This window comes from Odocoileus virginianus, unplaced genomic scaffold (assembly GCF_023699985.2).
Source record: "Odocoileus virginianus isolate 20LAN1187 ecotype Illinois unplaced genomic scaffold, Ovbor_1.2 Unplaced_Contig_52, whole genome shotgun sequence".
Classification (NCBI taxonomy): Eukaryota; Metazoa; Chordata; class Mammalia; order Artiodactyla; family Cervidae; genus Odocoileus; species Odocoileus virginianus.
In genome coordinates, this window is record NW_027224369.1 from 38,134 (window position 1) to 181,957 (window position 143,824).

Sequence of the window (143,824 nt, forward strand, 5' to 3'; positions counted from 1 at the left end):
TTTTCATTTCAATCTCAAAGAAAGGCAATGCCAAAGAATGTTCAAACTACCACACAGTTGCACTCATCTCACACACTAGCAAAGTAATATTCAAAATTCTTCAATCTAAATCCATACCATCTTCCATAGTGGCTGTATCAATTTACAGGGGTAAGATGGGGAGGGAGATGGGAGAGAGGTTCAAAAGGGAGGGGATATACATTTGCCTATGGTTGATTCATCTTGAGGTTTGGCAGAAAACAGCAAAATTCTGTAAAGCAATCAGCCTTCAACAACAACAAAAAATTCCAAGCTAGGTTTCAACAGCACACGAATCACGAACTTCCGTATGTTCAAGCTGGATTTAGAAAAGGCAGAGAAACCAGAGATCAAATTGCCAACATTCACTGGATCATAGAAAAAGCAAGAGAATTCCAGAAAAACATCTACTTCTGTTTCATTGATTATGCCAAAGCCTTTGACTATGTAGATCACAACAAACTGTGGAAAATTCTTCAAGAGATGGGAATACCAGACCACCTTACCTGCCTCCTGAGAAATCTGTATGCAGGTCAAGAAGCAACAGTTAGAACTGGACATGGAACAACAGACTGGTTCCAAATTGGGAAAGGAGTATGTCAAGGCTGTATATTGTCACCCTGCTTATTTAACTTATATGCAGAGTACATCATGCAAAATGCTGGGCTGGATGAAGCACAAGCTGGAATCAAGATTGCTGGGAGAAATATCAATAACCTCAGATACACAGATGACACCACCCTTATGGCAGAAAGTGAAGAACTAAAGAGCCTCTTGATGAAAGTGAAAGAGGAGAGTGAAAAAGTTGGCTTAAAGCTCAACATTCAGAAAACTAAGATCATGGCATCTGGTCCCATCACTTCATGGCAAATAGAAGGAGAAACAGTGGAAACAGTGGCTGACTTTATTTTGGGGGGCTCCAAAATCACTGCAGATGGTGACTACAGCCATGAAATTAAAAGATGCTTGCTCCTTGGAAGGAAAGCTATGACCAACCTAGACAGCATATTAAAAAGCAAAGACATTACTTTGTCGACAAAGGTCCATCTAGTCAAAGCTATGGTTTTTCCAGTAGTCATGTATGGATGTGAGAGTTGGACCATAAAGAAAGCTGAGTGCCGAAGAATTGATGCTTTTGAACTGTGGTGTTGGTGAAGACTCTTGAGAGCCACTTGGACTGCAAGGAGATCCAACCAAACTGACCTTGGTTGATCAACTTAACTTGATTCTCTAGTCAATCCTAGAGGAAATCAGTCCTAAATAGCCTTTGGAAGGACTGATGCTGAAGCTGAAACTCCAATACTTTGGCCACCTGATGTGAAGAGCTGACTCACTGGAAAAGACCCTGATGCTGGGCAAGATTGAAGGCAGGAGGAGAAGGGAATGACAGAGGATGAGATGGTTGGATGGAATCCAAAACTCAATGGACATGGGTTTGAGCAAGCTCACTTGTCAGAATAGGTCTTATAAAAAAGGCAACAAATATCAAGTGTTGAGAAGGATGTGGAGAAAAGGGAACCTTTGTGCCCTGTTGGTGGGAACGTAAGTTGGTGAAATCCACTATGGAAAACATATGATGGTTCCTCAAAATATTAAAAACAGATCTACTAAAAGCTCTAGCAATTCCACTTCTGGGCATTTTTATGAAGAAAACAAAAACATTAACTCAAAATGTTGCATGCATCTCCAAGTTCATGGCAGCATTATTTACAGTAGCCAAGATATGGAAGCAACCTAAAAGTCCATGATAATACAAGATATATTATATATATCTAAAGTATAGTGGATAAGAAATGTGACATATATATGCAAATATATGCAATGGAATAGTACTCAGTCACAAAAAAGATGAACCTTTCCTTTCATGACAACCTGAATGGACCTAGAGGGTATTACACTTAGTGGAATAAGTCAGGGGAAGACAAATACTATATAATTTCACTTATTTATAAAATCTAAAAAAACAAATGAACAAATATAAGAAAACAAAACAAGATTCATAGATACAGAGAACAAGTTGGTGGTTTCCATAGGAAGGGGATGAACAAAATAGTTGAGGGAAATTAAGAAGTGTAAACTTTCAGCTATAAAATAAATGTCATGATATATGTAATGTGCAGCATAAGGAATGTAGGCATTAACATTGTAATAACTTTGCATGGTGACAGGTGGTAACTAGACTTATAGTGGTGATCATTTTGCAATGTTTAAAAGAGTGAATTATTATGTTGTACAACTGAAACTAACATAATATTGTAAATCAATTATATTTCAATAAATAGTAAAGAGAAATATATAATACTTATGTTTATGATGATGTTCATAAATCACTTAAAATATGTATTATGACATGCTGAGTGAGATATATATATATATACATATAATATTATGAAAATACAATATTCAGAAAAGACTGAAGAAATCAATCCATAAAGAAAGGTTTTAGATTAAGGTGATATAAGATGCATTCCCATTCTAGCGATTCATTGGTCTAAAACAGCTTTCTAAACTTGAATCATCCATGAAGAGAAAGTGGAACCAGCAGGGGAATCTTCCATGTTCTCCACTGACATTGCACCAGGGAACAATTACCTGGACATGTTAATCAGCCATCCTCTTTCCACTTGGGATCCTAAGGCAGCATTTAAGTGAACTCCTGGTGGAAGCGCCTCTCTTAGCAAGGCTGGCCAGGAGACTGCACGGCCAAAGAAGTCTGGAGAGGGAAGGTCCTCCCATAGGAGTGTTCCTTTAGAAGACAGTTGAAAGTAAGTGTTCAATGCCTTTCCTAGGAATCTAGCGCTTAGAAAGTGTCCAGACCAGGAAGGAGCAGTGAGCTCTGCTAGATTTCCCAGACTCCAATGGAATAACCATCAGTTGCCGCCTGTTTTTCACAAACATCTGGGTGAGAATTGTGGTCCCTGGCAGTGTGGGGTACAGAGTGACGGTACTCAGTGATCCTGACTCCTGGTTTGGAAGCCTTCCTCTTCTACAAAGCCACGTCTTCCACCATCGGTCTGTCTTCTCTCTCTGCTTCAAGCTTGGTCAGAGCTCAGGTCCTTTCTCCTGGGAAGTAATATGTTTCCCTTCAGTGGAGAATTTTAACAGAAACAAGACTATGCAGTTCACTGAATAATATCTTGAATTGGGAACTTGCTGTTGTATGGAGAGTTTGCTGTAATTTCTTTTACTACCTGATGTCCAATGTCATGTTTTGAAAGGATGGTGTTTGTCAAGAGCTGCATGAGGACTTCCCTGGTGGTCCAGGGGTTAAGACTCCATGCCTCTCTACAGGGGGCATGAGTTCCATCCCTGTCTGGGGAACTAAGATCCTGCATGGCCAATAAAAAAAAAAATGCTTCATGTATTAAGTAGCAATTAAGTCACTTAGGCCTGGGTTCGATCCTTGGGTTGGGAAGATCCCCTGGAGAAGGGAATGACAACCCACTCCAGTATTCTTGCATCTGGAGAATTCCATGGACAGAGGAGCTTGGAGGGCTTCAGTCCATGGAGTCGCAGAGTCAGATAAGACTGAGTGACTGACACTTTCACTGTAATATAATTAAAACGATAGTTCATTTTCCATTCCCTTAGCACTGTAGCTCAGTAGCAAGGATTTCAGAGCTTACAAGACCTGGTCCAAATTTGTAGCATGGCCACTCACTAGCTGCCCGACCTTGGACAAGTTACTTAGCTTCCCCATGCCTAGTCTTCCCAGAAGTCTGTTAAAGAATCAAGGCCCATAGGGTTGGGTGAGAGTAAATGCGGTGTAAGGGGATTGTTGAGGACTGTGTGGCACAAAGTAAGTGATCATTTAACACAATAGAAGGTAAGCTGTATCACCACAACGAGGTAATATACTCCTAGCCCAAAGAAAGACTCTTGAGCTTTCAATGATCCTACGTTATTCTTATCCTATCTAAAATGCCTTCTTATTTACTATCAGTATCGAGGATAGCTGTGCAGTCCTACTATTCAAAATCCCACAGCATTTACGGTATGTTAGGAAATAATTAACGGGAGTGGCTTCTGATATTCTTAGGCATCCTTTTAGTTCTTACTTCTTTAGAACCCCTGATCGGTATTCTAATTGGAAAAATTCCTTTGTGTTTCTAATTTAACAATGTTAGCTCCTCCTCTTCATGTCCTTAGCACACATGGGAAACTGATCATTTTGTGATCAATCACCATTTCTTAAGACACTGGCTTAGCAAGATCAATTTGCTTGTGGCTCAAACAACCATTTACATGATTTCTTATTTCTTCTGGTTGTTTAGAACATGAAAAAAAAATCAGGGAAAGTGACAGTATTTAGGGAACATCTATTTCTACTCTAATAAAAAATCTTTGTTGTTGTTCATTCGCTGTCATGTCTGACTCTTTGTGACCCCATGAACTGCAGCACGCCAGGCTTCCCTGTCTTTCACTATCTCCCAGAGTTTGCTCAAATTCATGTCCACTGAGTTGGTGATGTTACCTTTAAGAAAGGCTTTTTAAACAGCAATTTTAATTATGATTAACAATAATAATAAGAACCCACAGTCTCAACTTAATGATAGTAACATATAATAACTTTTACCAAGACTCACTAAGTCATGCTACAAAGCCTAGTTGAAAAATAAAATGGCTTACTCAATTAAAAACTAGTCTACAATGATACCAAATATTTAATTTGATTGACTTATTTTTCCAAAATAGACCCATTGTCTACACCTTTTAGAACAATGACTTCACAGCTACAAAATGTTATCATCAACCCTATTCACTTCAGAAAATGCTGGTGAATTTTTATTGGAAGCATTTGATATTCAGTGGATGCCCATAGAGAACAAGACTTCTAAACTCATCTAATTAACAGTAGAAGCAATAATAGAAATGAAATATTTGTTGACAGACACATAAGATTTTACCTTATTTTCAAAAAAGGTAATCCCTAAGTCATTTGAAATACTTAAGTACATTGTATGAGTTTAAAATATGTGATCATTATATCACAAAATAATAGAAAAATTCAATGACATCAATTTCTGCATGTTCAGTGTTGTCTAGGGACCAACATTCATGGGAGCAAAAGTGCATGAAAATACCTGTGGTCTTCAGGAAATTAAAGCCTAGCTTGGGAAATCATTGTATATTATCTATTTTTCATAAAAAAAGCAAGATAAAATATCCCTGGAGTTTTAATATAAATTGAGTCATGGAGAAAAGGTAAATAAAGGAACATTTACTGAAAGACTATTCTGTCCAAGATAATTTAATAATAATATTAGTAACCAAAATAAAGCAGCTTTATACCCTGTTCCAGGAATTGTGCAAGGAACTATAGGTATATGAACTCATGATATCTTTACCATGACCCCACTACCAATCATGATATCCAGCAGGATACTAGAGCTGTGTTTTCAAGTACATTGTTGTGATATAATTATAGGAAACAACTTTTGCAAACTTACAAGGTGATAGAGAATCAAAATTAAAATGAGGGAAAAAACAAATATATATGTATAATATAGCATTTATTTTTAATTTGGATTTTTATGTATTCTGCCAGTTTACAGAAATGCATATTTATATACTGATAGAATATATTGACATATTGATCTCATAGCATGTAAACTTATTGAATGCCCATTAGTTCTAGGAGTTTTTGGTAGACTTTAGACACATCTCCTCATTCCCTGTTAACTGAAGACTCATCTTAGCTTTTTGTTTGGAGAATATAATTCCCATTCCAGAGAGTAAGCAATTTTTCTACACAGTTTCAGAACGGATAATTGAATAAATTACAAGTCCACAAATATTTGTTATGTACCTATATTGTTTGGTTCAGCCACTAAACTAAACCTCAGGGTGGTACATTGTTACCTTAATGGACACCAATGAGTCACAATTCCTTATTTCCATGTCCTTGTATAGTCCCCAAGTGAGTCATTGCTTGGCCATTTGACTGACTTTGACCACTGAAGCATCACCACATTTGAGACAGGCAGAGGCCTGATAAGTGCTTGTCACTGGGGCCGGTTCTCTTGGAATCCTGAGGTCACGCTTAGAAGAATCTAGAGTGAAAGGCACGTGGAGAGAGAATCTCAGCCATCTCAACCATTCAGTCATCCCAGGTGAGCCCCAAAACAGGTGAGGACCATGCAAACCATCGATGAGTACAGCCACATCAGGGCTCCAGTGAGGCTCATAGATGCTCCTGAAAAAATGGGAGAGATGATGAACTGTTGGTGTTTTAAGTCAGTAAGCTTGAAGCGGTTTCTTACACATCAGTACATAACTGATGCATTAGATATCTTTTGTTCTGTTTAGTAGCTAAATCCTGTCTGATCCTTGGCAACCTTGTGGACCGTGGGCCCCCAGGCTCCTCTGTCTCTAGGACTTCCCAGGCAAAAATACTAGAGTGGATTGTCACTCCTTCTCCAGCAGATCTTCCTGATCCAGGGATTGAACCCACATGTCTCCTGCATTGCAGGTGGATTCTTTTACCACTGAGCCACCAGGGAAGTCCATATTAGATGTTAAAGGAATATTAAAAATACATTTCATCTTGCCTAAAAGCACAGTTTAAGGCATAATGGGAAAACTCGTAAAAATAAGAACAATGAGATTCTTATTGAGCTAGAAAAATACGAAGGGGCGGAGGGAGCATAGAAGAAGGAGCATCATATTCATAAGAGGGACAGATTACCAGGGGAGGCAGGAAAAACATGCTTACCTTTACACATTGTGTATTTCCCTCTTCAAATTAAATCACCTGCTTTCTTTGCATTCCTCCTTGAAAATATGTGAAGAGCAATAGTGAACTGGCCCAGGAGCCATTTGAAATACTTATTTGATCTTCCTTTCACTGTTTCCCAAATGATAGCCTTACTTGGTGTCTGGCAGATGTTAGATATTCAATAACGTCAGATTATTTGCTGAACAGAGAAACATTTTCTGTGACTTATAAATAGTTACTTAATTTGGGCTTTGTTATTAAAAGGAAATAAAGGTAAAACGCCTACATCATGGGATGTAAATTTTATTTTGGTGATATAACATTTTCTTGTATCAAATTAAGAGAGAAAGAAAGCAAGAATATGAGAATGACTTTGTTTCTTGACTGAATGTTAAACTACTCTTGCTAAGTGTATTAATACTAAGCAGATGAATAACTGACTATGCTATTTGTTCTCTCAAATCTTAGAAATGGCATTTCCATGTTGAGTGACTGCTCATGCACTTTTATTTTCAAACTTCTAAAGCTATTTCCCATAAATTTTATTTTTATATGGGATTCTGAAAACACTGTATATGCAGTGAGTTTCCATAATAAATGAATCCTGGAAGAATGGTAAGCTTGCCCTTTAGAAGGTTCACTCTGTTTGTTGATCTCAGCACCACCCGCGGGCGTCACAGGTGGCAGGATTGCACTAGGGCTGCCTGGCCAGCCCACCCATTTCACGTGCTTTAAGGTAAGTGAGGAAGCAGTATTTAGTCTATTCTGAACCTCTTATTTTGAATCACAATCAACGATTCTGATTGCTGTACGTTTGGTCTTGAATTAACAAGGGGGAGAGAACACAGATAAAAAATGAAAGTGATATAAAAATAATTGAGAAATAAATATGAAAATTTCTATTTACTTTTCTAGTTATGTAAGCTTTCTCTACTTCTGGGAGTTTTCATCATTATCATCATCATCATCATCTAAAACTTTATTTCGTTTTCTCTTACCACTGAATTAGAAAATGTATATTGCAAAAAAAAAAAAAAAAAACTTAATCATTTCTGGGCTCCCCTGGTGGTTCAGATGGTAAAAATATGCCTGCAATGTGGGAGACCTGGGTTTCATTCTTGGATTGGGAAGTTCCCCTGGTGAAGGGAATGGCAACCCACTCCAGTGCTCTTGCCTGGAGAATTCCATGGATGGAGGAGCCTGGTGAGCTACATTTCATGGGGTTGCAAAGAGTTGGACACAAGTGAGAGACTTTCACTTTATCATTTCTACCTTGTCATTAAAAAACTTTTTATTTAAAATGCATCAATAATATAGGGATGCAAAACTACACAGAGTGGAGTGAGTCAAAAAAAGAAAAACAGAAATCCTACATTAATGCATATATGTGGAATCTAGAAAAATGATAGAGATGATCTTATTTGCAAAGCAGAAGCAGAGACACAGATGTACAGAACAAACGTACGGATACCAGGAGGGAAAGGAGGGATGGGACGAGTTGGGAGATTGGGCCTGACACATGTACATTATTGATACCATGTAAAAAACACGTGTAACTAATGGGAACCTCCTGCCCCGCACAGGGAGTCCACCCCTTGCTCTGTGGTGACCTCAGTGGGAAGGAAAAGAGGGCAGATGTGCGTGGACAACTGATTCACTTTGCTGCACAGAAAAATGAACACAACACTGTGAAGCAATCATGCTTCAATAAGAATTGATTAAAAATAAAATTAAAACAAAAAAACCAATCAACTTCACTGAAAGTATTTTCTAAAATTTCAAACATAATCTTATGGCCTCAAGATCTCCAGAGTACAAGTCCCTTCAGGACAAAGATGACAAAATAGACCACAGAAATACCACAGCAACTAGTGTCCCCAAAGAAATCTTTAACTTCTTGAGATATAAATATGTTATAAATGTAGCTGATGCAATCATTCGATCTCTACTGAAGGTGTTCTAAAGACATCAACTTATGATTTAGGTCTTACTGTAGGGACATAGTCTGGATCTTCTGATCTCATTGGGGACATTGATGGATGGTATTGAGTCAATATGATTTTCCCTTTCCTAGTATTCAAATGATCCTCTTTTGGGAATAAAAGCAATGTCTTAGAATATTAGGTTACTTTTCTTTCAGTGTGTTTTCCTACCGTGACTACTACTACAGTATTTGGAAAAAATGGTCCCTATCATATAAGGAGAAAAGCTAAAATTGCCTCATTTTATGATGAGGAAACTGAGATGCAGAGAAGCTGTGACAACATAGGGACAGAGCTTGGAACAAGCCAAGTGCTTCACTCAAGTTTAATACTTACTATTATAATATTTATTAAGATTGTCAGTGTGTTTTTTTTGTTATTTATAGAACAACTTAGCAAAGAAAAATCATCTGTTATTTTCTCCCAAGTTAATGTAATAATGAAACACAGTAAAAATGTCATTTTATTTTTTGAATTCATCATAAAAGTCTTTTGAAGACATAATTATGAAGACCATCAAAACAATCTCAGAGTGAAAAAGTGAGGAATGTTTTTCTTACCACTTACCATTCTATCATCTTAAATAAAATATAGTCATAACTAGTTATAAAATGTGGGCTGGACACATGGCACATGGACTGTTAGCTTAAAAATTGGGCAGAATAGTGACCCTATAAACAACTTCATGATGGAAGGGACTTTAATCAGTGGAGAAATCATTCAGTTAATTGTGTTGGAAGAGTGTGGAAAAACAAAACCAAAATTTTCTCATAATTATACTTGACACTATGTACTAAAATACTCCAGAAATTTTAAATGTAAATATAAAAATACAAGTGAATTCAAAGAAAATATTAAAAAGACTTTTGGATTGTGTAAAGCAATGTTCTTCTGTTTAATACCAAAGCTAGGCACCATAAATATCGTAGAAAACTGAGTGAAAAAGTGAAGGCATTGGTCTCTTGGCCATGTTCGGCTCTGCGATTTCATGGACTGTAGCCCACCAGGCTCCTCTGTCCATGGGCTTTTCCTGGCAAGAATACTGGAGTGGGCTGCCATTTCCTCCTCCAGGTCATCTTCCCAACCAAGAAGTTGAACCCAGATCCCCTGCATTGGAGGCTGATTCTTTACTGTCTGAGCCACAATTGAGCACCTAAAAATAAAAGAAATCCATATGGCAAAATCCAACATAAAAAATATTGATATTAAATGATACACTTGGAAAAGACTTAGCAAAATATATGAGGGAGAAATAATTATGATCCTTGATATGCTAAAAGCTCCTACAAATCAATAATAACCTACTAAAAAATGGGTAAAACTTACATACAAGCACATCAATAAAGTAAATGCAAATAAAAACAATGAAAAAGCTTTTTTATTTTTTAACCTGCAAGATTGTCAAAGAGTAAAGCTAAATAATTGTTGGCAGTGTTGAATAGAATGGTAAGATATTTTATCATAAAATCTTGAATTTGTATAAACTAGTACCAATTTTCAGACAACAGCTGGGCAACATGCGTGTGTTTATGTGTGCACACATGTATGTGCAGAAAAAATTGCAAAAATATATCACAAACTATCAAGTATGCTGAGAACTGGGATCCTCAATGTATTTTTAACTAATTTTATAGTTTCTTATATTGACTATGAATAATTTTTGTCCAATAATATGAAACTTTATCCAAAATGAATATGTTTCATGATATTGAAATAGACAATCTTTAACCCAAGAATCTTTCTGCAGTTTGAAGAAACTTCAAGACAATGGCTACAGGAAGGAACACTACAACAGTCATCAAATTTATCCTCTTGGGATTTTCAGATTCTCCCAAGTTCAAGATTGCTCTCTTTGCAGTGTTCATGGGGACTTACATCTTGACAGTGGCATGGAACCTGGGTCTTATCGTCCTGATTAGGATGGACTCCCACCTACATACACCCATGTACTTCTTCCTCAGCAACTTATCCTTCTTAGATTTCTGCTATGTCACTTCCACAACCCCCAAAATGCTCTCAGACTTCCTCAGGAAGCCTGAATTCATCTCCTTTATGGGCTGCACCGTGCAGTACTTCTTTTTCTCTAGCCTGGGTCTGACTGAGTGCTGTCTGCTGGCGGCCATGGCTTATGATCGCTACGTTGCCATTTGCAGTCCTCTGCTCTACACAGCCATCATGTCCCCCACCCTCTGCCTGCAGATGGTGCTTGCTGCCTACACAACCGGATTCTTCGGCTCATTGATCCAACTGTGTGCTTTACTTCAGCTCCATTTCTGTGGACCCAATGTCATCCATCACTTCTTCTGTGACCTGCCTCAGTTATTAGTCCTCTCCTGCTCCGAAACCTTCTTCCTACAAGTGATAAAGTTTGTGATAGCAGTGATTTTTGGTGTGACCTCCATCTTAATCATCATGATATCTTATGGTTATGTCATTGCCACCATCCTGAAGATCAGCTCTGTTGCAGGCAGGGCCAAGACCTTCAACACCTGTGCTTCCCACCTGACGGCAGTGATCTTTTTCTTTGGATCGGGTCTCTTTGTCTACATGCACCCCAGAGCTGGCGATTCTCTGGGCTATGACAAGATAGCATCAGTCTTCTATACAGTGGTGATCCCCATGTTGAATCCTTTGATTTACAGCCTGAGGAACAAGGACATCAAAGATGCTCTTAAGAGGTATAAGAAGAAGGGAATGTTTTCCCATTGTCATGGTTAATTAAGGGACTGGAAGCCTAGTGACCTGTTGACTAGAAGTTTCTAGACTATGCAAGGGAAATGAATTTAACATTATTCAACAGGATTTCAAGTGAGTCAGTCCATCTAAATTCAACACTGGCTCAGTGCCTTGTAAATCGTGCAGTTTCTTTATGTCTTGATTGTTGACTCTCCTTTCTTACACCAGCAACAACTTCACAAAGCACTTAATATATTTTTATGTCCACATAACCTTCAATTTCTCAGTATTTGACCCTTGCATACTCTTTCAGAATTTCAGACTGCAGGCTGGAGGGGATGGGACTAAATACAAGGTCAGGAAAAGATTTTTCTCATACACAACATCAAAAGCAGAACAATGACCACTTTGTCACAAACTCTCCAGGTGCCTAGGCAATTCCAGGTGATGAAAACAGGGATGTGGAGAGAAGAATAACTTTATGCTCTGACATAACTTGCCTGCCATGGAAAACACCATGCGCAGTGTAGTCTAGAATTTGTTTCCTGGGTTTCTGTTTTTAGAACCTAGCATCAACAGTTGAATGAACAAGGCGATTTCCCTGCTACTATGCTGACCTGTGAGAGCTAAAATACAAAGAAAAGAAATGATCATTTGAATTCTGAAGTATATTGAAAAGACTGAAAGTGAAAGTGGCTCAGTCGTGTCCAACTCTTTGCCACCCCACGGACTATATAGTCCATGTGATTCTCCAGGCCAGAATAATGGAGTGGATAACCTTACCCTTCTCCCGGCAATCCTCCCAACCCAGAGATGGAACCCAGGTCTCCCACACTGCAGGCGGATTCTTTACGAGCTGAGCCACGAGGCAGTCCAATGGAAAAGACTGCGTTTCTGTTACCATGGCAGATTGACCGGCACAGACGTGCCCACCGCTGTCACAACTAAAGTTCTGTTACCATAGCAGATTGACCGGCACAGATGTGCCCACCGCTGTCACAACTAAAGTTCTGTCACCATGGCAGACTGACTGGCACAGATGTGCCCACCGCTGTCACAACTAAAGTTCTGTCACCATGGCAGACTGAACGGCACAGACGTACCCACCACTGTCACAACTAAAGTTCTGTCACCATGGCAGACTGAACGGCACAGATGTGCCCACCGCTGTCACAACTAAAGTTCTGTCACCATGGCAGACTGAACGGCACAGACGTACCCACCACTGTCACAACTAAAGTTCTGTCACCATGGCAGACTGAATGGCACAGACGTGCCCACCGCTGTCACAACTAAAGTTCTGTCACCATGGCAGACTGAACGGCACAGACGTGCCCACCGCTGTCACAACTAAAGTTCTGTCACCATGGCAGACTGACCGGCACAGATGTGCCCACCGCTGTCAGAACTAAAGACACTGGAGAGAACAGTTTTAGAAAATGTTTTTAAAGACACTTGTGAGCAGGCAAGGAAAGAAAAGGAAATCTCCAACCTTCAAATATAAAGAACAATCAGGAATCCTGAAAGTAAAGGCAGCCCTGAATATGACTTTCACATTGGGGAATTTGCTGAACTCTAATAATATTGGCCTGCTTTTTTTTTTTCAACTTTTTATTTTGTACTGGACTATAGCTGCAGCCATGAAATTAAAAGACGCTTACTCCTTGGAAGGAAAGTTATGACCAACCTAGACAGCATATTAAAAAGCAGAGACATTACTTTGCCAACAAAGGTCCATCTGGTCAAGGCTATGGTTTTTCCAGTGGTCATGTGTGGATGTGAGAGTTGGACTGTGAGGAAAGCTGAGCGCCGAAAAATTGATTCCTTTGAACTATGGTGTTGGAGAAGACTCTTGAGAGTCCCTTGGACTGCAAGGAGATCCAACCAGTCCATCCTAAAGGAGATCAGTCCTGGGTGTTCATTGGAAGGACTGATGCTGAAGCTGAAACTCCAATACTTTGGCCACCTGATGCAAAGAGTTGACTCACTGGAAAAGACCCTGATGCTGGGAGGGATTGGGGGCAGGAGGAGAAGGGGACGACAGAGGATGAGATGGCTGGATGGCATCACCGACTCGATGGACATGGGTTTGGGTAACTCCGGGAGCTTGTGATGAATAGGGAGGCCTGGCGTGCTGCGGTTCATGGGGTCGCAAAGAGTCAGACACGACTGAGCGACTGAACTGAACTGATAGCCAGTTAAGAAGATTGTGATGGTTTCAGGTGAGCAGCAAACGGACTGAGCCACACATTCACATGTATCCACTCTCTCCCAGACTCTCTTCCCATCCAGGCTGCCAGTTAACACCGAGCAGTTTCCCGTGTTATATGGTAGGTCCTTGGTTATCCCTTTCACATATGTACCCACGTCCATCCCAGACTCCCTAACTATCCCTCCCCCCATCCGCCCTCTCCCTGGCAACCATGAATTCCTTCTCTAAGCCTGTGAGTCTTTCTGTTTTGTAAGCACGCTCATTTGTATCATTTCTTTTTAGATTATGCATGTAGGAAATGTCATATGACATTTCTCCGTCTCTGTCTGACATGCTTCTTCATTCAGTGTGACAATCCATGTCACTACAAACTGGCCTGTGTTTTCACAAGCACACAGAGAGACTTGAGGAGAGACAGACAGACCAAGCCCAAACTCTCAGGGAGAGTTTAACTGGAGACCCAGACATCCATATGAGAGTCCAGCAGACGAGACTTTGGTATGAGAGGAAATTAAGGGGAAAAAAAAAGTCCTATCTCAGGAAAAGGAGATCTTAACTTTCTGAGGCTTTGTAATCACACACTCTCAGGGAGGTTTGTGGTCTGAATTTGCACAACCAGTGTAGATAAAACAACCTTACCTGAGAATTAATTTTAGAGCAACCTCAGGTTGGTAGTACCCCCAAGTACCAATCAAAAGCAAATGCAAATTCTCTCAGGATTCTTAGGAGAAAATCTGAAACCCAAGCTCAGATAATTCTCCCAAACAACTTTCTGAAGAAAACCAGGTTGCACAAATCTTAAAGCACAGAAAGAAATAAGACCTGATGGTTGGAAGCCAGAAAGACCTGGTCCTGTCAAAACTATGAAGAAGTCAGGAATGGCAACAGCCTGAATACACCAGTAAATTATACATGGCTGGTCAAGGATAAGAAGGGGACTGAAAATGTCTTTAAAGATCAGGAGAATGAGGCTTACTGAGGATTTCTGCATCTATCAGTGTGCTGAATTATACACTAGAATGACCCTCGCGAGACAACTTTTCAGTTGTCTGAATTTGAAAAGAAATTTGAAAGAATTTGAAAGAAAATCATCTTTGAAATGAACTTGCAGTTAACTTAATGAAAAGGAAGAATAAGCTGAGCCCTCAGATGAAGTGAAACCAGGAGCCCAGAGAAGTAAACAAGCGCTAAACATCGCTCTCGCCTTGGCGAGCCCCGCTGAGAGCTGGGCCCTGCCTCCTGCGTGTGGACTGCCGCCGCTGAGCGTTCCGAAGATGCAGCTCACGTCCCCGGGGACCTGGGAGGCTGACCCTCAGGAGAAAGTGGCAAGGACTCCCACAGGTGACGCTCAAGAACAAAGAGAGTCCAGAGGGAAACTTTCAAAGCACAAGCACAAGCCTCTCAGCAGAGCGAAACCCCTAACACCACTGGCAGGGAGGAGAATAGTCTTCACAAACAGGGCTGCGGGGTCTGCAGATGCTGGCGTCCTGGGTGAAGAGGACAAGTCAGGCGGGACTAGCTTTGAGGAAGCACAGTTCAGTGTCAGTCAGACTTCCCAGCTGGCGCAGTGGTAAAGAATCCGCCTGCCAATGCGGGAGGTGCAAGATACGCAAGTTCGATCCCCGGGTCAGGAAGATCCCCTGGAGGAGCAAATGGCAACACCTTTAAGTACTCTCGCCTGGCACGTTTATGGACAGGGAGCCTCGCAGACTACAGCCCAGTAAACAGACCTGCCAGGACTTCAGATACTGGCCTCATTGGTAAAGAAGATATGGCGGTTAGGACTAGATATGGTGAGACCAGGTTAAATCTCCTCTGGAAAGAGGAGAGAAATACTTCAAAGGGAGAAATACTGAGAACAGGTCAGAGACCTGGTGACGCTGAGCACTGAAAACTGGGGGATTAAAAGGAAGGGGATTGCCATTTGCCACGACACGGGAGAAGCACGAGGCATGTGCTGAGCAAGTAATTCAGAGAAACACAAGTACATGTGGTCTCATTATGGGAAGTCTAAAAACAAGTGACCTTGCATATCAGACAATAGATTGGTGTTGCTGAGGCGGGAAGTGGGGACTAGGTAAATGGGTAAAGAGAATTTAAAAGCACGAAATTCCACTTAGGAAATAAATAAATTATGGGGACGTAGAGCATACCATCTGGAGAAGGGCATGGCAACCCAGTCCAGTACTCTTGCCTGGAGAATCCCATGGACAGAGGAGCCTGGCGGGCTACAGTCCATGGGGTTGCAAAGAGTTGGACACGACTGAGCGACTAGAAAGAGAGAAAGAGAGCACAGCATGGTGACTATATTACTGCACTGTATGTTTGAAAGTATTGTTGACAGAATAAATCTTAAAAGTTTTCATCATAGATTTCCCCGGTGGTCCAGTGGTTAAGAATCCACCTGCCAATGCAGGGGACATGGGTTCAATCCCTGGTCCGGGAAGATTCCACACGCCACGGGGAGCCCATGTGCCGCAACTAGTGAGTCCACAGGCTGCGGCTACTGAAGTCCACGCACCCTGGAGCCTGTGCCCTGCAACGGCGGAGCCACTGCAGGGGGAAGCTGGTGGGCCACAACTGGAGAGTGGCATCCACTTGCTGCAGCGCAGAGAGCCCACAGAGCAAGAAGGACCCCACGCAGTCAGCCAGAAATGAATCAAAAACATCAAAAAAGTTTTCACCACAAGAAAATTATCTGTAGCTACGTGGTCTTGGATGTTAACTAGACATTGTGGTGAGCCCTTCACTATGTGTACAAATGTTCAATCATGTTGTACCACCGAAACGAGTATGTTATGTCAATGATGTTTCCAAAAAAAGCAAAAGAAAGAGGGTTGATATATCCATGCAATGGAATATTATTTGAGCATAAAAAGGAGTGAGGTACTGACATGTGCTATCACCTAGAGGAACCTTGGAAACACCATGACAAGTTGAAAGCATCATTACAAAGGACCATCTGCTGTATGGTTCTCTTTTAATGAAATTTTCAGAACGGGCAGATCTGTAAGACGGAAAATAGATTAGTGGCTGCCTAGGGATAAGGGGATGGAGAGGAACAGGAGGTGAATCCTAGTGAATATATATGAAAATATTTGATGAAAATATTCTAAAATTAGATTAGAAATCTTGGTGGATATACTGAAAGTCACTGAACTGCATGCTTTAAAAGGCTGAATTTTATAATATGGGAAATGTACCTCAATAAGGCTGTATTTTGTTCGCTAGTTTTTTTTTTAAGAAAGAGGCTGGGAAGTACATTCAACCAAAGGTGACATTCTTGGGAAGGCACTATTTCTGTGGTGGGTATTCCTTAAATATTAGGTAATGAAAGAGGAAAAGCGAGTGAGCAGAGAAATTAAAGGTCCTAAGAAAAAATTTTAAAATCAAGTAAAATACTAACCTATCTCTGTTTCTGAGTAAAGCAACCGTACTAAAGAAATTGCCCTTCCCAGGTTCGATTCCTGGGTCAGGAAGACCTGGAGAAGGAAAAGACTGCCCACTCCAGATTTCTCGTCTGGAGAATCCCATGGACAGAGGAGCCTTGAGGGCTAGGCTTCGCCAAGGGCTCTCCCCTACCCAGGGATCGAACCCAAGTTTCACGAATTGATTGGCAGGTGGATTCTTCACTACCTGAGCCACCAACGGAGATGTCCTGTTAGGCTTTCATTAACCAGTAGAGGGCGCGCCATCACAAGACTCTGCTGTCACGGGCCTTAATGCAAGACCAGGAACGCAGCGGACTGATCTGACCAGAAAGTGAGTTTGTATCCACAGATATTTGGTCTTCGTGACAGCTTGGCTTTGAGTCCCTCATTTTACAGATGAAAAAGCAGGACCTCAGCAGGTATTTACAAAGATGACCCAGGAAATGGGCAACAGACGAGGGACAGGGCATGCGTGTGCAGCTGCGTCATCCAAGGGAATAGGATTTTTTATTAATTCTTACTAGAGTATTGTTGCTTTACAATGTCTTGTTAGCTTCTGTGGTACAGCGACGTGACTCCGATATGGCTTCCCTCGTAGCACAGCTGATAAAGAATCTGCCAGCAATGCAGGAGACCCTGATTCGATTCCTGGGTTGGGAAGATCCCCTGGAGAAGGGGTAGGCTACCCACTCCAGTATACTTGGGCTTCCCAGGTGGTTCAGCTGTTAGAGAATCCACCTGCAATGTGGGAAATCCGGGTTCGATCTCTGGGTTGGGCAGATGCTCTGGAGCAGGGAAAAGCTACCCACTCTAGTATTCTAGCCTGGAGAATTCCATGGACTGTATCATCCATGGGGTCGCAAAGAGTCGGACACCACTGAGCAACTTTCACTTTCTAAGTAGGAGCGTCTAAGTAAGTACATATATATGTATGTATATACCCAAGCGGACAGAATACTACCCCTTCTCCCACAGTGGGCCAAATAGGATCCTGTTTCTCCCAATAGTTGCCACTTTAGCTGGAATTATCTCTTCAAATACCTTGGTAGGCATGTCTGAGACAGACTAAACACATCCACCCCTGCTTTGTGGCTAGGAGATGTTTATACTTCTCTTGAACACCTCCTCTTCACCCCAAGGGTCCACAGCCTCTCAGTCTCTCATACCTGCGAATGAAGGTAAGAAAATTCTCACTATGAGAAAACTCCTCCTTGAACAAAGGCCTTTCTAAGCAACTTCAGCCTATTACTTCTCATCTGCCAAAGGGATGCTGAGGCATCTCCCACCCTCCTCCATAAAAAGCAAGAAGCAGGGACACTCTGCCTGAAGAGGTGTGTGCGTGCTCCGTTGCTTAGTCATGTCCAACTCTTGGTGACCCCATAGCCTCTAGCCCAAGCCAGGCTCCTCTGGCCATGGGGATTCGCTAGACTAGAATACTGGAGTGGGTTGCCATTTCGTGGGTAGAGCTAAAAAAACCCAAAACGAAACCAATATCTTCTCCCACCCTGTTCAGGAGGAAGACAATAAGCAAAGAACCCAGGCACGTGGTGCGGAGGTTCTGACCTGCAGGACTGAGAGGTACTATACTGCGCCTGTAACTTACACAATAATGAGAAACTAATATCCTCACTTACATTTTGGTTTGCTTCTCTGGAAAACTACCCACCTCTGAGCTTCGCAGCTGATACCCTGGTGAAGCTTTAAAAGTTCCTGTGTGGAAAAACTATCCTTTTCAATTCAGGAAACAGTCACTGAGCACCTGTTTGATGCCGAGCACTGGAAGGCAAAGAAGCTTAAACCTTGAGACCTCAAAGAGCAGTGATACAAGCGGACACGTGACTATACCTGGGTCAGAGAGCGACGGGCGCCATGCGGGGTTAGCAAGTACCAGTCTGGAAGTTTAGAACAAGGAGAATCCACACCCAGTCAAAGGTAACAGGAAAGGCTGCCTTGGGCTGGCTGTGGGAAATAAGACAGCGGGTCAACAAAAGACTCGGGAAAGATTTTATGCAGCTGCGAACACCTTTGTGGGGTTGTAGACCTCATTTCTTTTTTATTTTTGGATTTGATTTATTTTTATTGGAGTCTAATTGCTTTACAATGTTGTGTTCCTTTCTGCTGTACAATGAAGTGAGTCAGCTGTATATATTCTTATATGTCTTGGCTTCCCTCCCACCCCCCCAGCCCCCCTCCCCCTTCCCACCCCCACCCCCCACCCCACCCCCCATGCCCCATCCCGCCCCTGTAGGTCATCACAGAGCGCTGACCGGAGCTCCCTGAGCTTTACAGAAGGTTCCCACCAGCTGTCTACTTTACACAAGGCAGTGTATGCTTGTCAATCCTAATCTCCCAACTCGTCCCAACCTCCCCTTCCCTCTCTGTTTCCAAATGTTCATTCTCTACATTTGAGTCTCTTCCCACCCTACAGATAGGTTCATCTGTACTCATTAAAAGAAGCTGAGCACCGAAGAATGGATGCTTTTGAACTGTGGTGTTGGAGAAGACTCTTGAGAGTCCCTTGGACTGCAAGGAGATCCAACCAGTCCATCCTAAAGAAAATCAGCCCTGAATATTCATTGGAAGGACTGATGCTAAAGCTGAAACTCCAATACTTTGGCCCTGATGTGAAGAGCTGACTCATTAGAAAATATCCTGATGCTGGGAGAGATTGAGGGCAGGAGAAGGGGACGACAGAGGATGAGAGGGTTGGATGGAATCATCGACTCAATGGACATGAGTTTGAGTAAACTCCGGGTGTTGGTGATGGACAGGGAGGCCTGGCGTGCTGCAGTCCACGGGGGTCACAAAGGTCGTACACAACTGACCAACTGAACTGAACTGTACTCATTTAAATAGCTGATCTCATCAGCAACCTACAACTGAGAATAGTACAGGGAAAAAGAGTAGAAGATCACAGGGGTGGTAGTAGGAACGACTCAGAGCCAGAGTGATGGGCTGAAGAACCTGGGAGGGTTTGAGGAGTAAGAAGTCACCACGAATAGGTTCACTGAGAGTTGCCCAGTAGACAAACAGGAAGTTTTGGTCAGGGGGAATTTACGGTTTGAGATTAGAAAACTTAGTGGTCTCCCATTATGGTGAGGTCTTGGGGCTGCCACATGGTGCTACTGTGGTGGCCTAGAGATTGAAGTTGGTGGAGATCTAGAGGTCAAAGAGTGCAGCTAGGGAATGTCAAGACATCAACCTGGAAACCATCTGATTTATCTTTCTGGTTGTCCTTGATCAGTTCAGTTCAGTCACTCAGTTGTGTCAGATTCTTTGCGACCCCATGGACCGCAGCACTCCAGGTCTCCCTGTCCATCACCAACTCCTGGAGTTTACTGAAACCCATGTCCATTGAGTCCGTGATGCCATCCAACCATCTCATTCTCTGTCATCCTCTTCTCCTGCCTTCGCTCTTGCCCAGCATCAGTGTCTTTTCATTTGAATCAGTTTGTCACATCAGGTGGCCAAAGTATTGGAGCTTCAGCTACAGCATCAGTCCTTCCAGTGAATATTCAGGACTGATTTCCTTTAGGATGGACTGGTTGGATCTCCTTGCAGTCCAAGGGACTCTCAAGAGTCTTCACCAGCACCACAGTTCAAAGGCATCAGTTCTTCGGTGCTTAGCCTTCTTTAAGGGTCCAACTCTCACATCCATACGTGACTACTGGAAAAACCACAGCTTTGACTAGATGGACCTTTGTCAGCAAAGTGATGTCTCTGCTTTTTAATAGGCTCTCTAGGTTCTGATAGAGAGAATGAAGACCAGTTTTAGATTTTCAAGACCAATGAATGATTCAGTAAAATAAATAGACACTTGATGTCCTCCTGGCTCCTCTTTTCTCTCTCGCCTCTTCAAACCATCAACATCCACGTAGACTAAAACGTTGGTTATTCATCTGGCTTTCTTATGGCCTCATAGACGAGGCCTTTCCCACCATCTGGGCTCCAGCTGGAGCGCCCTCTCCAGAGAACATCTATCACCCGGACTGCCTGAATCCAATCCCAGCTGTCTTCGCTCCTTGAAATTCAGCCCACTGACAAACTGCTACTTTTAAGCTCACGCAAATTCAGAGAGGTTGTACGTTTGCCAAGCGACATCAGCTCTGGGTCATTTTAAGGTCTGTTTTTAAGGGAAAACTCCACGTGGCAATATGCAGTTAACTGGGTGCATGATTTTTAGTAGCTCTGTGCTTGCATGAGCTCTGTGTCCCAGAAAAACTTTTTTAGGGAAGCCTGGGGGTGGGCTGTCTCAGCAGGGGATACCACAGCAATGTGGCTTCCCAGAAGAGCCTCCACCCTTGCCAGCACTCCAAACAGGACCGAAAGATCGGAGTCTTTAAAAGAATAGACAATAGCTGCTGTGTGTGTCTGAAGGGCCACATCTGCCTGACACATGGAGTTGGGCAACTATTTTCTACATTTTGCCAAGCTGGTTTATAGATCTGTTCTAAGATTGCAAAATGGATTTCAGAGAATAACTTCTCCCTTTACCCTGGATCCCCTGAAAATAAACTTCTGTGTTATTTTGGGGGCTTCCTGGTGGCTCAGCTGCTAAAGAGCCTGCCTGCCAATGAACGAGATGCAAGAGACTGCAGGTTCCATCCTTGGGCCCAGAAGAGCCCCTAGAGAAGGAAATGGGGACCTGCTCCAGTGTTCTTACCTGGAAATTTCCATGGACAGAGGAGCCTGGCAGGCTATAGTTGATGGGGTCGCAAAGAGTTGGGCACAGCTGAGGAGGCACGTATGCATGCATGCATGTTATTTTCAGTGAGCTAAAACAGCTACTGGCAAAGGCAGACAAGGCCAGTTTTAAGCAAAAACATAAAGTCCTATCACAGTGTCCTCTGAGCTGCCTCTTCCCTGTTTAAGCGCCTCCCTTACTCATTCTGGGTTCCCTGTTTCTCCCATTGCCTCTGTGGTTCTCATCCAACCTTTCTGCATCTCTCATGACTGGAGGCACAGACTCAAATTTTGGTTCTGCCCATGACTAGCTGTTCTGTGAGCAGCCATGACTGAGGACCATTGCTGCGGAGAATTCCTCTCCAAGGTCTTCCTTCGGTCTGCAAATCTGTTCCAGTTTCCCCACCTTGAGGATTCTCTCCCTTGACATTGCCAGCTGTGGCTCCTGCTTTCCCATTCCCTTCTCTTCTTTTGCTGCTAAACTGGGATCTCATTCATTTCCACACACGGCTTTACTCAAAGCCCCTCTGGAACCTCACTCTAGACACCCCATCTGGGATTGATGGGCTCCTATTGAGACTGTGCTTGGATGATCACCACTTTCTTCTTGCCCCATCCAAAGGCCTTTCATTCATTTTTTTTCTTTGTCTTCCAGGACAGGTTCCCCAAGCATCACTGGGTGGTAAGGGCTTTGAGGATCAGGCTAAGAAACTTGAATGTCATCAGGCTATTAGTGAACAGCAGTACTAATGAATATTTTCGGGCAAGGCATGACATGACTGGACCTGTGTTTAGGGAGGTCCTTCTTCAGGTTAAGGAGGAAAGGGTGAACTGGAGAGAGTCTGAAGGGAAAAAGAAGGCAGTTGGAAGACTTTGGTAGACCATGAACAATCAGGTTCAAATGGCCTGACAAAAAGGGGCTGGTACGGAGACGCCTTGAAAGAAGGATTTGATTCTATTGATGATCTTCTTAGTCTGCAAGTATCAAAAAAAGAGAGTCCTTTCTGAAATTCTGCCTTGAGGAGGCGGGAGGGAGATAGGGAGGAATTTTTTAAACACACCACAGTCTTCCAGGATTTCATTCTTATACCCTTCACTCTGTGATGAGGAGTAAGAAGCTAGAGGGGTTTAGGGATTTTATTCACCTATCTTTTTAATCTAGAAAAGAGTTAAGTACATACAAACTACTGCATTGGCCATGGTGGTCCTCGCCCCAGTATTAAGCCTTAGAGGGTCCCCAAGAATGTAGGTCGTAGGCCAAGAGCTGGGAATGTGAGGAAGGAGTATGATTTCTTTAGCTTCACTGTGGGAGGTTTTGACCCTGAGAAAAGAGCAGTGGGTGGAGTTTGGGAGCGGAGAAAGGAAAAGGGAGCAGGTTTTTCTCCTCTGGACGCAGCTTGAAGAGCTGCCAACAGCAGCAGGGTGCGGCTGCCGTCTCACACACCCTTGAAAGAAGCCACAGGTCCCGTGGGTTTGCACACTACCCACTTCCTTCGGGGTTTTTTTTTTTTTTTTTTTTTTTTTTGCATGTCCTTTTACCAGACACACAAATAGATTTCAGGTCTTTCCAAGTGGGTCATTCAATAAACCGTAAACAAAACATAGACATGAATGAAATCTGGTCTTAGTCAAACACCAAAATGTTATTTTTGCATTAAACTCCCCACATATAGATTTTATTTTTAATGAAGTCTATCAGGTGATTTTCCCCATTGCCATCCATTTCTCATGTCCTCATGCTGGCAGGGCAGGGACAGCGGAGAGCCGTGGGGTATGGAGGGCTGAACATGGACGCTGGATTCTGGAAGACTTTAGTACAAATTCCAGCTTTACCACAACCTCTCTGCATGACTTTGTCAGGCACTTCTCCAAAATTCCATTTTCACATCTGAAAGTGCATTTAAGAATGTTTTTCATTGGGAGCTACTATGAGGATGTTACAAAATAAAGGATATAAAAGGTGTGATCCACACAGCCAAAAACCGTAGTACCTATTGGTCTTCTTTCCTCTTCCTCCTTATTGTACAAAATCATAGAGTTTAGAATTTTAAAGAACCAATAAGGTCAACTAATTCAGATCCACTCTGTCCCTCTCACTGGTGGTGTTCAGTCCCTAAGTTATGTCTAACTCTTTGCAGCTCCATTGACTGCAGCGCGCCAGGCTCTTCTGTCCTCCATTATCTCCTGGAGTTTGCTCAGACTCATGTCCCTTGAGTCAGTGATGCTATCTAGCCCTCTCATCCTCTGTTGTCCCCTTCTCCTTTGCTTTCAGTCTTTTCCAGCATCAGGGTCTTTTCCAGTGATTTGGCTCATCAGCTGGCCAAAGTATTGGAGCTTCAGCATCAGTTCTTCCAATGAATAATCTGGAATATACTCTCTCATAGCATATTCATTTTACTTTTTTCCAATTTTATTAAGATACAAATGACATATAACTTTGTATTGGTTTAAGGTGTACAACATAATGGGTTAGTATATGTATATACTGTGAATTGATTACCACATAGGTTTATGTAGTTAAGATACATCGCCTCACATAGTTACACAATTTTTCTCATGAGGAGAACTTTTAAGATCCACTGTCCTAGCAACTGCTAAATATGCGATGCACTTTTGTTAGCTTTAGTCACCATGATGTACATCTTCAGAAATCATTTCTCTTATTCCTGGAAGTTTGTACCCCTTGGTAACCTTCACCTATTGACTCTGGCAGCCACCAATCTGATTTGTGTTTCTATGAGTTTGTTTGTTTTTAGATTCTGCATGTAAGTGAGAACATCGCTGCCTTTTCCTCACTTACTTCTCACTCCTAGTGATGGAGAATTTCCTCCATTCCAAAGCTTCCATTCTACCTTTCGACTATCCTGTTGTTTCCTTTTAATCTCTCTGTCTCTTTCTCTCCTTCAGTTTTACCCATTCAGTCCTAACTCCAACCCTTGGAGTCATCCAAAAGATATTTTTACATTGAAGAAGTTCTGTAAAATATTTGGTGCTGAACAAAGGTGACTCTGGTTGATGATATAGTTACCTATTTTTGAAGCCAAAAGCTACTCTTGGCTTCCCTACCTCTAGGGAAACCTTATTGGACCCAGATCAGGGACTAGAAATATAATGGAAACAGGGCCAATTGAAATCAACTCCACCCAACCAAAGCTGGCATCCTTTTTTCCTCTGAGCCCAGATGGGCAGCCAAGTGGCTAATCAGTTCTCTCGGGGACTTGTCATACCCCATAATTAGAGACCCAATGGTACCTTGGAGAGTATGGGTCTTGCTTTAGAGTCCTGTTGAGTCCTTCCCTTGGTGGCCAATTTAAAGTAGCTACATCCAAATTTTATTTATCTTTTTGACCAACACCACAGTGCTCCAGGGGCCAGCAGAGATGGGTTTTATCCTTGCTACAAGCTTCTGGTCTTCGCTCTCTGACTGAAACTCAGAGTTTAAGGATTTTTAGGTGAGTCTGCTCTTTGCCTTTCTTTAGAAATAGTTCACAGTGAATCCTTGAGTCTCAGAATAGGAGGGTTGGAAACACCCTTGAAAATGGGCAAGGTGGAGGGGTGCTCTTCCCTGCTGCTCTGACTTTAACTAGAGGAGCTGGACTTGACCTATTTTATAAACCTGGAATTCTACAGAAGATCTCATTTTGAAAAAGTTTCTGCTACTTACTAATGGAAATTAAGACAGGAAGAAAGAAGGAAGGGAAATGCAGTAGAAAACAATGATCTCAGTTAATTTCTTGTATATGCAGGGGATGAGAAGATTAAGATCCAGAAAGGCATATGTCTTTTTCCAAGGTCACACAGCCAAAAGGTAGGAGCAACAGGACTCGAATGAGCAGTTTTGTTTCTAGCCTATTCTAGGCTCATGAATGTGTGCATGTGTATGCCCACAATGTAAAAATATCATCTAGTTTCCTTGGGTTCTCTCCAGGGATCACTGAAACTCCAGGTTTTAGAATAAGCTAAAGCAGAAAGGGCTATTCCTGGAAAATGAGATTTAGGTTCTAATTTCACCTCTGATACCAAACAGCTATATAATCACTCTCAGACCACACAAACTAATGTGTGTGTGTGTGTACATGTAAATAATGTGCGTATATATATATATATACACATATTAGTTATATAATTATAAGGAAATTTAATGTATGTCATGTACTCTCTTTCTTTACCTTCACCTTCAGATAATTCAGGTCACAGTAACCAGGTTATCAATATAATAATCCTATAAAAAATTGACAGTCGACATGTCTCCCACTCTAAAAATGTAACAGACTAGATATCATAGAACCTTGAGGCTGAAGTAGCAAGAATCAGGGTGAAACTTGCTAAAACATACCTTTGACAATGACCGTAAGTTGAGACATGAAGCAGGCAGACTAGTTGTCTGGCTAGATGTGGTTTCTTACTGCAGAACGAATGACGTCGTTACATCTCCGGGGGTTTGTTTCTCCATCTACCTGTTTAATTCAAATCATCATCAGTTTTCTTGCTGGCCTTGGAGGCAGCTTTTCAGTCTTCCTTCTCAGCCACTTTCACTTTCATCCACCTTCTCCACTGTCTTGGCTCTGCTCTCAGTTATATTGTTAAATATATATTTGACATCTAGTTCCTTGTATTGTAAAGTAATTAGCCTCCAACTAATAAAAATAAGTAAAAAAATAAAACAACAAAAAAGTAAAATTTAAAAGAAAAGCAAAAATAAAATGTTCATGCTTTCTCTTTTGGCCATAGGGGAAAGGTCAAACTCCTTATCATGATAGTTATTCAAAGAATATGTATTGAATATGTACTATGTGCCAAGCACTGGTCTAGGTGCTTGTGATACTTCAATGAACAAAAGAGACAAAAATGCCAAAAAATCTTAATCTTCACTGAGTTTACATTCTTGTGGAGGGAGAGAGACCATAGGTAATCAAAAAAGGAATGAAGTATATGCAACATAGAGGGCGATGTATGTGTATGTGCTTAGTCGCTCAGTCAGGTCTGACTCTTTGCGACCTCATGGACTGTAGCCCGCTAGGCTCCTCTGTCCATGGGATTCTTCAGGCAAGAATACTGGAGTTGGTTGCCATGTCCTCCTCCAGGGGATCTTCCCAACCCAGGTCTCCTGCATTGCAGGCAGATTCCTTACCATCTGAGCCACCAGGGAAGCCCAGAAGAGGTGATAAGTCGTATCAAAAGAACAGGGCAGGGCAAAGGTGACAGAAGTCCAGAACTGGAGAGAAGGTTGAAATTAAATATGGACATATGAATCCATTTTGCAATTATATATATATATATATGTATACAGTATGTGCTATTATATATGCAATAGGTGCCATTATATATGCAATAAATGTAATTATATATGAAACATTTCAACATATGTCCCCATAATCTTCACTTTCGAAGCCCTTTCACAGTTTGTTCAGCCCCTGCCATCTCTCAAATGTAGACTTAAATCTTCTCAATTCTGATTACCCTGTGCTCCGGCCATGCTAACATTTTAAAAGTTCCTTAAATGCTATGTTCTCCTGTGCTTTTGCAAATGCTTTTTTTCATTTTTAACACAAAGCTCTTGAGTGAACCACCTGTCAACCACTCATACACAAAATTTTCATTCTGGTAACTCCCCCCTCATTGTTGGAACCCTCAAACGCATTTCCTCTGAGAAGCTGTGCCCCAGACCCAGGGCACTGTACAAATACTGCTCTTGGCACGCCTGACACACTGGGGTGTGGTTTGTTTATTTCCTGACTATCTCGTGCAATATGCTGACTATTTTGAACTTAACAGCAATGTTTTATTACTTTCTACATCATCTTCATTTCTCTGTTAAACACACGGTACAAGGTCAGTTGATAACATTGAGTGTAAACATTTCACAGCACTGAACTTTTTTTCCTTACCCTTTCTTTAATTTCTAAAGGGGAAGCCAGTTTTTCATATCCTTAAGTGCTTCATTACTCTGCTTTAGGGAAAAAGAACATATTGACTCCATAAAGCCTGGTTGGAACAGACAATGATGATAAGAAATGCAAAATTGCCTCTCTAGGAATTTCTTTTCAAAAAAGAAAAAAATCTAGTATAAATCTGAGTGGCTCAATAATCGAATCACAAAGCTTGTTGTTCAGTCACTCAGTCACGTCCAACTCTTTGTGACCCCATAGACTGCAGCACACCAGGCTTCCCTGTCCCTCACCAACTCCCAGAGCTTGCCTAAACTCATGTCCATTGAGTTGGTGATGCCATCCAACCATCTCATCCTCTGTTGTCCCCTTCTCCTCCTGCCTTCAATCTTTCCCAGCATCAGGGTCTTTTCCAATGAGTCAGTTCTTCGAATCAGGTGGCCAAAGTATTGGAGCTTCAGCTTCAGCATCAGTCCTTCCAGTGAACATTCAGGACTGATTTTCTTTAGGATGGACTGGTTGGATCTCCTTGCAGTCCAAGGGACTCTCAAGAGTCTCCTCCACCACCACAGTTCAAAAGCACCCATTCCTCAGCGCTCAGCTTTCTTTATAGTCCAACTCTCACATCCATACATGACTACTGGAAAAACCATAGCTTTGAGTATACTGATCTCAGTAAAGTAATGTCTCTACTTTTTAAAGTGTTGTCTAAATTTATCATAGCATTGCTTATAACAACTGAATAAAAGGGGGGTGGTATTTAATCCCAGTGCTATGAATAACTGCCTGTGATAAAGCTGTGATGTGGACAGTGAAGGTGATGATCCAGATAATGTAAACATGCCAGTCTATTCTGGGGGTGGTCACTTTTGCATAAACAAATGAGATCAGGGTGATGATAATCTTTTGGAAAAACCCAACAAATGCTGTAGAGGGGATTTCTGCATTGGGTGGAGGTAAGACATTTGTCTTTCACTGTCTCTTTGGGCTCTGAGGGTCTAGGATTCCATGACAGAACCAAATGGTTTCCTTACCTGGATTTTCATTGCCTCAGGAATCGCATTTTGGGGCTCTGAAGGCAGCAGAGAGAAGAGAGATGGTCCCGGGGCAGAACATCAGCCTGATGACCAATTTCATCCTTTTAGGATTTTCAGAGCACCCAGAGCTTCAGGTTATCCTCTTCATTCTGTTTCTGGGGATCTTCTTCATGACTCTGGCGTGGAACCTGGGCCTTATCATCCTGATCACCGTGGAGTCACACCTCCACTCCCCCATGTATTTCTTCCTCGGCAACTTGCCCTTCATTGACCTCTCATATACCTCCTCCATAGCCCCTAAGATGCTCTGTGACTTCTTCAAGGAGCAGAAGACCATCTCTTTGGCGGGCTGTGCCGCCCAGCTTTTCCTCTTCCTCGGGATGGGGGGCGCGGAGTGCTGCCTCCCGGCAGCCATGGCGTCCGATCGGCTCGCCGCCATCTGCAGCCCTCTGCTCTACGCAGCCCTCGTGACCCCGCGTCTGCGTGCGCATGGCCGTCGCGGCGCACACCGGGGGCCTCCTCACCGGACTGGGCCAGACCGGCTCCATCTTCCGGCTCCACTTCTGTGGGCCACGGTCGTTCGCCACTTCTGTGACCTGCCTCCCCGACTGGTCTCGTCCTGCTCCAGCCCCTTCCTCAGCCGGGGAGTGAACTGGCTCCTTGTGTGTGGCTGGCGGGACATCAGCCCTTGTGGTCCTGGTTCCCTATGGATGCATCATCGCTGCAGTCACGGGGAGCCGCTCAACCCCAGGGTGGGCAAAAGCTTTCAATACCTGCGCCTCTGACTTGAGCACAGTGACTGTCTTCTATTGCTCTGGTCTCCTCGCGTATCTCCACTCCGGTGTTGGCTACTCACTGGGCCAAAATGTGGTGTCCTTATTCTATGGCGTTCTCAGTCCCATGCTGAGCCCCATCATATACAGTTTGAGAAACAAGGAGATAAAAGATGCCTTGAAAAAACTCAAGGAAAGAAGCCAACGCCCACTCTGTGTCTTATAGTTCCCTGAATTAAAAAACAATTTAAGTTTTCCTATATGTACCTTGGCATAATGATAAGCGGTGCTATTATTAGTCATAATAGGAATCTGAGTAATAAGTTAAAGAAGCTATTTCAGATAAGACCCCCCAACCTCCAAGTCTACTGCACAATTAGGCTCCACAAAGATTTGTTTATTGCTTTTACTCTTCTTGTCATAGACTGATGGGGTTTGCATTTTGATCATTTGCAATAGAAAGTAATGTATTTTTTACTTTGGAAGTGTATTTGTATCATTTCTTTTTAGATTCCACATATAAGGAATGTCATACAATATTTCTCTTTCTCTGTCTGACTTACTTCACTCAGTATGACACTCTCTAGGTCCATCCATGTTGCTGCAAATGGCATTATTTCATTCTTTTTGATGCCTGAGTAATATATGTACCACATCTTCTTTATCCATTCCTCTGTCAACGGACATTTAGGTTGCTTCCATGCATCTTTGATGATGCCCCTTAGCTTTATGGCCTTAGGCGTTGTGTGGCTGATACCTTACAGCCAGCTGGAGCGTGGCCTTAGGACCACGAACATTCATTAGAGACCTCTTTACAAAGTACAACTCATACCAGCTCATTCATGACTTGGGACAAATGTTTTGTTCCCCTTGCCTTGGGTACTTATCTATCCAAAGGTTGATCCTGACCAGGAAGGTTGACTCCAGATTAGGAACCTGAGAGCCCTCCCTGAGTTGGGTTTAGCAATGGTTACCCAGAGCCAGCAAAGCAATAAGATACATGTAGACTGTGTGAAAAGAGATTAAGGTCACATCTGTGAGGTCATGGGGTTCCCATGGGGCTAGAAGTAAGAATCTAAACCAGCAGATCCAAAGCTGTGAGCAAGTCATAGTGATAAAAGAGCAAAGATAAAGCAGAAGCTCTGAAGTAGAGCACAGTGCCATGTGGTTAATGCTCATGGCTGGAACCACCTAGTGACTGGGTGGGACCTGATTTAAGAAACAGTCAGAGGAGAGAGACTGCCTCCGGCAGCTCTGATTCCGTGTCTGTTCCCTGGACCAGTTCTCACTCTTGACCTTGTGTAGATGTTTGGTTAATCCTCTGTTCTTACCTCATCTCCAGTTGAATTTCCCTGCATGTACTAGAGTTTGTATACTTTCTATTGTTTCTCTGGAGTTTGACCACAGCCCGGAACGTGAATCTGATAATCCTCCCGTCATTTTCATGAATTGCTTCAGAAGGGGCCCCATGCTATGACGTGGTCTGAGATAGGAAAGCCAGCTCCGTGAGTCTTCAGCAGAACTGAATGTGGATTTTAATTTGTCTTTGATCCTATTTTACAAGATGGCTCTTGAGCAAAGGACAAACATTTATGAGTCTTGCTTCTTTAGTGGTTGTGTGTGCAGATCGTGGAGAACCATGACAGGCATCCTTAAGCTCCTTTGACTTTGTAACTCTTCTGCCTCAGCCCTTCTTTTAATTCATGCTGGGATTTGATCCATTCTCTGACCACTTGGGTTATTAACAGTTTATACACAGGAGGTGGCTTCCCTGGGTTCTCAGCAGTAGAGAATCTGACTGCCAGTGCAAGAGACAGGGCTTTGATCCTTGGTTCAGGCATGTCCCCTGGAGAAGGAAGGGGCAGCCCACTCCAGTATTCTTGCCTGGAAAATGCCATGGACAGAGGAGCCTGGTGGGCTACAGTCCATGGGGTCACAAGAGTCGGACACAATTTAGCGAGTAAATAGCAACAACATATACAGGAGGGGCTATGACTTTGAAGTTCCTCTGTGAAGCCTTCCTTGGTCCCTGACTCCTTCAGACGAAGTTACGAGTTATATTCCCATAGCATCCTCTATTTTATCTATCAGCTCCTGTGAGACTGCAGTTTTTTCTTTTTTACTTATCTGTCTTCTACTCAAGTTGTAAACGTCTCTCTACTGTTTCCCTGAAGCATAGGATATGACTGGGATTAACTCTGTGTTAATAAGTATTTGCTTAATTAATGAATAAATCTCAACTCACTTGGCAGATGATTTAAAAATTTTATGTCAAAGGAAGGAATTAACACTTATTAGAAGCTTATTATAGGCCAGTCATTGTTCCCAAAGCTATTAAAAATTGTATTCCAACTCTATGACATATGCACAGATTGTCCATTTTAAAATATTAGAACAACATAGGTAAGAGAATGTTTCTTTTATTTTTTAATTTTTAAGGAAATATTTTTTGATATGGACCATTCTTTGGTAGAACCTTTATTTAATCTATTACAATATTGTTTCTGTTCTATGCTTTTTGGTCTTTTGGCCAGGAGGTATGTGGGATCCCAGCTCCCCAACCAGTGGTCAAACTGGTACCACTTTCATTGGAAGGCAAAGTCTTAACCACTGAACCACCAGGGAAGTCCCAGATGTTTCTTTTAAACCATAACCCTCAATTTCAATCCCTTCCTGCACTCCCCAAGAGGTAATTATGGCTTATGTTGGCATGTAAATTTATTCTTTTTTTGCTTGCTAATAACTAATCAAAAATTTATAATGCTGTTTTATGTGGCTCTATATGTATTCACATAAGTGAAATTCATATTGAATGATTTTTCAATATGCTGATTTTTAAAAATTCAATCATTACTTCCTGGACCTCTTTCCATGCTACACATATAATTCTACCTCAGTCTTTTCCACTGTTTTGTAGAACTGACATGCCAAAATCTATGTACCTATTCCTCCCTGGACGTTTAGGGAGTTTCCAGTTTTGGCTAATTTATTACAAAGAGTGTTGCAACATACACATTTGTATACACCCTTCCTGCTAATATGCACTTTCATGGTAAAACTGAGAAGTTGAATTGCTGCCTATAGGACATGTATATTTAAAAGTTTTTATAGACACTGCCAAGTTCTCTCTAGAGTGGCTACAAATGGAGCCTCCCGCCAGCAATGTAATAGGACAGCTATGTCATATATACCCTGGATGAAGGGTGACCACTATCAATATCAAACTCATTTTTCCCTCCCCGATGTTTCTTCAAGTGTACTCTTTTAATCCTTGAAATGACCCTGTTAGATAGGATTGTTTATTGCCCCCATTTACATACTATAGAAAGTCTCTAATATACACAATTTTTTTTTTAAGTTCTCACAACCAAACTATGAGACAGAGGTTTTAATCATCTTTATCTAAGAGATAAAATATGTAAGGCTCAGGAAGGTTATATAACATATCTGAAAACACACAAGCTAAGATCTTAAGTGTATGTCTACATGATACCAAGTCCATTAATTGAAAATACATATTCTCACATGTATGCTTGGCATCATCCAGAGATGAAGAAAATATTAAAACAGATTCTGTTAAGAAAAGAAAAGACTAATTTCTCAAGTCAGGCATGATTTCAGTGCATAAAGAGAAAGGAGGATTGACTGGCTTCTGTTAAATAGTTAGGATTAGTTTCAATAAGATCACCATTAAGTTCTGTACAAGGAGTTCTAGACCAGGAACTTTATTTTAAAACAGCAATTCAAAAAGTATTATTCAAAAGTGGATTTGTTAATGGAACCATCTTATAAATGGTTTTATTCCCAAATAACTGTGAAACAGGAATCAAAGTGTTAAAACTAAAATCGAATGAATATGAATGAATGATGCTCCTCAAAGGCAGCAGCAATGATGAAGCTCCAACCCAAGCTCCCTGGTGGTTCAGAAGGTAAAGCATCTGCCTGCAGTGCAGGAAAGCCCAGTTTCAGTCCCTGGGCTGGGAAGATTCCCCTGGAGACGGAAACGGCAACCCACTCCAGTATTCTCACCTGGAGAATTTCATGGACAGAGGAGCCTGACAGGCTATAGTCCATAGGGTTGCAGGGAGTTGTACACTACTCAGTGACTAAGACTTTAACTTTCTATATTCAGGTAAAGCAAGGACCAGTTGTGCTGAAGGCTCTGGAGTAGGAGAACAGGCTAGAGAGCAAATGTATCAGGATATCAGGGTCAGGGGCATAATATTATGGCAAGGTGGGCGGCTGCTGGTTGATGCTTTTAAGTCTCCCACTCGATTAAGCCAGACAAAAAAGAGGGATTAAAAAAGAGTGTACGGACAACATTGTATCAACATCCAGAATGAATGGTTTATATTGGAGGACCTCAGAGGAATTTTACACTCTGACGGCTTTCCTATCAGTGATTTTACTGTGATAATTCCATTAACACTGTGAATTGTACCACTAAACATGTAAACACAAGTTTTTTGTACTTTGATCACTGAGAAGTTTTGGGTTAACGTCTGTAGCCAGAATTTAGGTCACTGTGATGAGTGCTTTTATTCTTATTCCTGACTCTGATCTCTCTTTTTCTCCCACCATTCTTTTAATCTGTTATTTTGTGTTATTTTGTGCAAGCTGCTTGCTCAAACATTTTGGAGCCAAGTAGAGTAGAAAGATGACCAAAGAGTTTGCTTTGCCCACAGGTTGGTGCATTAGGCAGTGAATTCACATGGTTTTCTGGGCCATTTATATCTCTAACCTCAGCTAAAATCACATTGCTCTCCCTAATCTGCAGTCATCTCAGATGCCCCCTGCATCACTGTCCTCTTTCTCTCTATGTCTCTGCTTCTCTTGTCTCTGTCCGTCTGTCTCTTTCTACCTGCGTGTCTCCCTGTGACTCTGTCTTATCTCTTTCTGTCTTGGAAGACCACCCTGACCCTCTGGTCCAAGTTGAGATGTTCCTCTCTGGTTACTTGTCACTGGTACTTTCTTTTTCACATAATGCATCATTGTTTGCTGTCTGTCCTCCTGTTAGGCTATAATCCCCATGCAGAGCATGTGGTGCCTGAAACATAGCACTTGAACACACAATTTTTGTGAACACATTAATAATTTTCTCCATCTCAGGACAGTTTTAGCCATCAGTAACCTCCTAGAACTAACTTGTTCCACTCCCCTCTTTTTACAAAGAATTGAGGCTCTAAGGGGTGAAATAATTTGCAGATGAGTCACAGCTGGCTATTGAGAACGCTCCTTTACAGCCCAGCAATCTTCCCACGTCCACACAACAGCTGGCCATTGCTGTCAAGCGTTTACCCAGAAGGGGGTGAAAGGTTCTTGAAGAAAGAATGCAGTCTGGTCTAACAGCCCTGGCCTCACAGTTTGGTGGCTCCGACTTCCTGTTTTCAGGAAAATCATGCCTCTTCAGCTCGCCTTGTGAACTTTCCCCCTTCTAATCGTAGTTATAAAACCTCAGCTGGGAGACACTGAGGAGTCTGTACACAGACTGGCAGTTTCCAGACTGTGTTCCAGGGACCCCGTGAAGGAGACGAAGCCGCTGGGCCTGGAGGCTGGTCCTCGCTTGTCGGAGGCGGCGGCTCTCTTGCACATTCTGCGGACAGGTGTCCGTGAAGGCCTGCGCCAGAAAGTAAGAGTTCCAGCGCTAAAATCACGTTCACCATCTACAAACCTAATGCAATCCTCTAACTTGGAGAATTAGAATTAGGAAATGGGAGTCCAGAGAGGAGAATCAGTTTGCAAGAAGACGAGGCGAGGATTCCACCCGAGTTCTCCTGACACCCTGTGACGACCTTGCACCTCTCTCTACACATGCACACACACTCACATACACACTCACAAACACATATACACATCCACATCCACAAACATACACACACTAACACAGGTACACAGAACCACACACATTAACACACCCACACCCACACAGACTCACACATACACACATAGATACACACTCACACTAATACATATACACATATATGCATCACATACACACTCACACACACACTAACACATATACACAGTCCCATACACACTCACATACAAACATACACACACACTAACACAGGTTCACACAATCACACACGCATACTCACACATACACACATACACACACAGGTACACAGTCACAAACACATACACACTTAAACACTCACATACATACACACACAACTCACACATGCGCACAGACAAGCTCACACACACACACTCACAGACACACTTGCTCTCACACGCACCACACGCCACGGTGTGTGAAATGAAGGGGAGGCTGGGACAGCAGCCTGGCGTGCTGCAGTCCTTGGGGTCACAGAGAGCCGGACACGGCTGAACGGCAGCAGCGTCCTACTGCCTGTGAGCTGGCCTAGCCCTTCTCCCCCAGGACCCCAGCTTTCTCCCTCTCGCCCCCTCTCCTAGTCAGCCGGGCCGTCCCCCGCCCCAGCCCCCGCCTGCTCTCAGGAGACAGTCATTCTCGCCGCTTCGTGAGCAAGCTGTTTTCCATCTTTCTCCGAGGGCCGCAGGGAGAGAGAAAGCAGGTCTCACTGGAAGCCCAGCTCGCCCTGTGGAAGGAGGGCTGCCAGCTCTGGAGAAGGGTCTCAGGTTCAGGGAAGGGGGTCTCTCCCTGGGGGAAGGGGTGGGAGAGAGGAGAGTTTGCCTCCCAAGCCCTCCTGCCACAATGTACGCGCCACGGCCCCACTGGATCTATGGAAGAGGCAACTGGACCCAACGGGCACAGCAAGAGAGGACTGGGCTGACGGAGCCCACCCGGGGAGGCTCCCCTTCCCCGGAGGCACGCGGGCACGGGCGCTTTTCTGCAAACACAAAGACTGAAGCTGAAAACTCAGAAAAGGTGATCCGTGGGTGCTGGAAAGAGAGAACTCAAAACCAGAGCAGTGAGCGTGTGCAGAAGCCTTGTGGTGGCGGGACTTTCTGAGCCAGGTGCAGACCTCAGAGCAGGGGTTTGGGGTTTGGGGGGCTCTGGGAGGTCATCTCGGCCACTGGTCCTGAGTGCAGTGTTCATGGGGGTCAGGAAGGGCTGCCTGCACCTGTGGGTGTGGAAACCTCCACCCACACTCCCGTGGAAAATGACAAGGATGCCTGCCTCTTCCCAGAGATCAGAAAACCCCATGAACTGATCTGTGGCAACAGGCTTATGTTGACACAGATGTGAGGTTCGAGGTCACAGAGACTCTGAACCAAGCAACTAACACAAACACTGGTCCTGGGGTTATAAGGCCTCAGCAGGGACAAAGTTAAGACTGTCTTGGAGGGGCAGCTGAACAAACCAGGGCAAACCAGCCTCCCACAGCAAGCCCCCATGGAAAAGGAGCTCAGGAGTCATAAATGACAAACCGCACAGGGAAATAAGTCACCAAGAGGAAGCATCGGCAGGAGCAACCTGTGGGCGAATGTACATGCCGCGGGCAGCACGAAACAGAACCGTCTTAAACTTTTCCAGTTGAAGGTCACAGCCACAGCTTTCAAGTTGAGGCAGGTTGGGACTGAATTGCAGACTCACACAGATGCTGGAAAGGAGTTCAACACACCTTCTTATTTTACAGATCGGGAAACAGTGGCTCAGAGAGGGGAACTGACTTGTCTGTGGTTGCCAGCACAGATTAGATCAGAATGAGGAATAGAATCCAAATCTCCAGATTTCTAACTCTGGGCTACTTTTACTGCCCCATGTTGCCCTAATTCCCCAAGATAGAAATGAAAGGGACTTCCCTGGGGGTCTAGTGTTAAGAATCCACCTGCCGATGCAGGGGACACAGGTTCGATCCCTGGTCCGTGAACATGCTGCAGTGCAACCAAGCCCGTGGGCCCCAAGTACTGAGTCCATGCACCCTAGAGTCCATGATCTGCCTCAAAGAGACGCTGCGACAATGAGAAGCTGCAGCCACAACCAGAGGAAGTCCGTGCCCAGCAACAAGAGACTCAGAGCGGTCAAAAATTTTAAAAATTATAAATAAATAACAAACTAAATCCTAGTTTTAAGAGAAGACCAGGAGGAAGGGAGGACAAAAAGCCTACGTAAGACCAAGGAAGGGGATTCTCTGGTGGCCCAGTGGTTAGGACAATGCCACACTTCTGCTGCGGTGGGTGCAGTTTCAATCCCTGGTTGGGAAGCTAAGATCCCACATGCAATACAGCTGGAAAAAAGAAAAAAAAAAAGACCCAGGACAACCCCAAATCAGGGCTCTGACCTATATTAGCAAAACTCAAGTTTGGTGTTTTCATAATGAGAATTTTTCAATAAGCCCCTTCTATCTCCACTTTGCATTATACTGACCTTTCTTTTTTTTTTTTTTTTTTTTTTCTATTCTTTCCCTATTTTCCTTTGTCCTTCTCTTGACTGTCAGCTGGTGGACCTGTTATCAGATGGGGCAAGTCAGCTCTGTGATCCTGGCTCCTTCTTTCTCAACCTCTGCCCCACCCTCTAGGCAAGCTGCTTGCACACAATGTAGGAGGATTGGGTTCGATCCCTGGGTCAGGAAGATCCCCTGAAGGAGGAAATGGCAACCCACTCCAGTATCCTTGCCTGGAGAATCTCATGGACAGAGGAGCCTGGTGGGCTGCAGTCCACGGGGTCGCAAAGAGTCGGGCATGACTGCGCGACTAACACTTAGCCTGGATGAAAACCCAGAATCTTGGCCACCAGACCAGCAGAAGCAAGAGGCTATTTTCTCCTGGATCTTTGCCCCCACTGACAAATCCTTTTATCACAGAGGCAGAAACTGTAAACTGTTAGAAACATAGCGGCACAACAAATGGGAGCACGCACAGAGAAATGGTTTCTTTAGTTGAGACAGAAGCAAGGCAGAGATATACACCCAGAGAGAAAGAGTGTGGGTGCCCCCCAGCGAGAGTGCAGTAAAGAGGTGGCTAAGTCGTTTTCATAGGCCGGTTCTTCCGGGCCTTTGTTTACCATTATCCAGTTATCTGGTTTCTTTTTCCGCACTGACCTACCTGGGGACCCTCCCCTGGGTGTGCACAAATCCCCCAGCCAAGGTGGGTCTTGGAGTGAAAGCTTCTGGGAGGAGCAAGACTCATTATGGCCTGGGGTTATCCCCGGACATTAGACCCACAAGGAGCCTTTCTGCACATGTGTAGTCCCCTTTTCCCAAAAAGGGTGGGGGGAGCGGGGATCCCTTAATCCTTTACTCAAACAGGGTTTTGTGCCTCTTGGTCCTTGCCATGACTATTGCCTTGACTATTGCCATGACATTAACTTAAGGTGTTGACAAGAGACAAAGACTAGCTAATCACCCTGTGTCTGTTACTTCCCTTTCAGAGGGCAAACAGGAGGCTGATTGTCAATGCCTTAACGGGACCTCACCTAACTCTTGCCTCAGGAAATGCTAAGGTTGTAGGTATCCAGGCTGAAGTCCACATCTGCATGCCCCATGAAATGTGGACAGGAGGCCAGCTGTAAATGTCTGATCGGGAGCCTATGTATCTCCTGACTCAGATGCCTGAGCTGATCACAGTCTAAGGAAAGACAGACAATTGCTGAGTCATGTATGTGTCTTCCGACAGAGCATAGGAAACCACCAGTCTTCACCGTAGTCTGCTGGAGGGAGAAAGGAGGAACAGATCAGGTGCCCATCTCCTCCTGTCTGTCCGTGTTCACTAGTACACAAGTCCTCTGTATTTCTGGGTTGTATTCGCCAGCATTCTCTGACCAACGACTGGAGGAGCCACGGCCCACATGTGGTGGTCTGGGGCTTCGCTTGAGTTCAAAAGTGAGGAAGGGGCCAGAGTCTCTTCGGATCCAGTCGTGTTTATTTTTTAAACTATGTGTCTATCTACTTTGGGCTGTGTGGATCTTTGCAGCTGCTCTCGGACGCTCTCTAGTTGCAGTAGGTGGGAGCTTCTCTCCAGCTGTAGTGGGTGAGATTCTCTTGCTGAGGCCACAGGCTCTAGAGTTCATGGGCTCAGTAGCTGTGGCGCACGGGCTTACTTGTCCCTGGCCTGTGGCGTCTTCCTAGACCAGTGATCGAACCTACGCCCCCTGCATTGGCAGGCGGAATCTTCAATGCTGGACCACCAGAGAAGTCCCCCATAGTGTTCAGAGTCTCCAGACACAACAGGGCACTCGCTTAAATTCGGATGTCATTTGTTGTTTTTTTAAGTAATTGATTTATTTGGCCACGTGGCTTGTGGGGTCTTTGTTGCCCGACCAGAGTTCGAACCTCAGGCTTATGGCAGTGAAGGCACCAGGTCTTGACCCCTGGACCACCAGTGAAATCCCAAATTTGAATGTGAGATGAACAGTGAATATTTTTCTTGGTGTAAGTATGTCCCCAATGTTGCAGGGCACATACTTCTACTAAAAAGTTATTTGTTGTTTACCTGAAATTTAAATGCAGTTGGGCATCCCGTATTTTCATCTGCTAAGTCATGCAACCTTTCTCTTGTGGGCAGGGTGGAGACCGACGGCAGAGTCTGGACCCCCTCCTGGGAGAGGTCAAGTGCCCTTGGAAGTGAGGGCTTGGAGGACCACCCAGCACTCTTCACAGGGGAAAGGGTGGAGGGCTGGGGTGGCTGACACAGCTGGAGATATCTAGAGAGGCAATAAATTCATCTGGTACAACCTGAGCCTGTGGGTTCCAGGAGGTCTTTAGAAGGAAATCATGTTTAAACTGAACTGTTAAGGACTGGCAAGAATTCGCCTGGAGAATTTGCGGAGTAGTTCCATCTGAATAAACAGCACCCACTGTCCAGCCAGTCCATCCTAAAGGAAATCAGTCCTGGGTGTTCATTGGAAGGACTGACGCTGAAACTCCAGTACTTTGGCCACCTTATGCAAAGAACTAACTATTTAGAAAAGACCTGAGGCCTGGGAAAGATTGAAGGCAGGAGGAGAAGGGGACAACAGAGGATGAGATGGCTGGATGGCATCACCAACTCAATGGACATGAGTTTGAGTAAACTCCGGGAGTTGGTGATGGACAGGGAGGCCTGGCGTGCTGTGATTCATGGGGTCGCAAAGAGTTGGACACGACTGAGTGACTGAACTGAACTGAACTGTCCAGCACTTAGACAGTGGACTTCAGGTTTGTGTAACTGCCTTTAGCTGTAGTTTGCCCTGCACCTCAAAAGGCAACTCTTCTATTTGAGTTTGTCTCTGCAACAGCCCAAATAAATGCACATTGTCAAGATTTTCTTGTGGCCTCAAACCCTCTTTCCTCTCTGCCCCAGTCCCTTTCTACTTTCTGTCTTTATGAATTTGCTGCTTCTACGCATTGATGCCAAAACTCAGCCTCTGAGCTCCGGTGCCAAATTACATCTCAGAGACAGAGTTTTGGGTGAAGCAGAAAAGAAAAGCAAAAAGGGGACACTGGGCATCAATTGCCCTTCCAACTGAGCGACCCAACCTGGGGGATTTGGTGAGGAGTTTCACAGCAATGAAAACTGACCTTTCCAGTCCTGTGGCCTCTGCTGAGTTTTCCAAATTTGCTGGCCTATTAAGTACAGCGCTCTTACAGCATCATCTTTTGGGATTTGAAATAGCTCAACTGGAATTTCATCACCTCCACTAGCTTTGTTTGTATGATGCTTCCTAAGGCCCAGTTGACTTCACATTCTGGGATGTCTGGCTCTAAGTGAGTGATCACACCATTGTGATTATCTGGGTCATGAAGATCTTTTTTGTACAGTTCTTCTGTGTATTCTTGCCACCTCTTCTTAATATCTTCTGCTTCTGTTAGGTCCATAACATTTCTGTCCTTTATTGAGCCCATCTTTGCATGAAATGTTCCCTTGGTATCTCTAATTTTCTTGAAGAGATCTCTAGTCTTTCCCATTCTATTGTTTTCATCTATTTCTTTGCATTGATCACTGAGGAAGGCTTTCTTATCTCTCCTTGCTATTCTTTGGAACTCTGAATTCAAATGGGTGTATCTTTCCTTTTCTCCTTTGCTTTTCACTTCTCTTCTTTTCACAGCTATTTTTAAGGCCTCTTCAGACAGCCATTTTGCTTTTTTGCATTTCTTTTTCTTGGGGATGGTTTAAGGGCAAGATTGCTGATAAGGATCAGGGTGTGTGCAGGGCCTGCACTCCTTTAATCTGGCCTCAGATGGTCTCCTGATGAGCTTCTGTGGCTCCAGAGGTTATCAAACTGTGACCTTCTCTCTGGAATGAAGAACCCTCCATCAAATAGTTAGCATCTTCCACGTGTTGGGGGCTTTAGTTCTGCAGAGGAGCTCAAAGACACTGCTACGTACAGCCCTTGAGTCAGAGCCAGCACCCTGCCCCAGGCTGCACTGTTGTTTCTTGGCTGCTCCTGTCTTATCTCTCCATCCCCTCTCCTCCTTGATTAGCAACTGTTTGAACAGTTTGTTCCTTTGTAATTCAAGGTAGGTCTTGGAGGCTAAAGCCTATTTCCTACAATCAAGAAACAGGGGGGGGGGGGGGGGGGGCAGAGAAGATCTGTAGTTCCCAGGATCCCCCCTGGGTCTTGCTTGGTTTCAGCGCCTCTTGTAAGTGGAAACTGCATAGTGCTTGTCCTTTGCCATCTGTCTAGCCCCAGTCTTGACAGGCCTCAGGCATAAAACTACTTCTGGAATGTGGATTGTCAGCTTCAAACATAAACTAGGCGCTCTTCCTAAAAGAAATGTCTTGTCCTTTTGTTCCTATTACCTTGGAGCTTGAAGCCACCATTGACTATTTTTGAATCTTGCTAACAGAGCTCTAAGATTGCAAAGTTTTTATATTCATCCATTTCTTCAGTTACTCTTTCCAACAAATATCTGTTGACTACCTAGTGGGTGCCAGATGCTTTTCTAGGGAAGGCTGGTATTTATGGGGACAAGTTGTAAGAATAATGAAATATTTTCTCCCTATAAGTTAAATGTGCTTTTCCAAGCTCACCAAACTGTGGTGCTTTTGAACTGTGGTGTTGGAGAAGACTCTTGAGAGTCCCTTGGACTGCAAGGAGATCCAACCAGTCCATCCTAAAGGAGATCAGTTCTGAATATTCATTGGAAGGACTGATGCTGAAGCTGAAACTCCAATATTTTGGCCACCTGATGTGAAGCAAGCTGACTCATTGGAAAAGACCCTGATGCTGGGAAAGATTGAAGGCAGGAGGAGAAGGGGATGACAGAGGATGAGATGGTTGGATGGCATCACCAACTCAATGGACATGAGTTTGAGTAAACTCTGGGCATTGGTGATGGACAGGGAGGCCTGGCGTGCTGCAGTCCATGGGTTTGCAAAGAGTCGGACACGATTGAGCAACTGAACTGAGCTGAACTGAAGCTCACCAAGGACCCTATCCATCCTGATGCTTGCCCTGGAAATCCCTGAAATTCCCCACAATCCAACATTGAAGGAAGCTTCTAGGACCCTTGCACTGAGCATGGTCTTTATCCATTCTCATTTTGTCATTTAAACAAGGTAGAAATAGTCACCCCCTCCAGGACCTCTAGGCTGGTGAGTAAGTAAGTCAGCCACCTTCTCTCGCTTGCATCTGTAATATAGCATCACCGCCAAGATGGCCACATCACAGAAGTATGACCTCAGCCACAGAGGTCACAAAGACAGCTTGGGCTCAGCTGAAGCAACAGCGTTTTAAGAATCAGAGCTGTCCAGAGACAGTGGGCAGGGAGCCACCCTGCCACGGAAGCATCCGAGTGAAGGGTGGAGGACCACTTTGCAAGACAGTGCTGGAAGAGGCTCAAGCATCGGGCTGAGAGGGTGTGTCCTTCCTAATCATGAGATTCCAAGATTCTATGATTCTAAGTTAGATGTCAGTAAGCTACAGATCCCAGGAAAGTCTAAGCTTCCACCTGTTTTTGTAGAGATGTATTGGAACACAGTCATGCTATGCATTTGTGTATCATCCACACGCAGTTCGCACTCTGATGGCAAAGTTGAGTAGTTATCACAGACACTGTTTGGCTGCAAAGCCTAAAACATTCACTAGCTGGCCAGTTCTAGGAAAAGCTTGTGAATCTCATTCTAAGAGACTCCTGGGATGAATTATTTGATAAAGCCTCCAATTATTTCCAATTTGTCTGTGCCATTAATCTATGTGGCAGGGCTACTAGATTGTTTTCCTTAAAGATATGCGTGTCTTTGTTTAGGATATTAAAAAATATTCAGGTGCTCCCTCTGAGTCAGTATAACTTCCTTATCAATGCTATCAAATGGATGAGGAGAAAAAAAGGCTCCTGAGATGCTCTAATATGGCTTTTCTTCCACTCCCGTTCTTCAAGAATTGAGCTGCAGAGTCAGCCTGAAGCCTGCAGCAACAAGCTTGACAAAGCTGAAAGCTGATACACGTTGAGCTCCTAGCTGGGTTGTAAAGAGCTTTACATGCAGAGTTTCAGTCAATCCTCTTAACAACTTCATCTATCGCGTAGAGGAATGTCACAGTTGAGGACATGGAGGCTTAGGGAGACTCCAGAACTTGCCCTGAGTCACATATGGAGCCAGGATGCTGCTTATATTTCAATTCTGAAACCTCTATTTCACATCTACATACATCAATCTAGCTGTTGAGATATTTTGAGTGACTGTACAAAGAACAATAAATTCTAGAGACTGAATAGACTCACAGCCCAGCCCATGTGCTTAATCTCGTATTTAGATCACAGAAAAGTAGTCACGACAATGGGAATATTTCATTGGAGGACCCGAAGCTCCCGATTCCACATAATTCCATGATGGCAGAACCACCTCCCCAACTCACTTGTTTTCATGGTTATTTCAAGCAGAAAGAAAAATGGTGGTGATTTTCACTTCATCTCTGCTTGGCGTCTGTCTGAAGATCCTGAAGCTAAAGAGGGAAAGACTGAATGTTAGATGGGTTTTGTGTTATCCAAAAATAAAACAAATATAGAAATATGAACTCTTGCCAGCAGTTAACCCGGAGAGGCCAGATGCCACCCAATCACTTCTTTCATTCAAATCTTCCTCCAAGAGGAAATTACATGACAGGAAAGACTCTGGGACTAAGAAACAAGCACATAAGAGAAATCCCAGTTTCTGATCCTGTGGTTTACAAGGCTCTCTGTTTGTCTTCAGCTGAGCGAGAATGCAAAAGGCACTCTTCATATTAGACTGGTGTCATTAGGAAACCTAAAAACTGATTGGAGGGGGAATATGGTTGGTCTTAACTACTCAATCCAGTGGAGCTTAGCTTCAGTTCAATTCATTTTAGTTCAGTTCAGTCACTCAGTCATGTCCAACTCTTTGTGACCCCATGGACCGCAGCACGCCAGGCCTCCCTGTCCATCACCAACTCCCGGAGTTTACTCAAACTCATGTCCCTTGAGTCAGTGATGCCATCCAACCATCTCATCCTCTGTCATCCCCTTCTCCTCCTGCCTTCAATATTTCCCAGCATCAGGGTCTTTTCAAATGAGTCAGTTCTTCACAGCAAGTGGCCAAAATATTAAAGTTTCAGCTTCAACATCAGTCTTTCCAATGCATATTCAGGACTGATTTCCTTTAGGATGGACTGGTTGTATCCTTAGCTTGGAGAGTAGAAAAAAGGAAGCAGTGATTCCAAGGACTCACCTAGTCAGCTAGACTCTTAAAAAAGCATTAAGTTTGACCTTGGCTACTCCCAAAATGGCATGTACAAAGGGTACTTGATGAATAGATGCTCAATAAGTGTTTGTTTAAAAGGTGGATGAAATAGGCTTCCTGTAGAATGTCTTGGGGGACTGTACTGAGAAGGATACTTGAGGCAGCCTCAGATTTCAGTGGAAATTAATGCTGTGATTGATGAGTGATGATCGCTTTGACTGTGTTGTAGGGAAGTGGAATCCTAAAGATGAGATCTCTGACGCAGTATGACTTCCTTCTTCTTTAGGGCAGTGGAGGCATCACTTTAAATCACAGAATTGTGTCCTCCAAACCTAAATATGGACATGGTAAAGAGAGGAAAAAAAAGAGCAAAATAGGGAAAGTTGATAAGGATAAAAAGAATTAGAAAAAAATGTGAGGGAAGCATGTTGATAGAGAAAAGAAATGACCAAAAAAAAAAAAAAAGAGAAAGAAATGAAATGGCCAAAGCTGCTACTTTCTGGTCTATTTAGTGGGAATCTGCAGAATTTCACATGGGTCTCCTGTTTTTACCCACAAGATGAAAAAGAATCAAGAAACCACTGTGTTTTGATTCGTGTGGTCAGGACACAAACAGTCCTGATGGGATGAATGGTCTCTGAGGAGAAGGAGCTGACAAAGCAAGGATCAAAACACCAGGTTAGCCATCAACTGCTCAGAAAAGAAAACACTGCCATGCTGTGACTAGTTCCTCCTCGATTTCCCAGAACCAGGTTTATTCCAGAGTCTTTAGAAGTCACAATTCTTTGATCCATTTAGACTATTTGACTGTCAAATTTCAGACCCCTGATACATCCATAGACTTCTGCTAAAACTAAGAAAGGGGGTGGTTGCTCCAAACACAGCCAAATGTTCGCCTCTATTTCAGACCACAAGTGAAATGCAGAAATAGGGGACACCTGGATCCGCTCCAAGCCCACGCAGAACTGAACCTCAGACATTGAGTCATGGTGTGGCTCTGCATGAGCTGGTGTCAGAAAGCACGTGTTCACACTGAGAAAGAAAGCGGACCTGGGACTTCCCTCTTGCCTCTTTTTGGAGGAAGTGAAACCACTCTGCTGCAAAGCAGATGCCCAACATTTGCAGAAAAATTGCCTTTTTCTTTTTAGAAACTCAAGTTTAGCTTTCAGGCACAAGCCCTTGAGAGCAGCCTTCTGGAGAGTTTATGGAGTTGCCTGGGCCTTTCAGTACAAGCCAAAATGGAAGAAATCACTGATGAGCAGAGTAAAGCAAGAAAGGAATGGGTGAAATGCTCTGGTCAGACCCTTGGAGCTCACGTCCTCCTACCTGATCATTATGAGCAGCAATTCCTGCTGGTGGCATGCAAATTTCAGTTGAGCTGAAATTCCCAAATTTGCACTTCTTCTTTCATTGTTTCTCCGTGAATTGAGAAGAGAACTTCCTTGAGCATAGCAAACACAGTCATAGGCTTTGGATCATCTCAGGTGTATGGAAATTCCAGAACTACTTGGTTTCTTTTGGCTTATAAATGTATATTTGTTGCTTATTTTTCTGAATATGAAAGCAATGATTACTCATCCTTTCCTTTGGGACTTAGATTCTTAATAAAATTTTGTTAAATGAGTAAAAACATACTCATTTTTGAAAACTCAAAACATGTAGAAGAGTGGAAAGAAAGAAATAATTCATAAAACCTACCTACTAGATATAACTACTGTCAGTAGGTCAGTTGGTGTATATTCCTCTTTATATTTGTACATAGTTGAGATCATATTGAACATTTATCATGGCTTTTCCTCTTAACATTATGGCATAAGAATTTCTTATGCTATTAAAACTGTTTGAAAATATAATTGTGATGGCTACAAAATATTTTGTCATATGAATGCAATGTAATTTCACTCTTTTGACTCTTTTAGCTATTTCATTTTTTCTTTTTGCTATAATAAAAATGAAGGTGAAGGTGGTAAAAAAGTAAATGACAATGACTAGGTGTTTAGAGATATAGGAATGCCTAAATGTAGAATTATCTATATTCACCTTACTTGTATTCCCATTGAAGAAAAGTGAGATTCCATCAGGATCTATCACAGCCAAAAGAAAAAATAAGAAATTGTCAGCATGTCTTCAAAACAGGGTGAGTGAGTTTTCTGATTCTGATGAACTAGCCCTGAAATAGTTTGAAGAGAAGTATACGGATATTTCTGCAGGCTTATTGGAAGTGCTCAAGGGCTTTCGGTTCTAACTTTTCTAGCTCCAAATCTGTGACCACTCTACGGAGGCATGCATATGTAGTCCGGGCAGAGGCTTGCTTCTCTAGCCAAGCGGAAACCAGGTGCCCATTTGCTCAGGCGCTCTCTGCGACCCCAGGGACTGCAGCCCGCCAGGCTCCTCTGTCCGTGGGATTCTCCAGGCAAGAGCACTGGAGTGCGGTGCCATTTCCTCCTCCAGGGGCTCTTCCCCTCAGGGATCGAACCCACATCTCCTGTGTCTCCTGCACTGGCAGGCAGATTCTTTACTCCTGAGCCACCTGGGCGGCCGGAAACTGGGTCCTGGTCCATAAACTAAACCCTCTTGAGTGTAAGTGAATTCCCCAGAGCATGGTAACTGAGGTGTTAATAGACCCGGGATGGGATATTTCTGGGTCCACAGAACACCATCAAGGCTTTTTAAATTTTATTTTATTAAAGAGTAGTTGATTTACAATGTTGTGTTAATTTCTACTATACAGCAAAGTGACTCAGTTACATATATATATATTCTTTTTCATATTCTTTTCCATTATGATTTATCACAGTATACTGACTATATTTCCCTGTGCTATACAATCAGGCTTTGTTATTTATCCTTCTATATATAATAGTTCGTATCTGCTAACCCCAGACTCCCAGTCCATCCCTCCCTCACCCGCCTTCTCCCTTGCCAACCACAAGTCTGTTAAGTTCGTTTGTATTTTCTTTAGATTCCACAAATAAGCGAAATCATATGATTTTCATCTCTCTCTGTCTGACTCACTTCACTAAATGGCATTATTTCATTTTTTTATGACTAGGAAATAAGGAGAAGGAAATGGCAACCCACTCCAGTGTTCTCGCCTGGAGAATTCCATGGACAGAGGAGCCTGGTGGGCTACAGTCCATGGGGTCGCAAAGAGTCAGACACAACTTAGCAATTAGTACACAGTATTCCATTACATCTAAATCTATATGGGCTTCCCAGGTGGCTCAGTGGTAAAGAATCCTCCTGCCAATGCAGGAGATGCGGGTTCAATCCCTGGGTTGGGAAGATCCCCTGGAGAAGGAAATGGCAACCCACTCCAGTATTCTTGCCTGAAAATCCCACTGACAGGGGAGCCTGACAAGCCACAGTTCACGCAGTTGCAAAGAGTCAGACATGACTGAGTGACTGAGTACACACAAAATCCATATACTTTATCCTTTCATCTGTCGATGGGCACGTATTGCTTCCATGTCTTGGCTATTGTAAATAGTGCTGCTATGAACATTGGGATGCATGTATTTTTGAATTAGAATTTTCTCCAGATATATGCCTGGGAGTAGGATTGCAGTATCACATGGCCACATAAAACAGGCGTTTTGGTTTTTTTTTTTTTTATTGTGGCAAAGTGTTGGTTGCTCAGTCATGTCTGACTCTTGGCCACCACATGGACTGTATCCTCTGTCCATGGAATTCTCTAGGCAAGAACACTGGAGTGGGTTACCATTCCCTTCTCCAAGGGATTTTCCCAACCCAGGGTTGAACCCAGGTCTCCTGCACTGCAGGCAGATTCTTTACTGTCTGAGCCGCCATGGTGAAAGTCACAGAACATGAAGCCTACTACTTTAACCATAGTTCCCCGTGCAGTTCAGTGGCACCAAATGCATTTGCATTGCTGTCAGTCTCACCATCATCTATTTCTGGAATGTTTCACACACCTAAACTGAAGCTCTGTCCCCAGTAAACACTAACTCCCCACCCCCCTGGCATCTACCAATGTACTTTCTGACTGTGAATTTGACTATACTAGGTCCCTCATATCAGTGAAATCCGGCAGTATTTGTCTTTATCTAATGTACATTGGAACTCATTTTCAAGGTTAACCTGATACATGTCCTACAAACAGATTGTATCTTTTCTTTTTCCCTGGGCTCTTCAGTTAGTTCTCATTAGTGATCCATTTCATACACACACATGTCAGTCCCAAACTCCCCATTCACCCCATCCCATTTTCCCTCTTTGGTGCCCATGCATTTGTTTGCTATGTCTGTTCTCTAAGCAAGCAGGTTCATCTGTATCATTTTTTCTAGATTGCATCAAGGTTTTAATAGCAACTAGTGATGCTCCGCCTGTGAAGCTAGGCAACTGGCCTCATTATTTCTGAAAACACCTGTCAGCTGCCTCAGTGACAATCCTGCGGTAATTCAATTCCTTGAAATTGCCTTTCCAGAATGCAGACGGGCGGCCTGTGAATTGAAACATGGCTTTTGCAGTCTCAGTCCTGCGTCTGGTTCGTGGTGTAAGGGTGCAGTCGGGAGCCATCAGGGCAACATAAGGGTGCAATTGGGAGTTTCCATGAACTCCTCTGGATTTCCCGGCTTCCACTCAATGTGCTAGTTGTCCCACAGAACTGACAGAGCTGAGCTCCAATCAAGCCTGGTTTTAGGTCCATGGGACTGAAAAGACTGCTTTAAATGATGTTTAATAGACTTAGCATTAGTACACAAATGCAAATTCATGAAGTTATCTTCTCCTTATAATACAACAAATGAATTGCTGCTTTAAAAAACTGAGTGATGAAGACCACATTCATTTTTACACATCTGTCTAAGTTACATGCACTTAACTATGGAATGAAAAAATTAAAGTTACAAGAGCAGGTACCAAGTTATTGCTAACAATACACAGAGGAAAAGGACAGTGATGCTGAAGTCCCAGCAGAGAGTCGTTAGGGGAAAGCAGAACCATCAAGACAGTGAGCAAAAAATGAAACCAAAGCTTTCTTTCAAAGCTGGAATGCTCTCATGGGGGTAACGGTAAGGTGTGTGGTGGTATTTTTTCTAAGTGCCCACTGCTGCTACAGAGTAACCAGCTGGGTGCTAGGGGAGGTCAGGGGCAGTTAGGCTAGCTGACTGTTCAGGATACAGGGCTGGGTTTGCTATCTAGGGCCACACAATTTTTTCAAAGTCCTGATGGACATTAGTGTTCAAATCAACTCTCATTTCCCCCTTTCGAGATTAGACTAGCCCAAAGAGGAACTGGTGGCTTTAGGAGAACTGCTGAACTTTTTGTTTCAGCAACGGCTTTCTTTCCCATCAGTTCAGTCTGCCCCAAGCCTGCTGGCTGCAACTTAGGACCAGTGGGTCAGGCCGGGGCTATCTGAGCCATGAACAGCTTCAGGGGTGCCTTTCTAATCTGGGCGGTGGCAACATGGGCTAAAATGGACACATCTCGGGGAGCGACCGATGAGGCTGGGTTTCAAAATTGCAAGAATGCCTTAAAATTGCCCGTTCTGTCCGTCTTACCTGGAGGCGGCTGGGATAACCTGCGGAATGTGGACATGGGACGGGTGATGGAGTTGACTTACACCCACTGCAGGACCACGGAAGATGGGCAGTACATCATCCCGGATGAGATCTTCACCATTCCCCAGAAGCAGAGCAACTTGGAGATGAACTCCAAAATCTTGGAGTCCTGGGTGAACTACCAGAGCACCACCTCCAACTCCATCAACATGGAGCTCTCTCTTTTTTCCAAAGTCAACGGCAAGTTCTCCCCTGAGTTCCAGAGGATAAAGACCCTTCAGGTGAAGGACCAAGCTGTAACTACCCAGGTTCAGGTAAGAAACCTGGTCTACACGGTCAAAATCAACCCAGATGCAGAGCTAAGCTGGGTGTTTAAGAAGGAGCTTATGGACATCTCGGAGCGTCTGGAGAACAACCAGACCCGGATGGCCACCTACTTGGCAGAACTCCTGGTCCTCAACTACGGTACCCATGTCATCACCGGTGTGGATGCAGGGGCCGCGCTCATCCAGGAGGATCACATCAGGTCGTCCTTCCTGCAGGACAGCCAGAGCAGCCGCAGCGCCTTGACCACATCCGCTGGAATCACCTTCCTGAACATTGTCAACTTCAAATTTGAGGAGAACTACACCTCACAGAACGCCTTCACCAAGAGCTACCTCTCCAACCGAACCAACTCCAGAGTTCAGAGCATCGGAGGACTTCCGTTTTACCCAGGCATCACCCTCCAGGCCTGGCAACAGGGCATCACCAACCACCTGGTGGCCATGGACCGAGCTGGCCTGCCTCTGTATTTCTTCATCAACCCCGAACGACTGCCTGACCTGCCGGGGCCCTTGGTGAGAAAGCTGTCGAAGACGGTGGAAGCGGCTGTGCGCAGGTATTATGCGGTCAACACCTACCCTGGCTGCACGGATCTCAACTCGCCCAACTTCAACTTCCAAGCCAACACCGACGATGGCTCTTGTGAGGGGAAGATGACCAATTTCTCCTTCGGGGGAGTTTACCAGGAATGCACCCAGTTCTCGGGGAATGAGGTTGTCCAGCTCTGCCAGCACCTGGAGCAGAAGAATCCGCTGACCGGCAGCATGTCCTGCCCCTCTGGTTACTCCCCAGTCCAGCTGCTCGCCCAGACCCACGAAGAGGGGTACAACAACCTGGAGTGTTCGCGCAAGTGTGCCCTCTACATCTTCTGCAGGACGGTGTGTGAAGACGTGTTCCGAGCAGCCAGGGCTGAATTCAGGGCATTTTGGTGCGCAGCCAGTGGGCACGTACCCGAAAACTCAGGGCTCCTTTTCGGCGGGCTCTTCAGCAGTAAGAGCATAAACCCTCTGACCAATGCCCAGTCATGCCCAGCCGGCTATTTTCAACTGAGACTTTTTGAAAACCTCAAGGTATGTGCCTCTCAGGACTATGAGTTGGGATATAGATTTTCCGTCCCCTTTGGTGGGTTCTTTAGCTGTGTGGTGGGGAACCCCTTGGTGGATTCTGCCACATCCAAAGATCTAGGGGCGCCTTCTCTAAGAAAGTGTCCGGGGGGCTTCAGCCAACACCTCGCCCTCATCAGTGATGGGTGCCAAGTGTCTTACTGCATCAAAGCCGGGCTTTTTACAGGAGGGTCTCTGCCTCCTGTCAGGCTTCCTCCTTACACCCGACCACCGCTCATGAGTCAGGCAGCCACCAACACCGTCCTGGTGACTAACTCCGAGACGGCCAGCTCCTGGATTAAAGATCCCCAGTCCCACCAGTGGAGGCTGGGGGAGCCCCTGGAGCTTCGCAGGGCCATGAGAGTCGTCCACGGAGATGGTGGGGGTCTGTCTGGAGGAGCAGCCGCGGGGCTCACCCTGGGGGTGACCGTTGCCCTGGCAGGGGTCATTGCCCTGGCCATCTATGGCGCCCGGAAGTCCAGGAAAAAGGGATACCAGGTGCTCCAGGACGAGAAGCAGAGTTTGGCCGCAGGCACTGCCGTGAATGGAGATGCCCTTGATCAAGAGCAGGCACAGAGTCCTGCTTAGACTCTCAGGACACCGTTTCTCTCCTCCCTGGTCAGGCCTTCAAATTGTCTTTCATTTCTTTTTCTCTCCACTTCTGCCCTCCTAAATATTGCTGTGTCAAGTGCAACAGCAGTCCTTGTGGAACTGACTTTCTAGGTCTCTGGGCCAGGAAATAAACAGAGCTACAAGGACAGAGCTGGGAGAGGGATTGGAGGGCAGTTGTGACTTTTTAAGCAAAAGTCATCCTAAAACTTGAGGGGCTCATCTCTTCTCGCTGTGTGTCATTATCTTCACCTGAAAGCTTATGTGTAAAAAGGACAAGGGAGAAGATTCATATTCCGATTTGAAGATGCATTTAATCTGAGGTCAGTCGTGGTTTCCAATTCATGAGCTCTAAGGATGTCTTTAAATGTTACCCTCCCACCATTTTGTGTGTTTTTTTTTTAAAGCAGTCTGGATTTCACACTCTGAGAAGAGCCCCCAGAAGATGCAGGAGGTCCTGCTTGGCTCTCACATTTCATTTTTGAGGTACTGATGACTGTGTCATCTCCTCTGGACCATCTCAGAGTCCTCTGAACCAGGAAAGGGTGCCTAGACCAAGCCCACTCTTTTCAAGCTCCCCACAATTAAGACTTAGTGAGACCAGGCCACTCTTGGACTTCAGACTAGTGTTGTAAAGTCCTCAGAGAATACTTTAACATTCAAACCTCTCTTAGGAAGCTCAAGGGAGAAGAGGTGGTTTGGAGACCAGCAGTGAGTGAAGAAAGGGTGAAAGCTGGAAAAGGTTCTGGTGCTCTTGGGGAACTGGAATTCTTACCCACAGTCAGCTGCCTGGTTTCATCTGCTCAGCTTATCATAAGTGGGACAAAGAGAAGAGCTGCAGGTTTGGCTAGATCAAGCATGACGCTCTCATGTTCTGTTACCCAGGTACCATCCCTCCCTCTTCCATAGATGACCATCTCCCCTTTCTATTCTCACATCATGTGGGAGAATCACACCCCCCTCAATGCACAGGTACACACGCCTCACATTCCAAAAATTTTTCTGAGGGTGGAAGACAAGAAAGATGCAAGAAGTCAAAGTAAACCCACATCAAATTATCACTTCATCCCCAAAATCTGAATAAGATAGAAAAACTCCTATTATGTACCCTGTCCGTTTCTTTTCTCCAGCAGAAAGGAGGTTGACATGATCAAATTAATGTTAAATGAAATGAAATGAAAACAGACACCCAACATCATTTGTGGCACATTTATTTCAGTCCCACACTGACTCCCCTGGGACACCTCCCAGGATGCATGATTGTCACCTGGCATTTGACACTTTGCCTAATTTTAATAATGGTCTCACCTAATTGTAATTATTAGGGTGACTCTGTTAATATTCAGCACCATTTTTTTTAAAGCTATGTATTTCTTCACCAAATTGAATGTCATGGATGAGTTATCTTCTATGAAGGATAATTTGTCCTGTCCTCATTTAACACCTGTAGTCACGAGTTTGGCTTCTACCAGGTCCTTCTTCTGGGAGCTTGACCTGTCCCAGATTGTGGGAAGGCAAGAGGGAGGTCATACAGTCACTCCCACTGCAATGCAGGAGTGACTCAGAGCTGGAGCTGTGCTCTCAGTCAGACAGAGATTTCTACAACCTCTGTACCAAACCCCTGCTTCTTAAGCATTAAAACGCCGTCCCTCACCTCTGGGGATTTGTGGGTATGTTTCAGCCAAGCTAACCACTTTCCTGCCAATACTGACTTTCCTGTAAGTTCTTTGAAGATCACTGAGTCGGATAAATAAAGTATACCTTTAACCTCTGAGACTTTTAATGTACTAACAGCCCACTGAAATGAAAAGTTCTTCACCAACTCATACTTCTAACAACGTTGCATGTAAATATATATTAAAATGTGTACTTAAGGAATGTGACTCTGTTCGTCCCCAGGAAATCAGAATCAGATAGCCTGAGGTTTACATTCATTAAGTCACTTTACAAAATCCAAACCCTGATGGGTGGTTCATAGGTTCCACTCTCTGAGGCCCGCTTTCTTGACTGGCTAGCTCAGGCTGGAGTCTGTGGAAACACTGATCCAGACTTCCAAGAAAACCACACTCCATGGACTGTCAGAAACAAGGACACATTTGGGTGACAAAAGCCCCTTTGCAATTGCATTTTATCTTTGTGTTCTCATTTGAATCAAGATTTGAAAAAGTGGAGGAGGAAATGTCAACCCACTCCAGTATTCTTGCCTGTGAAATCTCATGGGCAGAGGATCCTGGTGGGGGACAGTCCGTGGGGCTGAAGAGTTGGACACCACTTAGCAATTGAGTACAACTGAAAAACACAGCCTGCAAGCTATTGAAACATACCCGATATTGTGGTCGAGTGAAGGGAACTTTAAGAAGCAAACACTCACGGTTTTTAAGACGGTCTTTCCCCTATTGTTTCACTTATTTCCCCCTGTCAGGTCATCTGTTTCTTTAGAGGAACGAGAAGTCAAAGTAGGTTACTTGGTCGAATGTGTGGCTAAAGAAGTAAAAAAGAGCGGAAAAAGGGACTCTCCCGTTCAGTGGAAGGACTTGCGGTTGCTCACGGACTTGGAGAGGTACACCAAGTCTTCACCGGTAGGCGCACCAGGGGACAGAAAGCAGGCTGAGACAGTTTACGGTTGTTGTTTGCCGTTTATTGTTCCGCACGTAAACCTCATGAGCACCAGGTGGCGATGTCCACTCACAGAGCAACACCAAGGAATTCAAAACACACCAGTTACAGTGATTTACAACAGGACACTCACCCGCTCTTCCCCAGAACCACCCCCGCCCCACCATCAATGCCAGGGACCACAGACCAGGAAAAGAGGACAGGGCCCTTCCTTGTACCACACAGGACCTCCCCCCAACCATCTCATGCCCACAACACCAGGACGAGCACTTGGGACGAGGCGTGAAACCACAGAGAAGTCTAGGCATCAAAACGGGGATGAAAACACAAAGGCAACTACACACACACTCACACGATCCACCTTTCAAGGGATGAGCACTAACAGGGTTTGTCTCCAGTCCCACGTGTCCTCCCTGGAGACTCGGGAGGGGAGAAACGAGGCTGCTGGTGCTAAGAGATGAGCGGACCGGGGTGGGATTCCCTGCACGGGGCAGGGAACACAGCAGGGCTTCCAGCGGGAGGACTTCCTGTGTCCGAGTGATGGATGCGCAGGACCTCTGCCGGTGGGGGCTCTCGCCCAACCCAGGGCTGTACCTTTCCAGGCTGGCATGAGAGAGAGGGCAGAGGCATGCCCCTCCCACCCCCCTCGCCTGGCACAGTGTTATAAGGGACATGAATGATTCCTTCTGCCCAGAAAGTCCCACTAGAAGAGCAGCAGATGAGGTAGCCCCTACGAGCATCTCGGGAAGAGACACAGGCCATCAGTACAGTCGGCATCCTGACAGCAGGAGGCTGGAGGGTGTGAAAACGACTCTCAAAGGGTCACCGCCTGCCTGCCTTTTCCCTGCAGCCTCTTCTTTCTGCCCTGGGCCCGGCTCCTTCTCCACCCGCACCTTCTTCCGCCCGACCCAGGGAAATCAGTCTCTCTGCCAGTTACCAGTCTCCCTTCTCGCCCCACCTCCCGCCACAGCGCTCTGTCTACCCGCCGACTGTGGGTGTGTTTCCGCGTTCCTGTGAGTGAGGAGCCTGGAGATCTTGGACAAGGATGCCGAAGGAGGGTGGGGGTGTGACCGGGCTTACGATGAAGCCCATCTCTGGCACAGGGTGGTCCGGCAACGGGCTTGGGCTGACATCAAACGCTAAGGGACGACTCTCCCATTGAGTTCGGATATTTCCTTCCCGGCTGCGGCAGGAAACTGCCCGGAAGTGCGGTGGGCTGGGGGCCAGTCTCCTGGTCTGCTGGTGAGATAAATGACTGATGGGTGAGGCTGGAAGGCCTCCCGCCAGAGCGCCCTTCGCTGGAGCTAACTGATATCCCCAGAACAACTTGGCGACTAAAACTTTCACGTCTTCCGCCACGTGGAAGAGGAGGACGAGCTCAGCACCAGTGCACCCCAGGAACGGGGTGACACCCGAGCGAACCCCCTGGCCACCTCCCGTCAGAATGTCTGCAGGCCTGAGAGCAGGACACTGAGCCGGCTCTCGGAGAAGCTTCGCTGCCGCTTCTAACTTCAGTACCGCGTCTGAAGGCTTTTCCATTTCTCTAGCATCGAAAACCTTCCAAATACTATGAAATATATGTGTGTGTGTGTGTATATATATATATATATATATATGTCAGACCCCCAGACACGAGGTATATAAATTTGAATCAGGATCCAGAGGAACTTTCCCCAAACACGGAGTTCAGAGGATCCACTTTCAAAGGCGGCAGAATTGGGGTTCCCTTCTTCACCCCCCATCTTTCCTCTCTGACCCCCAATTGTCTCCTTCATGGGAGCTGAAGGGAATGTGGGGGAGAGGACAGGCAGGGTCTTGGGACATAACCGGGACATAGGTTGGACTGGACCCCAAGGTGGTCCCGACCCTGCTGGAAAGGGCTGGAGGCTCCCTCCTGCACTGGGCCAGCCGGTCATTGAAGAGGGAGATGAGGGTCCCTGCACCCCCTCCAGGCTCATTAGACAACGTGCACGGAGACCCGCTGAGGTCCTCGTGGACAGGCTCAGATCCGGCCTGTATATCTGAGGGAGAGATACACAGGGGTCCGTCCAGCCTGCACCCTACGCATCCCCCAAGGATCCGCTCTGTCTCGGTCTGGGTTCACGTTGACTACGGACGGACGTCAGACGGTGAGGCACGTCCACAGACCGCCTCCTGGCTGTTTCATTCCCATCAGAACTGGGGTCCGACAGTTTGCAGAACCAGAGTGTGAGATCATGATGGGACCCTCCGCCACCCTGGCCGAGCGGCGGAGCCTGGCCGAGCGGCGTGCACACTCGCATGCGCACACACAACGCCCACAGATGGCGCGAAGGCCAGCCTGGGCCCCACTCACAGTGACTGGATGAATCACACGGAATCTCTGAGCTGGTCTGGGATGAGTTGGAAGGGCTGGGCTCCTCTCCCTGAGGACTAATTCAGACGCTAAGTGGGACGCAGGCTCTGGTCTGATCAGAGAGGGGCGGGAGACATCGTGCCCCTGAGAGGAATCCCAGAGTCCTTCCGTCTGCATAAGAGAATCGGATGCCTCTTTGGACAGGGCAGAGGGGTGGGCGGGAGGCGGGAGCAGCCAGGACCGTGACGGGAGCTGAGATGCTCCCGGAAGCCCTCGCTGCTTGAACCTTCTTAGCGAGAAGCACTTCCTCGCTGTACATCGAGGCATCGGCTGCCGATGTCGCAGCAGTTCGGCGGTTCACCCCTTTGCCCCTCAGTCTTGCACAGTGAGAGCTCCTCACCTTCAGGGGAGGAGAGAAAAGTAGAGACTCTGCTCTCCAAGCAGAGTGGAAGCAGCAAGAAGCCGGCAGAGACGGGCGCCTCGGACTTCACAAGGCTAGGGTAAGGGGTGCCCTACCCCACGTGTGCTGACTGTGCCCCCTGCTGGTGGGGAATGTGAGGGGAGGAGTCCCTGCCTACCCAGCACCGAAACTCCACGGGAACAAACAGAAGGCGGCCCTCACCCCTTCCCGTGGCCCCTGCATGTTGGATGAGGTTTGTGAATGACATCCCCTTATTCACTCTGGCTCCCCGCTGAGGCCGGAAGGATGGGGGATGGAGCCCGCACAGGGGGCTCGGGAGGGCATGGTACCAGCTTCCACCCTGACTCCCCTCACTTCTTGCCCTGTGGTCCCCACACCCCTGCCAGCCCGAAGCCCGTCCCCCCCAGCTCAGTCCTTCTCCTGGGCAGCACTGTCCTCGGAAATGCCCTGGGCGGCCAGCTCGGCCAGCACATTATCCAGGTAGTTGGCGTCCGGGTAGCCGTGGCCGGTGAGGTTAGAGCCGAACTCTGTCTTGTGATGGACCTCATTCCAGATGACGGTGTCTGACTCGCCCGTGGTGCTGGATGTCCCGATGGCGAAGATGAGGCGGCGGTCCCAGGCCACGAGCAGCAACTTCAGGACCTGAGCGAAAACGGGAGAGATCAGCGCCAGACACGCTGTGCTCAAAGACCATCCGCGGGGAGGATGCGCTCCCCGCCCTGGGGTCCCAGCCCTCCCCGCACGATAGTGCTCCAAGCAGCACAGGGAAAGGACAGGAATTGGGAAGTGGAGTCAGGGACCTGGCAGGTTCAGGCTTGACTCTGTCATGGACCAATCGTGAGGCCTTGGACAAGTTACATGACCTCTCTGAGCTTTCAGTGGTACCACTTACCCCCAAAGGTTGTGAGCATCTTAAGGGGGCCCTACATGAGAGTGGTTTCACAGCAGCGCCTGATGTATCCACTCAACTAAGGTTAGGGCCCAGAATCATGCATGCTAAGTCACTTCAGTCGTGTCCAACTCTCTGTGACTCCATGGACCATAGCCCACCAGGCTCCTCTGTCCATGGGATTCTCCAGGCAAGAACACTGGAGTGGGTTGCCACGCCCTCCTCCAGGGGATCTTCCCGACCCAGGGATGGAACTCGTGTCTCTTACATCTCCCGCACTGGCAGGTGGGTTCTTTACCGCTGGCACCACCTGGGAAACCAGCATCATAGATGCATTTAAAAAGTTGGGATCTAGGAATTCGAGGGTCTTAGGAACAACCTGAGATCTTCTGAGCCGTGCCCACCACCCCCAGCCATGCCCTCTTACACCAGGAGATGTAAGAAATGTGAGTTTGATCCCTGGGTTGGGAAGATCCCCTGGAGGAGAGCATGGAAACCCATTCTAGTATTCTTGCCTGGACAATCCCATGGACAGAGGAGCCTCGTGGCCTACAGTCCATGGAGTCACACACACCACCAGAGTGTGACATTAACTGATTCACAGCTAAAGTTGTGCAATGCTCCTCCAGGGACATGGTAGAAGTGTTTGGCCTCGTCCAGGCCATTTCATAGTTATTTTTTCATCTGATCCTCACAACCACCCTGGGCTGTGAGGGAAATCCTAGCGTGAGGTCTGGCAGGGGCTATCATTACCTCTGAGTTATGGGTGAGGCTCACAGACGTGCCAGGACTTGCAGAATGTTTTAACTCAGCTACACTGGAAAAGAGTCTTGGTTGAGGAAGACAAATGCCTGACACCCTGACCAGTGTGAAGAAGGCACCTGATAAAAATGCACTGGGTTCAAAACCAAACGACTGCAAACATGATGTGAGCTGGAGGTGAGGAATCTTAATAGTGATCAGACTGGCAGGGGCTTCCTAGTGGCTTGGTGGTCAAGAATCTGCCTGCCAGTGCAGGAGATGTGGGTTTGATTCCCGATCCAGGAAGATCTCACAGTCCTCGGAGCTCGTGAGCCATGACCATTGACCCTGTGCTCTAGAGTCCAGGAGCCACAACTACTGATCCCTTGTGCCCCAACAACAGAACCTCTTGCACCCCAGAGTCCGTGCTCTGCAATAACAGAAGGCACTGCAGCTAGAGAAAAGTCTGTGCTGTGAAGAGCCAGCATGAAGACCCAGCACAGTCAAAAAAGAAAGAAAAGACTGGAAGATGCTGAAACTAAGAGCTACCATTTCCTGAGTGCTTACTAAGTGCCAGGCTCTCGTTCACCTATTGGTCCTAACAGTTGTCTATGACAGGATGCTCATTATCCCTTCTCTGCGGAAGAGGAAACAAGTTCGAAAGATAACAGATGGGTCTGGGTCATGCAACTTGAAAGTGCCAGAGCAGGGCCCTGACTTCAGGACTGCCTGCCTTTACATTCTGGTCTCAGTCACGACTCTGCTGACCTGCAGGTGGGCGTCAGGATAGAATTCACGGAGGGGATGCTTGTGAGCTGAGTCTCAGAGAATGGGTAGGATTTGAGGTGTATTAACAGAGAAGAATGTACAGGTGCAGGAAAGACATGTCATCCAAGGCATAGCTCACGGCTGCCACCACACTGGGCACTTCACAGATACTTATTTTTGTTATTAGTTGTTAAGTTGCATCATACTCTTCTGTGACCCCACGGACTGCAGCCCGCCTGGCTCCTCTGTCCATGGAATTTCCCAGGCAAGAACACTGGAGTAGATTGCCATTTCCTTTTCCAGGGTATCGTCCCAAACCAGGGATAAAATTCACATCTCCTGCCTTGGCCAGTGGATTCTTTACCACTGAGTCACCAAGGAAGCCTTTCATCAATGCTGTATGTGCTAGTCGCTCAGCTGTATGCGGCTCAACAACTCCTTAGACTGTAGCCTGACAAGCTCCTCTGTCCATGGGATTTTCTAGGCAAGAGTACTGGAGTGGGTTGCCATTTCCTCCTCTAGGGGATCTTCCCGACCCAGGGATTGAACCCAGGTCTCCTGCATTGCAGGCAGATTCTTCACAAATGTGAAGAAACTCTTCACAAAGAATTCATTTAATTCTTACAACATCCTGTCCACAGAGCTAGAAATGATCACACTCTTTCAAAGACTGGGAGACTGAGACTTAAATCAGTTTCATGTCCATTTCCCACATGTGGTAAGCAGCAGGAGTAGGATTTGAAGCCAGGCTGGTCTGGGTTCAAAGCTTCTGCTCTATCACCTTGCTCTGCAAAGGAGCCCAGAGTGAGGGTCTGAGAACAGCAGGCATGAGGGGATAAAGGCGAGGAATTGGTGGGAAGGGACAATTCAGACCCAAGTTGTGGGAGGTCTTGTCTACTGAACCGAGACTATGATCCTTGTAAAGAAGGAAGGGAAACCATCCTAACAGTTTTGCGTTGTTTTCTCTCACTTTATTTCCATTAAACAAAGGAGACTGATGTGAGAAACTGTTTCAGGATCACTATTCTGGCGACAGAATAGTTTGGAGGATTAGGAAAAGATTCAAGTGGTCCAGAGGGCAGTGCAGGGAGGAATGTGTGGCTCAAGGCCAGAATCTATGATGTTCATGCATCCAACCTGGTTCCAGGGATACAGAACATAGTAAGTCCCCTAGATATGAGTGAGTTCTGTCCAGATAGCGCATCCGTAAGTCCAATGTGTTCATAAGTCCAACCCAACTAACACAAACAGCTATACAGTACTGTACCATAATAGTAGTTTATAATACTTTTCACACAAACAATACATGAAGAACAAACAAAAAATAAGGAAAACATTTTTAATCTTACAGTACAGTACCTCGGATGTGAGAGTTGGACTATAAAGAAAGCTGAGCACCAAAGAATTGATGCTTTTGAACTGTGGTGTTGGGGAAGACTCTTGAGAGTCCCTTGGACTGCAAGGAGATCCAACCAGTCTATCCTAAAGGAAATCAGTCCTGAATATTCATTGGAAGGACTGATGCTGAAGCTGAAGCTCCAATACTTTGGCCACCTGATGGGAAGAACTGACTCATTTGAAAAGACCCTGATGCTGGGAAAGATTGAGGGCAGGAGGAGAAGGGGATGACAGAGGATGAGATGGTTGGATGGCATCACCGACTCGATGGACATGAGTTTGGGTGGACTCCAGGAGTTGGTGATGGACAGGGAGGCCTGGCGTGCTGTGGTTCATGGGGTCGCAAAGAGTCGGACATGACTGAGCGACTGAACTGAACAGAACAGCACCTTGAAAAGCCTACAGTACGACAGCTGGCACACAGGGGCTGGCATCGAGTGGACAGGCAAGAAGAGTCACTGATCAGAGGAGGGAGAGGACGTGGGAGGCGGTGGAGCTGAGGGACTGTCAGCAATAGGAGACAGGGGAGCTGCAATGTCATTCACACCTGATGCTCGTGGAACGCACGTGCGTGTCTTCGAAAGTTCACAACTTGGAGGTTTGCATGTAGGGGACTTACTGTATGTCATTAACACAAAGAAGGACCTGGTGGAGAAACAGCTCTTCACAAGAGGATTCCAGTTTTAACCATGGGACTTGATGGTGGGGTCGTTTAGCCAGCAGTTGGGGCTGCAGGCCTTGGGTGTAGAGACTTGTTGGCTCTGGGCAAAGGGGTACCAGGACTGGCCCTGACTCCTAATCTGGGGACACTGTGCTGGGCACCTCTTCAGGATGACATGGTTGATTCTCTTGTTGTCCCAGACTCCCTGCTTCTCCCGCCGTGAGAGACTCCAGGCACACTCTTTGCCAAGGAGCCTCCTGGTAAGCAGGACACCAGCTCCTGGTCTGGCTCGCTCGTGACTTGCGGGAGCCTATGAGAGGTACGGGGCTTCCCTGGTGGTTCAGATGGTAAAGAATCTGCCTGCCAATGCAGGAGACATGGGTTCAATCCCTGGGTCAGAAAGATCCCTGGAGGAGGAAATGGCAACCCGCTCCAGTATTCTTGCCTGGGAAATCCCATGGACAGAGGAGGCTGGCGGGCCTCCATGGTATCCACGGGGTCACAAAAGAATCGAACACAACTTAGCACAACTGTTGAACAGCTAAACAGCATGAGCAGAAGTAACAAGCTTCAGGGGGAAGCTTTGGTGGGATTGTACACTCCACTTGGACCCCTCTCGGTCCTCTGTCCCATTCCACTGGGGCGGGGGGATGGAACACGGAAGCAGAACTCTTTCTCCCTGAGTTTTAGAACTGGATCCGTGAAAGCTAAGCCACAGCAGCCACTGGGACACCATCAGTAACTCGCAAACTGTATGAGAAATAAACGTGGTGGCGGAAGCCACCGAGATTTACAGGCCATTTGTTACATGCCACGACCTAGAGAGTGCTAACCAAGACGCATCTCTTGGCCAATAAATCAACAGTTCTTTTCGCTTTCGAGATCAGGAAAGGTTTTTAAAAACCCAGTGATTTTTCTGGACTTACCCACAGAAAAAATGAATATGAAGTTGTAATTTTAACTTTCGAGTTCATGGAACCACTGAAGCCATCCCAGGAATCACTAGGAATCCAGAAACCCAGAGATTTTCCCTCTGCTGTTTTGGGGAAAGTCAAAGCGTTCATTGACTGAGTCCCTAGTAGCTCAGTGGTAAAGAACCTGCCTGCCAATGCCAGCAACTTGGGTTGGATCCCTGGGTCGAGAAGATCCCCCGGAGAAGGAAATGGTAACCCACTCCAGTGGGTTATTATTATTATAATTCTTATTACTCTTGCCTGGAAAATCCCATGGACAGGGAAGGTTAACGGGCTACAGTCCCTGGGGTCACAAAGTCAGCCATGACTTAGCAACTAAATAACAACAAAAATATTCATTACAGAAAAAGTAAAATGCCACAAATTAAGATCCTTGCCCCAGAGCAGTGCTTCCCAAGCGTTCAGGTGCTGTCAGGCCACCTGAGATCTGGTTAAAATGAAGTAGGTTCTAAGGTCCTGTATTTACATCGAGCTCCCAGGTGTTGCTACTACTGCTCTTCCCAGGACCTGCCATTAAGCAGCAAAGCTCTAGAGAAAGATTTTTAAAATAGATGAATTATTGCCCATAAAATCCAGGAGAGAAAAAAGCCAAAAGTCCAGCCCCCACCATCCTACAAAAATAAAATTGTAATCATATCTTTTCACACCTCTAGCTGACTGGACTACGACTTGGGACTTTTTTATTTTGACCCAGACCATTTTTAAAGTCTTTATTGAATCTGTTACAATATTGCTTCTGTTTTCATTTTGGTGATTTGGCTGCAAGGCGTCGGGGATCTTAGTTCCCCGACCGGGAACCGAACCTGCACCCTTGCATGGGAAGGCGGAGTTGTGACGCTGGACGATCAGGGAAGTCTCTCTATGGTGACTTGATTACAGGGGTGCCTAGAGTTCAGAAACCCAGCTCTGTTCAGCACCACAGGGAGCAGAGCTGGGGCCAGGACGCTGATACCTGCCCTCACCTTTCTCCCTTTCTCGCTGTCCGGGAGGTAACAGTGTCGAGGGAAGCCACGGGCGCTGAAGCTTTTCCCAGGATTTGGGTGTTCTGGCCCCTGAAAGCAAAAAGAGAGCAAAGAGCATTTTAAAAAGTCTTTCAGATAAGGGTTGTGATTGACCCAAATACTAATGGATAAAAATATTACTATCCAAATAATAATAGTCATCGGGTCTAGACAGAGAACAGACCCAAAGAGCGATGGGGTGGTGGTTTAACACATACTGGAGTTCTTGGACCTGGGTCAGGACTCAGAGCTGGGGCCTTCCAGCTGTGTGAGCCGGAGCTGCTGTCTCTGGGGCTGTTGGTGTCCCAGCCCTCAAGGGGGGAAGACGGGTGATGCTCACCTTGTAGGATGTGATGTTAGGTGAGCCTGGGGCACTCTCACAGCCCAGGAGCTGTTTATATCATCTTCGTCAGCATCTCTTCCAGCTCTTTTGTTTCACAAAAGAGGAGAACTGAAGCCCCAGAGGTTAAATGACTTCCGTACTGTTAACAGCTTTGCCAAAACCTCTGCCCAGGTTTCCTGTCACGCACTCTGGATTGTTTCACTGCTGAACTACTCAGAATGACCCAAGTGCTTCTGAGCTCTGAGCCAAGGGCCGAGAGATCTGAAGGACCCGAATGACTCTCGGGGATTTTCTCCTAGGTCCTCATGGGTTTTGCTTTCTTTTCTTATTGAATGATATGCCTTGGCATCTGCATGACTAAAAAGCTCCTAAGATTTCAACTGTCACCAACCAACACCCCTGTGAAGCAAGCCTTCTCAGGCCATCAAGTGAGAAAGAAACTGAATCAGAGTTTAGCCAAAAGCCAGTCTTCCTAATCAGGGTTCAGAATGGTCTACAGGCCCGTTTGAGAAGCTCATGAAAAATGAGGGATTTCCTCCCAGTATCAATACACATATTTCCCCTCTACACACACATGCTTGTCTATCATTTCTGAGCAGCCCAGCCCCTCCTCAGAGGGGATGAAACTCTGTTTTGAAATCCCTACTAGATAAAGCCAGTATAATATGGATGATTCCAATTGCTGCTGGCACAAGCCCTCACACAGGAGACCAGTATCTCCCGGCTGAACAAATGAATGAGTGAGCAAATGAGTCATAACCAAACTGCAAGAAAACACAGATTTCCCATCTTCCCTTACCATACATGACAGTTCCAAAATGACTTAACAATCATGTGATTAAAACAAACATGAATGGCGTGATTCAGACTGTCTGTGATTTTGCAAACTGAGCAGTATGTGTCCAGTGAGGCCTCAGGGAAGGAGAGATTACAGGGGTCAGAAAGAGGCAGCAGTGTCTTTTGGGGGGCGCAGGACCGGACACTTCTGGATTTCACATTTGCGTGAAAGCACATTGACAACACTCCCGTGGCCAAGGCTGTTTCTAAGCCAGGCTGGACAACTGGTGGCCAGTTTTGACCATGGCTCTGCTCCCCTTCCACCAGGGCCTTGCCTGTCATGTGGCCAACGCAGACGCCTGCCTGGCACCAGCTAAGCTCAGAAGTCACAACGTGCCCTGGGCGCATGCATAGCTTCTCCCAGGAGAATCATCTCCTGCAAGGAAGGCAGAGCTTACAGGTCCTCACTTCTCACTTCTCATGACAACCCAAGCCCGCATGACCCTAGGAGTCTCCAGGGATGGACGTGGCACGTCAGGACAGTGCCCTTCGACACAAGCCTGGGTTTTCCTGGGGGAACCGTGGCGCCTACAGAGGCAGCAGGTGGGCACCTCTGGACCCTCGTGCGGGCTCTCCACCCTCTGGTCCTGAAGCCCGGAAAAAACCCACATCCTCCCAGGTGGTTTCCCCACCCCACACTCTGCCCCCTGCAGTCTGTCCTGCTTCCCACCAAGGACGCGGGCTGTTTCTCGCGATTCCCATATTTCCATTCATTTACCCATCAGCCCCTTTGGCAGCCCTAGAGTCACCCCCAAAGTCTCGTTTGTCCTCATATCCAACTGCATCGCCCTGGATATGCATCCAGAGCCCTCCTGAGGTCACTGCCAGAAGCAGTGGTCCCCTAAGTGGGCGGTCAGGTCATCTCTACTCTTTGGCCAGACTGGCTTTGCTAAAGTATCATCCCAACCACGTGACCTCCCATGACCCTAACCACCCGCCCAAAGACCTTCAAGGACCAGCCGTGCCCCCGGCCTGCTGAGGAGAGTCCGCGGTCCCTGCCCCAGAGGTCAGGGCCTCCCCTGACCGGGTCACTGTCTCCTCCCCCTGCCTGCTCCCTCCTCCTCCCCACCACCCGGGCAACTCAACCCAAATTAAACTTCTTCACGGGCCTCCTACCGCCCTCCTGTCTCTCCTCGGAAACTCTGCTGTTTCCGACTAAAAATGGTCCTCCTTCCTGGTCGCCAGAGGGAAGGGCTAGTTCGGGAGTCTGGGATGGACATGCACACACTGCTGTGTTTAAAATGGACAGCGTAGCAGCTGTTCACTGTTACATGGCAGCCTGGAAGGGTGGGGAAAACGGATTCGTGTACATGTGTGGCTGAGTCCTTGGCTGTTCACCTGTAACTCTCACAGCACTGTTAATCGGCTATATCCCAGTATAAATGAAAAAGTCAAACAAACAATATAACACTAAAAACTTTCTCTTCCATTTCTTCATGTCTTTGCCCTACTACCGAGGGCCCTGCCCCAGAAAGGTTCCTCTGACTGTCCCAGACAGACAGACAGACAGACAGACAGACGTAGGCCCTCTTCCTTGCCCTGACAAGTAGGATACCCAAAAATGATGGGGGCCAGGTACTGAGCACCTTGGTCCTGTGCCTGGGATCTTCATGTGCACCCTCAAACATTATCACCCATCTTTACAAAACCCCTGCATATTGGCTTCCTGGTTGTGCAGGTAAAGAAACACAGCTCAGGAGAGTCAAGCGGTCAAGGTCTAAAATCCCCTGCGAAGGAGAAAATCATCCAAAGATCAGAACCCGGGTCCATCAGACTCTGAAGTCCTTGTCTTATCTCTGTCCCTTTGTCCACCCTGCTTTCCACATCTTTTACCAATGGTGCACATCAGTTTTTACTCTAGAGCTTAGTGACGTGTACTTATTTCTTCTTGACTAGTTGCTAAGTCCTTCAAAGAAGAACCGTGTTTTTTATTCAGTTCTTCTGCAGGCTGTTACGTTTCCCTGTTTTATTTCTTCCTAGTCCCAGTAGAAGGGGGACTTCGGAGGAGTAAAGATTGTGTCTGTGTCACTCACCACTATTCCTCTAGCACCTAGTTTGCCCTACAGTTGACACTCAAATATTTGTTAAATAAAAGAAAAGGGAGCAAGGCAAGGAGGAAGGAGGAAAGGAGGAAAAATTAATAAATATTTGGTAAATAAAGGAATCCAGGGAGCCCCCAGAACATTTAGAAAAAGCTTCAATGTGTGAAGGAAGGGACACATTTGTGTCTGGTGTTGTTCCGTCGCTCAGTCATGTCCTACTCTTTGTGACCCCATGGACTGTGGCCCACCAGGCTCCTCTGTCCATGGGATTCTCCAGGCAAGAACACTGGAGAAGCCACGCCCTTCTCCAGGGGATCTTCCTGGACCAGGAATGAACCCACATCTCCTGCATTAGCAGGTGGATTCTTTACCACTAAGCCACCTGGGAAACCCCACATCTATATTTACTGCCAGGGAAATTGTTCAGTTTCTTCCTCTGGGCTGTCTTTAGAAGAATCCCAAGAAGAAAGACATGCCCACAAAAGTCAAGGACTATCAACTTACACGTGCAAATACCGTCTGACAAAAAAGATTCCACTTCTAGAAAATTATTCTATGGAGATACTCATAGGCGAGAGGTTATTCATTATGGCATTATTTGTTAAAGCAAAACATTGGAAACAATCCTATACGTCCATCACATGGAAACTGCTGAATACAGATTATGGTCCCTTTATACAAGGGATGATTATGCAAAGCTAAGCAAGAATGCGGAAGTTCTCTCTCTATGGACATGGGAAGATCTACAGTCTATATTGTGCCTTGAAAATGCAGCTTGCAGAACAATGTGGTGGGTACGTCACCCTTTGTGTGAAGCCAGGAGGAGTGGAAGAAGCCTTTGCTGCAAATGCACAAAGAACCCTGGAAGGATGCATAAGAAAGTAAGGACGGCGGTGGTGAGGGGGAGGGTGAGACAGGATGGAGGGGCCCCAGGGTGGGAAGGAGACTTACCACAGCGTAGCATCGTCTTAGCAGCTCAGGCTGCTCTAGAATGACAGCAAAAATATCAGAAATTCATTTTTCACAGTTCTTGAGGCTGGGGAGTTTAAGACCAAGGTGTTGGCAGATTCAGTGTCTGATGAAACTCTACCACGTAAACTGTTTGCTTCCACAGGTTCACAGCTGGAGACGAAGTGGCCTCAGGATGAATTATACCTTCAGTCTCATCTCACTGTGGTTTAGATGATATTTAAAAAGACTTTGGACTTACATTTTAAAGTGCATGCTGGGGCCCTTCCCTGGCTGTCCTGGGGCTAAGACTCCTCACAGCCAAAGCAGGGGACCCGAGTTCAATCCCTGGTCAGGGAACTAGATTCCACATACCACAACTAAGACGCCGAGCAGCCAAATAAATAAAACACTTTTAAAAAATAATTAAAGTGGGTGCTGGACTGTGCTAAGACTTTGAGGACTACTGGGATGGGATGAATGAATGTATTTTGTGGGTAGGAAGGACACAAATTTTCAGAGGCCAGGGGCAAAAAGCTATAGATTGAAAGTCTGGATTCCCACCAAAATTAATATGTTGAAATCTCACCCCCAATGTGATGGCATTAGGAGCTGGGAGTGTCCCACGGTGGGGGCGATTAGGTGAAGCCATCATGAATGGGGTTGTGTGTGTGTGTGTGTGAGTCAGTCACTCGTGTCCAACTCTTTGCAACCCCATGGACTGTGGCCCGCCAGGCTCCTCTGTCCATGGGATTCTCCAGACAAGAATACTGGAGTGGGTTGCCATTTCCTTCCCTGATGAATGGGGTTAGCACCTCATAAAGCAGACACTAGACAGCTCCCTCACCCTATGGTCACATGAGGACACAGTGAGAGGATGGTCTACGAACCAGGAAGAGGGTTCCACCAGACCCTGAGTCTGCTGGCACTTTGATCTTGAACATCTCAGCCTCCACAAGTATGCAAAATAAATTTCTGCTGTTTAAAAGCAGGAGATGGGGATTGACATATATGCACCACTATATATAAAATAGATAACTAATAAGGACCTACTGTATAGCACAGGGAACTCTACTCAGTACTCTGTAATGACCTATATGGGAAAAGAATCTAAAAAAGAGTGGATATATATATATATATAACTGCACCATGAAATTAAAGAGACCTGCTCCTTGGAAGTGTCATAGCTTTTCTAGTTATGACAAACCTAGACAGTGTATTAAAAAGCAGAGACATCACTTTGCCAACAAAGGTCTGTCTAGTCAAAGCTATGGTTTTTTTCCAATAGTCATGTATGGATGTAAGAGTTGGACCATAAAGAAGGCTGAGCACCAAAGAATTGATGCTTTTGAACTGTGGTGTTGGAGAAGACTCTTGAGAGTCCCTTGGACTGCAAGGAGATCCAACCAGTCCATCCTAAAGGAGATCAATCCTGGATGTTCATTGGAAGGACTGATGCTCAAGCTGAAACTCCAATACTTTGGCCACCTCATGCGAAGAGCTGAGTCATTTAAAAAAAATCCTGATGCTGGGAAAGATTGAAGGCAGGAGGAGAAGGGGACAACAGAGGATGAGATGGTTGGATGGCATCACCGACTCAATGGACATGAATCTGAGCAAACTCAGGGAGACAGTGAAGGACAGGGAAGCCTGGCGTGCTGCAGTCCATGGGGTCGCAAAGAGTCAGACACGACTGAGCAAAGAACAGCAACAGCTGAACCACTCTGCTGTGCACCTGAACCTAACACCACACGGGATATCAGCTGTCATCCAATAATTTTTTTTAAAGTCTGTGTTTTTTGTTCTCCTTTTACATTTTATATGGGTGCATGTGTGCTAAGTCACCTCAGTCACGTCCGACTCTTTGTGACCCCATGGACTGTAGCCCTCCAGGCTCCTCTGTCCATAGGATTCTCCAGGCAAGAATACTGGAGTGGGTTGTCGTGCCCTCCTCCAGGGCATCTTCCTGACCCAGGAACTGAACTGGGGTCTCCTGCGGCTCCTAAACTGCAGGCGGATTCTTCACTACTGAGCCCCGGGGAATAGTTGGTTAACCATGTTATGTGAGTTTCAGGTGTACAGAAAGATGGGTTGGACATGAACACATTCTGTGTTTTTCCTTGGTTACAGCGGCCTAGGTGAACTAAAGACAAACACTGACCTGCAAACATTTAAACGTGAAGTCATAAAAGCCAGTGGCCAAGGGTGGGCTGACCTGAATGCCGGGGGGGATGCTGTAGATGATCCGGATGGTTCTGCAGTCCGGATGCCCAGGCAGGGAGTGGGGGATGATGTGGTACTCCATTTTCCCCGGAGGCTGCGTGCCCGTCTTCACCCCGTAAATGGTCTTACACGTCGGACACTGCAAACTCCCATCCTGAAGAGACAAGGCCCGAACCTCTAGTGTGGGAAACAGCTTTGGTCAGGACCACCCCACCCAACCTGGAAAGGTACCAGAGATAAAGGGCTGGTGTGTGAGTCCCTCTGTCGTGTCTGACTCTTTGTGACCCCACGGACTGTAGCCCACCAGCCTCCTCTGTCCATGGGATTCTCCAGGCAAGAAGACTGGAGTGCGTTGCCATGCTCCTCTCCAGGGGATCTTCCCAATCCAGGGATGGAACCCCGGGTCTCCTGCATTGCAGGCAGAATCTTTACTATCTGAGCCACCAGGGGAGCCCCCAAAAGTTGGGGTCAGGGGCAAAATGCACCCACACCAGTATAGATCTTAGCTGCTCCCCTGCATGGCCACTGAAAGCTGAAGTTTTCTCCAAAGCAACAGGAGGAACTCTATACCAGCCCCATGCTCCATGCTCAGGGACGTATAAGAAAGACCTCATCCTTAAGAGGGAGAAGGAAATGGCAACCCACTCCAGTATCCTTGCCTAGAGAATCCCATGGATAGAGGAGCCTGGTGGGCTGCTGTCCATGGGGTCGCAAAGAGTCGGACACGACTGAAGTGACTAAGCAGCAGCAGCCCCATCCTCAAGAAGGGGACCAGGATTTGCCCTGCTCATCAGGGCCCTGGGGGGTTTCCCACATGACTGAGCAAGTAATATCTCCACTTTCAGGGCTCTGCTGGGGCAACGGTGGGGGACTCTGGGTTCAGGGAGGTGAGGAGTCCTGGCTTCACAGCGGGACCTGGTGAAGTGCTGCCTGGGGGGACAGCCTGGACAGTAAACCCTATTCCCAGGCTTGAAAACAGACAGGGGGTGAGGAGGAGCCCGTGAGTGGGCCAGGAATGACATGTATTCAATGTGCTGTCACACAGCTGGGACCAGAGCTCTCCAGGACATCCGGGTCTCCTTGGGGAAGACTGGGATCCACGGCGGGGCTATTTAAGGATGCTTCAACCCCAACTCTACTCAGTTAAAGAAACAGCTTGCATTCAGCTTGTGTTCATGTGATCAAAGGGTGGGAAGCCAAGGTCAGGGTCCCACTCTCTGCTCTGGTCTTAACTTGCTTCATGACCTTGGATGAATGACCCCATTTCTCTCTGGGCCCCTCTCACCCCTTTTAAGGAAAATAAAAAAGGCATGCTTCAAAGTGTTTAAGTGCGAAAGAGGATAAAAGATCATATCCGCACCCGTTTTGAAGCACCATGGAAATAAACGCAAAGGTATGAGATTATTCTTATATGCAGTTATCAAAAGGAGAATGAAGGTGCTAAGAAACCCCTTTAAATCCAAAATAACCTCTTCAAAGGCCGAGTCCCAGTGAAACCTTTTATTGCTGGGTCAGGAAATTGAGCAGGGAATCCAGAGACACAGCGTCCATCAATAACTGAGCTCTCTGAGACACAGAAAGACCCCAACACTGGCACTTTGGGAATTTCAACCATAGGGCAACATCAAGATGAAGAAAAAAAAATAGTCATAGTACAAAGGAGGTGTCAATTTGAATAAAAAGTGTTGAAAGTATTAGTCACTCAGTCACATTGGACTCTTTGTGACCCTCCAGACAGCAGCCCTCCAGGCTCCTCTGACCATAGAGGATTCTCTATGATTCTAGCATCAAGGATACTAGAGTGGGTAGCCTTTCCCTTCTCCAGGGGATCTTCCTGACCCAGGGATCGAACCCAGGTCTCCTGCATTGCAGGTGGATTCTTTACCGTCTGAGCCACCAGGGGAGCCCCTTTCCCTTTTTCTTCTCACTTTCAGTATGTTAGGAAGTAGGGATTGTTCTATCTCCCTTTTCCAGATGGGAAATGAAATCTCAGAGAGATTGACAGTCTTGGTGCCCGAGGTCATTTGGCTCCTCAGCCAGGGTTTGCGCTTGGGTCGGCCGCCTTTACTCTTCCCCCAGCAAGATATGGACAGGGCAGCCCCTGAAGGCCAGACACACTTTTGGATGAATAAGTGGCTGGTGAATTCGCTCAGTCGTGTCTGACTCTTTGTGACCCCGTGGACTGTAGCTCACCAGGCTCCTCCCTCCATGGGATTTTCCAGGCAAGAGTACTGGAGTGGGTTGCCATTTCCTTCTCCAGGAAGTGGCTGGAGGATATCACAAAAATCACAGACTCTGATGCAATCCCAGCTGGGCCTGGAGACATGAGTAGATTCGGAATCCCATAGGTGACCCAGGCCGAGGGCAGAACATGAGAAAAGCAAAGGGCTTTAGGTGCTGTATGGAGAGACTTACCATCTGAGGACACACCCAGACTCCTGGAAACCAGTTCTAATGGGGGGCCGCCCCTCCAGTGTCACTGGTGGTTAAGACAGGATCACACAGCCCTCCTCTCCAACAGTGGACCTTAGGGCCTTCCAGCTGTCCTTTGACAAAACTTTTACTGCTTTTGAAAGGACAATGAAAGGTGCCCAAAGAACATGAATTGTAACTGAAAAACACTCGCCCTGGGAGAAGGAAGGGTGATTGGGAAGTCCTATGCCAGCATGAATGGACACTCCCCATGGGCCCATCATTAGAGAAAACTCCCTTCCAAACCCTCAGGGACAGACGTCTACACCTCTCAGACCACCACACAGTGTAGACCCTGGGAGGAGTTGGGTTTGTTGTTGTTCTTTAGCCATTCAGGCCTGTCCAACTCTTTGCCGCCCCATGGACTGTAACCCACCAGGCTTCTCTGTCCATGGGATTATCCCTGTAAGAACACTGGAGTGGGCTGCCATTATCCTTCTCCAGGGGATCTTCCTGACCCAGAGATGGAACTTGAATCTCCTGCATTGGCAGGCGGATTCTTTCCCGCTGAGCCACCAGGGAAGCCCCAGGAAGTTGGGCAGCATAGCCCAAAAGGAAGGTACAGACAGATTTTGCCAACATAGTAATTTTGGGGAAAACTGATCAGGCTGAGAACAAACAAGATCATCACTCCTGCTCCTCTGGGGTGCTCCTGCATAAACGCTCAATCGCTTCAGTCATGTCTGACTCTCTGCGACCCTAAGGACGTTAGCCCGGCAGACTCCTCTGTCCATGGGATACTCCAGGCAAAAATACTGGAGTGGTTGCCATGCCCTCCTCCAGGGAATCATCCTGATCCAGGGATTGAACATGCGTCTCCTGCATTGCAGGTGGATTCTTCACCGTTGAGCCACCAGGGAAGCCTGCGGGTGCCTCTAAGACTCCCCAAAGCACCTGGGTGCCACTCCAATAAGGCCTCCAGGCTTGGGCGCCCCAGGGCCCATCTGGGAGATGGTGGCACCCCCTGAGCTGGCACCCACCTTGTTGCCGTTGTTGTACATGGCCACCAAGCAGTAGACGTGGTAGACGTGGCTGCACCGGGACAGCTTGCCCACCAGGTCCGGCTTGACCGTCGGCTGGGGGCCCTTGTAGCCCGACGGGGCCGTGAGGCGCTCCATGCAGATGGTGCAGTCCTGGGGCAGGAAAGGGGCAAAGGAGAAACCGTCAGTTCCCACTCGGGCTGGGAGGCCACAGCACCTCCACGGTCTTCCGGCATGATCTCAGCAGCCAAGGGGCCTGTTACTGCTCCTCTTCCAGAAAGCCCACAAACCAGGGAACACAGGCCTCTGGGAATCTAGACAGAATTCTGTCTTCTTTGGCACAGCAGAGTAACTCTTGAACTAATACCTGATGGTGATACATGCTAATTTAGGCTGCCGTACAGAATGACAGCCCCTCCTTGGGGGCTGTGACTGTCCTTCCGTGGGGTCCCTCAGTGGTCTGTGGAGGAAGCCACTTGCTGATTTGACCCACTGACCATTTGCTTACTTAAGCGGGACATTTGAAAAGGAACTGTATTTGAAGTGCCCTGGAGAGGCTGCAGCACGCTTCAACATTTGGGGCCGGATAACTCTCTGCTGAGGACGTCCCTGGTGGTTAAGAATTCACCCGCCAGTGAAGCGGACACGGGTTTGATCCTGGTCTGGAAAGATTCCATACGCTGCAGGGCAACTAAGCCCGCACACGGCAACTACTGAAGCCCTGTGTTCCATAGCCTGTGGTCTAGAACAAAGGAGGAGGCGGCAGAGAAAGAGATGGTCAGAGAGATCGCATCGCCAGCTCAATGGACATGACTCTGAGCAAACACGGGGACAGGGGAGCCTGGCTGGCTCCAGTCCACGCGGCTGCAAAGAGTCAGCCGTGACTCAGCAACTGAACAAACAGTTCTTCACTGTGGGTCCTGTCCTGGGCCTTCTGAGTAAGGTGATGGGTTCAGCAGCATCTTTGGCCTTGGTTTGCTGGATACCACCAGCATCCCCCCTTCCCTCCAGTTCTATAAAATCGCCTCTGGTTAAGAATCTCTGATCGCCATCAAGCCCATTTTTAAGTCGGTTCCCATAACTTATCACACTGCTTTGCTTAAATTCACGGTAAGGTAGTTGAGCATCAGTCAGCAGTTTGCTGAACAGGCAGGTGTGAGAGGTTAAGCCATAGCTGTGGCCCAGGACATCCACTCCGACCAGCTCTGCATCAGTTGGAACCCAGAAAGCAGCGCCAGCCGCCTCCTGCAGAAAATTGGCCGAAGAGATGACTTGGGGGGTGGGGAGGATGAACCCTGACCCAGTGGCTCTGGACTCACCTCGTCTGGCGGATGCCGGACTTTCTGCAGATACTTCTTTAAGACTTCTTCTGGGGTTTTCCCTGTGGGGACAGGATGGTCAGTGGGTCGCCAAGACAAGCTGGACATGCCAGAGAGAGGGGCGTTGTTAGCCAGGTTCAGAGCTTTCAGAAAAGAGGAGGAATCATCGCGCAGTTGGATTTAAGAATGGAAACGGGACACAGGGGTGGAGGCGGGAGCTAGGTGGTCTGAGGTGGGAGGTGTTTACGTCCGTCTTATCTCCTGCGGTCACTGCGCTGACACCAGCCTGCCTAATCGCAACAAATCCACTTTTTCAGTGTCACGGGCCGAGTGGGCTTCCCTTCCCCACCATCAAAGAACCTGGACCTGCCCAAAGGCTGCATCGAGCTAACAGTAATGAAAGTACTCTGTAAAGAGTTGCACGTTTTCAAACATTGGGCTGGTTTATGGCATTCGTTTCACGATGTGCTAAGGACTGTGTTGATCTGTAACGTGGCATCAAAGCGCCATCATTTTTATGGGAAACTAGGACTTGACCGCAGCTTTCTGACTGTCTTCCTCCTGCCGATGGTGCCGGTGCTCTCTGCCCAGCCATAGGGAGACGGTGATGTGTCCTGGCAGGGGCAGTGACTCTGGGATCTGGGGGTAGGGGGAGCCAGGCCCCTGAGAGGCAGCCTGGACTAGGAGCAGGGGTTGGCATGAGACAGCTGTGCCAAGGGGCAGAGAAGGAATAAAGGGTTGGAGCCCCCTTGGCCTGAACGTCTCTGAGCTTGTGTTTCTCACCTAGACAGCGGGCAAGAACAATAGCACCTGCTCGGAGGGGCGCTCCGACAGTTAAACGCGCTAACGCACGGGCAGCCCTGCCGCACGTGGCCGGCTGAGAGTTGGGTAAGTGCTATTAATAGTAACAGGAAGAATGGGAAAGCGCAAAATCCTGTCATTTCCTATGAGACCGCCAGGAAGGCAAGTGAGTTCATTTTAGCAGAGAAAGTTGATAGACTGGAAAAGTAGGACAGGGTTTCACCAAGTGGCTCCTCCAACGTCCAAAAGCTGGGGTGCAGGCCCTCCCTTCCCACTGCCCTGCTTCACTTACAAGAATTAAGCTTCTGTCGACTGAGAGCCTATTGCTTGCTGAGCTAAGTTATAACACGCATATGATCCCACTGAAACGTCACCAGTCTGCAAGGGGAGGGCTTAGGGCTGACGGTCGAATCATTTCGAAACTGATACTAGAGACCAGGGGTTTCCCAGGTGGTGTGTAAGCGGTAAAGAATTTGCCTGCCAAAGCAGGAGATGCAGCTTCGATCCCCGGGTCGGGAAGATCCCCCGGACGAGGAAATGGTAACCCGCTCCAGTATTCTTGCCTGGGAAATCCCATGGACAGAGGAGCCTGGCTGGCTACAGTCCATGGGGTCACAAAGAGCCGGACAGGACTGAGCGACTGAACACACACACACACACACACACGCATGCACGCACGCACCCCAGAGCTAAAGAGAGTGGCTGCGGAGGTCAGGCTGGGTCGTCGGGGCCCAGGTAGGCACAGGTATTGACCTCTTAGCTGCAGGACTGTGGGGAGGGGAGATGAGCTCTTGAAGGCGGGTCAAGGAGCCAGAGCTCTTGGAGCATCCAGAGGGACACGAGACAGTGGTGGCTCCCACTGCCTCCCAGGACACACCCGCTGGGTACCAGCTGTGTCCGTTGCAAAGGGGAGAAAACTGAGGCTGGCTAGGGTCTCAAGATTTGCAGGGGACAAAGCTGGGATCTGAATCCAGGCTGTTCGGGTTCCCATGCCGAAGTGCTCCATCTAGCTAGTGTATATTCTTTGTGTCACACGTTGTATCTTTATGTATCTATATTGTTGCCCTGAATTTCTGTTTCTCAAAGGGTCTCCATCAGATCCAAACCTATCCACTTTGGTGTAATCCTGGGAGTGGGGATTAGTTAGTCCATTTAACAGATGCAGAAACCGAGGCACAGAAGGCAGGGGTGCGACCCTCAGTGGTGGAGACAGAGCCAGGCCGGGAGCCGAGTCTGTGACCTCCCCCCCAGGACTCCTTTTGACAAGGAGGCTGATACCTTTCTTGGCTTGCTTCTTGGTGGTCTTGCGGCTTGTGTTGGAAACCCCGGGGATGGATTTAATTTCGCTCTTGCTGACGGGGGGTGGGTGAAGGACCAGCTTTGGTGGCCGGGTGAGACACACGGGCAGCCCTGCCGCGCTCATGAGGATCCCAGTGATTCCTGGAAGATGAGGGAGCCAGGGAGGAGGGCTGGAGGGTCAGCCCCCAGCCCTCTCTACACTCCCCTCCTGGTAACTAACCCTACACTCCCCTCCTGGTAACCCAACTGTACAGTCCCCGTCCAGTAACCGACTCCACAGTCCCCGCCCAGTGACCTACTCCTCAGTCCCCGCCCCCAGTAACCGACTCCACACTCCCCGCCCAGTAACCGACTGTACAGTCCCCGCCCAGTAACGGACTTCACAGTCCCCGCCCTGTGACCGACTCCACAGTCCCCGCCCAGTAACGGACTCCACAGTCCTCGCCCAGTGACCGACTCCACAGTCCCCGCCCAGTAACGGACTCCACAGTCCTCGCCCAGTGACCGACTCCACAGTCCCCGCCCAGTAACGTACTCCACAGTCCTCGCCCAGTGACCGACTCCACAGTCCCCGCCCAGTAACGACTCCACAGTCCCCACCCTGTGACCGACTCCACATTCCCCGCCCAGTAACGGACTCCACAGTCCCCGCCCAGTGACCTACTCCTCAGTCCCCGCCCCCAGTGACCGACTCCACACTCCCCGCCCAGTAACGACTCCACAGTCCCCACCCTGTGACCGACTCCACATTCCCCGCCCAGTAACGGACTCCACAGTCCCCGCCCAGTAACCGACTCCATAGTCCCCGCCCAGTGACCTACTCCTCAGTCCCCGCCCCCAGTAACGGACTCCACAGTCCCCGCCCAGTAACCGACTCCACAGTCCCCGCCCAGTGACCGACTCCACAGTCCCCGCCCCCAGTAACGGACTCCACAGTCCCCGCCCAGTGACCGACTCCACAGTCCCCGCCCCCAGTAACCGACTCCATACTCCCTGCCCAGTAACCAACTGTACAGTCCCCGCCCAGTAACGGACTCCACAGTCCCCGCCCAGTGACCGACTCCACAGTCCCCGCCCACTGACCGACTCCACAGTCCCCGCCCACTGACCGACTCCACACTCCCCGCCCAGTGACCGACTCCACAGTCCCCGCCCAGTAACGGACTCCACAGTCCCCGCCCACTGACCGACTCCACAGTCCCCGCCCACTGACCGACTCCACACTCCCCGCCCAGTAACGGACTCCACAGTCCCCGCCCAGTGATCCGTCCTCATTTGTCTCAGTCACCACCGGATTGTCTTTTTACAAACGTCCGTGACACCTGTTGCTTTTGCTTTTGTTTTTCACTTCTTTTATTTGTTGTTCAACTCCTCCTTTTGTATTGGGTACAGTGGATGAACCATGTGGTGACAGTTTCAGGTGAACTGCGTTTCCATGCGTCCGTCCCCCTACAAACTGCCGTCCTGCCCAGGCTGCCATGACTGAGCTGAGTCCCCTGAGCTGGGAAGTAGCTGCTTGTTAGTTGTCCATTTAAAACAGACCAGCACGGACGGTACAGTCCACGGGGTCGCAAAGCGTCGGACACGACTGAGCGACTTTCACTCCACTTAAGAGCGTTCGCGTCCATCCCAAAGGCCCTCCTAGTCTCTCTCTTTTCTCCCTACAACCGGGACTTCCTTACCTGCCAGCGCAGGGTTGACGGGGCTGGACCCACTCAGGTTCTTCACCGGGACAGTGGGCACCCTGCAGAAGCACAGAGCAGACACATCATGGGTTTGACAAGCAGGAAAAAAGGGTCACAGTGCTGGGAGCCCCAGAACATCGCCCACTGAGGGGGTTCCCCTCTCATAGGAATCACTTGCTCCTACTAAAGCCCCAGTCTGCCCACAGCCAGAGCTGAGTCCTCCAAACCCCAGCAGAGCATGTCACAGCTCCGCTCAGAACCTCAGAGCTCAGAACGGCCCAGGGCTCGCGCAGAGTGCCAGCGAGGCCTGTCCCGCCCTGTAGAGCCATGGAACACCCCTGCCCCGAGCACCCCCCGCCAGCTCCCCGGTATCCCGAGTCACCCATCTCCTCTCTGTGATGTTGCTGTTCCTCCTACAGGCTGGGCACACCCCAGCCTCAGGGCCTTTGCACGTGTGGTTCCCTCTGCCTGAAGCGTTTTTCCACCGGACCCACGCTGGGCTCCCTGCTACAGATCCTTCAGTCCGGGTTCCGACGTCCCCTCCTCAGTGACGGAGGACATCTCATTTAACACTGCCCCCACCCCCCCGAGACGCCAAGTCCTCCTCCTTGGTCCTTTTTGCTTATTGGCCACACAGGTCGACCTGCAGGATCTTAGTTCCCCGACCAGGAATTGAACCTGGGACCCCGGCAGTGAAAGGCCAAGTCCTAACCACTGGGCCACCAGGGAAGTCCCACTTACGGTCTTTTTAAATAGTTACTTCTCACCTCCCCTCCCGAAATCTATGCTCCATCAGGACAAACACTGCTGTCTCATTCAGAGCCCTACACTTTGCGGCATTTCACGAATATCGGTGGAAGCAATGAAAAAAAAAAAAGCGAGTTCAAACCCCGGGGAGGGGTGGGGTACAGTCACCTCAGAAGCTTCTGGAAGGGAGAGCCCCTTGCCTGAATCAGAAGCGCCAGCTGCAGGGCGTGAGCATCTGCACTTTGAGGAGCTTCTGCTGAGAGGTGGGCAGAGGTTCCCACCCCCAGCCTAACATGCGGGAACCACCGCTCTAACAGCTGCCACCTCTTTACCCAGACATCACTTTGCCAACAAAGGTCCATCTGGTCAAGGCTATGGTTTATCCAGTAGTCATGTATGGATGTGAGAGTTGGACTGTGAAGAAAGCTGAGCGCCAAAGAATTGATGCTCTTTAACTGTGGTGTTGGAGAAGACTCTTGAGAGTCCCTGGGACTGCAAGGAGATCCAACCAGTCCATCCTAAAGAAGATCAGTCCGGGGTGTTCGTTGCAAGGACTGATGGTGAAGCTGAAACTCCAATACTTTGACCATTGGATGTAAAGAGATGACTCATTTGAAAAGACCGTGATGCTGGGAAAGATTGAGGGCAGGAGGAGAAGGGGACGACAGAGGACGAGACGGTTGGATGGCATCACTGACTCCACAGACATGGGTTTGGGTGGACTCCGGGAGTTGGTGATGGACAGGGAGGCCTGGCGTGCTGCGATTCATGGGGTCACAAAGAGTCAGACATGACTGAGCGACTGAACTGAACTGAACTGAGAGGCTGCCAGGAGAGACTTCCTGATGATTCGCACCCCAGAATCTGACAACCCAACTTTGGGGGCAGTCTCCCTGCTGTGTTCTGCACTGGGTCTAGTTCCCCTCCAGCTATCCAGGGAGTGTGGGAGGGCCTGCTCCCTGGATGCCCACCAGGGCGGCAGGCATGGCCCAGCCCTGCACCTGCCTACCCCCCTCACCACCTCCTGCCCCCACTCAGGCTGATAAGGAGCTGCAATCTGCAGGACAAAAGCCACTTTTGTTCCCACAAACTGGACCAGCTGGTTTACCTGGTCTGGAGAAGGAGGAAATAGTCCAGCCTCCCCAGAGGGCACACCCAGGGCGGCCTGAGAACTGGGGGCTGGGGGCAGGGTCGAGTTACCACAGCAGTAAACAGGGCGCCCCAAATCTCAGTCCCCAGGAGGAATTCGGATCTGGGTCGCATCTTCTGTAAACAGCCCAGCCCTGTGCAAATCTGGGTGATAGTTTACATTCTTGTTTCCCAAGGGTAAGAGGAAGTGGGATCCAGAGAAAGCCTTTTCCTGCTTGGTGGTGGTTTAGTCACTCACTCGGTTTAGTCCAACCCTGTGACCCCAGGGGCTGTAGCCCGCCAGGCCCCGCATTCTCCAGGCAAGAATTCTGGAATGGGTTGCCATTTCCTCCTCCAGGGGATCTTTCCGACCCAGGGATCGAACCCAGGTCGCCTGCATGGCAGGCAGACACTTTACCAGCCGAGCGACCAGGGAAGCCCTTTTTCCCTCCTCGCTTAATGTCCCAGTTTTCTCAGCTTCTTGAGGGGGTCAAGGGTAAGCATCAAGCTGAGTGCTCGGCAGACTGTGGAGCTGGAAACGCCCGGTCACCCTCCTGCAGTGTTCCTGGTGGAGGTGAAAACCGGGAGAGCAGCCTCCAGGGTCCACAGCAGTCACTGCCCGGTGGGGCCCCCGGGTTATAGGCGCCTGAGCCCTTTGTCTAGAAATCGGCAGGCCAGACAGAGGCTGGCAAGCATCCACCCACCTCCTCCAGGGAGGAGGCTCAGCTGAGGCTGCGGGACCTGACCCCCTGTTGGCCAGTCGTCGGGGACACGCCCATCACTCCCGCCCACGTGCTTATTTTAATACAAAACGTGCTTATTTTAATACAAAACGGGGAGACACGAGTGCAGGGTGGCAGGGAAGGAGGGCTTGGTGAGGGGAGAGTCCCTTTGCAGACGCCACGGGGACAGCAGTGCTTCTTCTTCTGATCTCTCCAGCGACAGAGGTCTCACTGGAGATGGAGCCGCCTGCGTCCGGAAAAGAGGGCCCGAGGGCGACTGACGCCCTCGGGGGCACAGCCCCCCCCCCAGCCCCGCTTGTGTCTCTGAATAATTCACGGAGTCTTTTGTTCCCCCCAGACCCTTCTCTCCAGGGCACCTCTCCCACCCTGCCGGGTCTTCCTTTTTTCCGTGGGGAAGTTGCTGGGAGAGGTCACGGGCAGAGAGAGGAGGGGCCAGGGCCGCTGGACGACAGCAGGTCGATGGCAGAGGCAACAAAGGGGATCAACATGCTCCTTAAGTGGCCGTGGGGGTGAGGGAGCTGGGGAGAGGCGGGGAGGAGAGGGCCGGGAGACAGACAGCACCGCAGAGGGGCCTCCCGTGTCGGGGAAACAGCGGAGAAGAACCAGCTCATTTCTATAGCCCTTTTCAAACTGCACTGCCCAGAACTCCGCCCTCCCGGGTCGCTCAGATTCCATCGGCCCTGCAGACACTAAAGCAGAGGGATAGAAGCTGAGATTTAAAGCGATCTGGGCTTCCTTTCCCTCAGTTACGGCTTGGAGGTCACCTGGCTTTTGCCTAGGGCGCCAGAAATGAAGTGGTGGAGTCAGCTTAGATCCGACTTCAGCAACTACAGAGGGCCTAGCTCAGACAGTTCATAGTAATAACAATAGCAGCGTCTGAGCAAATTCTTATCACGTGCCCAGCATTATGGTAAATCTCACTGAAAACCTCCTGTAATCCCCATGGCAAATCCTATAGGCAAGGAACTGTTCCTTCCCCCATTTTACAGATGAATAAACTGAAGACGGATGGTGCACAGCTTGCCCCGAGTTACGAGTTGTGCAGCCGGAAACCTGGGTCCCAACCCGCGCGGTCAGGCTTCCCGAGGGTGACCTCTTACCCCACGCGAGCGTCCCTCTCCCACGGTGGCAGGCGCCAGGAACTCCTGTGAGAGGCCCCGGGATGCTGCCTCATGTCAGCGTGGAGACAGGACCATTGGCATCACCGTGCCCTGTCCCTCTGCCAGACATTTCTGCAGGCCCAGAGGAAGTCACGGGAAAAGCCCCGGCACCTGACCGGCATCTGACCATTTATAACTTGCCTTCGAATACAATGAGGAGCTGGGCTTTAGCCAAAAGAGCACTGATTGGATGAGGAGGCGAAGACCTGGGCCCGGCCTCACCTCCGTAATGCGTGGAGTGTGCAGCGCCCCCTGCGGAGTTCCCTTGAGGCTCAGGGCCCTTGTCTGACCCTTGGAATGGGTTCCTGCTGGCAAGTGCATCTGGGCGGCTGTGAAGGAGTGCCCTCTCTTCGCTGAGGGCTACACGCTGACTCAAGGGGTGGGCAGGGCAAGCCTGCTACCCCCAGTCCATACAGGCAGGGCGTGGACGTGCAGAGTCTAGGGCCTGCCCAACGGCAGAGGTAGGGGTACCCTGGGCCACCTCCTAGGCCACAGCATCCCCTCGTCTTCTCTCCGCCCAGGGCCGAGCCCCCCCGTGCAGAGACCCTCCTCCAGGCAGCCCGATCTTCGCAAGCTGGTGTCCACCCTAACTGTAAGCCTTCCTGAATATCTGGGGCTAGGGCTGTCTGCTGGGTCAGGCTCCTCCAGAGAAAGGGAAGACTGGCAGGTATAAGAGGCCCAATCTCACATGAAATCCGTGGCCAGCAGACAAAGGTGGGGGGGGGTACCACGTGGACCTGGGTCTCTCTGATTTTATCAGAGAAGACTTTTATCAGGAAGACTAAGAAGGTTGATAAACAGGAATAACAGAATGGACAACACCCCCAAGTTGTCAGAAGGAATGACTGACACGCACAGAAAGTGTCTGGCACATGTAAGTGGAAGTGTGTGAAAGTGAAGTCGCTCAGTCGGGCAACCCCATGGATGGTAGCCCACCAGGCTCCTCTGTCCATGGAATTCTCCAGGCAAGAATACTGGAGTGGGTAGCCATGCCCTCCTCCAGGGGATCTTCCTGACTCAGGGATCAAACCTGAGTCTCCTGCATTGCAGGTGGATTCCTCACCATCTGAGCCACCAGGGAAACCCCGTGGTAAGCACTTACTAAACATGGGCTGTTATTCCAATCTGGAGTCACTAGAGGCGAGGAAGTAACTCTCACGGGACATCTACGGTGTGCTGGACACCGCGGTGTGCGATTGCCAGGGAAGCCGCGTGGCAGAGTCGGAAGGAGTCTGGGCTCAAACTCCCTGTCTCTGCTGATAACCAGATATGTGCCCTGGAGCGAGTGAAACCTCTCGGGTCTTCCAATGGGACCAAAAACGCCTGCTTCATAGACTTGCAGGGATTAAGTAAAGCGATAAGGCCTGCAGACTAGAAGGTGGTGGGAGCCCACGAATGATGCCTGCTCTTCCTTGGCAGGCATGGTCTCCTTTAGTCCTCACTGCAACCCTAACACCATGGCCAGTATTTACAGATGAGCAAATTAGGATTCTATGAGGTTAGGGAACCGGCTCCTATCACAGGGCCGCTGCTGCTGCTGCTAAGTCACTTCAGTCGTGTTCGACTCTGTGCGACCCCATAGACGGCAGCCCACCAGGCTCCTCCATCCCTGGGATTCTCCAGGCAAGAACACTGGAGTGGGTTGCCATTTCCTTCTCCAATGCATGCATGCATGCTAAGTTGCTTCAGTCGTGTCCGACTCTGTGCGACCCCATGGACAGCAGCCCACCAGGCTCCTCTGTCCACGGGATTCTCCAGCAAGAATACTGGAGTGAGTTGCCATTTCCTCCTCCTAGTAAGAGGCAACGTCTCCTTCAGAATCCAGACCTCCTGGGACCCCAAAGACCAAAAGGCTCCCTCCGCACCACAGCACTGTGGGCCTTCCCCCTGCAACCAGGGGGTCTGGAGAAGCCGAGGAGGAGCTTAAGCCAGAGCAGCCCCTGCGTCCTCTGTGACTCAGGCGATCCTCAGGTCTGAGGCCTGGGGCTCCGGACGCACTCCAGGTGTCCCGCAGAAGCACTTACCCAGACGCGATCAGCACCCGGGACTGGGCGAGGGCCAGTCGCTGCAGGCTGGTCCGATTCAAGGTGGCCAGGGCCGCCCGGCCGGCCTTGCCGTTGGCCCCCGGGGGGCTGGCGGGGCAGCCTGCGGGGGCCGCCCCTGACACCACGCAGGAGGCTTGTCTCCGAATCGCCTGCGACGACGGGGCCGGCTTCCCGGGGCCCCGGCCGACGCCCGTGCTGTCCGGTGGCGTGGCCCCGGGGCCTGCGGGAGGCGGCGGCCCCTTGACGGCCGCGGGCGGGGCGGCGCTCCTGTGGGCGGCCGGGGCCGGCGGGGCTGCCGCTGCCTTGACGCTCCTCACCAGGACGCACTGCGGGCAGGAGCAGGGCGGTGCGCGCGGCCCTGCGGCTGCGGCGGCGGCGGCGGCGGCGGCCCCAGGGGCGGCCGGCCAGGACGTGGCGCGGCTCGCGGCACCCGTGACCAGCGGGTAGACGAGGTCCAGGCGGCGGCGCACGCGGCGCTGGCGCTGCGTCTGCCGGTTGATCTGGCCCATGGTGCCGAAGTCAATGACGTAGCCGAAGCCAATGGGGCTCAGGTCGATCCAGGGCCTCTGCTTCTCGAAGGCGTGTTGGATGGTGATGCCCACGTCCATGTCGTAGGGCGTCCAGGAGCCGTGGTCGTTCTCCCACTCCCACACCACGCCCTTCCCAGGCGCCGAGGCGGGGTCGTAGTAGTTGCGCCGGACTGGCCGGAGGGTCCCTGCCGGAGAGAGACGGAGGAGGCGGTCAGGGGCACCCGGGGCTGGAACCCACGGGTGCTGCCTTAAGAGGTTCCCGGTAAGAAAGTCCTACTGGGTGGCCGGCACCTTGGCTGTCTTGGCTTTGAAGGGGGCTCCTTCCTGTCATGAACCGGGAAAGGTTCAGGGGTGCGGCTGGGGCGGCGGCAGGGTGGGAAGCTGATGAGCTGCAAAGGAAGGATGTGGGTGACGCTGCAGGGTACCCCAAAGGGCACTGCCTGGCTTGGAGTCCGGAGACCCTAAATTTAGTTTGCAGTCACATTTGTTTGCTTCGTATAAGGAGCCCACAACCTCCTTTTCTCCCCCAGGAGAAATAAGATAATAGCTCCTTTGCAAAGTTTTTGCCATAATTAAATGTTGCTCTCCCACTCAACATGTATGTATTTGTGCCAAGTCCTGGATTTCTCAAGCGCCCTGTCCTTTGCACTAAGGCACATAGCCTTGGACACATAGAAAGTGCTCTTAAATAATCTCTCTTCTTCTGTGACTCTCTAAAGGCCTAAGCCCCTGAGGGCTAAGAGGAAAAGAACACAGGTCAGGGAAACCTAGAGAACGGGGGAAGACTCTGTCCCCACCCAGGAAGCCCACCCAGTGGTGATGGAGCTGGCTCTCTGGACTTTTATGGGTGTGGTAAAAAAAAATAAAATAAAAGATCAGGGTGAGAGAACTCTCTCATATTTCCCAGCATTAAATCTTATATCAACAACAGTAATAGCGATCCTAAGAATAGCTTTCTATTTATCTAACATCTTTTATTCAAGAAGCTCAACCATCCTAAAGACAGGGTTGTGGCTGTTTAGTGGCAGTTTAGTCACAAGTTGTGTCTGACTTTGCAACCTCATAGACTATAGCCCGCCAGGCTCCTTTGTCCATGGGATTTTCTGGGCAAGAATACTGGAGTGGGTTGCCATTTCCTTCTCCAGGGGATCTTCCCAACCCAAGGACTGAACCTGAGTCTCTTGCATCTCCTGCACTGGCAGGCAGATTCTTTACCTGCTGACCCACCAGGAAAGCCAAAGATAGGGTGAAAATGAAAGTGTTACTTGCTCAGTCCTGTCTGACACTTTGCGACCCCATGGACTGTATAGCCCACTAGGCTCCTCTGTCCATGGAATTCTCCTGGCAAGAATGTTGGAGTGGGTTGCCGTTGACTTCTCCAGGGGATCTTCCCACCCCAGGGATTGAACCCGGGTTCCTGCATTGTAGGAGGATTTTTACCATCTGAGCCACCAAGGTGGTCTCATTTAAACGGCCCAACGAGACAAAGTGTAGAAGTACATGTGAAGGACTTGAGTCCAGATGTGTGTGAGCAAAGATCATGTTCTTCAACCTTAGATAACTCTGCCTGCTTCCTGAATAATAATAAAAAGGGGTCCTGTAATTATAAACAAAAGGTAGGACAGTGTCATTCTGGATAGTCTCGGGATGGGTGGGTAGGGGGTGGCGAGGGCAGGGGAGAGATCGGGTTCCTGCAGAGGAACAGTTAGATCGAGATGAACCTGCAGGACTGGCGGGGAAAATTAAGCCTGTAACTGTTGCCTCTTTCTCCTCTACTTCCCGGAACCCTGAATGCAGACCCATGCCCAACCCAGGCTCATTTCATGGGTATTAAGCTCAAGGCTGAGGACGCCTGGCTTGGGGCAGGAGGGGGAGACTGGGAGAGCTCCAAGGATGCTGGAATCTCTGCATCTGTCGGCTTAGGCTCCAGCCATCAGAGCTGTGGGAACAGGCTCCCCTCCGCTGGCCCCTGACCCATCCCCTCCTCCAAGCCAGAAGGAGATACCAAGACTGGGGACAGAATCCCATTCAAAGGGGGAAGAAAAGGAACAATGACTATTGAGGCCTTTGCCAGGTCGTCACCCGCCCTCCCGCCCAGTCTCCAAGCCCCTTAACGACCCAGAACATCAATATGCAGAGGCTGGAGGGAGAGGCAGAACAAGCCCCCTATTCAGGCCCGGGAGCTCTGCTGGGGGACGTGGGGGGCGCGGGGAGGAGGGAGAAGAGGCACCCAGGAGGCCCGGGTTCACCGCCGGTTCCCCGCTAAGGAGTCAGCTCGCTGGAGGACAAAGTCGCGGCCTTCGGATCCAGCGGAGCTTCCGGCTGCATCAGCGCTCGGTCCAGCCTCGTTTCCCCACCTGTCTGCTCCCTCGCGAGTGCTCCCTGACTCCCCCACGCCCCCTAGTCCCCAGGGCTGGCCTCTGGGGATGCCCACCTTTGCCGTTTTCGTCTACTGAAATGTTGCTTACCGTTCAGCTCCTGCGCCATTTGTCACCCGTTTCCGGACATGCCCTCCCGGTCCGGGCGCCACCCGCAAGGAGCCTGGGGAGCAGGGCGCCTTCCGACTGCTGGGCAGCAGCATCCCGGCCTTTCTCACAGCACGGCCTCGCGCGGAGGCGGAGGTGCGCCCGCAGAACTCCCTGCCCTCCAGCGCCTAAGGCAGCGCGGGCGCCACAGACGCGCCGCGGTGCGTCGAAGACGCACCTCTGGGGACGCTGGCATCTGATCCCGGATCCCGTGTTGCTGAGTGTGTTTCAGCGGCTGTGAGGAAGGCAGATTCGGGCGCTCCTCGAGCGCCGGGTGTCTAAAACCAGGCAAGGAAGTTAGGAGACAGAGGCTGCCCCCAGAAGGTTGCCCCCAGGGCAGTGTTACCAGGAAACCGCACGCCCTGGGAGCTCCGGTCCGGGGCACGACTTCCTCGGAGGTCAAGACGGAGACCCGCTCCAGCCGCCCGCTCCGTGGCCGCCTCACACCCTGATACTGTCTGCCCCCACTTCCCTCACCGGCTGCCGTGCCCATCCTTCAGATCTCAGTTCATTTTCTCAAGGAAACCTCTCTGGGTCGTCCAACTGGCTCACATTCCTGCTCCTATTATTATTATTATTTTTTTTTTTTAACACGGATCTGGAGTTGTAGTCACACATTAACTTTGTGAGACTCATCTGACGAACGTCCCTCTAACCCATGGGACTCCCGGTCTCACAGCATGGGCATCCAGGAGTGTGCTCATGGCTGCGGCCCCACTGCCTGGTGTGTCCTAGGACTCAGCACCTATCCATGGAACAAATCAAAGAACCATTTGGAGAATCTTTCAAGAAATGGAGAGCATGACCACGAGCCTAGGGCCGAGGCAGGGCTGGATCTCAGGAGGTGAAAATGCTGAAGAAGGGCATCTCAGGAGAGGCAAGCTGCTGCAGGGTTGGGGGGTGGGGTCCCAGGGGATGCCTGAATAAAAGGCTCGCCTGTCTGGCAGGACTAGAGGAAAGTATGGGCAGAGAGGAAGATAAACCTGGCAAGGTGTGTGAGAACCAGGTCACAGGTGGTCGGAAACGCTGGGTCATGAGGGCTTTTATTTCCAGGTCTCATGGAGCCACTGAGGCTTGTGACACAGAGAGCTGATGGCATCGATGCATCCATGCTAACTCGCTTCAGTCGAGGCTGACTCTGCCAGCCCATGGACCGTAGCCCACCAGGCTCCTCTGTCTGTGAGGTTCTCCAGGCAAGAATACTGGAGTGGGTTGCCATGCCCTCCTCCAGGGGATCTTCCAGACCCAGGGATCGAACCGGCGTCTCCTGTGTCTCCTGCTTTAACAGGTGGATTCTTTACCGCTGAGCCCCTGGGGAAGCACACTCTCCCCAGAGCTGCTCTGTTTATTGAGTACTGAGGGGCTGGGGGTGGTGGTGAGGGGATGGAGGTGGGAGAAGGTGCTGGGAGCAGAAATGAAAAGCAGGTGATAGACCACAGACCCTACAGAGGGGCGCTGGGCAGGGCGTGAGCCTGAGTAGCTGAACGCTTTCTAAGTGATCCAGGATCACCTGCTTCTGAGTCTCCTGGGGAACACAGGAGTCACCGAGGGTTGGCCTGGCTGGGGGCCGGGCCCAGAAACCTGCATGCGAATCTCTGCCGTGTTCATCATGACTGCTCAACTTTCAACTTCCTCAAGTCTGTGTAGATGAGGCGTCCAAATACAAAGCTGAAACGAGTCACAGACTCCTGAGGCTTCCATCATGGGCAGGTGGTAAGATGGTGATGCCATTCACCAAGCAGAGAGGTGTCACAAGGAAGAGCTGGCTTTTGGAGGGAAAGATGCTGCGTTCAGTTCAGCCCTGGAGGGCGAGTTAAAAACAGGAGGTGGACCTCGGAACCAAAGTCGGGGGACAAGAAGGATGGTGGGATTGCATTCTCTGAAGATTTTCAGAGACTGCTCCATCAGGAACAGGCAGGTCCTGGACCTGTCTATAGTCAGGACCCTGAGCTAGATGATCGGAGGAAATCCACTGGGTCCCAGGATACAGTGACTGAAGGACAGGGATAAAGGATTACACAGACTAAGCAGGAAGAAAGAGAAAGAGAGGGGGAGAAAAGGTTTCCCTGGCAACTCAGACACCGACACCCCAAAGCACCACCCAAACTGCTCTGGCTCCTGGGAAAAGAGAGACAGCACCTTCCAGGAGTGACCCTAGGATCCCGGAGCATTTCATCCTCCTCTATGGGGCTCTGCGCTCAGGACGTCTCAGGCTTCTCTGACCAGCAGCCCTCATCCACACTCAAACGTTCCCTCGAGCCTGGGACGGGGTCCACGTGAAGCAGGGGGTGTGCAGGTGTTCCCCAGAGGAGGCAGGGCATGCGCACTTGATCCGGAGCCTCAGCTCTGTCGGGCACGTGCTGTAAAACTTTGGGCAACGTCATCTTTTCCAACTTGTTTCCTTTACTATGAAACCAGAAGAGAGGGTCCTTCATAGGAGAACCAAGGATGGAACCAGATACTATGCGCACGGTGCCTGCTGCCTGCCCCACGCCGCAGCATCGTGTGGTCACACACGGTGGGGAATATCGCGGGGGAGTGGGCCTAAAAATCAGCTTCTACCAAACCCTTGATTCACGCTCCATCTGACCTTTCTCAGTGTGTTAAAGACATAGAAGAGGCCAGCGTTGCCTGGAAAACACTCCCTCACACCCTGTTACTTCTCATCAGCATCTTCGGTGGTGCAGGCTCCAGACTCATCCACCCGCTGACCTGCATGATGGGAGGCAGGGAGCCAGAAGGAACCGCAAGCTGCCCTTCATTCTACGGATGAGAACGACGCTTAAGCAGTCAAGGGAGTCAATGGTAATGATTGGGTCCACTGAAACTTACAGGGGACAGTGATGCTGGAAGATACAGGGGATGAAGTTCCAGCCGCTGCCTACAAACAGAAACAGGTCAGCCGGGTCAAGGAGAATGGTCAGCCGGTAGAGAGGACCCAGCCAAGGCTTTGGGAAGCAGCAAGATTCCTTCACCTCCACCTGCCTGTTTTTTTCCTCCTTCTCCCTCCGCCTCGAGGAAAACTGACTCTGAATTCAAATAAGGTCAGAGTCGGGGAAGAGAAGGGCCCAGGGCAAACAGAGGTGGGCGAGGTGTCTGGGGCCCCAGCGCTCTCCTTGGAGACAGACTGGATGAGGCTGGAGCTGGGGGAGTGGAGATGCTGAGGACTTACTTGGCAGCAAGGCAGGCAACTTCTGAAGAAAAAAAACAAAACAAAGCTCCCACGTCAGGAAACGTCCCCACAGAGGGGGGACAACAACAACAACAACAAGAAGAAAAGAGGAATCGCCTCTGGGCAAGGGGCTCCCAGCTTCCCTTTGTTTATGGAGATGTGTCTGCTTCCCAGCTTCAAACTGTGGCTTGGGAACGGCCGTTGCTTTAATTAAACATTGCAGGGCTTGGCCAAGGTTGCTGGGGAGCCGGCGGGTTCCAGGTCCTACCCTGTCATGGTTTCATCCATGAGCTATATGGAGAGGAACTGTGTGTCCGTTGGCGGAGAAAACAGAGGAGGGGGGCTGCAGACACCCCAAGATGCTATTCTGCTTTGGCGAGCTCCCCGACAGACCCAGCACTCCTGGGAATCCAGCCCAGGGCCTTCTGTGCCAGGTCTGGCTCGGAGGATGGGTTGGCCGACCGACCCTTAGCATGAGTGGGTGAAACCAAAGCAGTCTCTAAAAGGAAGAGAACAATGGAACAAGTAGCCCAAGGCAGTTAGAAAAAGGATCCAGGGCCAGCTCAGGTCTAACCAGGCAGTGGTCAGCTGGTTGTCAGGGAAGAGTGGTCAGCTCTGGGGAAGGAGGGTCTGTCCATCCACCTAGTTTCCTCCAGACTTCACCTCTGTACAAAGGACCCATGCCAGGCGCACCTCAGACATCCCTGAACACCGAGTAAGCGTTCCTCCTTTCCAAAGGCCAGGCCCGGGACCTTTTGGTCACTACGGTGTCCCTCCAGCTGCTGAGATTTAATCTGAAACAGGCCATCTCACAGGCCTCCTTGGTGGCTCAGAGGTAAAGGACCGCCCTTCCCATGCGGAGACACAAGTCTGACCTCTGGGTGGTGAAGACCCCCTGGGGGAGGGCAGGGCAGCCCACTCCGGTGTTCTTGCCTGGAAAATCCCACGGACAGAGGAGCCTGGCGGACTATAGTCCATGGGTTGCAAAAGACTCAGACATGACTTAGTGACTCAACAATGACAACTGAACAGCTAACACCTGCCGGTGAATTCTGAGCTGGACTGGAGTCCCCTGTCGGGTAGGGGTCTTGACCGTCAGCCCCGCTCTGGCCCCACCGACAGGGCTACACCTCTCCAGCCACCACCCAAAGTCCACAGTTAACTTCTCCTGATTCCCCCCAGGCCACACGATCCTCTGCCCCGGTCTCCCCGCTTCCCTCTCTCCCAGTCTCCCCACTCTCCTCTGTCCCAGTCTCTCCACTTCCCTCTTTATCCCCTCCTCCCCCAGTCTCTCACAGCTCCACCCTCCCCCCTCTCTCACCAGGGCTGAAGCCGCCCCAGATGCTAACACTTCTGGAATCCTTTCCCCAGAAGGCTTCCCTCAATAGGCGAGTGTCTGCAAAGTCCTTGGCAGCGAGCTTGTTGGGAGTCATGGCTACAGATGAAGACGGGGGGTGGAAAGACACCCCTTTCCCATGACCATCCTAATTAACGCTCAGGACGTGGGGGCTTTCCAAGGCGGGCGGACATGCCCTACTCGGGCAGCTGTTCTCTGACCCTCTGGGACTCTCCCGTCCCCTCTCCGGTCCCTCCTCCCGTGACACCTGCCTTTCCGGGGGGTCAGGGAGGCCTGGGAGGCTGCAGTCCATGGGGTGGCAAAGAGTGGGACATGACTGAGCGACCGAACTGAACTGAGCAGTCACACTCGCCGGGAAAACCCAGCCAGAATTCCAGAAACGCCTCCCAGAAACACCGCCACTACTCAGGGATAGATGCGTCCCAGACCAGCAGAGCCCGGCCCGGGCCCTCGCAGAGAGGCAGGTCTCCCCAGCTTCCCCGCCCTCGCGCCAAGGACCTGGCACCCCGATCGCCATCCTCACTCGGGCTGGGAAGCCGGGTTGGTAGTGGCCTCAGCGGCGACTTGCTTCTCACCAGTAGATGGGAGTTCATGTGTCCCCCATCGGGGACCTTTGTGGGAGGAAGCTGGGGACAGTTTCCTTGCAGGAATGCGCCGCCCGGCCGCCTCCGCCCCCAGGGACAAACACGCTCGGCTTCCCCGCCGGCATTCCGGAGCGGCGGCCCTCCCCGTCCCCAGTCCATCTGCGCGGGCCTGTTGCTTCCACCCTCGGAGCGCCCGAGCAGAGGCGTTTACCGCCCCGCGGCCGCCAGGCCGTGCCCGGCCCTGGCAGCCCCCCAGTCCATCGGTCTCCCCGGGGAGGCCTCTCCCTTCGCAGGCTCGACCACAGCGCCGGCCTCCCTGGAATCTCCACCCTTCCCCGCGCCCGGTGCCCACCCCCAAGACGCGGCCCTGGGGAGGGCATGCCCCCGGGAGGATTCGAGGCGGCCAGGTGGGCCACCGGGGAAGCGGGTGGCAGGCCCCAGGGTGCCCGAGGCAACGGAGGCTCAGCCCACGTGATGCTGGCGAAGGCGGGCAGGTAGACTTGCCCACCGGCCGGGATGCTGCCGCGGCCCCTCGGTTCCTGCAAGAGCGGACTTGGGTACCGAGCGTTTAAAGGGGGCGGGCGTGAAGGGCTTTCTTAGGGGCGAGGGTAAAGTCGGCCGGCCTAACCAGACCTGCACGGACGTTTATTGCTGGAGGTATCATAAGAGGATCGCGGGGCGGGGGCGCATCGCGCCCCCTCCTCGGCCGCCTGTGGGGAACCCCGTGGTCCGGAGGGGCCCCCCGGCGGGGGACGGTGCGGGCGGGGCGGGGGCAGCCGGCTCACCCGTGTCCTGGCGAAACTGGTTCATGGAGTGCAGGTCGATGATGTAGGGCGCGAGCCGGCGGTCCACCTGGCCCAGTACCACGCTGCCGCCGGCGCGCGGGCCGGCGCGCACCGCCGCCTCGATGTGGTGGCTCACCGCGGGGCTGTAGGGCCTCCAGCGCCCGTGCTCGTTCAGCCATTCCCAGACCACCACGGCCGAGGCCAGGAGCATGGCGCGCCCGGCCGCCCGCGGGGCCCGGCCCCGAGCCCCGGTGCCCCCGGCCGCCTCAGCCCTGGGCCGCGGGCCGCGCCGCCGCCGCGCGTCCGCCGGGGCCCCGAGAGCCCGACCGCCGGGCTCCGATCGCGCGCCCCGCGAGGTCGCGGGGCCTCATGCACACGGGCGCGCGGCCGGGGCTCCAGCCCTCGCACCGGGCACCGGCGGGATCCGGCGGGCGGCGGCGCTCGGGGCGGCTGGCCGGGCTCTACTCCCCGCCCCGCGGCCCCCGCCGCCCCCCCGCCCTCCCGCCGCGCGGGCCGAGAGCTCCCCCTCCCTGCGGCTTGGCGCCGCCGCCTCGGGAAGGAGCCGGCCCTCCCGAGCCCCGCGCCCGGGCAAACCCGCGCCTGCGAGGGGCTCCGCGGTCCCGAGACGCGGAGAAGCGACCCCCCCGCCCCCCCTCCCCACACACCCACACACCAGGACACGGCCCCGGGACCGCCGCTGCCAGCATCCTCAACTTGGCAGGCTCCCTCCCCAAAAGGGAATTTTTTCTTTTTTTTTTTCTTTCTTTCTTTTTTTTTTTTTTTTTTTAGTGCAGTGTGATCGCTGTCCGCGCCGCGAGCTCCGGGGCCCGCAGCGCCTGGCACACTCACAGTCTGCACGCTCTCGCCGCTGAGGCCGTATTCCCGCATCTTCGCCGGCATCCTCCGCTGTCAGTCAAGGACGCGGGGCCACGCCCCCGGGCTCGGGCCCGGAGCCCCACGCCCCCTGCCGGCCGAGCGCGCGCCTGCCGGCCCCGCCACGGCTCAACCCCGGCCGGCAGCCCGCCGGGTATTCCTGCCTGGAGGACCCCGGGGACAGACGAGCCTGCGGCCTACGGTCCATGGGGCCACACAGTCGGATACGACTGAGCGACTCGGCACGTACCAGCCTCTCTGCTGAGACCCCGTGCAAAGGGGCGCAGCGATTGGAGAGGTGATAGCAAATGAGGGTTTTCTGGCCTGCCTGGGCTACCTTGGGCTTCCCCGCTGGTTCCACCTGCAATGCGGGAGCCCTGGGTTCAGTCCCTGGGTTGGAAAGACGCCCTGGAGGAGGGAAAGGCTACCCGCTCCAGTCTTCTAGCCGGGAGATTCCCATAGACTGTATAGTCCATGGGGTCGCACAGAGTCCGACACGACTGAGCGACTTTCACTTTCACTTTAGACTACCTTACTGAAATGAAGAAGGCTTGTGTTAAATTGATTTTATTTTGCAGAATTTCTGTGACTCAAATAATGAGACACTAGGTCTTCCCTGGTGGCTCAGATGGTAAAGAATCTGCCTGCAATGCTGGAGACCTGGGTTCAATTCCTGGGTGGGGAAGACCCCCTGGAGGAGGGCATGGCAGCCCACTCCAGTGTTCTTGCCTGGAGAATCTCATGGACAGAGGAGCCTGGTGGGCTACAGTCCATGGAGTTGCAGAGAATGGGACACTTCTCAGGACAGACAAAAGTTAGACTTGGTTGTTTTGGTCAACAGTCAACATGGAAAATAGTCTAAAATGGATATGTTCTGACTAAAAGGTTAGACTGCCATCAGGGTTATGTATTAATCTTTCCAGAAAACATAAAACTTGTTTTGCGAAAGCTACAACCACATGAAACAATGCATCCATATGATCAAGATCCAGGATAGGATCTGGAGATATGAAAGTAGGTTACGTATTAAGAATGCGGATTAAGAAACTTTCTGAAATAATCTTTTTATGCCAAAACATCATATGCTCTCTTTTGTTTTGGAAGATTTGCGTTCCCTCTGCTCCTTGCTGTCCCTTGGATTATATCTGTCCTGTCTCCCATCACTAGTGCTTTCCAAATCTTTTTCATCCGTCCACCCTTACCTCCCTCCTCACTGAGTTCTAAGTATGAAGTCAACAAAAAAGTACCAAACATGCTCTTCTTCGGGCTTCTGAAAGCACCAGACTTGAGGCTGCCTCTGAGTTTTGTTCCTGCTGGTCCCCGTGCCCAGAAATCTCCCCAAGGTCACCTCCAGAATCTCCAGTAAACCTCTTCCCCAGGACCAGTCTCCCAATCAACTATATCAACGTCGTTCATTAAAACAAAGAATTTTAGAGTTTGAAGGACAAAAGGAAAAGTAGTTAAGAGGATACCGCAATCCCACCAAGAGTCACTATTATTCCCATTTTATAAATGACAAAGTTTCGGGAATTTGAGCAGTTTGCCCCAGTTACGTGTTTAACAGAGGGGAAATTGAGATTCAAAAATTCAATGGACAAAAAGCCAAATCAAAACAAGACACACACAAAAAAGAAAAAACAAGAGAAAATCAAAGCCCATGTTGTCCTGTGACACATTACATGATAAGGGGATGGTGTGATAAGAGGCAAGACACATAGTGATGTGAAACTGCCTCAGTGTGAAAGAGAAGAAGTGAGATAAAGAGGACAGAATGTTCTGGAAGGACGAAGTAGAACTCAAGAAAAACGAATATAAAGTTGTATCGAGCTATTTTTACTTTCAGTCATGAGACCCAGAGTGTGGAGACCCTCAGAACTTTCCTATGGCCTGGGAAGGCAAAGATCCAGAAATTAACAAGAAAATATCAGTGACAATTTAAGGGGAGGTTGGAAGTACCAGAGGAAAAAAACAGCATCTCACCAACTAAACGAGAGCTTCCCAGGTAGAAAAAGCCAGAACCTGATACGAGAGGCAAGTTCTGTGGTGCGTACATGGAACATGTATCCTGTTGTTGAGTGGAATGTTCTACAGATTTTCATTAAATGCTGTTGGTTGGTGACTTTATTTAGTTCTTCTTTTCTGAAGCTGATTGTCTGTATAGTTGTTCTATAAATTATTGAAGGTGGCAAACTAAAGTCTCTAGCTGGAATTGTGAGTTTGTCTATTTTTCCTTTTAGTTCCATCAGGTTTTGCATCACGTACTTTGCCACTTTGTTGTTTATGCTTGCACATTTAGGATTACTTTTTTTTTTTTTAATGGATTCGCCTTTTTATCATTATATAGTAGCTCTGTTAGTGGTAATTTTCTTTCCTCTGAAGTCAACTTTATCTGGTATTAAGATAGGCACTGACATTTTCCTTTTATCAGTGTCTTCATGATGTGTATTTTTTCCCATCCTTTCACTTCAATCTGCCTATAAAGGTATATTTGAACTGAGTTTTTAAAGACAGTTTATAACTAGGCTATGTTTTAATCTACTCTGGCAATCTCTGCCCTTTAACTGATATACTTAAACCATTTATATTTAATGTAGCTATTAATATGTTAGAAGTTAAAGAAAGAGAGAGATAGAGAAAGAATGAATAGACAAGCCACAGATTGAGAAAAAATGTTTGTGTGTTGGACAGATGTGGGGAAAGCAAACATCCTTGCCTTGTTTCTGATTTTAGCAGGAAAGCATCTGGTTTCTCACTATGAAGTATGATATTGGTTATAGGATTTTTGTAGATGGTCTTTATCAAGTTGAGAAAATTGCCCTCTATTTCTAGTTTGCTGATAGTTTTTACAAATAGGTGCCGGATTTTGTCAAATGATTTTACTGCATCTATTGATATGATCATATGGCTTTACGTCTTTGGTCAGTTCATGGGATGAATCACATCATTAAGGCTTTGGATGTTGAACCAGCCTTGCACACCTAGAATAAGTCATATTCGTTTGCGGATTTTAATCTGTATTCTTTCACTGTAATAAACCATGGCATGAGCATAACGGTTTTCTGAGCTCTACTAATCTTTTAGCAAATTATTGAGCTGAAAGGTGGTCTTCAGAAACTTTTAAACTTATATACTATAACAATCTTGCCCAACAGGAAACTTAGGAGCTAAAAATGGTCAATCAGAGATGCCTCACAGTTACCATTTACCAAATAACATATTCATCAGTTCAGTTGCTCAGTCATGTCCGACTCTCTGTGACCCGATGGAGTGCAGCACCCCAGGCCTTCCTGTCCATCACCGACTCCCGGAGTTTACTCAAATTCATGTCCATCACGTCAATCATCTCATCCTCTGTCGTCCCCTTCTCCTCCTGCCCTCAATCTTTCCCAGCATCAGGTCTTTTCAAATGAGTCAGCTCTTTGCATGAGGTGGCCAAAGTATTGGAGTTTCAGCCTCAGCATCAGTCCTTCCAATGAACACCCAGGACTGATCTCCTTTAGGATGGACTGGTTGGATCTCCTTCGGGCAGTCCAAGGGACTCTCAAGAGTCTTCTCCAACACCACAGTTCAAAAGCATCAATTCTTCAGCACTCAGCTTTCTTTATAGTCCAGCTCTCACATCCATACGTGACTACTGGAAAAACCATAGCTTTGACTAGATGGATCTTTGTTGGCAAAGTAATGTCTCTGCTTTTTCTTAGCTTCCAGGAGTGAGGCCACAGATGTCTTTGCAGGAATGCTCCCCACATTGCCCATGCAACTCACTCGTGATTTTTTCTCTCACTCACGCTCAGCTCTGGGTACACCACTTTCGTATTACAAGAGGGAGTTTTTGACTCAGCAAACCTGATAGAACTCACCACACAATGGGCTGTTCTGGATGAGCCGTCACAAGGCGTCTTTCGGTCAGGTGGTCTGTTTTAACCGGGGTCCACTAGAACACCAAAAGTTGTTATTCCAAAGGCTTGTACCTTCCACTGAAAATGGTGTGGCTTTGCTGCAGAACCACAGGGCTCTACGCTGTGATTCTCCCACATGTGCTGCAAACTCCACATGGAGCCTTCTTCCACATCTGACACCTCTAACACCACAGGGTCAGTTCGGTTGGATCACCCAAGTAGCAGCACTGTTCTCACCACAGCCTGCATCTCCTGCAGAACCCTTCCCTAATCTAAGTCCCATTCAAAGCTGACAGCTTATTTTGTCACCTTGTAAGTGGGCAGAAGCAGTATCCCCAGCTGTGAAATATGCCACCATCAGGATCCAGAGGCACTGTGACCTCCTTCTGTATAGTGGGATGTACCATTTTTTAAAAGAGGAGACCTCCTGGCATGCCGCTGATTTAGTGGGTTCTTCACAGAATTACCTCCCAATATCTGAAATGCATGTGAGCCAGGGCCTCTAAAGTGGTGACTACTTTAGCTCATCTGGCTTGATTAGCATGATACCAGTGATCAGTTCAGTTCAGGCGTTCAGTTGTGTCTGACTCTTTGGACTCTTTGGACTGATCCATGGACTGCAGCACACCAGGCCTCCTTGTCCATCACCAACTCCTGGAGCTTACTCAAACTCATGTCCATCAAGTCAGTGATGCCATCCACCCATCTCATCCTCTGTCGTCCCCTTCTCCTCCTGCCCTCAGTCTTTCCCAGAATCAGGGTCTTTTCTAATTATCATTGATAGAGCTGACTAATACGATGGGCTGTGGGAATTATACATCATCCACACTCTCTAACAGAAGGAAAGTGTGTTAATACGGTTTCTTGGGGGCAAAACTAAATAATATATACTGTTGTCTCTTTGTGTGAGTTCAAATGTTTCTTATCCCCTTTTCTAATAGTGAAAGGAAAAAAAAACACACACTCATCCAATCAGTGACCACAAGCATATATCCGAGACACTGTTCATTTGCTTTTGCAAAGATACTGCATCTGGCATAGAGGCGACAACCGGACCTGGCACTTGGCTGACTTGGAGGAAAGAGACTGTCATTCTTCAGGACTTGCTAGGTTTCTGCAGGGGATACACTGACAAATCAAAGGCCTCTGTGACAGAGGCCTTTCTTTCTGTGCTCTTCAGATCCTTAAGGCTTGCACTGGTCTCCAGGCTCCCCTCCCACTCCAGTGGGGGTAGGAAAGTCAGCGAAAAGTCTCCATGAAGACTTATGGTGCTGACGAGATAAACACTGGGGCTCAGAATTTGACAAGGGAAGGGACATTAATAAACATCCCAGGCTCTTGGCTGGACCCCTGGAAGGTTAGACTCTAGAGTGGAGTGGACCAGAGGTAGACAAATGTAACTCCATTTCAAGTCAGTTTCATCTCTGACTTGAAGATGAAGATGATCTGATTTCATGCTATCAGAAGACAGAGTGACCTTTCCCTCCAAAAACAAAAACATCCTGATGAGGAATGAAGTGGGGGAGAAGTTTTCTCCCAGAAAGGCAACTGCCATTTTTTCAGGTAAAATCCAAAGTGATTCCTGTGCTGGGAACTGATGGAGCTCCTGAATATACAATTTGCATTTGACTGCTGGTGTCTTTGGATCCTTCCGTTGATAGTCCGTGATTCAAAGTTGGACAGCTCCGCAAAGCAGACAGCAGATGGAAATTCCCCTGGTCAGTTTCAACGTCGTCTGGGCTGCAAGAGGACCGCGGCCTCGGTTTAGAAGGTGTGCGTTTTGCGGCTCCGTCCAGCAGATGGCGATGTGGTACCAGGAAACTCTGAGCGTGCAGGTCAGCTTTCAGTGTTTTTAAGCTAAACTGGCAACTCCCGTTCTCCTTTCGGGATTCTGGATTAATTTTTGCTGAAATATTCAGACAGGACAGGGAAATGGTTTGGAGACAGTCTGCATGTCTCACGTGAACTAGTTCCTGAGAAATCTGTCTGGTGCTTATGAGATGGGAGTGCAGGAGTGCAAGGCATCCATTCCACAACAGTTCACAGGCGGCACTAGTGGTAAAGAATCCACCTGCCAACGCAAGAGAGGCAAGAGATGCAGGTTCGATCCCTGGGTCGGGAAGATCCCAGAGGAGGAAACGGCAGCCCTCTCCAGTACCCTTACCTGGAGAGTCCCATGGACAGAGGAGCCTGGAGGGCTGCAGTCCATGGGGTCGCGAAGAGTCGGACCTGACAGAGCGTGCACCCGCACACACACAACAGACAGAAGTATACCGAGTCCATCCAAGAGCCTCCTCCAGGAGTTCACATTTCCTTCCCCACCTCACATCTTCCCTAACCCCACTGAGTGAATTAGCTGCCTTTCCCTACAGAATTACAGTGCAAATCAGGGGACACAATTAAAGTTGCGCGGGGAAGTTCAGGGTGGTGGGGAAAAGCTGGTGGTGGCCGAAGCATTGGGGCTTCAGCTTCAGCGTCAGTCCTTCCAATGAACATTCAGGGTTGATCTCCTTTTGGAGTGACTGGGTGATCCTTGCAGACCAAGGCACTCTCAAGAATCTTCTCCAGCACCACAGTTCAGAAACATCAATTCTTCGCTGCACAGCCTTCTTTACGGTCTAACTTTCACATCCCTACACAACTACTGGGAAAACCATAGCTTTGGCTGTGTGGATCTTTGTCAGCAAAGTGATGGCTCTGCTTTTTAATATGCTGTCTAGGTTGGTCATAGCTTTCAATTCAAGGAGCAAGCGTCTTTTAATTTCATGGCTGCAGTCACCGTCTGCAGTGATTTTGGAGCCCAAGAAAATAAAAGCTGCCGCTACTTCTGCTTTTCTGCCTTCTGTTTGCCATGAGCTGATGGGAAAGTCTAGCTCGGTGGAAAGGGGAGGGCAGTGGAGGTAGGAGAGAGAGAAGTGAACTGTTAGTCTCTCTTCCTCCGTTAGTCCCTCTCTGCAGGATTATTGCCCAAGTGCCAGCTGGTTCTTCTCTCATGTACCGCTCAGCATCTGGTGCAAACCAGGTTCAGGGACTTCTTTCTGATTCCACGCACGCCTTCACGCCATCCCTCAGTCTTTGGTGTCTTGGACTGCCTGCACCTGGGCCAGAATCTTTCCCCCTCTCAGGGCAAGAAAGGGACTTGGGTGCCTGGATTCAACACAGCTGGAAGTTTAACTCCTCCCCTCCCTGAAATTCCCAGTACATTCACACAAGGGTGTATGGTCTTTGGTCCCTTGGGGGGACAGAGAAGTCTCAGCTCCATCTCTAAGTCTCCCCAAAGGCATCTGAGGTTGAGGGAGAGAGGCAGGGAGACCAGGAGTGACGACATACATTTATTTCTGTCTTTGTGTGGCTGGCGGGTAGTTTGGGTTCAAGCAAAAGACCTGCTTCAGTTCACTCAAAGGCAGACAGCGAATAGTGAGGTTTAAAGGCTGACGCTGTCGATCTCAGCTCTGGGACTCCTGCGGTCAGAGCCATGTGGCTTCTCTGCTGGCCACGAGGCCGGCTGCCCCACTGTCGTGACGACCTTCCTTCCTGCTCCTGTCTCGATGCTCAGTCACTCAGTCACGCCAGTCAGGTCCGACTCTTTGTGACCCCATAGACTGTAGCCCACCAGTCTCCTCTGTCCTGGGGATTTCCCAGGCAAGAATACTGGAGTGGGTTGTCATTTCCTCCCCCAGGGGATCTTCCCCACTCAGGGAACGAGCCCTAGTCTCCTGTGTCTCCTGCATTGCAGGCAGATTCTTTCCTGCTAAGCCATCATCAGGAATGTTCCTGCCTGGAGGAGAAAGAACAGCCTGAGTAACAACAAGTAACCATTGGGATGACTTGTTTTAATCCTTCCTCTTGCCATCTAGACTCATTAAGAAGAGGGCCTGCAGCTAGAGGGAGAGACGAACACTTAATCCTCCCCCTCGCCCATAACTGGGGGATAGCATTTGCTCCAAGATGGCAGAGAGTCTTCTCATAAAACCTAACCCATCCCATCCGGATCTCCTTCTCCCAAAATACACCTTGAAAAATTAGTTAGCAAGACACTGAAGCATAATATTTATTGCACTGAAACATAATCATTTATGCTAGTAATAACTTAAATTTACCAAGCACATTTGATTTTAGTCATTAAGTGAATGATGAGAGACACATATGACCTCTAATGGTTGAAGGGGAAGCTGGGACACAGGAAATAATATTTTTCATCCTGAAGTCACAAATTAGCAATGAATACAGTGAGAATCAAAACCCCAATTGTTCGTTTATTCCTTTTCCCAATAGATTATGTGATTTTGAATGAATTTTATATTATTATTTGCATTTGCAAGAGATAGGCTTTCCCAAAAAGATGAAGTAAAAAAGTTTGAGCAACAGAGAGTAAAGGAAACAGAGCATCTGATCACTCAATCGTAATGTATGTTTCCCCAAGTCATCTTCAGTTGATACATGTGGGAGACCAAGTCGCGGCCCCTGAAGACACAGCCATGTCCTAATCCCCAGGACCTGTGAATGTTGTCTCATATGACAAAGACTTTGCAGGTGTGATAAATTAAGGATCTCGCGATAGGAAGTTTATCCTGCATTATTTGTATGTGTGCTAAGTCACTTCAATGGTGTCTGACTGTGCGACCCCATGGACTGTAGCCCGCCAGGCTCCTCTGTCCATGGAATTCTCCAGGCAAGAACACTGGGATGGGTTATCGTGCCCTCCCCCAGGGATCTTCCTGACCGAGGGATCGAACCCAGGTCTCCCTCATCGCAAGCAGATTCTTCACCATCTGAGCCACCTGGAAGCTCTGATTATTGAGTGGGTCCAATTGTCCTTGGGCTCCCCAGGTGGCTCAGTGGTAAAGAATCAGCAGCCAGTGCAGGAGACGCGGGTTCGCTCCCTGGGTTGGGAAGGTCCCCTGGAGGAGGGAATGGCACCCACTCCAGTATTCTTGCCTGGAGAATCCCATGCACAGAGGAGCCTGGCGGGCTTCAGCCCATGGGGTCACAGAAGAGTCAGACACGACTTAGCGACTACAACAACGACCATCTCATCTGCCTCCCCTTGCTTGTAGGTTGCACCTGATGCACCTTTGCAACCTCCCTGCAAGATGCAGACGGTGACCTGCTGAGCGAGGGGCATGAGCCACCCGGGGCCGGCAGGGGGTGCCTTCAGCATCCAGGCTCCCACCGTGGGGAGCAAAGCCCACGGGGTCACTTGCATGGAAGGCAGAGTTGCCATACACCCACATGAAGGAAACAGAACCACAAGGTTCTTTTGCTTACAGATCCCAGAAGCTGGGGTGAGGAGCCAGGGCAAGGGTGGTCCTCTGTCTGAAATCATGAGTGAGCAGGGAGGCAGAGGGCGGGGTAGCAAGCACCCAGTACTTCTCAGCGGGTTGAGGCGATGGTTCTTAGACTGAAAACTGGCCGCTGTACATGGAGGGCAGGGAGGAGGGCAAAGAAAGCTGCAGACCGCTCCAAACTGAGGAGTAGCAGCTTCATAAGCAACAGCACAGCATGCATGGCTTGTGTTCAGAATTCAAAAGACAGGGGGGTCTCTGCATCCTCCCGCCAGAATTTTTTATTGAAATATAGTGAATATACAATATGGTGTTAGTTTCAGATGTACAGCAAAGTGACTCAGCTGTATCTTTCAGATTATACTCCATTACAGGTTATTACAAGATATTGCATACAGTTTCCCATGCTGTAGAGTGAACCCTTGGTTCTTATCTATCTGCTTCTGTGATTCCACCCTCCTAATTTGTCTCTCTCTTCCTCCCTCACCCTTGGTGACCATACGCTTGTTTTCTGCATCTGTGAGTCTGTTTCTGACTTGCATTGATACATAGACTCCTTTGCATTCTTTTTCAGATTCCAAATGTAAGTGCCATCATTCGGTATTTAAAGTCAAGGGTGTGTCCCTTGACTTTACTATTCCCATTGTGAAAATGGTAGGCAGCGTGTCCCTTCCAAGGACAGAGATGCCCCCGATGGCCAGGTCCAGTTCGAGGGCCAAGAGGCGATCACGTCCTCTAGATGTTCTCCTCCGGCACTGCACCGCTCGTGACCGGCTCTGACGATCTCACACGCCTGCCTCTTCTGCAAGGTGCCCGGAGTGGTCACCGAGAGGCTTCTCGAGCATGAAGGTGGCTTAGGGAGTCGCTCTCTGGCTGCACCCAGATGCCAGAGAATACACAGGTTAAGGTGGTTCCCAAAGTAAGTACCAATCGTCCCCACCAGGAGCCCCACGAGCTGGACCCCTGGCTCACCAAGCCCCCTAGGCTGGAGCGTGGATCATTCAGGATGTTCACTTGTGTCCTCCTGTGGTTTAATAAACGAAGAAACATTAGTCGACTCGCCAGGTATGAAGACAGACGGCGGCCTGGGTGATGGCACGGGTGTCTCCTGGCAAGGCAGTAATAAATGTCCAAGCCCATCCTGTTTCAGAGCTTTACTCCTTAGAGACATTTCGGTGTTGGTCAAGACGGGCTTTGCCAACGATCCTTTCAGCCTCGCCGGGTACATTTAGCAACGACTTGCTTATGTGCTGGCTGCCTCCACACAGCTGGATTCCGAGTAAATTACGCGATTACTCCAGGAGTATTTACATTAGGAAAGGAAGCGTAACTCCCCACTCCATACCTGTGGGTTGTGCACAATTAATTCCTTCCAAAGAGGACATTAGACAGAGGAGAGAGAAAAGAGCAACTTCGCAGGAGAGAAATCTGATAAACACGACTTTGCTCAGGTGGGCAAGGCTAACTTCAGGCCACAAAGCATGTTGGTAGTATGCACCCCTGACACGATATGACACTATTTTTGTTTGTATTTCCTGATGTTTATTTATTTTTATTTATGGAAGTATGGTTGAGTTACTATGTTAGTTTCAGGTACAAAACAGTGATTCAATATTATTATTATTATTATATAATTATATATTTACTATAATTATAATTATTATTCAATATTATTATTCATTTTATTTTAATTGAAGTATCATTGATTTACAGTATGTTAGTTTCAGGAGTGCAGCACATCATCATGTATATATATATAAACATATCTCTATGTATATATTCATGTTTCTATATATGTATATACATGTCTATGTAGATATATACGTGTATGTTATTGTTGTTTAGTCATTAAGTCATGTCTGACTCTTTTGCAACCCCATGGACTGTAGCCTGCCAGGCTCCTCTGTCCATGGGATTTCCCAGGCAAAAACACTGGAGTGGGTTGCCATTTCCTTCTCCTGTATATGTGTATATGTATATATATTCTTTTACAGATTCCCCTACAGGTTATTACAAAATATTGAAAAAAAAACACAAACAACAACAACAAAATATTGATTATATTGAGTATAGTCCCCTTTATATCTGTTCTGCCCGTAGTCCGAGTCCCCGGTCGGGAAAGAAGACTCCTCGAAACAATGCAACTTGTAATAGGGGAATTTATTACTGACTTGAGCCAGGGCCTCCCACCCTCACCAAGGGTGTGAGGACGAAAAGGCCCCGAGCCCCAGTTCTCTCGGGTATTTATTAGGTCAAAAAAAGCAGCAGGTAGTTGGCGCAAGCGGATTGGTTACACAGTTGCAAGGCAATTTTTGTTGGCCCAACGTGGGGCTTTCAGCTTTCCCCTGATAGGTTCCCTTTTTCTTGCTAGGCACATGTTGATTGGCTAGCTCCAGGAGGCCTGATAATTATGTTACCCCGGGAAACTAGGCCCACTCCTAATCTAGGCTGCCTGTCATGGCGTTAGCCGTGACAGCCTCACAATATCCTTGTTAGTTATCTATTTCATATATAGCACTGTGTGTATGCTAATTACAACCTCCCAATTTATGCCTCCCTAGACCCCCTCTTGAACTGTGGTGTTGGAGGAGACTCTTGAGAGTCCCTTGGACTGCAAGGAGATCCAACCAGTCCATCCTAAAGGAGGTCAGTCCTGGGTGTTCATTGGAAGGACTGATGTTGAAGCTGAAACTCCAATCCTTTGGCCACCTGATGTGAAGAACTGACTCATTTGAAGACCCTGATGCTGGGAAAGATTGAGGGCAGGAGGAGAAGGGGATGACAGAGGATGGGATGGTTGGGTGGCATCACTGACTTGATGGACATGAGCTTGAGCAAACTCTGGGAGTTGGTGATGGACAGGGAGCCCTGGCATGCTGCGGTCCACGGGGTCGCAAAGAGTCGGACACGACTGAGCGACTGAACTGAACTGAACTGAGACCCCCCTCTCCCCTTTTGTTTCCTGTGTCTGTGGGTCTCTTTCCACTTTGAAATAAATTCATTTGTGTTTTTTATTTTAGAGTTCACAGATAAGCAATATCATGCATTTGCCTCCATCTGACTTCCTTCACTTAGTATGACAACCTCTAGGTCCCTCATAGTTGTTTCCAATGGCGTCACTTCATTCTTTTCATGGCTGAGTCATATTCCATCACATGCATGTACCACATCTTCATTATCCATTCATCTGCCAATGGACATTTAGCATGCCTCCATCTCTTGGCTACAAAATGACACTTTGCCTCTGTGATCTTACCTTCCAAAACCCACAGCCCCAGTCCAATGAGTATTAGAAAAAATATCAGACAAATTCCAATAGAAAGGCATTTTACAAAATAGTTGACCAGTACACTTCCTGTCAAGGTCATAAAATACAAGAAAAGTCTGAGAAACTGTCACAAGCAAGAGAAGTCTAAGCAGACTGAACAATGGAATGTAATGTGGGCTTTAGATGGCATCCTGGAGCAGGAAAATGATTTCAGGCAAGACACTAGGAAATGTCTATAGAGTAACATGGTATTTAAGATAGCCCCCCAGTAGCCTATAAATACATGGAAGATGGATATTACGCTCTGAATTTCAGGAAACATATATCCTGATAGTTTGGATCATATGAGGATTTTGGAAATTCTAAAAGATTTCATTTGAGATCATTTCTAACCAAGCATTTAGCAACCCACTCCAGGTGGCACAGTGGTAAAGAATCTGCCTGCCAATGTAGGAGATGCAAGAGATGCAGGTTCGATCCCTGGATTGGGAAGATCCCTGGAAAAGGAAATGGCAACCCACTCCAGCATTCTTGCCTGGAAAACTCCATGGACAGAGGAGCCTGGTGGGCTACAGTCCATGGGGTCGCAAAGAGTCAGACATGACTGGACAATTGACCCACACACCTAAGATTAACTGCAGCCCAAAGTTTTGCTACTGATGAGCCTACATATTTTCTAAGCCCTTAATTTCCACGTGTCAGACATTGTGGATAATGAGAAGAAAAAGTCTTGGATCCTGCCTTTAAGCAACTGAACTTAGGGGGAGATAGGGAAGATGAAAAACAAAAACAACGGCTACTTTTATTGTCATAAAACTGAGTATTATTAATCTTTGTTCACATTGCTTAACTTTAAAATAGGTGTAATAGCCCACCTCACAGATTTGTTAAAACCAGTTCCTTCATATGCCTAGAAAAATGCTACATGCATAAGAAGTAGTCAGTAACATTAATTATTATTGTTGTTGATGAGATTGGCCATTACAGAATGTAGAGACCTGTCATCATCGCCAGTGGAGTAACAATTCCATAGGTGATTCCCGGAACAGCTGGGGTGTGGACTGAATTCTCACTCTTTTTCATCCTTAACACTCACCTTTCTTGCATCCAGCAGGTTTAGAAATAGTCCTTCTTACCACATTTTGTGTTTTTTTCTTAATATCATACATAATGGATTTCAGGGTACAGCCGAATTCAATGATGCTGGAAATCCCCTGGGAGTACTTACAAGTGAAGCCTGCAGTGTGCACGGCCACCAACGAGCCTTCAGAATCAAACACTGGGAAGCCGGAAGATCCGAAGTAAAAAGTGGTGTTATGGGTCACCACATCAGGCTGGGGGACTGTCTCCTGGAAGCTTCTTTGTGTGTGCATGTGGATGTACTGCGTACAAGCCCCACACCCGTCTGCAGCCCTAGCCCGAATGTGTTCCAAGTATGTCTCGTCCTGCTGATCTGAGGGATCACAGCACAGGCATCAGTATATTTCACCTCTCCATCTAGAGGCCAACAATACACGCCCGTCTGCTGTCTGGTTCAGGATCATTTCCATCGTATAACCCCTCAGGTACTTGCTATCCGTTTCTCTTCAGTTTCAGAACTGGGTAATCAAGCTTTACATCAGGTGTCTCAAACCAACGCTCAACGGAAAAGCAGTGCTTATTTTCATCTTCAGCCTTCTCATAAGCAAATATCACCTTTACACACTGACCAAGCGTACGTGCACACTCACGTGACTCTATGTCTTCTCCCACAGTCCGGTATATTACATGGCGACAAGTGGAAATGTGCAACCCTTTCAAAACAAGGCAAGTGGCAGAACCCACACTCTTCCCGCTGTGCCGTGAAAGGTGCCCGACCGAGTCACCGAGCCCAGAAAGAAGTGTGTGCACTTCAGCCCGAGCACGGTTTCTGGTCAGTTTCCCGAAGTCTGTTTTAGGCACTTCAAACAATATTTCCCCCTGTGTTTTATCCAAGTTATTCCCAAAGTTTTTTTTCTAATTTGATCACTTTCTCTTTCCAAACTAGGGTGTTTGTCTGCCATGACTGTTTCGACACACAAGGCTTTATGTCCTGTGACTCAGAATTTCTAGCAGCTGGTGCCCTGGCGTCTGTGGCTTTTTCAGCCTCGACCTGAGAATTCCCAGCGGCTGGTGCCCTGGCTTTCATTTTTTTTTTTTTTTTAACCTCAACCTGAAAGAGCTTGCCCTCTAAATCATCGGCTAACTGTGAGCTGTCGTAAACGGCGCTCAGGTTTTCAATGAGGGTCCAATCACTTCTCTCCAGAAGGGAAAGAAATCCATCATCCGCAGACACAGCCTTCTCATGCTTTCTCCTTTGAAAGCACAGACACCGAGTTTGTACCCATCTTTGTGAAGTCGCCTGCGTTTGAGAAGAGTGTTTCTGGTCTTCCCAACTGCGTGAATATAAACGTTGACACAGTCAGCTGATGTGTTGTCAAACGACCAAACACCTGTTCCTCTTTCCCTGTCTCACTTCTCTTTCGAGAAAAGGTAACTCGCGTGGCACTTTTCAGGGAAACGCCTGAGAGGCATTCCAAGGTTTAAGAATCTGTCAATTCCTTCTGCGCCGTATCCCAGCTTTTCTTTGCCAGGATGAGTTTTTATCGCCTTTCTGACAACCCCGAGAGTGTTGAGGGCCTCCCAGAAGCTCCCCCATCATTACATGTGAGCCGGTGCTTCCTTCCTTTGTTTTGCTTGATGTTTATATCGAAGGTAACATAAATTGTCTTTTCTGGGGACACAGTTCGGTCTCTGGGTCCTTCAGCCTGGGTGTTGTCTATACTCTCTGAACTTGTCTTAGCATCCATCTCCATTTGAGAAGTATTGGAATTATCCCACTGGTCTTCACTGACCTAAACAGAAATGTTAAATACTTTAAAATTATGAATGCAACAACAGTCTTTTATTTCTGTTTGCTGCATACCATCCACAAAGTTTTTCATGGAAACTCAGAATGAATATGAAAAGGCCAGTGAATATAATTAAATCAGAATCTGAGTTGGAATCCAACACGTAAGCCGAGTTTCCTATCTTATCAGTTAGATAAGTTCTTAACACTGCTATACCGATACAGTGTTTTCAGAGAAATATAAGGAAAGAAGCAACTTTTCCCCAAGTGCATCAAAAACAGAGATACTTAAATCTGCCAGCTCTCAGAGTGTTTGTTACCTAGGGTCTTGGTTATAATTTTCAACTACAAAATTTTTACTTTTTTTTGTGCATAGTGATGATTTCCACCAAAAAATTCTCAGTCTTCTTCTTGAAAAATTCAAGGAACACTGTAGGCTCAGAAAAAGAGATGATGGTTTGATATGATAACAGAGTCCAGTTAGTAGGAAGAGCCATGACTTAATGTCTGTAAACTTAAGGCCAAGTCTTCATTCCACTTCTGGCTTAGGCAACAACTCACTTTTTCTCGCTTCTCATTAACAAATTGAGGAAAATAAAATTCTCTCTTCTTGCCTAACAAGTTTATGGTAAGAACAAACATCTTAAAAGTTGTTTTATAAACTGTGATGCACTATGCAAATATAGATTATGCCTGTTACTGAATAGATCAGCCATGTTAGGGAACGGTATATATTTTCATGCTATGACATAGCATTCATATTATTTTCACTCTATGGCTTATTTTAATATATTTGATTTTATGACTGTTGTTCAGGAAGTACTGCAACCTTTTTTTTTTTTTTTTTGGTTGAAGTTTCCTTTGATCTAGCAAAGAGTTTTATTAAAACATCTTCCTCCCACCATCCAACTAAAACAAGAAGAGTAAAATGGATGAGACAGATTTTAAATTATTTACTATTTCCTACAAACAATGAAGTCATTTATTGGCAAGAAGGTCTATGAAGCCCAGTTTCAAGGATGGCTAAGTTTAACGCTGGTATATTCTGCAAATAGCATTTATAAACATACCTTAGAAAAGCACTGCTCACTACTGGTCTTCCTCTTCTCATCTGGGTCCTTCTCTGACTCGGGCTGCTCAGAGTTCATGATGGCTTGCAGATGAACACACAGTTCAGCTGAAACGTGTTTCAGAAAGCGTCAAGTTATAGCAGTATCTTCACGGCTATCATTAATTGGGACTAAGATTAACAGGGACCCCCTAACCCACCTGTCCTCTTCAGCTCCACCCTCACTTTCCTTAGAGATGCTAATTTAGCATGTAGACAGTTTATCCACTAATTACAATGACCCGAACAATAAAAGCTCCTTTTTATAGAGCAGCACACCAAATACTTTACAAAAATTATCTCTAATTACCAGTGCAGTTATACCATGTAGGTATACCTTCGTGTATATATGGCGTAGGTATTCTTTCATTTTGCAGGCGCAGAAAGTATAACTTAGATGACTTGCCCAAGACCTACAAAGCAGAGATGGAATTCAGATGCCAGGATAAATACCTTACAGATGGATTTTCTCTTGGAGAATTGAAGTGTTCTAGATACACCGATGTTAAAATTTGGCCTCCATTTAAGACGGAGACAATACCGAGATGATATCGTTATAGGAAGACAGATGGGAAGAGAACTCTGTCGTACCACGAAGACAAAACAAACTTAAAGTGAGAGCCTGCCTAAGAAGATAGTGAGGAACTTCAGCTGCACCTTTCGTTTTTAAAGAGGTGCTTCCCCATCTGTCTTCCTGCTGATACCGCCCCAGAAGAGAATGAACGATGTAAACAAAACAGTGAAATTTTCAGTAGTGATACTCACCACTAGAAAATTAAAGTTGAGGACAGTAGCAGCAGGCTGTCTTCAGAATCCCAACATGTGTCCCAAAGCCTGGCACAGGGCAAGCCGTCAGCAGAGAAGCATTCACAAAGACACAGCCAATGCGTGACTGAGGTGGCCTGTGAGCAACTGTTTGCTAACTGCTTTTCATAGACTACCTCATGTAATTCTTACAGTCCTCTGAGATACACTAATCCTATGTCACTGATACAAGACTTTGAACACCCAGAGAGGTCAAACTATTTACTGGAGGTCACAAAGCCCCAGAAAGTATGTTTCTCATAAGTTTTGATGATTAACATATTCAAACAGAAATGCTGCTGCTGCTGCTGCTAAGTCACTTCAGTCGTGTCCGACTCTGTGCGACCCCATAGACGGCAGCCCACCAGGCTCCCCTGTCCCTGGGATTCTCCAGGCAAGAACACTGGAGTGGGTTGCCATTTCCTTCTCCAGTGCATGAGAGTGAAAAGTGAAGGTGAAGTCGCCCAGCCTTTTCCGACCCTTAGCGACCCCGTAGACGGCAGCCCACCAGGCTCCTCCGTCCCTGGGATTCTCCAGGTGAGAGGACTGGCGTGGGTGCCATCGGCTTCTCCAATGCATGAAAGTGAAAAGTGAAGGTGAAGTCTCTCAGTCGTGTCCGACCCTTAGCGACCCCGTGGACTGCAGCCTACCAGGCTTCTCCGTCCATGGGATTCTCCAGGCGAGAGCACTGGCGTGGGTGCCATCGGCTTCTCCAATGCATGAAAGTGAAAAGTGAAGGTGAAGTCTCTCAGTCGTGTCCGACCCTTAGCGACCCCGTAGACGGCAGCCCACCAGGCTCCTCCGTCCAGGGGATTCTCCAGGTGAGAGGACTGGCGTGGGTGCCATCGGCTTCTCCGAATGGTACAATGGGCCTCCGCGTACTCACAACACAGGGTCATGTGCCCTTTTCGTTTGCTTGTTTACATCACCCTTGTGTTTTACTACACTAATTTACAGTTAGAAACATCACAACGTGTTCACCCTAATTGCTGCTTTCCCTCTTTAAAAATTTTGGACTTTTTCTTATATCATCACAAAACTCATTTACTCAGACCAAGATGCCATTGAAGGATACATAAGCTGTTTTTAAATTTTGAGTCTGTTCTGTTCTAAAAAACAACAACATTGATTTATTGAAGAAAACAGAGACGCTGTAGTGGGTCACCTCCTGGGTGGCTTCTTCACCTTAGCACTTACTTCAGCTTCTAGCTCCTGCATTTCTGGTTAAGAAGGTACCTACAGGCTGTGCTGATTCTCCTCACTGTTTCACAGCAGCCTGAGCGCTGGCTTCATCGTTTACGGGGACTGCGCTTACCAAGAAACTCCCTTCAGCCTCTCTGAGCCTCAGTTCACTGTTCGCAAGGTGATCGATGGCTCTCAGGCTGCCTTTCTGCCCCGGCTTCCCCCTCCCTCCTCTGTCTCTCCTCCCCCTCCTTTCCCCCTCCCCTCTCCCCTCACCCCTTTTCTCCTCCCCCTCCCCCCGCCCCCTCCCCCTCCCCCCTCCCCCTCCCCCAGGCCCCTCCGCACTCTTCTCTGACCGGGACCCCCCAGAACCAGGCCGTGGCCTCATCCAGGGCAGGACTCAGAGAGCGCAGACCCCGGGCATCCTCCAGGCCCGCCGGCCAGCTCCCACCGGCAGACTGCGGGATGGACGCAGCTACTGAGATGACAGCCCGTACCTTCGGGGCTCCCCACACGGACCCGTCTGCCCCAGCTCGGCCCAGCCCGCTCCTACCAGGCCCGGGCCGGGGCCCTGCGTGGCCGCCCAGGGCCCACCCGGCCCCTGAGCCCCTGGCCCGGGGCTGGGGTGGCGCGCCCAGGTGTCTGCTCCCTTGGGAAGCGCAGTCCTCCCAGCTCCGCAGGCGGCTGGCGAGGCGCGCGCTCCCGTCACTGCTCAGAAGAGCAATCAGGCGGGGTGGGAGGGGGGTGGGCTCAGATTTCGGAACTGCTGACTTTCGGACCCGTCGCTCAGCGGTCCCTTTGGAGGCTCTCTCATTTCCTCCTGGCTGCTTTCAGCCTACGCCTGCCGCCCACCCCGCCCCTGCCTCTCTGGGTTCTTCTATTCTTTTGACAACTGGGAAAGCTGAAACAGGGTGCCAGGAGACACTTCACAGCGGAGCATCTGAGGCGCGGCTCCGCCCGGGAGCGCACAGAGGACCCGGCGGGTGGGTGGGGGCGGCGGGGCCGGGGCCACCCGGGCACTTTCCCGGGTGTCCTTCCCTGCAGCCGGGATCCGACCCACGATGAGGACAATTAGGAAGAAACCGCGGATGCAGGGGGCGTGGACGACCTCGTCACAAGTCAGTTCTCCAGACGTGCCTCTGAAAAGTGCAGACGTTTGCCGGGACTGTGCATCTCCAAGCTGGCCCTCACACGTCTCCATCCGAAAGGGCTTGCAAAGCTCGGCGTGCTGGGCGGAGAGCAAGCTTGCGGTATTCCACCCTGTGCTTGAGAAGGGATAGAAGTCGCAAAGCTGACAACTTGGACGCAGTTTGACAAAGGAGTCTCCGCCGTATGTAACATGACAGGGTTGGAGAGTGTATTTGGTGATTACAATCTGTGTGGTGATTTGGGAGAACTGGACTTAATGTGCATTCAATACACTGCAAGTAGTTTGTTCCTCTTCTGTGGGTCCTCTGGGGTTTGGATAGGGTAACTTTTAAAAGGGCAACAGCAACAAGGAAATCAACTTGCACAAAAGTTCCCAGCCTTACTGTCCTCCTCTGAAACATCAGAGGTTTCTGGATCTCTGAGAGTAGAGTGCAATAATCACCAGAGAATTAGTATCCAGCCGATTCTTTTCTTTTTTCTTTTATTGTGGATTCTGAAGCAGCAAATATGTCAGCCACAAGTAAAAGGTAGTAAAGAATGTTGCTGTTTTAGTCGCTAAGTAGTGTCTGACTCATTTGTGACCCCCCATGGACAGTAGCCCGCCAGGCTCCTCCATCCACGGGATTTCTCAGGCAAGAATACTGGAGTGGGTTGCCATTTCCTCCTCCATGGGATCTTCCTGAACCTGCATCTCTCCTGCATTGCAGGCCGACTCTTTACTGCTAAGCCACCCATAAAGAAAACTGGGGTTGAAATTGCTGAACGAGCTGAGCTATCCTGATGACTTCTAAACTTCTAATCATCCCGATTTTGATCTGACTTATTAATATTTGATTGGCTTTTGAGATATTGCCTGGAAATTAGGAAATGGATCTCAGAATGCTATGAACATGAGTGAAGTTGTCCTTTTTGAAACAAGCAGTGGTATGGTTGAAACCACTACATGTAGAGTAAGAAGACCTCTGATGGTAATAAATACAACCAGTGAGTCTACTGAGAATGTGTGCAAATGTGAGTCATTTCCTGTGGTTCTGCCCCCTCCCCCCTTCTTCTTCTTTTTTTTTTTTTTTGCCTTTGCCCATTTCACAGAAAAGAAATCAGGTAGATTTTCTAGAGGAACCAGGTGGAAGGGAAAAGAGTTTTAAGGTTTTAACTCTCAGAGCCTCACAACCTTCTGGAATCCTGCGGAGAGATTAGGTACGTTTCAGTTCCTCCATTTTCAATTTAAGATATTGTCCCAGACCAAAGATTCTCCAACTTTAGTGTCTACAAGAAATACTTGAGGCAGTCTTTTTAGATATGCAAATTCACAGAGCCCGCACAGTATATTATGGTCCAGCAAGTCTTGAGTGAGGCCTGATAGTCTGCATCTTTTCCATATTGCTGTGGTGATGGACTTCCCTGGTGGCCCAGTGGCTAAGATTCCATGCTCCCAATGCAAGGGGCCTGGGTTTGATCCCTGGTCAGGGATGTAGATTTCACAGGCCACAACTAAGCAACTGAGTGCCACAGCGAAAGATCTTGCGTGCTACAATGAAGATCAAAGATCCTGCGTGCTGAAATTAAGACCCAGCACAGCAAATAAATAAATATGAAAAAATATATCACCTTAGTGCAAAATTCTGGATTAGATCATCTTTATTCATTTTACTTTCTTATTGAAGTAGAGTTGATTTATAATTTTATATTAGTTTCAGGTATTAACATAATGATTCAATATTTTTATAGATTATACTCCATTTAAAGTTGTTATAAAATATTGGCTATTTTATAGTATTATATATATAATATAGTAGAGACTATTCCTGGTTCTCTACAGTATATCCTTGTAGTTTATTTATTTTATGCACAGTAGTTTGTGCTTCTTGAACTATCCTTATCTTGCCCCTTCCACCTTCCTTCTCACCACTAGTAACCACTAGTTTGATCTCCGTACCTATGAGTCTGTTTCTGTTTTCTTATATTCACTGTTTTATGTTTTAGACTTCACATATAAATGATATCATATGGGTTTGTCTTTCTCTGTCTGACTTCACTAAGCAATATACCCTCTAGATCCATGCAAGTGGTAGCAAATGGCAGAATTTCAATCTTTTTTATGGCTGAGTAATATTTCAGTATATATACCACATCTTTACCTATTTGTCTGTTGACAGACACAAGTCCCTTCCATACCTTGGCTATTGTAAATAACGCTGATATGAACACTGTATTGTATCTTTTCAAGTTAATGCACATATTGTATCTTTTCACGTTAATGTCTTCATTTTGTTTGGATACACACCCAGCTGGATCACACAGCAGTCCCATTTTTACTCTTTCCCACAGTGGCTGCACTGATTTAGACGCCCATCAGTAACGTACAATTCAGCTGTTCAGTCATGTCTGACTCTGTGTGACCCCATGGACTGCAGCATGCCAGGCCTCCTCATCCATCACCAACTCCTGGAGCTTGCTCAAACGCATGCCCATCGAGTCGGTTCCCCTTTCTCCACATCCTCACCAACATTTGTTATTTGCAGACTTAAAAATCATGTACTTACTCATCTGTGACTGTGTGAGCGCTTTCTCCAGTGGCAGCAGGTGGAGGCCGCTCTCTCCGAGGTGCTCAGGCCTCTCACTGCGGTGTCTTCTCTTGTTGCAGGGCGGGCTCAGTCACCTCTGTTCCCCACGGGCTCAGTAGCTGTGGACACGGGAGTTCAGCTGCTAACGGCTGTGCCCTGCACTGGCAGGCAGATTCCTGCCCACTCTATCCCCAGGGAAGACCCTGTTATTTGTAGACTTTTGATGATAACCATTCTCACAGGTACCAGGTGATATCTCATTGTGGTTTTGATTTGCATTTCCCTGATGGTACTGATGTTGAGCATCTTTTCATGTGCCTATTGGCCATCTGTATGTCTTCTTTGGAAAAATATTTATTCAGTTCTTCTGTCATTTTTAAGTCAGGGGTTGTGTGTGTGTGTGTGTGTGTGTGTGTGTGTGTGTGTGTTTTAACTGAGTTATATGAGCTATTTAAATATTCTGGATATTAACCCCTTATCACTCATATCATTTAAAAATATTTTCCCCCACTCAGCAGGGTTTGGTTTTTTTTTTTTTTTTCATTTTGTCCATGGCTGCTTTTGCTGTGGAAAAGCTCTAAGTTTAATTGAATCCCATTTGTTTCTTTTTGCTTGTGTTTCCTTTGTCTTAGGAGACAGAGCCAGGAAAAAATACTGCAGCAATTTCTGTGGGTTCCATCATTCTTAAAGCCAGTTGCCAATTTAACAAATGTTGCCCTGCTCTCTATGTCAGGTACCATTCTATGTTCTTAACAATGTTTAAATGCTCACAGCACCTCTGCAAAGTGGGGACAACTTTTAGCACCCCATTTTGCAGAGGAAGAACCCAGCCCCAAGGCTTTCGCCTCTAGAGCTTGCTTCCTTTCTATTGTTAGCTCAGTCTCCAGGACGCCACCCCACCTCAGCCCTTTCCCATCCAGTCTGCTCCACTTCGCGCACTCCTTTCCCCACGACGCTCTCGGCAGGGAATGAGATCAGCGCCCACAGCTGCCTCCCACTAAAGTCCCTGGCAGCCTACTCAAGCTCCCGAAGCAAGGGTGTCTCCTCGCCCCGGGCGAGCTCCGCTTGTAGAAGGTGACCAGGGCAGGGGGTGGGGGAGGGAGCTGGGGCGAAGATTGACATCCCCCACGCCCAATGGCAACACTGCAGAGAGCCGGCTTCCCAAGCCTCGGGTCTCTGCGGCAGAGCTCGAAGCCTTCCGGAATCTGGTTTTCCCTCTCTGGGAGCTGGAGAGGAGAGCAGCGAGCCGTGAAGTGGGAGATCCGGCACGGTCCATCACCTGCTCTTTTGAGATCCTCCTATTGCTCTGAAGGTGCCAGACCTGCATTGGTCTGGCCTCCTGGGCCTGACTCAGCCTCCTTCCAGTTTACCTATGACCTGCCTCACCTTCACTAGGTAGCTCAGTTCAGTTCAGTTCAGGCACTCACTTGTGTCCAACTCTGCTGCGACCTGCAGCTCCAGGCCTCCCTGTCCATCACCAACTTCCGAGCTTGCTCAAGCTCCAGTCCATCCAGTCAGTAGGTGGCGGAGGTCTTAAATACCCATTTCTCAATCACCAATACTACCCTGGATTACTGTAAAAATGGAAAGGGATTCTTGGGTCAGAATTAAGGAATTTACTTACATTAACTTAGTAGTGTTGGTCGCTCAGTCGTGTCGGACACTTTTGTGACCCTATGGTCTATAGCCTGTGAGGCTCCTCTGTCCATGGGATTTTCCAGGCGAGAGTACTAGAGTGGGTTGCCATTTCCTTCTCCAGGGTGTTGTAGCCACGCGTTCTGGGAAACAAACTCACTCAGAAGGACAATGCAGATCGTGGAGTGCAGTTTATTACACTGGCGGGCCCAAGGCAGAGTCTCCTTTTAGCCAAGGACCCTGACCAGTTTCCCTGAAAACCTTATATACCCTAAGTGTACGTGCCCAAACCCACCTCCCCAAATTCCCTGAAACTAGTCTGAACAAAGGAAAAGAAAGATACAATCAAAGTTAACCCGTGATTCATATGCCTTAAGCCTAGGTAGTTAACAGTGGACAATTATCAATAGGCCTGTGGTCATACCCCAATAAGCATAATAGAATTTATGATTCTATTTGGTTACACAGATAATTAGGGCATTCTTTTAGGCCAGGGAGAGTCTAGGTAGAGCCCTGGGGCTCTTCCTTCCAGGGGGCCTGGTTTTCCAGTTGGTGTGTCGTTTCCATAGATACTGGGCATAGAGCTCAAAGTCCACAGTCCGGCCCAAGATGGAGTCCTGCTTTCAAGATGGAGCCTGTTCTGTCTGTTTCCTCCTTCAAGGGGATCTTCCTGACCCAGGCAGGTTCCTTCCTTACTGTCTGAGCCGCCAGGGAAACCTAAATATAATTTAAATGCTATGCAAATAGTTGAAGATGAGTGGCAAATTCAAGCTTTGCTTTTTTGGAATTTCACAGAATTTTTTTTTCCCAAATATTTTCCATCCTTTGGTTGAATCTATGGATATGCAGATACACAGGACTGACTGTGTTTTCTTCTTTCCAAATACCTGCAAAGTATTTCTGGCCCTGAAAAGGAAAGAGTAGGCTGAATCCTTAGATACATTTTAAGTTATATATTACCTATTAGGAAGTTTCTTTTCCTCCTTAAACTTTGTTTTAATGGGTCCCCAAATTCTGTAACAGATTTTTGGCCAAGCTGTTTCCATTAAAAAGTACTGATTTAAAACTTCCATGCAGAAAGCAAATGGGCAACAAAACACTAACCTTAACTTTCTTTCCTAGCCTTTTTATAGTAGCAGCAACGGCAAAAGCAGGCTGGTGTCAAAGCCAATGGTAGACATTTTCTATGCCCTGAGGGCTTCCCTGGTAGCTCAGTTGGTAAAGAATCCACCTGCAATGTAGGAGACTCTGGTTTGATTCCTGGGTTGGGAAGATCCCCTGGAGAAGGGATAGACTACCCACTCCAGTATTCTTAGGCTTCTCTTGTGGCTCAGCTGGTAAAGAATCTGCCTGCAATGCAGGAGACATGGGTTCAATCCCTGGGTGGGAAGATCCCCTGGAGAAGGGAAAGGCTACCCACTCCAATATTCTGGCCTGGAGAATTCCATGGACTGTATAGTCCATGGGGTCACAAAGAGTCAGACACGACTGAGTGACTTTCACTTTCATTTCTATACCCTGAAGCCTGGCAATTAATGTATTTTACCACCCTCTCCTCCCTTGCGGGCAATAGTGGAAATAGTTGAACCACATGATTGGAATGATAGACTCAATAGCCAGATTTCATGGTGAGTGGATGTCTTTTTATTGTTGTTCAGTTGCTCAGTCGTGTCTCTTTGCGACCCCATGGACTATAGCACACCAAGTTTCCCTGTCCTTCACTGTTTCCTGGATTTTGTGCAAACCCATGTCCATTGAGACGGTCTTTTAGTTCTACTTAATTGTCCAGCTAACCAAACAAACAAAAAAGGCTGAAGCCAATATGCTCAGTGAGGCTGGATGGACATGTATTTCACCAGCAAGGTGTGAGCCACTTTCTGATCTTCCTTCTTTGCTGCCCTTTGCAAATGGATAAAATCCTTATGGATTGTGAAGCAAAGACAGGAAGGAGAGTGCTGGAGGGACCGCACCATAGAGGCCTCATCTTCAGCTGGTCTATATGGGGCTTCCCCAGGGACTCAGTGGTAGAGAATCTGCCTGCCAATGCAGGAGATTGGGTTCACTCCCTGGGTCTGGAAGATTCCCCTGGAGAAGGAAATGGAAATCCACTCCAGTATTCTTGCCTGGGAAGTCCCATGGACAGAGGATCCTGGCAGGCTATAGTCCCTGGGGCTGCAAGACAGTCAGACATGACTGAGAAACTGAACAGCAATGACATGGTTCCAGTAGTTCTTTGCTGGGTCAGGACTCCCATGAGCACGCTTTATGGGTGAGCTGTCACGCATCTCTCATTGACCTGTGTCTAAGAACTATCCTAACATCCGTGTGTCTGATTTCTGTATAACCTGGTGATAAGCTACACCTACAGTTTCCATGGAGAATGTTACTAGAACCACTTAGAACCACTGTTTGTTTGGCCCACTCGCTTGGACCCATCTTTGGTTCAGAGGAAGGGGTAGTGGTCACAAGGCAGGCACGCGCACAGGACACTGAGAGAGGCAGTCTTCAACTGTGTACTAGTTACAGAAAAACAAGTCTGAGGGTCTGATTCAGCTAATTTGGACCTTCCATGAATAACCTTTGGTGGATTTAGTTGCAACATCAGGATCATGTGCTTTGAAATCTTTGAGTGTGGTTGCAGCAGGAGGAGCCGTGGGCTTCCAGGATTTGGCAAGAGGGCCCACCTTTCTATGAAATGTCTTAAAGTATCCTTCTGCTTAAAGTTATAACGCACTTTTTGTTGTGAAGTTATTCTTTTCAGTTTCAGTAAATACTAAAACAGGAAATGTCAGTCCACATTGCCTGGCAGAGAAAGAATGAGTCAGATGTAGAGAGAACCTAATTCTCTGTTATTTAAGTAGTTGTTAGGAAAGAAGGCTTGCCTGTTGAATAAGTACTTTGGGCTCTCGGATTATTAATAATTATAACCCAGTAGATAATTACTGTGTGCATCTCACGTTATTATTACTATTTATTATTGGCTGCCCCCTGTCTCTGTTGGTGCGTGAGAGCCTTCTCTGGTTGTGACCAGTGGGGGCTACTTTCTAGTCGCAGGGTGTGGGCCTCTCACTGTGATGGCCTGGGCACATGGGCTTGTTGTCCTGCAGCACGTGGGATCTTCCCAGATCAGGGATCAAACTTGTGTCCCCTGCATTGGCAGGCGGATTCTTAACCACTGGACCACCAGGGAAGTCTTCACATATTGGTATTAGATTGAAGAATATCATGACATTTTTCTCATCAAGTCTACCTCCCTGCCAATTTTCTTGATAGACATCCCATGAAAGCTTTCAAGTCTTAAGATTTCATTTTTCTGTAGCAAATTTTCTCTTGTAGAAAAAAAAAAGAGAGAGAGAGAGACACTCAGGATAATATAACCTTCCTCCAAAGACACCTACCCTTCATTTTGGGAGACGGCTGGGTGGGAGTCACTAACCTAACCGAGGTTATGCTGTGCTGTGCTTAGCTGCTTCGGTCGTGTCTGACTCTTTGCCACCCCACAGACTGTAGCCTGCCAGGCTCCTCTGTCCACGGGGATTCTCCAGGCAAGAATACTGCTGTGGGTTTCCATGCCCTCTTCCACGGGATCTTGCCAACCCAGAGAGTGAACCCAGGCCTCCTGCATTGCAGGCGGATCCTTTACTGTCTGAGTCACCAGCGATCATCCAGGTTAGATCATCCTACCTTAGTTGGGATTTTCCGACTTGAAAACCTTCCGAGAAGGTTTTCCGACTTGAGTCCCTGTGAAAGTTGAGATATTTGGGGGACATTCTTATACTGACGGGTAACGTTTTGTTCCCAAATAAAATTGCACGCTCTTTACCAGACCCCCCCCCCCCAACCACCACTTGATAGGCCTTAAATTCTAACTTTTGTCTCTGCTTCCCTCAGCTTCATGATTTGTTTCAAATGTCTGGTTAGCGAATCAGATGTTCAACCATCCCCTCTGAAACTGGCAGGTGCCTCTAAGGCAAAAGCAACACGGACTGCAGAGCTCGCCCTCTGAACCTGCTTTCTCACTTGAATGCCGGTCCTGTGCTTCCTAACCGCATAACGCTTAGATGTCTTCACACAGGCGTTTCCTATTTTTTCTCTATTCTTTCAGGTCACTCAGTGTGCCTGTGTATGCAGATGGGAAGGTTGGTTTGAATACCCATTCCAACAGCACCAGAAGAATTCTGAGACTAATCTTTCATGTTGCTAAATTCCAATAGCAGTTGAATTCAAAACCTCTCCTGTCTCATACGTGAAATTTAGAACCTTCATTTACAAAGGGTAATTAAGCTTCCTAGAATTGGAGTTACAGTATTTGGGAGGCTTCTAAGACTTGGAAACTACCAATTACTAACCTTGAGAGAAGACTCAACACATGGACATCACCAGATGGTCAACACCGAAATCACATTGATTATATTCTTTGCAGCCAAAGATGGAGAAGCTCTATACAGTCAGCAAAAACAAGACTGGGAGCTGACTGTGGCTCAGATCATGAATGCCTTATTGCCAAATTCAGACTTAAATTGAATAAAGTAGGGAAAACCACTAAACCATTCAGGTATGACCTAAATCAAATCCCTTATGATTATACAGTGGAAGTGAGAAATAGATTCAAGGGATTAGATCTGATAGACAGAGTGCCTGAAGAACTATGGACAGAGGTTCGTGACATTGTACAGGAGACAGGGATCAAGACCATCCCCAAGAAAAAGAAATGCAAAAAGGCAAAATGGTTGTCTGAGGAGGCCTTACAATATAGCTGTGAAAAAAAGGGAAGCAAAAAGCAAAGGAGAAAAGGAAAGATATACCCATTTGAATGCAGAGTTCCAAAGAATAGCAAGGAGAGATAAGAAAGTCTTCCTCAGCGATCAATGCAAAGAAATAGAGGAAAACAATAGAATGGGAAAGACTAGATCTCTTCAAGAAAATTAGAGATACCAAGGGAACATTTCATGCAAAGATGGCCACAATAAAGGACAGAAATGATATGGACCTAGCAGAAGCACAAGACGTTAAGAAGAGGTGATGACCATGGAATACTACTCAGCCATTAAAAAGAATTCATTTGAATCAGTTCTAATGAGATGGATGAAACTGGAGCCCATTATACAGAGCGAAGTAAGCCAGAAAGATAAAGACCATTACAGTATACTAACACATATATATGGACTTTAGAAAGATGGTAACGATAACCCTATATGCAAAACAGAAAAAGAGACTCAGATGTATGGAACAGACTTGTGGACTCTGGGAGAAGGAGAGGGTGGGATGTTTCAGGAGAACAGCATTGAAACATGTATATTATCTAGGGTGAAACGGATAACCAGCTCAGGTTGGGTACATGAGACAAGTGCTCGGGCCTGGTGCACTGGGAAGACCCAGAGGGATCGGGTGGAGAGGGAGGTGGGAGGGGGGAGTGGGATGGGGAATACATGTAAATCCATGGCTAATTCATATCAATGTATAACAAAAACTACTGTAATGATGTAAAGTAATTAGCCTCCAACTAATAAAAATTAAAAAAAAAAATATAAGTGAAAATGTAATACATACAAAAAAAAAAAAAAGAAGAGGTGATGAGAATATACAGAAGAACTATACAAAAAAGATCTTCATGACCCAGATAATCGCAATAGTGTGATCACTCACCTAGAACCAGACATTCTGGAATGTGAAGTCAAGTGGGCCTTAGGAAACATCACTATGAACAAAGCTAGTGGAAGTGATGGGATTCCAGTTGAGCTCTTTCAAATCCTGAAAGATGATGCTGTGAAAATGCTCCACTCAATATGTCAGCAAATTTGGAAAACTCAGCAGTGGCCACAGGATGGAAAAGGTCAGTTTCATTCCAATCCCTAAGAAAGTAAATGCCAAAGAATGTTCAAACTATTGCACAATTGCACTCATCTCACACACTAGTAAAATAATGCTCAAAATTCTCCAAGCAAGGCTTCAACAGTATGTGAACCGAGAACTTCCAGATGTTCAAGCTGGATTTAGAAAAGGCAGAGGGACCAGAGATCAAATTGCCAACATCCACTGGATCATTGAAAAAGCAAGAGAGTTCCAGAAAAACATCTACTTCTGTTTTATTGACTATGCCAAAGCCTTTGACTGTGTGGAACACAACAAACTGTGGAAAATTCTGAAAGAAATGGGAATACCAGACCACCTGGCCTGCCTCCTGTGAAATGTGTATGCAGGTCACAAAGCAACAGTTAGAACTGAACATGGAACAACAGACTGGTTCAAAATTGGGAAAGGAGTAAGTCAGGGCTGTATATTGTCACCCCGCTTATTTAACGTATATGCAGAGTGCATCATAAGAAACGCTGGGCTGGATAAAGCACAAGCTGGAATTAACACTGCCAGGAGAAATATCAATAACCTCTGATATCCAGATGACCCCAACCTTATGGCAGAAAGTGAAGAAGAACTAAAGCACCTCTTGATGAAAGTGAAAGGAGAGTGAAAAAGTTGGCTTAAAGCTCAACATTCAGACGGAGAAGGCAATGGCACCCCACTCCAGTACTCTTGCCTGGAAAATCCCATGGACAGAGGAGCCTGGTAGGCTGCAGTCCATGGGGTCGCTAAGAGTCAGACACAACTGAGCAACTTCACTTTCACTTTCCGCCATTGGAGAAGGAAATGTCAACCCACTCCAGTGTTCTTGCCTGGAGAATCCCAGGGATGGGGAGCCTGGTGGGCTGCCATCTATGGGGTTGCACAGAGTCAGACAAGACTGAAGTGACTTAGCAGCAGCAGCAACATTCAGAAAACGAAGATCATGGCATCTGGTCCCATCACTTCATGGCAAATACATGGGGAAACAGTGGAAACAGCAACAGACTTTATTCTGGGGGGCTCCAAAATTGCTGCAGATGGTAACTGCGGGTATGAAATTAAAAGACGCTTTCTCCTTGGAAGAAAAGTCATGACCAGCCTAGACAGCATATTAAAAAGCAGAGACATTACTTTGCCAACAAAGGTCCATCTAGTCAAAGCTATGGCTTTTCCAGTAGTCATGTATGGATGTGAGAGTTGAACTATAAAGAAAGCCGAGTGCCAAAGAATTGATGCTTTTGAACTGTGGTGTTGGAGAAGACTCTTGAGAATCCCTTGGACTGCAAGTCCATCCTAAAGGAAATCAGTCCTGAATATTCAATGGAAGAACTGATGCTGAAGCTGAAATTCCAATACTCTGGCCACCTGATGTGAAGAACTGACTTATTGGAAAAGACCCTGATGCTGGGAAAGACTGAAGGCAGGAGGAGAAGGGGACGACAGAGGATGAGATGGTTGAATGGCATCACCGACTCAATGGACATGAGTTTGGTAAACTCCGGGAGCTGATGATGGACAGGGAGGCCTGGTGTGTTGCAGTCCATGGGGTCACAAAGAGTCAGACACGATTGAGTGACTGAACTGAATTTTGAATGACACATTCTCTGCTGCTCTCCTTTGTCTTCTGGTAGGAGAAAGCTAACGAATTTCTGGCATGCCCTATGCTTCACTGCAGTGGTCCTGTTACTGTATTAGGGTTCCTCAGAAAAACAAAACCAATAGGATATGTTCATTTATTTAATACAGGTAATTTGTTATGAGATTATGTATGAATGCACATATGCATTTATTATGTTATTGACTCACTTGTTCGTGGAGGCTTGGAAAGCCCCAACATCTGCAGGGTGAACCTGCAAACCAGAGAGGCCAGATAGCCCATGATGTGTTACAGTTAGCATTTGAAATCCTGAGAACAAGGCAGTCTTGAGACCCAGGAAGAGCCAATGTTTCAAGTCCAAAGGCAGGAAAAATCCAGTGTCCCAGGTCAGAGACAGTCATACAGGGATAATTCTCTCCTAAATCGGGTGAGGGTCTATCTTTTGTTGTATTCATGCCTTCACCTGATTGGATGAGGGCCACCCATATTAAGAAGGGCAATCTGCTCTAATCTTAATCTTATGCAAAACCACCTTCCCCCCAAAACCTAGAATAACATTTGGCTAAATATCCAGTCACCTTGTTGCCCAGTCAAGCTGATGTACAACATTTTCCATCACACCAGATTTAAAGTTACTATGACCTGAAGGTAATTTTCAGAATATGTGAGAAAAAAGTTTTATGCAGAATTTTTAGAATTAGTTAAACTCCATCATCAAAAAACCAGGGGATATTTGTGGGAGGGCATTTTAAAACTTAATTCAAAAAAATGGGAAATGATGTTGGCTTAGTACTTTCAAGTGGTATACTTTCCAGAGATTCTGTATTCAACACTCAGTTACAGGAAGCCAGTAGGATTTATTCTAAATTTCATGATGCTAATAAAAATGAAGATCAGATACTGGCCCATAGTAAATATAACAGGAAGACCAAATATCCCTTGACAACACTTCAGTTCAGTTGCTCAGTCGTGTCCGACTCTTTGAGACCCCATGAATCGCAGCATGCCAGGCCTCCCTGTCCATCACCAACTCCCGGAGTTTACTCAAACTCATGTCCATAGAGTTGGTGATGCCATCCAGCCATCTCATCCTCTGTCATCCCCCTCTCCTCCTGCCCCCAATCCCTCCCAGAATCAGGGTCTTTTCCAGTGAGTCAACTCTTCGCATGAGGTGGCCAAAGTATTGGAGTTTCAGCTTCAGCATCAGTCCTTCCAATGAACACCCAGGACTGATCTCCTTTAGGATGGACTGGTTGGATCTCCTTGCAGTCCAAGGGACTCTCAAGAGTCTTCTCTAACACCACAGTTCAAAAGCATCAATTCTTCAGTGCTCAGCTTTCTTCACCATCCAACTCTCACATCCATACATGACTACTGGAAAAACCACAGCCTTGACTAGACGGACCTTTGTTGGCAAAGTAATGTCTCTGCTTTTTAATATGCTGTCTAGGTTGGTCATAACTTTCCTTCCAAGGAGTAAGCGTCTTTTAATTTCATGGCTGCAATCACCATCTGAAGTGATTTTGGAGCCCCCAAAAATAAAGTCTGACACTGCTTCCACTGTTTCTCCATCTGATGGGACCAGATGCCATGATCTTAGTTTTCTGAATGTTGAGCTTTAAGCCAACTTTTTCACTCTCCTCTTTCACTTTCATCAAGAGGCTTTTTAGTTTCTCTTCACTTTCTGCCATAAGGGTGGTGTTATCTGCATACCTGAGGTTATTGATATTTCTCCCGGCAATCTCGATTCCAGCTTGTGCTTCTGCCAGCCCAGCGTTTCTCATGATGTACTCTGCATATAAGTTAAGTAAGCAGTAGAACAATATACAGCCTGGACATACTCCTTTTCCTATTTGGAACCAGTCTGTTGTTCCATGTCCAGTTCTAACTACTGCTTCCTGACCTGCATACAGGTTTCTCAAGAAGTGGGTCAGGCGGTCTGGTATTTCCATCTCTTTCAGAATTTTCCACAGTTTGTTGTGATCCACACAGTCAAAGGCTTTGCCATAGTCAATAAAGCAGAAATAGATGTTTTCTGTAACTCTCTTGCTTTTTTGATGATCCAGCAGATGGCAACTTGATCTCTGGTTCCTCTGCCTTTTCTAAAACCAGCTTGAACATCTGAAAGTTCACGGTTCATGTATTGCTGAAGCCTGGCTTGGAGAATTTTAAGCATTACTTTACTAGCGTGTGAGATGAGTGCAACTGTGTGGTAGTTTGAGCATTCTTTGGGATTGGAATGAAAACTGACCTTTTCCAGTCCTGTGGCCACTGCTGAGTTTTCCATATTTGCTGGCATATTGAGTGCAGCACTTTCACAGCATCATCTTTCAGGATTTGAAATAGCTCAACTGGAATTCCATCACCTCCACTAGCTTTGTTCATTGTGATGCTTCCTAAGGCCCACTTGACTTCACATTCCAGGATGTCTGGCTCTAGGTGAGTGATCACACCATTGTGATTATCTGGGTCGTGAAGATCATTTTTGTACAGTTCCTCTGTGTATTCTTGCCACCTCTTCTTAATAACTTCTGCTTCTGTTAGGTCCATACCATTTCTGTCCATTATTGAACCCACCTTTGCATGAAATGTTCCTCTGTATCTCTAATTTTCTTGAAGAGATCTCTAGTCTTTCCTATTCTATTGTTTTCCTCTATTTCTTTGTGTTGATTGCTGAAGAAGGTTTTCTTATCTCTCCTGGCTGTTCTTTCGAACTCTGCATTCAAATGGGAATATCTTTCCTTTTCTCCTTTGCTTTTCACTTCTCTTCTTTTCACAACTATTTGTAAGGCCTCCTCAACCATTTTGCCTTTTTGCATTTCTTTTCCTTGGGGATGGTCTTGATCCCTGTCTCCTGTACAATGTCATGAACCTCCATCCATAGTTCTTCAGGCACTCTATCAGATCTAATCCCTTGAATCTATTTCTCACTTCCACTGTATAATCATAAGGGATTTGATTTAGGTCATACCTGAATGGTCTAGTGGTTTTCCCTACTTTCTTCAATTTAAGTCTGAATTTGGCAATAAGGCATTCATGATCTGAGCCACAGTCAGCTCCCAGTCTTGTTTTTGCTGACTGTATAGAGCTTCTCCATCTTTGGCTGCAAAGAATATAACCAATCTGAGTTCGGTGTTGACCATCTGGTGATGTCCGTGTATAGAGTCTTCTCTTGTGCTGTTGGAAGAGGGTGTTTGCTATGACCAGTGTGTTCTCTTGGCAAAACTCTTATTAGCCTTTGCCCTGCTTCATTCTGTACTCCAAGGCCAAATTTGCCTGTTACTCCAGGTGTTTCTTGACTTCCTACTTTTGCATTCCAGTCCCCTATAACAAAAAGGAGATCTTTCGGGGCATTAGTTCTAAAAGATCTTGTAGGTCTTCATAGAACTGTTCAACTTCAGCTTCTTCAGCATTACCATTTGGGGCATAGGCTTGGATTACCATGATATTGAATGGTTTGCCTTGGGAACAGACAGAGATCATTTTGTCATTTTTGAGATTGCATCCAAGTACTGCATTCGGACTCTCTTGTTGACCATGATGGCCTCTCCATTTCTTCTAAGGGATTCCTGCCCACAGTAGTAGATATAATGGTCATCTGAGTTAAATTCACCCATTCCAGTCCATTTTAGTTCACTGATTCCTAGAATGTCGACATTCACTCTTGCCATCTCCTGTTTGACCACTTCCAATTTGCCTTGATTCATGGACCTAACATTCCAGGTTCCTATGCAATATTGCTCTTTACAGCATCGGACCTTGCTTCTATCACCAGTCCCATCCACAACTGGGTATTGTTTTTGCTTTGGCTCCCATCCCTTCATTCTTTCTGGAGTTATTTCTCCACTGATCTCCAATAGCATATTGGGCACCTACCTACCTGGGGAGTTCCTCTTTCAGTATCCTATCATTTTGCCTTCTCATACTGTTCATGGGGTTCTCAAGGCAAGAATACTGAAGTGGTTTTCCATTCCCTTCTCCAGTGGACCACATTCTGTCAGACCTCTCCACCATGACCCTTCCGTCTTGGGTGGCCCCACACGGCATGGCTTAGTTTCATTGAGTTAGACAAGGCTGTGGTCCATGTGATCAGATTGGCTAGTTTTCTGTGATTATGGTTTCACCACTTAGGAAGTGGCAAAAAGTCCAAACTGAATATAATCAACCCTCTAGATCTAATTACTAGTTTACAGGAAATACAGGGACTACAGCTACACATTCAGTGACATAATAGAGATGAAACAGTGGCATCCAGAATGTAGAATATTCTACAGGACACATATGACCCAGTTTCTCCAATAAATAAATGTCTGAAAAAGAGAGATAGGAAGTGGGAATTTACACATTAAAAGTAACTTAAGAGACTTATATGACCAAATACAATGTGGAAACTGGATTCTGATTTGAATGATCCAGATGTAAAACAGACAAAAATTAACAAATTAAGGAGAAGTCAGGGGGAGGTATACACTGAGTGAAATTATCACTATAATTTTGTAAGCATGCTGATAGCAGTGTACCTATATTAAAGATGTTGCTTAGCTTTTCAATTGGGTAGTAGTCACTTGAGCATATGCACTTGTCACAATTCACAGACCTGTACAGAAAAAAGATGTATTTTACTGTACATAAACCTTAACTTAATAAAACTATGCATTGCAAAGAGAAGGAAATGGCCACAGGAGACAACTGACAGGAAAGAACACCCTGAAAAACAAAATCTGGGGTTTCAAGGGACAATGGACAAGGGTGTTTCAACTTCAATGAGCAGTAACCAAGAGTTATAACATGAACTAATCATAACTCAAACTCTCTATTGGAGCAGGGTATCCTGACAATTCCTGCAAAACAGAATTTGATCATTGTTAATGGGGTTATTATAACTGCCAAATTTTCCATTATCCTCTTTTTTGAATAAAAATTTAAGTTCCTGTATTCTGGCCATACTCCACTCTGGTATATCAGCTGTGTGAGTAGCATGAGGAGAAATGGGCTGATATGTCTCTGGGCCATGAGGAGTGGCGTTCAGGTGTGAAACACACAGTACCCAGAAATGCTGGACAATTTTGAAGAGTGGGTAGGTGTACTTCCTTTGTGGAAGAAGTGTATATAAGGTACTAGGGGGGCTAAGTGGGTAGGACTGTGATTAAGGTTGTTCAGTTCAGTTCAGTCACTCAGTTGTGTCCAACTCTTTGTGACCCCATGGACTGCAGCACGCCAGGCTTCCCTGTCCATCACCAACTCCCAGAGTTTACTCAAACTCATGTCCATTGAGTCAGTGATGCCATCCAACCATCTCATCCTCTGTCATCCCCTTTCCTCCCTGCCTCAACCTTTCTTGGCATCAGCGTCTTTCCAAATGAGTCAGTTCATAGCATCAGGTGGTCAGAGTATTGGAGTTTCGGCTTCAACATCAGTCCTTTCAATGAATATTCAGGACTGATATCCTTTAATAGGACTGGTTGGATCTCCTTGTAGTCCAAGGGACTCTCAAGAGTCTTCTCCAACACCACAGTTCTTTGGTGCTCAGCTTCCTTTATAGTCCAACTCTCACATCCATACATGACTACTGGGAAAACCATAGCTTTGACTAGACGGACCTTTGTTGGCAAAGTAATGTCTGCTTTTTAATATGCTGTCTAGGCTGGTCATGACTTTTCTTCCAAGGAGCAAGTGTCTTTTAATTTCATACCCACAGTCACCATCTGCAGTGATTTTGGAGCCCCCCAAAATAAATAAATAAGGCTGCTAGTTTACCTAACATCCATTTTCCTTTTCTTTCACAGTATTAGAGTTTAGGCTAGGCATCTGGTCAAGTAGAACAAACACAACAGTTCACAGTCTGATTATAGTTTTTAAAAATTTTATACTATTTTAAAGGTTACACTCCATTTACAGCTATAAAATACTGGCTCTATTTCTTGTGTTGTACAATACATCCCTGTAGTCTACCTCACATCCAGTAAGGACTGTACCACCTAACTGAAGTATTTTAAGTGATGCTTGAGATTGCTGAAAAGAAAAAAAGCCAATGAGAGAAAAAAAAATCAATGCTCATTTGAGCTCTAATATGTTTTGTATATCCACATGATTCTCTGAAATTTTTTTTCTAATTGAGAAATAATATTCATTATACTTTAAAGAAACAGCCCCAAATGTTGAGTTGACCAAAAAGTTTTTTTTTTTCATTTTCACCAAGAACTTTATTGAACAATGTATTTCACCATTTTGTTCCACTACCTTCTGCCATTTTTCAGGCAACTTCATAATTCCATCTTCCCAAAACTTTTTATCTTTTTGAGCAAAGAACTGTTCCAGGTGACTTTTATGTGCCAGGAATTGAATTTTTTCCTTTAAGAGAACTTTGTAAAGACCAAAACAAATGGACATCTGAAGTTGCAATGTCTGATGAAGATGGTGGATGAATCAGAACTTCTCAGCTAAACTGTAAGTATTTTTGCCTGGTTATCAAAGAAACATGCAGTCTGCGCCATCCTGACGTAAGAGTGTATACATTTTCTGTTGACTAATTCTGGGTACTTTGTGCAAGTGCTGCCTTCAGTGGCCTAATTCAGAGCAGTACTTGTTGGAATTAATCATTTGGTTTTCCAGAAGGAGCTCATAATAGAGGACTCCCTTCCAATCCCACCATATACACATCACCTTTCTTTGGATGAAGACTGGCCTTTGGTGTGGTTGGTGGTGGTTCATTTCACTTGCCCCATGATCTCTTCCATTCCACATTATTGTACAGTATCCACTTTTCACAACCCATTATAATTTGTTTTAATGGAAAGTTTTTGTTAGGTGTCAGTAGAGAATTCCATGTGGAAATGCAGTCAAGAAGGCTTCTCCCGCTTAACTTATGTGGAACCCAAACATCAAAGTGATTAACATAACCAAGCTGGTGCAAATGATTTTCAATGCTTGATTTGGATATTTTGAGTATGTCAGTTATCACTTCCATGATATAACACTGATTGCTCTCAGTTAATGTCTAGATTGGATTGCTATTAACATCAACTGGTCTATCAGATCATGGAGCATTGTCCAGTGAGAAACCTCCAGCACACAAATTCGCAAACCACTTTTGACACATACGATCAGTCACAGTACCTTCTCCATACACTGCACAAATCTTTTTTTTTTATTTCAGTAGAGTTTTAACCTTTCTTGAAATAATAAAGCATAATATGCCAAAATGTTGCCTTCCATCTTCAATATTAAAATGGCTACATAAAAATTCACCAATTTTGATGTTTTTAAAAAAATGCCTGCTGATACAACAGCTGTCACAATATTATTACAATCTAATGAAACTGTTTCAAATGAAGTTAAGACAACTAAGCACTACTACAGCCATCATACAGAAAAAAATCCAAACCAACTTTTGGCCATCCCAATACTTTAAATCCCTGGCATGTTTTTGAAAGCAGCAGCCTTTTCTTAATATTGCATGAATTCAATCTCATGATCTTGAAGTGACAAGTCTTGTTTATCGTTCTCTTCATTGTGGCTCTCATTTTTCTCTTCTTTTAATGATATGTACAACTTCTCATCTTTCTGTTTAATATCACGAAGAATAGATTCCATAGAATAGCCATATTCAATAAGGGCATAAGCCTTTTTTCCACGGCTATAAAAATGTCCAAAGGAGTGCATAGCAACCAACCTGCCAGACGCGTTAAACACTGGGGAGCCAGAGGCCCCAGTAGAAAAATAAGTATCATAACTAAGTGTGTCAGTGCTCCAGACCTCTGACAGGAAACTTTTCTGGGTAAACATAGGGAGAGCATTATAAATGTCTGAATGGGATCCTGGTACTACCCCATCTGGATAATGTTCTTTGTACCTCTCTAACCGTTGCTCTAGAGAAATCACATAACAACCATCTATTTTCTTGATCTGGCCTTCTGGGTGACCAATTAAATAAAGTAAACCATTGGATGGTTGAGGCAAAATCTGTTTTGATAGGCCTGGAGGAAATCCATTTCCATTTTCACTTAGTTTTAAAATGGCATAATCTAGACTTTCATCAGACACCACAAACCATGGCTTGATGGAAAACCAATCATCATCCTTAGGGCAGAACTCTTTAAAAGCAAAAGTGACCTTTGCACATGTGCTTATTATATCTCGCCATGACTTTGGATCTGTACCTTCTCCCACGATGAGATGAAAAACATGTCTACAGGTGAAAATAATATTATTGTTGAAAACAAAGCAAGTAGCACTGCCTTTGTTTCCATTATTGTCCCATTTCAAGAGCCCAACTGACTTACTAAGATGAATCAGACGTTCACAGATTGCAACTGAAGTAGAATTTTCAGTCACTTTTCCAAAGTGCTCTTTATACATGCTGAATTGTTTAAACGTTGACAGTTGTAATCTCTTCTGTTCTTCCCGAAAATACTTTTGTATCTGAAGTGCCTCTTTATTAAAATTTGGATACTGATGCATCATAACTTTGTTCAATATTTGTAAATTATTTACCCAGAGATCAGTTATCTCCCTTTGGACTTCCTGAATAGCATACTGCCTACCTGGAGAGAGCCTTCGCCTAACTGGTGGGATTTTTCTCCTAAAACGTTTATATTTACTACTGTAACGTTTAACTTTGGAAAAGGACCAGTATGTCTTACGTTCAGTATCGAGCCCTAGACTCTGAGATGGTAGAATTTTTTCTCTGTTGTGTTCTACATCTTCAGTTTCTCCATCTTTCTCTGGTTCAAGGACTTTGGTCTTAGACTGTGTTAAAGCCTGTGGACTGATATCTTCAGTGGCATTTTCATCTTCTGGTTTAATTTTTTTATGGGTATGTTTCTTGATAGACAGTTTTTTAGGAATGTCCAATTCTAAGATTTTTCCAGATACTTCATCCACCATGGACTTTTTTCCATAAATTTTCTTGTGATCTTCTATTACTCTCCATTCAAATGTGTCTAGGTCTGGGCGAAATCGGCCATCATTGCAAAGGGCTTCTTTGATAGTCTCACCCTTCAAGGCATAGACATAAAGTGTAGTTCCTTGTTCATGAAGTTCCTTAATCTTAAGAATCTTCTTTCTGGTCTTCCCAATAGCAAAAACGTGAAAAAGAATGCATTCAGCATCTGGATTTTTACATGGGCGTAATAACTGATCATCTTCCTGGTTACTCCTGTTTTGACCAAATGTTATTTTCAAATGGGAACCACTAGGTAGGCATCTGAGAGGCATTCCTAAATTTATATACGCATCAATTATTTTTTCTTCATAAACAATGATGTTCTTATTTACATGTTTCTCCATCCTTTCACTGAAATGGTCATGAGCACTCAGAACTGAATAGATGCTCTCACTGGGTCCACCCACTGCTGTAAACACACTACGGTCTGACTTCCTGGAGTGTTCTTTCAAACTAAAGGTGAAATGACATTTCTCAATGGTGCTCATGTGCAGGTTCTGTCGTTCAGAGGATGTTTCATGCTTGCTGACTTCACTTTTAACTTTAACGGTGCTGTTACACTCTCGTATATCAGACAGAGACTGATCAACAGGCGTGCCAGAACATGCCTCCTCCATGACAGTACCCTTAGAAAAGGAAAGATTGAAAATTTAGTAAGGATCACCTTTAATAATAATGTTCCATGCCTTTTGAATTATAAAATCAAAATACACCATGCTGCATATGAGTCTGTCAGTGCTTTTGCGTATCATTTAACAACTTTTGAAAACACAATTTGAGGGGCTATATGATAGTTCACCATACAATAGTTTTTAATCCATTCTTCTGTTGCTGGATATTTAGATTATTTCTAATTTTTTTACTACTCTAAATATGACAAACTTTTCAATACACAAAACATTTTGCCTAAAGTCTGAAAATATTTTCCTACGCTAGATTCCCAGCAGTGGAAATAGATTCTAAATGTAATTCACCATGTACAGTGCCAAACTGCTTTCTCAGAAGGTCACATCAATTCACCTTAACCGTTCTTTCCTACTGCCCAAGGAAATCAGTATTATGGTTAATTCTTCAAAAGGATTTGAGTACTACTATTTCAAAAGTTTGGTAATTGGGAGATCTAGCTTGACTGTTTTTTACATTTATATTTATTTACTTACTAACAAAGCTGGTTTAACACATCACTTGGACATTTGAAGTACCACCTTTTAAAAAATTCCTGTGAAATATTTACTGTCCAGTTTATTCTGTACATGGTATCAACAGCACAAAGGAAAGATACTAACATGATTAATAAATCACAGGACTGGATAGATATACAAATCCATATTCAAAACATATTATACATATACAATCAGTTGGCAATAGCCTAGGAAAAAGTATTTTGATAATCTGCTGGCAACAGATTCTCCTCTGTCCATGGGGATTCTCCAGGCAAGAATATTGGAGTGGGTTGCCATTTCCTCCTCTGGGGAATCTTCCTGACTCAGGGATCAAACCCAGGTCTCCTGCACTGCAGGCAGATTCTTTACCCTCTGAGCCACCAAGGAAGCCCATAACTCAGGCAGAGGAAACAGCAAATACATGGCGCTGGGATTTAAAACATGCCAAGATTGTTCCAGGAACAGCGAGAAAACCAATAAGGCTACAGTTGGAAAGTGAGAGAAGTACAGCACTGTGAAGCTAAAATGACTTCACACACTACTTTAAGTTATTAAACTTTAATTCTGAAAGAGATTGGAAAGCATTGTAGGATTTGAACCAAAAGTGACATAATCCGAATTCTTTGAACAGAATCACTCTGGTAGGTCTGTAGGTACTTGAATTTAGCAAGATAAAAATGAAAGTTTCAAAAGAAATTATAGGCTATTATATTATTCCAGGTAAGAGAAGATGATTGCTTAGACCAAGGTGGTAGTGAGAGAGATAATAAAAAGTTGTTCAATTTTGGATATATTTTAAAAGTAGAGCTGACTGGATTTACTGATACATTGCATATTGATGGTAGAGAGTGGGATCAATGCTGACTCCTGTTTTTGAATAGTGATACAAAGAATGATAGGAAAGGAGCAGATTCTTGGGACAAAGAGAAAAAGAAATCATCATTAAGTCTGAGATTCCTTTTGGCCATCCAAGTAAAGAATTGCATTAACAGCTCTGATACAGAAGCCTGGAGCTCAGAAGAGAGGGCCAGATACCTCAGTTCAGTCGCTCAGTTGTGTCTGACTCTTTGGACCCCATGGACTGCAGTACGCCCGGCTTCCCTGCCCATCATCAACTCCTGGCGTTTGCTCAAGCTCATGACCATCGAGTTGGTGATGGCATCAGCTATCTCGCCCTCTGTCGTCCCCTCCTCCTCCTAGAGAGAGGACGTCTCAGATTAAATTAATCTGAACTTTCTTAGGCTTCCCTAGCGGCTCAGTTGGTAAAGAATCTGCCTGCAACACAGGAGATCTCCTGCAATGCTAAAGACCTGGGTTTGATCCCTGGGTCAGGAAAATCCCCTGGAGAAGGAAATGGCAACCCACTCCAGCATTCTTGCCTGAGAAATCCCATGGAGAAAGGAACCTGGTGGGCTACAAACCATAGTGTCGCAGGAGTAAGACACGATTTAGCAGCTAAACCACCACCATTAAATCTCTTGGAAATTTCCGATGGCTCAACATACATGTGTAATATTAAATCCATCACATTAAAACACCAAAAGGAGCTTTCCTGGTGAGTCAGTGGTAAAAACAAAAAACAAAAACCTGCCTGTCAATGCAGGAGATGCGAGTTCAATCCCTGATCCAGAAAGATCCCCTATGTTGCTGAGCAACTAAGCCCATGTACCCCAACTGCTGACTCTGTGCTCTAGAACCTAGGAGCCACAGTACTGAGCCCGCGTGCCACAGTACTGAAGCCAGAGCCCACGAGAGCCCATGCTCTGCAACGAGACACCTCCTCATGAGAAGGCCTCGAAGTGCAGCTGGAGTAGCCCCTGCTAGCCACAACTGGAGAAAGTCCATGCACTAAGGAAGACCCAGCACAGCCAAAGATAAACAAATCAATGAAATTTCTTAAAAGTATCAAAGAAAGTGTTTAGACAGACTAATACTAGATTGCTATAAGGTCTAAAAAATAAAGAGATTTAGTAGCAAAGGGAATATGGGAGAGGAGGTTACTGTCTCCTGAGATAGCTAACCTGTCCCAGGACACAGAGAGATTTTGGCTAAACAAAGGAGGTAAAGAGAACTTTTGAAGGAAAGGTTAAGTGTGTATTGGGTTATGAGGATGGTTGACTGTCAACTTCAGAGTGGAATGATATCAGAAGTTGGGCAGGAGGGGAGCTGAGATCAGTAAAGGAGAGATACAGAGATGTGTGGGCTTGATTTTGCAGGAGTTGAGGGCTGATAGGACAACCCTGAGCTTCATGCTGAGTGACAGCAATGAATGCAACAAGAGGTGAGTCCTCTGGCCTCAAGGTGAAGATAGGGGGTGGAAGGTGATTATAGACAGGTGGGGGTCAGACGGAAGCATGGAGATTTCTGGGCAAAGGTCGCTCCTGCAGTTAGTGGTATGAGATTCATTTATACAGAGCAGGGTGACTAGGATATCCTGTTGATTCCTTAAATACTGCTCACTTGAGTAATAGATACAAATCTCTCAAATCCTGGAAGCAAAATTTGTTCTAGGAATCAATATAAAACTCCCCACCCACTTTCTCCTCCACATGGGAAGTCTTAGGTTTTAGTACAACATTCTCCTGGAGGAAAAATAAAGCTAAAGCTTGTTAGTCAAGATAACTACTATGATCACAGTACCTAAGAGGGAAAATTGAGATTGGAATAGTTTAAATAACTTGTTCAAAGTCAAGCAAGTTTATACTTAGCCAAGCAGAGACTCAGGGTCTTCCTGTGCTTTTCTCAGTGTCCCATGATAAATATAATTGTAAATATATAAAATATACAACATAAATATATAGAAGTTTTAATAGGACCTCTATAGTGTTTAGGCAAAAACTTTCCTTTTTTTCCTTTATTTTTATTAGTTGGAGGCTAATTAATATTGTAGTGGTTTTTGCCATACATTGACATGAATCAGCCATGGATTTACATGTGTTCCCCATCCCAATCCCCCCTCCCGCCTCCCTCCCCATCCCATCCCTCTGGGTCTTCCCAGTGCACCAGCCCTGAGCACTTGTCTCATGCATCCAACCTGGGCTAGTGATCTGTTTCACCCTTGATAGTGTACTTGTTTCAATGCTGTTCTCTCAGAACATCCCACCCTCGCCTTCTCCCACAGAGTCCCAAAGTCTGTTCTGTACATCTGTGTCTCTTTTTCTGTTTAGGCAAAAACTTTCAATTGTATAAAGCACAGATAAAAGAAATATTCAAAGAACTTACCCCTTGAATAAATCAACAGGTAAATGTCTTCCTTAATGCATTTTCTTGACTATGTCTATTTATGCAAATTTATGCACGCAGTAGATTTCATCCAGTTGATTTGTAGGCTTACCTGACTGCCTGAACAATACAATATGCAAATCCAGCACCTTCATACGTGAGTTGACCTCAAATCAGAAACTCAGTTAATGAAAGCAAGTAAACATTCTATCCTGATGCTTTTCTTTAGTGTTTGACCAGAAGATTTAAAGTTCCCTAGCACCTATGGGACATTGTAAAAGCAGTGCTAAGGGGAAGGTTCATAGCAATACAGGCTTATCTCAAGAAACAAGAAAAAAGTCAAATAAATAACCTAACTCTACACCTAAAGCAACTAGAGAAGGAAGAAATGAAGAACCCCAGGGTTAGTAGAAGGAAAGAAATCTTAAAAATTAGGGCAGCAATAAATGCAAAAGAAACTAAAGATATTATCTAGGGTGAAACAGATCACCAGCCCAGGTTGGGTGCATGAGACAAGTGCTTGGGCCTGGTGCACTGGGAAGACCCAGAGGGATCGGGTGGAGAGGGAGGTGGGAGGGGGGACCGGGATGGGGAATACATGTAAATCCATGGCTAATTCATTTCAATGTATGACAAAAACTACTGTAATGATGTAAAGTAATTAGCCTCCATCTAATAAAAATAAATGGAAAAAAAAAAAAGAAACAAAAGAGACCATAGCAAAAATCAACAAAGCTAAAAGCTGGTTTTTTGAAAAGGTAAATAAAATTGACAAACCATTAGCCAGACTCATCAAGAAACAAAGGGAGAAGAACCAAATCAACAAAATTAGAAATGAAAATGGAGAGATCACAACAGACAACACTGAAATACAAAGGATCATAAGAGACTACTACCAGCAGCTATATGCCAATAAAATGGACAACTTGGAAGAAATGGACAAATTCTTAGAAAAGTATAACTTTCCAAAACTGAACCAGGAAGAAATAGAAGATCTTAACAGACCCATCACAAGCACAGAAATCGAAACTGTAATCAGAAATCTTCCAGCAAACAAAAGCCCAGGACCAGATGGCTTCACAGCTGAATTCTACCAAAAATTTAGAGAAGAGATAACACCTATCTTACTCAAACTCTTCCAGAAAATTGCAGAAGAAGGCAAACTTCCAAACTCATTCTATGAGGCCACCATCACCCTAATACCAAAACCAAAGATGCCACAAAAAAAGAAAACTACAGGCCAATATCACTGATGAACATAGATGCAAAAATCCTTAACAAAATTCTAGCAAACAGAATCCAACAACATACTAAAAAGATCATACATCATGACCAAGTGGGCTTTATCCCAGGAATGCAAGGATTCTTTAATATCCACAAATCAATCAATGTAATACATCACATTAACAAATTGAAAGATAAAAACCATATGATTATCTCAATAGATGCAGAAAAAGCCTTTGACAAAATTCAACATCCATTTATGATAAAAACTCTCCAGAAAGCAGGAATAGAAGGAACATATCTCAACATAATAAAAGCTATATATGACAAACCCACAGCAAACATTATCCTCAATGGTGAAAAATTGAAAGCATTTTCCTTAAAGTCAGGAACAAGACAAGGGTGCCCACTCTCACCACTACTATTCAACATAGTTTTGGCCACAGCAATCAGAGCAGAAAAAGAAATAAAAGGAATCCAGATAGGAAAAGAAGAAGTAAAACTCTCACTGTTTGCAGATGACATGATCCTCTACACAGAAAACCCTAAAGACTCTACCAGAAAATTACTAGAGCTAATCAATGAATACAGTAATGTTGCAGGATATAAAATTAACACACAGAAATCCCTTGCATTCCTATACACTAACAATGAGAAAACAGAAAGAGAAATTAAGGAAACAATACCATTCACCATTGCAACAAAAAGAATAAAATACTTAGGAGTATATCTACCTAAAGAAATGAAAGACCTATATATAGAAAACTATAAAACACTGATGAAAGAAATCAAAGAGGACACAAACAGATGGAGAAATATACCGTGTTCATGGATTGGAAGAATCAATATTGTCAAAATACTACCCAAAGCAGTCTATAGATTCAATGCAATCCCTATCAAGCTACCAACGGTATTTTTCACAGAACTAGAACAAATAATTTCACAATTTGTATAGAAATACAAAAAACCTTGAACAGCCAAAGCAATCTTGAGAAAGAATGGAACTGGAGGAATCAACCTGCCTGACTTCAGACTCTACTACAAAGCCACAGTCATCAAGAGAGTATGGTACTGGCACAAAGACAGAAATATAGATCAATGGAACAGAATAGAAAGCCCAGAGATAAATCCACGAACCTATGGACACCTTATCTTTGACAAAGGAGGCAAGGATATACAATGGAAAAAAGACAACCTCTTTAACAAGTGGTGCTGGGAAAACTGGTCAACCACTTGTAAAAGAATGAAACTAGAACACTTTTCTAACACCATACACAAAAAGAAGCTCAAAATGGATTAAAGATCTGAATGTAAGACCAGAAACTATAAAATTCCTAGAGGAGAACATAGGCAAAACACTCTCCGACATAAATCACAGCAGGATCCTCTATGACCCACCTCCCAGAATATTGGAAATAAAAGCAAAAATAAACAAATGGGACCTAATGAAACTTAAAAGCTTTTGCACAACAAAGGAAACTATAAGCAAGGTGAAAAGACAGCCTTCAGATTGGGAGAAAATAATAGCAAATGAAGCAACAGACAAAGGATTAATCTCAAAAATATATAAGCAACTCCTGCAGCTCAATTCCAGAAAAATAAATGACCCAATCAAAAAATGGAACAAAGAACTAAACAGACATTTCTCCAAAGAAGACATACAGATGGCTAACAAACACATGAAAAGATGCTCACATCACTCATTATCAAAGAAATGCAAATCAAAACCACAATGACGTACCATTACACGCCAGTCAGGAATGGCTGCTATCCAAAGTCTACAAGCAATAAATGCTGGAGAGGGTGTGGAGAAAAGGGAACCCTCTTACACTGCTGGTGGGAATGCAAACTAGTACAGCCACTATGGAGAACAGTGTGGAGATTCCTTAAAAAACTGGAAATAGAACTGCCATATGACCCAGCAATCCCACTCCTGGAGATACACAACAAGGAAACGAGATCTGAAAGAGACACGTGCACCCGAACGTTCATCACAGCACTGTTTATAATAGCCAGAACATGGAAGCAACCTAGAGGCCCATCAGCAGATGAATGGATAAGGAAGCTGTGGTACATATACACCATGGAATATTACTCAGACATTAAGAATTCATTTGAATCAGTTCTAATGAGATGGAGAAAACTGGAGCCCATTATACAGAGTGAAGTAAGCCAGAAAGATAAAGACCAATACAGTATACTAATGCATATATATGGAATTTTAAAAGATGGTAACGATAACCCTATAAGCAAAACAGAAAAAGAGACACAGATGTACAGAACAGACTTTTGGACTCTGTGGGAGAAGGCGTGCATGGGATGTTCAGAGAACAGCATTGAAACAAGTATACTATCAAGGGTGAAACAGATCACCAGCCCAGGCTGGATCCATGAGAGAAGTGCTCAGGCCTGGTGCACTGGGAAGACCCAAAGGGATCAGGTAGAGAGGGAGGCGGGAGGGGGGATTGGGATGGGGAACACATGTAAATCCATGGCTGATTCATGTCAATGTATGAGAAAAACCACTACAATATTGTAAAGTAATTAGCCTCCAACTAATAAAAATAAATTAAAAATAAATAAATAAAAAGAATACTGCAGTGTGTTGCCATGCTCTCCGCCAGGGGGTCTTCCCAACCCAGGGACTGAACCCGGTCTCCTGCAGTGCAGGCGGATTCTTCACTGTCTGAACCAGCAGGGATGCCCCGCTTTATATACAGCAGTGTGCATGTGCCACTCCAGATCTCCCAGTTTATCCCTCCCCTGAAATGGTTTCTTATTGGTGGTTTTATAAGTTTAATAACCTCTGCCTGTTCATGTCTTTTACCCATCTTTCTATTGGATTATTTTCTCTTTTTATTATTGAAAGTACTTTATACACTTTACCGTCCAAGCCACCATGGAAGTTTTTCAACTCTTAACTGTAATTTTAATTCCAGAAGTGTGTGGGCTCAGTAAGCCATGCAGAATGTGGGATCTTAGTTTCCCATCCATGATCAAATCTGCATCCCCTGCATTGGAAGGCGGTTTCTTAATCACAGGACCACCAGCTGTGTGCTAAGTTGCTTCAGACATGTCTAACTCTTTGTGACCCCATGGATTGTAGCCCACCAGACTCCTCTGTCCATGGAATTCTCCAGGCAAGAATA

At 46.9% G+C, this 143,824-nt stretch overlaps 5 protein-coding genes and 1 pseudogene across 11 annotated transcripts in view; 3 read left to right on the plus strand and 3 right to left on the minus strand.

Moving 5' to 3' along the window:
- The first annotated feature begins 10,485 nt into the window (after positions 1 to 10,485).
- Positions 10,486 to 11,457, plus strand: LOC110149303 (olfactory receptor 5AN6-like). The gene has a single exon (XM_020911686.2). It carries the CDS (start codon positions 10,486 to 10,488, stop codon positions 11,434 to 11,436), a length of 951 nt encoding a protein of 316 aa, XP_020767345.2. The 3' UTR covers positions 11,437 to 11,457.
- Positions 11,458 to 28,623: 17,166 nt separating this feature from the next.
- On the plus strand, positions 28,624 to 29,674 carry LOC110149307 (olfactory receptor 5A1-like; annotated as a pseudogene).
- Positions 29,675 to 50,242: 20,568 nt separating this feature from the next.
- Positions 50,243 to 54,293, plus strand: MPEG1 (macrophage expressed 1). Its single transcript, XM_020911685.2, has one exon. The coding sequence runs from the start codon at positions 50,345 to 50,347 to the stop codon at positions 52,496 to 52,498; it is 2,154 nt and encodes a 717-aa protein (XP_020767344.2). The 5' UTR covers positions 50,243 to 50,344; the 3' UTR covers positions 52,499 to 54,293.
- Positions 54,294 to 55,135: 842 nt separating this feature from the next.
- Positions 55,136 to 95,126, minus strand: DTX4 (deltex E3 ubiquitin ligase 4). Of its 6 annotated transcripts, none has more exons than XM_070464657.1 (9): positions 94,722 to 95,126; positions 85,075 to 85,810; positions 79,270 to 79,331; positions 77,567 to 77,728; positions 75,488 to 75,549; positions 74,169 to 74,321; positions 70,709 to 70,870; positions 64,285 to 64,374; positions 55,136 to 58,533 (listed from the first exon to the last, which is right to left on the minus strand). In XM_070464657.1, exons 1-9 carry the CDS (start codon positions 94,753 to 94,755, stop codon positions 58,300 to 58,302), a joined length of 1,695 nt encoding a protein of 564 aa, XP_070320758.1. In that variant the 5' UTR covers positions 94,756 to 95,126; the 3' UTR covers positions 55,136 to 58,299. The 6 variants fall into 6 exon arrangements, 5 of the variants coding, with proteins under 5 accessions (XP_070320758.1, XP_070320757.1, XP_070320759.1 ...); XM_070464656.1 differs by lacking the exon at positions 94,722 to 95,126 and adding an exon at positions 94,049 to 94,633; XM_070464658.1 differs by lacking the exon at positions 94,722 to 95,126 and adding an exon at positions 88,094 to 92,535.
- A 13,316-nt stretch (positions 95,127 to 108,442) lies between these two features.
- Positions 108,443 to 112,442, minus strand: FAM111A (FAM111 trypsin like peptidase A). Its single transcript, XM_070464655.1, is given in 9 exon segments — positions 108,443 to 108,526; positions 108,528 to 108,805; positions 108,808 to 108,876; positions 108,879 to 109,368; positions 109,371 to 109,417; positions 109,420 to 110,246; positions 111,313 to 111,419; positions 111,688 to 111,763; positions 112,116 to 112,442. Coding segments are annotated over 6 exon segments (1,089 nt in total). The 5' UTR covers positions 109,541 to 110,246; positions 111,313 to 111,419; positions 111,688 to 111,763; positions 112,116 to 112,442.
- A 20,804-nt stretch (positions 112,443 to 133,246) lies between these two features.
- Positions 133,247 to 143,824, minus strand: part of FAM111B (FAM111 trypsin like peptidase B) — a 17,168-nt gene continuing 6,590 nt past the window's right edge. For both annotated transcript variants that reach the window (XM_020904863.2, XM_020904862.2), the window contains exon 3: positions 133,247 to 135,692. In XM_020904863.2, coding sequence (XP_020760522.2) covers positions 133,569 to 135,692 — 2,124 coding nt within the window. In that variant the 3' untranslated portion in view covers positions 133,247 to 133,568. The remainder of the gene's footprint in view (positions 135,693 to 143,824) is intronic.

Bases quoted from the DNA above. Each gene is read 5' to 3' on its own strand.
- LOC110149303 (XM_020911686.2), top strand. From the start codon at position 10,486: ATGGCTACAGGAAGGAACACTACAACAGTCATCAAATTTATCCTCTTG.
- DTX4 (XM_070464656.1), bottom strand. From the start codon at position 94,259: ATGCTCCTGGCCTCGGCCGTGGTGGTCTGGGAATGGCTGAACGAGCAC. The intron at 77,729-79,269 runs GTAAGGAAGTCC...CTCATCTTCCAG, and splicing joins CGTCAACCCTGCGCTGGCAG to GAATCACTGGGATCCTCATG. The intron at 74,322-75,487 runs GTGAGTCCAGAG...TTCCTGCCCCAG, and splicing joins TCCGGCATCCGCCAGACGAG to GACTGCACCATCTGCATGGA.
- MPEG1 (XM_020911685.2), top strand. From the start codon at position 50,345: ATGAACAGCTTCAGGGGTGCCTTTCTAATCTGGGCGGTGGCAACATGG.